The sequence below is a fragment of the Lates calcarifer genome, linkage group LG24 (genome assembly GCF_001640805.2).
Source record: "Lates calcarifer isolate ASB-BC8 linkage group LG24, TLL_Latcal_v3, whole genome shotgun sequence".
NCBI lineage: Eukaryota > Metazoa > Chordata > Actinopteri > Centropomidae > Lates > Lates calcarifer.
Genome location: NC_066856.1, coordinates 5,120,758 through 5,264,936, shown reverse-complemented (window position 1 = coordinate 5,264,936; position 144,179 = coordinate 5,120,758). Strand labels below are relative to the sequence as shown.

At 39.5% G+C, this 144,179-nt stretch overlaps 5 protein-coding genes across 11 annotated transcripts in view; 2 read left to right on the top strand and 3 right to left on the bottom strand.

Moving 5' to 3' along the window:
* Nucleotides 1–18,589, bottom strand: part of vopp1b (VOPP1 WW domain binding protein b) — a 96,705-nt gene extending 78,116 nt beyond the window's left edge. For 2 of the 7 annotated variants that reach the window (XM_051066903.1, XM_051066899.1), the window contains exon 1: nt 18,296–18,581. In XM_051066903.1, coding sequence (XP_050922860.1) covers nt 18,296–18,346 — 51 coding nt within the window. In that variant the 5' untranslated portion in view covers nt 18,347–18,581. Of the gene's footprint in view, nt 1–350; nt 429–6,149; nt 6,209–18,295 lie in introns of all 7 variants that reach the window. The other 5 variants (XM_051066904.1, XM_051066898.1, XM_051066901.1 and 2 more) reach the window with 5 other exon arrangements.
* Nucleotides 18,590–28,191: 9,602 nt separating this feature from the next.
* On the bottom strand, nt 28,192–56,008 carry stk17a (serine/threonine kinase 17a). The gene is made up of 7 exons (XM_018673614.2): nt 55,508–56,008; nt 43,400–43,612; nt 34,265–34,412; nt 32,890–33,016; nt 32,754–32,802; nt 31,627–31,806; nt 28,192–30,732 (listed from the first exon to the last, which is right to left on the bottom strand). The coding sequence occupies exons 1-7, from the start codon at nt 55,687–55,689 to the stop codon at nt 30,381–30,383; spliced, it is 1,251 nt and encodes a 416-aa protein (XP_018529130.1). The 5' UTR covers nt 55,690–56,008; the 3' UTR covers nt 28,192–30,380.
* Nucleotides 56,009–56,765: 757 nt separating this feature from the next.
* On the bottom strand, nt 56,766–117,222 carry LOC108881545 (E3 ubiquitin-protein ligase HECW1). Its single transcript, XM_018673616.2, is given in 32 exon segments — nt 56,766–63,159; nt 64,258–64,456; nt 65,222–65,336; nt 65,630–65,776; nt 65,882–66,011; nt 66,389–66,487; nt 66,926–67,078; nt 67,333–67,364; nt 67,366–67,447; nt 67,764–67,878; nt 70,077–70,183; nt 70,301–70,384; nt 71,004–71,100; nt 71,234–71,345; nt 72,287–72,421; nt 72,867–73,052; nt 73,787–73,893; nt 74,002–74,105; nt 75,021–75,174; nt 78,501–78,599; nt 82,677–83,250; nt 83,335–83,559; nt 83,561–84,180; nt 84,182–84,343; nt 85,316–85,416; nt 85,848–85,990; nt 95,419–95,588; nt 97,448–97,523; nt 104,517–104,611; nt 106,980–107,087; nt 107,814–108,135; nt 117,032–117,222. Coding segments are annotated over 32 exon segments (4,995 nt in total). The 5' UTR covers nt 117,062–117,222; the 3' UTR covers nt 56,766–63,047.
* A 3,547-nt stretch (nt 117,223–120,769) lies between these two features.
* On the top strand, nt 120,770–124,490 carry LOC108881544 (ubiquitin carboxyl-terminal hydrolase 37). Its single transcript, XM_018673615.2, has 15 exons — nt 120,770–120,901; nt 121,065–121,108; nt 121,191–121,275; nt 121,393–121,433; nt 121,550–121,622; nt 121,721–121,893; nt 122,023–122,154; nt 122,236–122,359; nt 122,459–122,610; nt 122,702–122,804; nt 122,948–123,024; nt 123,211–123,319; nt 123,432–123,493; nt 123,603–123,760; nt 123,893–124,490. The coding sequence occupies exons 1-14, from the start codon at nt 120,878–120,880 to the stop codon at nt 123,616–123,618; spliced, it is 1,215 nt and encodes a 404-aa protein (XP_018529131.1). The 5' UTR covers nt 120,770–120,877; the 3' UTR covers nt 123,619–123,760; nt 123,893–124,490.
* A 3,499-nt stretch (nt 124,491–127,989) lies between these two features.
* Nucleotides 127,990–131,625, top strand: LOC127139265 (ubiquitin carboxyl-terminal hydrolase 37). The gene is made up of 14 exons (XM_051066943.1): nt 127,990–128,350; nt 128,433–128,517; nt 128,635–128,675; nt 128,791–128,863; nt 128,962–129,149; nt 129,279–129,410; nt 129,491–129,614; nt 129,714–129,865; nt 129,957–130,059; nt 130,203–130,279; nt 130,468–130,576; nt 130,689–130,749; nt 130,859–131,016; nt 131,149–131,625. The coding sequence occupies exons 1-14, from the start codon at nt 128,271–128,273 to the stop codon at nt 131,158–131,160; spliced, it is 1,395 nt and encodes a 464-aa protein (XP_050922900.1). The 5' UTR covers nt 127,990–128,270; the 3' UTR covers nt 131,161–131,625.
* The last annotated feature ends 12,554 nt before the right edge of the window (nt 131,626–144,179 follow it).

Genomic DNA, 144,179 nt, shown 5'->3' with positions numbered 1-144,179 from the left:
CAAAAATCTGTTTATTCCAGTGGAATTTATCCACTTCAGTAACACTCTTTTAATTAACTGATGTACAACTCAGAGAGCAAAAATGCCAAGAGCAGTAGATGCTATGATTCACAGTTGCGCTGACAATGGTGAGTCAAGTTACCAGTGCTAAAAGCTACTGATTCTTACTATGAAAATATGTTGGATTCAGTCATACTTGGATATAACAATATGACTAATATGTTAGGGTTTGCTCACAAGCAAGAGATTATACTGGGAGTATTTATTTATTTTAGGAGTACTCGATATGTCACCAAGCTTCTGAATTTCAGTGAGAGACAGCAAGAGACACTGCCCAAACTCTAACTCACCAGAAATACCATAGTCTCTGGATGGACAGGGCTCTCACACAGCAGCGAGTCCCACAGCAGTCCTCATAGGAGCGACATCTGCAACAAAAAGGCACATAGGTCAGTTACAGCACAAATATAACCAGCACCAAAATAAATAGAGATACATACCAGTATCCTCCCTAATTCACCTTTAGTATCACACCCAAATTTCACAGCAATCCAGCTAATAGTTTTGCAATATTTCACAAATGTGAACCACATGCAGGAGCTACAGGAAGAGTCAGAGGACAACCAAAGTCATTAGAGCTCATGTTCTGGGAACCATGAACATCAAACAAAACTGTGTGCTGATCCATAAAAGCTTATTGTGCTGTATAATTGAAAAAGTTGACTTGCTAATGGAACTAAATGAAAAATGAGAGGATCACCAAAGTCATTAGGATTTATCCTCTGGGGAAATTTCACAGCAATACATCCAATATTCTTTGAGATACTTCAGTCTGGACCAAAGGTGGACAATTCTACAGGTTCTCTGTAGATTAAAGCTGCAGAATCAGTATTTCTTCAGAGTTCATTTGTTAATTTCTCCTTACATCAGAAGATGGTGAAACTGAACACATTTACCTAAGTGCTGTACATTTTTCAGGCCCTAACTTTCCATGATTACTTTACATTTGTATAACAAGTTTCATTTACAAAGAAAAGAAAAGGAAAAATTCATTCATTCATTTTAAATGCAATAATTCAACTTCTATTTTCATATTAAACACAGAATATATTTTAAAAGTAAAAACTGTTTTTCTACATGTCGGTCTTTCAAGTTTACAATTTAAGTGCATCAGTATGAAGGTTTAATAGTCATTAATTGTCATTCCTACATACAGTATCAGAAGTAGTTCATTTTGCAGCAGCACCAGGTGGCGAAGAGAAAGGAGGAGGAGGTGTCATGTTGTTTTCTCTGTTAGAGAAGCCAAATAAAAATGTGTGTGGGAAATTTAAAAAAAGAAAGAACAAATTTGTCTGAACAAAAGCTGGTCTTCACCCATAATAAAAACTCCTTTGCCCTCAAGTATTGAGGAATTTGGAAATTTCATAGCTAATTTTTCTCTGATCATGTCACAGCAGAAGCCAAGAACACAGGGAAAGGAGCCAAAAGCTAGATACTGATACTGGAAAAAGCAGGCCTACAGGTGGATGAGGTCGACACATTCACAGGCAGGAACAGAGGAACAGGCAGTAGGTAAACAGGGAAACTCACAGGAATCCGATGATCTGACAGGGAACAAAGAGAGTGAACAAGTAGAGTCCAAGCTTGATTACTGAATGAAGAACATGGGGAGAGACCAGGAGAACGCAGGACTGATGACAAGTGTGAACAGGTGGGAGATGAGGGGAGGACCAAGGGAAGACCATGACAGATCAATGTGGATGTGAATAAATGTGAGAATGAGTTGTGCATCATCTAGGCGATGGAACTTGTTTTCTAAGCAGTGTACATGTACAGTGTATACTGATGTGTCAGAGAACCAACTCTGGGAAACAATGTTTTACAAGATTTGAAAAGTGAGACAACATCATCCTAAAAACAGTGTTATTTCATGGTTGTGTTTGCTTATACAAAGGGTGTGTGCCCAATAGCTATATTAAGCCAGGCAGACAGATAGAAATACTCCTTTACAGCTAAGCTTTCAATACAACTAACCAAGCCTCCTACCAGAGACCACTTCCACTGTCATTAATCACATCCTGTCTGTGAAAGAAAGTTCTCCACATCCATCTCCCTGATCTCTTATTTGCTTTTTAAATGTTTAAAGTCATACAGATGCAATGCACAAAATTCCTCTCAAAAAACATGAAGAAGAGCCTAAAGTAATCCATCTACTTTTTAATTTGTGCAATAAAACTGAATATCCTCTTGAGGCAAGAAAAAAAAAAATCACAGTTTTAAGAATTTAGAGGATACATTGTAAGATATATAACTTTCTAAAGTCATAACAGTGAGGACGTCTGGAACAGGTTCAATGTAATTTTCACTTTCTGGTTCAGTTTCCATCAACTCCTGAGAACATTATGTTCGCCGGCTAGTCTCTGACGTCTGTCTGCAGTTTGGTAATGGGGAGGTAGAGTGCAGAGGGTTTATCAGAGCTTTTTCCCTGAACAAAGTTGATTTTGAAAGAGAACCAAAAAAGGAAAGTTGTGGGCTGTAAAAGCAAAAACAATAAACTAAAATAAGCTGAAACGCTATGCAGAGCTGTGGGGAGCTGTAGAGCTGGTGAGGCGAGAACTAGAGGTTTTGCTCTCCAGTTGCAGATAATTACTTCCTGTCTTCATACTGTTTTATTGCAGGACAGAGATCCTCAGTATGGCGCACTGACATTTCTTCCACAATAACAAGGCTCAAAGCATCAGACACAGGTGTATTGTAATGTTGCCATTAATCACCTTTTCTGCTTCGTAAACAAAACTCTACAGAAGTTTTACTTTAAACGGCAAGCAGTCTGCAGCCCGGGAGCCAAATATTCAGAACAGAGGCCAACTGAGATTGATCAGTCTGTGGAGAGCAACAGGAAACCTGCATTAATACAACTGGAAATGATAACAAGGTGTGTGTGTGTGCCTGCGTGATAGATGACTGTGGATAGCCGCCACGACAGTGCATACCTCAAACTCCCAGAACCTGTCTGGTATTTCAGCAGTAGCCCAGGGATGAGCAACTGCTGTCCCTGGAGGGTCCCACAGCATGAAAACCAGGAGTTTTTTTGCACTGCGCCACACAGATGCCAATCCCTGCTGTGCTCCCTGCCTGTTTGCACGTATACATATTCTTTGTGCTGAAGGTATGGCAGAGAATTTAGAATAAATTTAGAGCAGTGTTTTCTAATTCCACGGATCCCGATCCTACAATTATAAGATCTTTCCTGATTGCGTTATTACTCGGAGGAAGAGTAAATGTTTTAATGCAAATTGCAGCAATCAGGTGCAACCTGTACTGTAACTGCCTCGCTGAGCTGTCACAGCCACTGCTGCTGCAGGTTGAATAAACACTGCTTCCAGGATGCAAATCACTGCGCTATGCTTGTTTCAATGAGGCCTCAATACAAAGAAAAAAGTGCCTTTAGATGGATTTTTGATACTGTGAGGAGACTGAAACAGCAAGTGTCAGCATTATGGTTGTGTTCTTGTTGACACAAAATCATTATTATCAAGAGGGAAAATTATGGTTTAAGAGTTTCTACCTTTTATTTGGAAAAAGAAAACTCAAAAAAATGAGGTGAAACTCAATTATTGGCTCATCTACTCTGTGTTGAATCAATGTTAACCCTGAATACCAGAAACTGTCCTTTCAACTGTCCATCCTTGTGTTTTCTCAGGAGAAATGAACAGCGAGTCCTCAAATCCTCCATCTAAGGCTCTTAAATCTGGCTGCAGGCAAAGAAATGCGGCACTATGGAAAAGGCAGAGGTGGAGGAAAAGATACTGTGTGTTAAGAGTCTTAGTACAGGAATTAGGCTAATGCTGTCTGGATAGATTTGGTTTGAAATCGCCTGAAATTTACAAGAGGAAGAGACATTTCACTATAAAACATGGTACAGTGTGCAGGGTCACTTTGAGGGCACCAGAAGCCCTCTATATCTGTGATGTAACGTTACAGTCTTAGTGTGTGTTATGGTGAGTGGTTTGGTGTACAGAAATGTATCTACATCTATTAAATGTAGACTGACTGGGCAGTCGTTTCTTAAGCCTTGCTTGTTTATTTGTAGGTGACGGTAGCCCTGAGGTCAAATTGTTGTGTTTTCCATTTTATTAGTGTTTGTCCTCCAGTGTTGTTTTGTTTTGCACATCAGGGGCACCGTATATTGTTTAGGAGTTCTGAGTATTAAATCAAATTGTAAGATAGTAACTGGTTCACAGTTACTATCTTACTCGCCTATTGCATATTGCAGGGGTGTAGGTTTGCGTGAGTGTGTAAGTTCTTCAACATTAGTTATCTTGTTTTCCATGATGGCAGCAAACCAAAACAAATATATCATTGCATTATAATGCACTAAACAATTAATTAGCTATATTTCCCTCACTTGCTAATGTTTGTAAAGTTTTATTGCTGTGTGTCTCTGCTATCTGGATTTTGGCAGGGAATCAAACTGAACCTGTATAAATGAAGGGAACAAAATTGGGATTTTAAAAAGAGAGGGGAACATCCCCAGTGGAAATTACAATCATGGCATATTATGTCCACATTCTGGTTGATGAATTTCAAAACATCACCAGTGAGCTGTAAGGAAAACTGGGCATTTAGGGGCAGTAATGGGGGCACTACCTTAATGTAGTATATTATTAATATACTTAAATATTTGAAATCAATTCACATTTATGCTCATTTCTGAGGCTGTAGTTTGTGTTGCTCTCAAACTGTATTGTGTTACACTGACAGGAGCTTAAATATTGAAATTATTTAAGTGGCTCCAAGTTTTAGACACATTGATTACAGCTGTGAATTGTGCCCTTGGCACCTATCATCAGGTTATACTGAATCAAATTTAATGTCCAGATCCAAATATGCTGATACAGAACTGCCCACCACTGCATTCTGCTTATTCCAACTTGCAAATGTTAAATAAATTTCCCTGGAAACACCTACCAAAATTTCTGCTGAAGTGGGCAAATAATATCAATACTGCAACATCATCTAAGTTTTACTCCTTTTTCTCTCCTTTCTCTTTTCAGATGTTTTTGTTTCCTTGTTGGATTTGAGGAGAACAGTGTCATCTGTGTTAAATGAGAAAAAAAGACACCAGATTCCTGGTGTTGTTGAGGCTGAAAAGAGAGACGGTAATTGAGGGCCCGGAGAGAGGAAGAGGGGAAAGAAAGCGGAAAAGAAAGGGGTTCTTCCACTGAGTTGTTTTTCATTACCAAAGTAATCCCTCTTCACTGACACTGTCCCTCTCTCTGTCTCTCTTCCTCCCTCTCATCACAGCTATAGCTGTGGCCAGCAGCTAAAAAGCAAACTAAATAAATGAAAGTTAGCACTGTGGGAGAAGCCTGTCATCTGTCTCAATCAGTAAAACACAGCGTGCCCCCCAGAACTAAGTAAAAATCTCCAGTAAGAAGTAGCTTTGGAAATGACACTGAATGAACTGAATTAAACTTTGCTTAGTGCTCAGTGGTTGTGCATGTTGATGAACCCACTAAGATTTAACCAACAAGTCCTCCAACCTCAACAAGCCAGTAGTTCACTTGTCCTCATATGGCCCATAGGAGCGTCTACAGAAATAATACACCTAGGACAGCATGCGAACCAAACCTTTGCTGTCATGGTTACAATAGTAGACACACAGTTCAGCTCATCAAATGGCCACGGTTTGGTTTGTGGTTTGGGTTAAAATAAGCACGTCCTCAAGGTTAGAGGACCTTAGTCACGGGTTATGGAATGAAACAAAGTAAAGTTCAGTGTTCTGCTGACCCATCCATCATTTTTTACACCCCGTCACCTGACTTCCTCCTTTGCTCCCATTATACTTACTATGGTTGCCAGAAGTTGCCCTGACAATAAAATGAAACTGTGGGTCATAATAAGCTGCTTGCACAGACAGCTCTCAATGTAACACAGTATTCTGCAGCTCAGTGCAGATTTGAGCTTCCTTTTGGTAACCTGGTCCAGACATAAGTTTTAACTGAATTTGCAAAAAATGTGAAAGAACAAAAAGTTTTTGTGAATATAATATAAAAAAAAGATTATGATGTCTGGAGTAGATTGTAGATTGTGCAGATTCAATTTCATTGGTTTAAAATTGTAGAAGGGAACATTGTAGTACTTACATGAAGTAGATAGGGTATCCGCCTTCAAAATACCAGCAGTACTTTTTTGCTTCTACACACTGTAAAAGAGAAGGACAGATTAAGGTCATTGTTAAAAACTGAAACTATGCACACAAACAGCTATTTTAGTCCAAACATGCATCAGCCAGAGAGCAGAGAAACACAACACAGTATGGATGTTAGTGCTGGACTAATCTTTTCTACTGAGACGGGGACACAGCCTTACTGCTTTAAACCTCTGTGTTCCTCCTAGACCCCCGGCTCAGTGCCAAGTCCATGAAGGTGCAAGAGAGCACAGGAGATGTCACAGTTATTCTTAGCTAATGTGAGGATTCATATACCACAATGATGGTTTTTGTACTTGGAGCAGCTGATCCCACAGTTGGAAGGATAATACTTCAGCAAGTTTTGAGAAGCTAAAGCTGTTTTTGTACACGTTTAAAGGTCCAGACCTGAGGGGTGTTTCAAAAAGCAAGATCACCTGTAAAACCAGTTGGAAACAAACCCAGTCCAAGTCCAAGTCCAGGTTAGTTTCAAGACTTAGCTTCATTTTAGGCCTAATCTGTGTTACAATCTGTCAGACTGAAAGTGTTTTGGGCTTAAGTCAGTTGACAATGTTCCCAGTCTGTTTACAGTACAAATTTACATCACATAGTGAAACAGGATGTATCCAATCGTGTCATTAAAATCTGAGTTCATATATCACAACATACAACTTTGACCAACGGATGTGGCTTGATAGAGACACTTTCACAATCTCTTCTCGATTTAAATATCAGACCCATATTCCTACACATTCCCACATTCCATGTATTAAAACTGCAAAGTGAAAAACAGCAAATCTGAAGGTATTCCAGCTGCAACATCACCCAATGACCTGGCTGTAGTTTTATTTCATATGTATGTTGCAACTTGTACATCTATACATTAATTTTTACCACAAACAAACTGAGTTAACAGAGAAGTTCAGCTGATTGGTGTTCATCTCTATTTCGAACAGAGTTGCGCTCATCTACAACATGCAGCTAAAAGTTATCTTTTACTATGTTTTTTTTTAAGGTTTGCTCTAATATTTCATTCTCCACACAGTTTTGTCTGATTAAGGTTTGATGTCTCCGATCTGTGTGTTGAAATAAACCAGACTTGCCACATAATCTACAAACCAGCTTTATGAAACATACTAATCCTGGTTCAGTTGGTTAGGTTAATTCAAGACAGGCTTTTTACAGAAAGCCCTGTTTTTCTGAGCCTCCATTATAAAACAATTTTCAGGTATACAATGAGGCAACATAACAAACTTCCTGGCACTAATGGACACTTGTGTGTGTCTCATGTCTTGGGATTGTCAAAAAAAACTCACGTCAACAAACTTCACACAGAAAGACGTCTGAGAGACATTACAGTGATAATATTAATTAAAAAAAATTATGTTATCCTGGGTTTTAGAGGTAGGCCTACATCAGAAACAGCAGAGATCCCGTACTAAATTCAAATCCAGATTTGATAGCGATCAACAATAACATGCGGGGCGGTAGACTCAACGAGGATCCCCCTGCATGAGTACGAACCTCTCTTTTCCATTACTGGCTTCAGTTCAGAATACATAGAGTACTGACACTGGCAGGCTGGAGAGCGCCTTTAATTAACTGCCTTTGAAATGGTCTCCCTCTATGAAAATACAGCCCGCTTTGTAGTGGCGCATAGAGGATTTTTGGCTTTATCATTTTGGGTCCTGCAATGAAGTGGTACAGGACATATCGAGTGCTAAGAAGAAAGAAAGAAAGAAAGAGAGAGAGGAGAAGGGAGGGAAGGTGAGATAGTAGAGAAAAGGAGCCAGATGAAGGCAGAGAGAGGAAAAGCGTGCCAAATGAAGTGAATCACACTGCAGGGATATGCCTCGCCTCAGGGTGGCATTCAGCATACACACCATCACTTCCCATTAAAGTAGAGACATCTTCTCAGAGATAGCAAGTTGAACTGCAGTCTCTTTGCGAATGAAAACATGCAGTATTTGATATGGTTATGAAATTGATATGACATTCACTGAACTCTATTAACTCCTCCTCTGTGCTCTGGAAATAAAAAGTAGCACAGTGAAGTGGTGACAGTTTTTGTGAGCAACTCTGCTGTTTGATCTGCAGGTACAGCAACATCTCATTCACTTAAAGCAGCAGATTCCAATTACATGAACAAACAACCCACACCCATCTACAATATGATAACACACGACAAAGTTTTCTACTGTGGTGTCCTTTAGGGATGAGATTTACATTTTGTAGCTTTGTGATGTGATTTTCTCGCCGTGCTCAAACTGATGCAGCGCTCTGAACCAGGCAAGTACGGTGTAGAAAGCAGGATGTCACCTGTATTGAAAGGGTGATTGGCCATGTCTGATGCTACAGTACAACTGGCAACATGTTTAGTAATCACTGGTCTTGAGGTCAATGCATCATTTCATGCTGTTATATTATATGTTGGGGGAGCTACAGCACTGCTGATGATAGGACTACGGAAGATTTATAATGCCTAAATTAAAACAAATCAAACAAATAAAGAAAGTGAAATATAATAAACTTAGTTATGCAGAGTTTATCGTGCTTTTTATGTTTATGACTAAATGAGAAACATGTTTTTGTCATTAATAACTAAATGAACTGTTTTTCACTGTGTTGTCCAGCAGGGAGCATCACAGGCCTGTCAACACTAAATACAATCACTGTCACTACTTTTCATGAAATAGCCTGTTTTCGTACAGCAGTCATCTCAACAAACTTAGGAGACTTCTGGAGGCACTTTTTACACAAATTGTAAGTTGTAAGAAATTTCATAAATAGCTTGTATTCTTAAATATGCAGGTAGGACTTGAAATATTTTTACTTTATTTTTCACCTAAGTACAAACTTCTCCTTTTAGCAGAGTGATAAATACAGGCCCAGAAGAATACATTAAATTCTAACCACATCTCTGACATCGTGTGGAGAGCAGAGCTGCAGGGTGGCATGGCAGGTCGAGTTGTTTTGGTGGCTCACAACATGCCAGCACAATGGGTTATTTGTCAGGCTACTGGTGGAGAATGGGACCATACTGTGTCACTTGGGCTGAAAAGTAATGGCAGAAACACACACACACACACAGTGAGAGGGACAGAGAGAAAGATCAGTGAAAAGCATCCTATCCCCTCTCACTGAGACAGTGTACACTCTATTTGTCCAGACTGTTTGCTGTTATCACTGTGGTCAGTAGTGGGAAATCCCATCCACACAGGAAGTGCATAATTAAATCTGTGATCTGTCATAATTAAGTGCTGTGATCTGAGGAACAGTGAACCAGTCTGCTTGATCTTTTCCCTCTGTTCTCGTTATGTTATATATTTTAATTTAAAATATCAAGAGTCACAGAGCAGCTGGATTAATGACCATGATTTTTAAAGATGGCCTTAACATTTGAGTACTGAAGTTATATAAAAACAAAAAAAAAAAAACAAATGTCACACCTGACCGAAGAGTAAATGTGATGGGGTTATTAAAATCATAAGAGTCCATCCTCACAGATGTATGACTGAATTCTGCAGATTTAATGAGAATCTGTCTGTACGAGGTACACTGTGTCACGTTGGCCTGAGAGAGGTGCTAGAAGGAGGCTCCGAGAGCAACAAGACCAAGTGTGTTAGCTTATTAACATTTGCTAATTAGAACTGAACAAAAAACACAGCTGAGGCTGATGGGAATGTCATTAGTTTTTTAGTATTTTGTCTTAAATGGAGAATTGACCTGACAATGGTGCTAAATAAAACAAGAGGATCACCAAAGTTATCACAACTCATCCTGAAGGGAATATGACTACATGTGCCAAATGTAATCAACACAATAGTTGTAGATGATTGAAGTGGCTGTGCCATCAGGTATGAATGAGTGAGTGTGAAAAGTGTGAGTGGTGTAAAGCGCTCTGAGTGGTCGTTAAGACTAAAAAGGTGCCATATAAGTGCAGTCCATTTACCATCCATTTGGTTGTAGATGGTAGTAAATGTTTTATCCAGAGCCACAAAGGTCAATCTGCTGGTGCCACTAAGTGTAAAGTCAATAGGATTTATTCCCTGGGGAACCTAAATGTATGTACTAAATTCAATGCCACTGTGCGTAGTAGATCTTGAGTTATTTCACTTGATAAGTTTGATAAGTTGTTCTTGGCAATCAATTGAATAATTGTTGAGATGTTTCACTAAAAACCGAAAAGGTAAATTCATGGTGGAGCTACTGAAGAGGAAAAGTTGAGGGATCATCATCAAAGTCCTTGAAATATATCATCTGGGGACTCTGAATGTCTGTACCCACTGTCATGTCACAATCCATCCAACAGATGTTAAAAGTGGCTAAAAATGGCAGGGGTTCATCCACTGGGAAACATGCACATGCTCAGTAAACCATATGTCTATTAGATTTAAATAATTCTTGCATACAAGAACATGTAGATCAGAAATTATGAAAGGGTCACCAGAAATGTAATGGTATTCAGCAGTTATGTTTTGAAACACCGTGGCATGATAGATGGTGCTACAGCAAATATAAAAAGTTCACCAACAGCAAATTAAGTGGAATTCAACTGTAAGGTTCTGAGACATTTTGATGTGGTAGGAATTTTTGTCAAGGGGAACGTTTGGTGTGATTGTGGTGCTATGGTAAAATACAGGGTCACCAATGCCGTTAAGATTTATCTTCTTGAGATCACAAATATCCATGTAATTCTTATCATCAGCCAGAGCTATTAAACAAGATAAGGCTTGAGTAGCACAAGTACAATCCATTTATCTGCCTTCCTCTCAGCATTAATACAGTATGTCCACTTTTCTGGCTGCAGTCAAATGCTGTTGCTGGCCTCAGTGCTACTGAAACAGACCCTATGAACACCATAGGTTCTGATATGAAAACTCTTGATCCTCTCTCTCAACCCTACTCCGAACCCAACAGCTTTGGCCTCTCATCTCACAATATTCAGGCTGACATTAGTCTTTATGACTTGGTTAACAATTTCACCTGTGGCGTGATGATGAGGAAGAATATTTAATCAGCATACCATGTACAGAATATGAAGAAACAGGACAAAACCGCAATACTCATATACAGAATAAAAAGTACATGCAAATTATAGCTAGAATAACAAAGCTTTAATTTCACAATTTTTGACTTTGTTGCTGTCCATCTACTTTAGTTTGGATCGTTATCCTGTCCCCAACACTCTGCCAGCAATGGTCACTGTCCAGCTCTGTTCATTGTCTTTCTCTAATTAGAGCTCAGTGAAAGCGCTGACAGGAGAGGAAAATGTCCCTCTGTGCTCCCGCAGGACAAAAATGACCGTTACGCAACCAGGGAATGTGTTTTCCCGCTTTAAAAGCAGCTCAAATGGGTTTTGGCTAAAGGATATTGAAAAGGATGAATAGTTCAAATGATTCTACACCGAACATTAAACCTTTAGAAGCAGTGGTGTGTGTGTGTGTGTGTCTGTGTAGTGATCAGGAAGTGCTTTGCCTTTGAAGTTGTCGGATGCTGTAGATGAGATTGCGAAAGGAGACAGGTCAATAAAGAAGCTTCCTGTGAAAAGTCAATCATAACTTAGCACTGCTTTGCTCTGATGCAGGCCTTCAAACTTCATGGAGTTTTGCTGGCTTGCAGTGTGTTACAGAAGTTTTTTAATGGGAGAATTAAATTATATTGCACACAAATCATAATGATGTTTTCTTATTATCAGGGATGTCAAAGAGAGTTCAGTCCCTCATTTTGGACTAAATGGTGTGCCACCCTGCCAGGAACAAACTCTAAATCCTTGTGATCTATTCTTTTGCTCGACTCTAACATTCTGTTTCATCTCCTCCACCCGTCTGTATTTCGCTTCCTTTCTTTCCCTCCTCTCATCTCCCATCCATCCACCTCTCCCTCTCCATCCTGTGTTATTGATCTCTGCTGACCGCACAGATGACTCTGCCATTAGCAAACAGCAACAGACCAAGAAGCATCATTTGATTGTCAGTGTATGTTTGGCCTGATGTGGAGCCTGAGGAAGGCAGGGGGAGGTGTGCAGGAAGTACATGTTAATCTCTACTGGTCTGCCTTGGTCAAATCCAAATACTGTGTGCTGTATGTGAACTGTAAATTTTGGTAACATTTCCATATATATAAAAGGAGATAATACACATTATTAATTGTAGCTGCATTTTATGTGAGCATTTACTGCTAAAAACAAGAGCTCTTAATTTAGAGGCTAACACTAAAGTGGTTCTAATGCATGCAGGGATTGCTGGTTATGCTAAAGTAATGCTTTGCTAAAAACAGAAATATAAAGTATTTTGACACAGAGCATTTCCAAAAACTATGACACAATAAATGACAACCAAACCGGACCAGAACACAGTAACAATCGTTTCATATGTAACTGAAACCACAAAAGCCATTCAAACAGGGCAGATTATACAGTAATGCCCACTCTCTTAGTAACTAAGGAGGCTGTAGTGGATGGCAACTGCCCAGAAATAGCTCCTGCTGCTCTCTGCTACAGCTCAGTTGTGTGAGATTATGTCACATAAAATTGAGCTATTATCCTGCTAAGTGTCCCGCAAAATAAAAAATGCCAAAAGCTTCTAAAATTAATACAACATCTGTCTAAAATGAGGTACAATACAACAACATGAAAACAGTTTCTTAAGCTTCTACCACACTGTTCAAATGTTGTGATGTTTGTTTGTTCAGGAAAACTAAGTGTACAAAAATTCCTCCGATGATGAAGTTTCTGTGGCAACATAAACTTCTTTGCACCAGCTTGGTTAGCCAGTCAGTAAGTCTGATTTCATGTCTTTGAAATGACCATGATTATCATTTTCCAGTTGGTAATTACAGCTGACTTGAGCAGTAAATAATATGTTTCTGAAAACCAGATAGATGTGTGACGTCAGCCACAGTCCATCATTAGAGGTAACTTAGCCCTGAGCTTGAAGATGCACACAATTTACCCTGATATTACCAACTGTGCCTGTCATACAAAAGAAGTTCAACACTCGACAGCTATTCCATTCAACTGCTATTCAACTATTCAGAGTGAAAATTATATCCATTACAGTAAGAAGCCTATTATACAACACCATGTTGAGCTGTCATATGAAATGAACGCCTGCGAGTGGACTCCATAGGAATCCTTTCAACATGATATGAATAAATCTGAACACCATGCCTGTGATGCTGTATTCCTGTCATAACATAGTTAATATATTTAACAAATATACATAAGATTAATTATGATTTGACAAAATAAACCTACTGCAATTTTGGTTTAACACATCACTCGAGCTGGATATTTTACATCAAAAAACAATGCATGTAATAAGTAATTTCACTTGTAAAAATGACAATATTACAATAAAGTTTGGTGAGGTTTTGGCACAAAAATAACTCGGTTTTGACAAAGGCTGGCTGGCTTGGATTCAAATAAATTACTTTTAGAGGACTTTCATCGTCATGGTTACAATAATAACCACATGGGTTATAGAACGATAGTGGTCGTGGCTAAAAGAATAATGTCAATACAAGGTTGGCACGTTGCGTTTCTTGGCGACGAGACAGGCCAGGAGAAAGCCATAAAACACAGAAGCAAGAAGCACTGCTGAGCACAAACATGGAATAATGGAAAACAGAAAGCCTCTGGAAGGTAATGTAGTCACACCCACCCTAAGGGGGGTGTGTGTGTGTGCATGTGTGTCATACTCATCCCTTCTACCTCCATGTATCAGACTAAAATAACTAAGCTGCTGAACAGTAAAAGCTATATAATGCCTGGTGCATCTCCTAGTATTTTACCATGTTTCCATTCAGCTCACAGCAGTGCTGAGGCTCATGTCAAGTACAATGCAGACTGATGAAAGGTGAGGTGAGCCTGACAAGCTGAGTGTGAAGATGTGCTAAACTGACCACCAGTACAGAGGATAAACCTGTTGGATTCAGGCAACAACATGCTCTGTCCTCTTGGCCTCACCCTCAGGTCACACTCTACATGAGCAGCTCTGCCAAAACACTGCATTTTTTTTTTTTTTTACAGGATTTCACTGTTCCTTTGACTCAGTTCTCACAACAATGTCTGAACGTGCAAAAATATTTCAGCTTGGAATCAGCGGTCCTCGTCACAGTTAATTCCACCACTGACCTGCTGCAGAGAGACGCACTGCCTCATGGACCAAAAGCATACAAATCTGTGTAGGTTCACAAAAAAGTGAGTGCACACAAATACAGAAATATGCACACTCACCAATTTCAGCAGATTTCTAAAACCATAAGTACTTGTTTTGTAAATCTGTCTGTATGGAGCTAGGAACTAGTGCTCAGGTCTGACCTCCACTGCCACAGGTTGCGTGTAGATGCGCCTTCCATCACCTATTTTCATACCTGTATCTGTGCCTGCTCTGCACTCGTTAGACCTGTCAATGAAGTGAATGACAAGGACAAAGCACACAACAGAGGTTCACACTATCCAACCACTCCTACCAACAGGATTCACTTTAGTGCAATTAGCCATGAACACTGTTGCAGTGGGATTTCACTATTAATGCACTGACTGCAGAGACTGAGAGCGTCACTCAGTCTCCTCGGGAGAATAACAGTCCGGTCAAAGCTCAAACTTTCAGAGACGTTCACGCAAGAAAGCTGCACTGTCCACATAGGGCAGGAGCATTATGAGAAAGACTACATGAAACAGTGATGAAGGGTTCCGTGACGAGCCTGGCAGACAACTATAAGGTAAAATTTGAAAGCTCTCCTAAATTCTTAGGTGACATTCTCCTCCTCCTGAGACAGCTGTTCTCCATTTAGGCTGACAGCCAGTGGACTGGAGAGCCACCAAAAAGTTAGCGCCTTTCAAAGATGAGGCAACTCTTCAGATGCAAGTCTTGGAGATGGGGATGTCTGATTTGCTCAAAGAACAACACAAGGACGTTCGGGTGAGTGAGATTTGGATCAACACGGTTGACTGGATTTAAAAATACAAGACATTTGGCAATGCTACTATTCCCAGCAATTCCCTCCATGTAAGTGTATGAGTCATTGTTTACTTTCTATGAACTTTAGCAAGAGCCAGAGAAGAAACAGACTCTCCAATACTTGGCCAGTGTCTCAGGACTGCAACAACAGACTACACAGACCCACATCAGAAGGACTGCCTTGTCCCACTGCTCTCACTTGTCTCATTGCCTTGGAAGTGAACATCCATTTATTTTTGTACCTTTGTCAATCTTATTGTGGATTATAATAATAATTATGACAGCAACAATACTAATAATTAACTTAAAGAACAAATAGATGAAGTGAGAGAAGGCAGTGCTACTAAAACAACAGCAACAACAGTTAAATAATATAAAACGAAAGAATGCAAAGATCAAAGCAAATAAAAGTGACAAGCTGAAAATCCTGTCTGTGTGTGTGTGTGTGTGTGTGTGTGCGCGCGCAGGTGAATAATTAAATGGCTGGTTTTGTGGTTCTATCTGCTGATTGTGATGTCCTGTTCCTGTTGAGGGGAGTGTGGCTGTAGAAACTCTGTTGACGGCCGTCTCTGTGGAAAGCTGTTTGGACATTTTGCAGATAGGTGCAGCATTTAACAATCAGCATTAATGCTATTGATTGTACACAGAGGTATGCCGGGTCTTTGTGTTATCTTTGCCTCAGGATACTCCTCTCCCACTGCCTGCTACTCGCTGTAGTGCTGTTGTTAGTCATGTCAGTGCTGTTGTCAGCTCTGTATAGGTAGTGAAGGGATACTGTAAATTAAAATGCTTTTGGATTTTAATCAGATATAGCAAGATGTGTACATGCTAGGATGTTTATTTATCAGCATTGGTAGGTATGCAAGTATTTAAAGGAGCATTTAAATAATTAAACTGTTGACCATGACCTAAATCATCACCACTAAAACTACTACTACTACTAACAATAATAATAATAATAATAGCAGCAGGCGTTTTGGCCCTTGGCTTGGCTTAAAATAATTTGGCCCTTGGGGAAAACTAACTGGGGAACCCTCCTATATATAAATATAGCAGAATGTTAGCACTGAATACACTCCAAATATATCCAGGCACTCTGCCAAGATCCCAAGTTATGATTGCTGCTCTGCACTGAGATCCAACCTCATCAAAGATCAGAAAATTAAATTAGAGATTGACAGCCATGGCTAGAAAATATTTAGCTATGTCTCCTTTCACCAAATGGTCTTGTTATATGCACCTGCTTCCCTTCATCTGAATCATCATGTGGCTCATGTCACTCATGCTACAGACAGACAGACATTTAAATCTGTGTGGTGTAAGTTCATGAACTGGTGTTTTGGACAGCCGTCAGCTCCTCAACAACTCTACAAATAAGCTGCACAGGTGGAAACTACTGTCATTAGCCCTCATATCGCTGTCAACAGTTCAGCCAAAATCAGAGGAACCCTTTCTTTGCCCCGTCAGTCCACTTCACCTGATATGTAAAAAATGTTCTGACACATAGATCATCATGATGAGTCCAGTGGAAAGCTCTGTCATTCTCCCTCTCACAACTCTTATCCTGAAAATGAGAAAACTTTCAAATGTGTAGCAGCTCCAGAGCAGGACAGTTAATTATAATGATATGAATCTAAACCTGCCAGGCGTGCACAACAGGCACCACATCTCACATCAAAAACTTACCTCCAATCTGTGTTTCCACAAGATTTGGTAAAACTTTTGCATAGACAGAATGTTGAGAGAATACACCACATTAGCTTTTAAACTGGTATAAATCAACATCATCTGTTCGAATGCCACAGAGGCCGCTCCACCACAAAAGACAGAAAAACAGTTACATGTTTACCTTCAAAATGAGCAAAAACATCAGCAGCCTCGATTCAAATGTACAGGTTGTCAGAACCACTTATCAAAGTGAACACAGCAGTACCAGTACAAGGTCTAAGGGCCTGATTCCCTCTAGACTGCCTGCTCACATTCAAAATGGATGTGCTCACCAAGTCAGCTGAATGAAATAAAATAATAATGATGAGAGTTAATAATACATGGATAGACATGAGTGTCAGCAGTACTGGACTGGTATGAAGAGTAGGGATTGTGACCACATTGTGTTACCTTCAGGGACCTATAAAATAACATTTGAGCTCAGTGCTGTCCCCTCATTCTCCTTAAATGACCCTGAAATCTCCACAGACGTGCACAATATCCCCATAACTGAAAATTACACTCATTTTGAAAGGTTTAGCTGAAATTACAAGGTTAAAAGGAACACTTTAGTGGCACCAAAATGATTTTACATAAAGCACTTATGAAACATCTGTGTTAGGTGTCAGCACTCTGGTTGGTAAAATCACATAGCATAAATTAAAAGGTAATGAGACAAAGGAAATTTGAATATAATTGCCTACAACTTGGATTCAGCCTCCTGACTACTGTATTCCAATGCTGTGTGTGTGTGTGTGTGTGTCCTACAGGCCCAGTAACCTAATGAGTAGTTATGGGGTCTGGGCACAAAGACAAAGGATGACAGATTCACAGGTAACTCTGGCAGCCTACTTGACGTCCTCTGTTACACTCACCAAACAATTGAATGTGCTTTTATCGTCAAAAAAAAACCACTGCAGTATTGTCCACCAGCATACATATTACCCCAGCAGCCTTACCTCCTTTGACATTTCTGTTTTTGTTCTAATGTTCTATGGAGGGATTTACATCACAATCGAAAGGGAAGCAGTCACAACCAATCTAAAAGTTAAGATTTTATTGATATATAATGTTTCTTAGTGGGAAGCTTGCATGCCGAAGTTAAGAGAAGATGCCCTATATCGTATAAAGATCCGAAAATTTCATCTACGATGTGTGTAATATTGGCGCTAAGTGAGGGAATATCGAATTACCTTAGTTTTGAATTGAGTTTGGCGACCAACGCTCTGGAAACAATACCGAGCGGCACGTATCGGAGCTACATCACAGGCAGCCAGCTTGCAGACCGATAAGCCCCAACAAAACCACTTATTGTCTCTTTATGTTAAATACAGTCAAAGGGCAACACTAGTCTTCAAACCAGACACGCTTGTCTATCACAGGTCTAATAAAAACGTCGCTCGGTGTAATAATAGCAGGCGTCGCTCACCTCTAGAAATAGCCAGAATGTCAGGGCTAAATCGGCCAGTGGATTCCTCATATCTCCGCCGGTAGGAGAGTGAAAGCCAAGCTCCGCTTCTGGAGAAGAGAAAGACGAGGAGGAAACGCTCCTTAATCACTACTTCGGTTTCATCCCCGCTACTGGAAACACCCAGAGATCAGATCCAGCTGGTCCGGCGCGGTGCCCTAGGGGTGACGGGACGGATGAAGGCAACCTGGGTGACGGTCAGACGTTCCACAGACGGAGATTGATGGCATGGTGGGAAACTGCATTAGCCTGTGATGTTGGTTTATTCCACGCCCCTTTTACCCAGCCACCCCCGCCCCAAACACAAACACACAGTTTTATTATTAATTTATTTAGACCATATTTGTCACTTTCATTGTCTAGTAAAATGGGGAAAAATAGCGACAGCACAGAGCTCGCAGACTACTAACTTAAAAACCTCTTTTTGAAGAGGTTTTTGTGTATTTTTGTAGGCTGTGTAACTTAAAAAAAATAGTATTGCATCTCTCCCATTTCTAACAATTTCACTCTATTCTATTTAAGTTTTGCATGAAAAAGATACTGTTGTATTCTAAGAGGAAAGTTATTCATAAAGATGCCTTGGGTTTGAATTTGTACTTCAGAGTAGCCTGGGCTAACAGTAGCTAATGTGTAAAGGCTAACATATAGCCATTAGTTAGCCTACACATACACAAATAATTACACTACAAAAATATGTAGTTTAAGAGCGAAATAACAGTAAATAAACAACAAAAATAAGACATTACATATGTCACATATGGTTAACTATGTCTTATCCTGTGGCTAAACATTTTTGAGACTTGCATGAAAAATGGTTGATGCTAACTGGGTGTATTAGCTGCAGCTTGACTAGCATTGATATGTAACTCACAACAAGTCCTCCAACCCTAGCTACCACACAGGTCACTTATCCATCATTGTTTTTATGGGTGGACAATTTCAAATAATTTCACAAATAATTATACATGAGATAGTTCGCCAGTAACAGCTTTTATCTCATGTTGAAGAAGAGATGTCTAGGAACCACCGATTCAAGACTGCTTTGAGCAGCTGGACATTTTCTGCACAAGCCTGCCGCTCTTCCTCTGCATTGCATTTCCTGTGTGTACCATTTCTGACTTTTGCATGGGACTGGCCCTAGCTGCTAGGGTGTTTTACCTGAGCTTTAGCAAGGTAACCCTAGACCTAAGGTGGAGAGGCATTTTCCAAATTCAAATACATAACTCTTACAAAAACTGACACCAAGGTCAAATATAGTATTTTAAAAGAGCAATACAGTTTTTAGCTCCTTGTATTTGTTTTATTGCACATTTACTGTCTGGCTGTCTGCTCACATCAGCAGCAGCAGGCAGATGTATTCAACAATAACAAAAAAAGCTCTTACACTGTAACCTCTCAAATGATGGACTCAAGGAACAGGGCTGAAAGGAACATGCATATTGGACTTGGTTAGAAGTGGGACATTATAAGGCAATTACATGTCAGGCTGTGTTTTCTTTGCAGTTCCTCTGACCCTGCTGGGTAAAATTATAATGTATGCAGCTTTTAAGAATAATTCTTAGGGAGAATAATGGCATTATTTTATTTTTATTTTTTATTTTTGAGAATATTTTTTGCACTATTTCCTTTAGTTGGCAGGAAAGACACAGACAAACTGAGGATGATGCTATATAATATGTGTGTATACAGTGTGTTTCAGCCAGTAAGAAACCAGGGCATTCATCCTTTTTCCCAGATGATTGACAGAAATGAAAGCAACACACATGGTTTATCAGACAGATATATATGTATTTAGCTTAATAGATAGCTAAGCAATAAGGGATCAGATAGTTTCTTTTACATATAGCTATGTATTATATGTATAGTCTTTCTATAGCAACAGTTACTTAGATCCTTTCTGGTTTGCTAATGGCTTGCAATGGTTTATGGTTTGTTATAAAGTGCTCTGTACTGTTTTCTCTGTCCATTCTGTCTTTCTCCATTGTCTAATGATCTTTCATCGTACCAATGCGACTAGAGTGAGTATATCTGAGTGGCTTCATATGTCAGTTGTGGCACTGTAATGGGGTGGTTCAGATTCAGCACCATGGACAGTGCCTGATCAGAACCAGGCGGCTGAGACAGAAGGAGACAGCTGGGACAGATGCTGATAGGAGACACAGCAGAATATGCAGCACTGGCTATTTGGTTGATCAAACAGAGCAGGAAACATGTCATTTGTATGTTCTAGCCATTGCTTCAGGAACACCACTGAGTAATGAGGCCAAGGTCGGGGATTGGAGGTCACATGACACACACTCGCCCAAAAAGACTTTGTCTTGTTAACAGGGCGAGTCATTATTAACAACATTAACAATGTCTCCATTCTGTTAGTCTCACATTAAGTCATGACAGTGTGACAGGGACTGAGTGCATACCAGGACCCTGAAACTGAAGCAGGTAAATAGAATTCATCATTAATTTTATTATTTACATCTGTGGTTTTCCTTCTCTGACATGCCAGAATGTCTGCAGTGAAATAGGCATATTGTAGTATTAGTATAACTACTGGGAAAATAGAGTCTTATTTACTTTCTTTATGTGCTCATTCAGTTAATTTTTGACTCAAATCGCCTCATTAATCAGGGAGAGTTACAATGTTTTGGTGCAGAAAATACACTCAGTTGGCCGTTAATTAGCTAGATGTATCCTAGTAGATCCTACCTTCATGATGTGTAGTTTGTGCTTAAATTGTATTAGAGAGGTGTTGACTCAATTGTCATTTTGGAGGCTGCAGAATGTGGTGCCACTGAGCTGTATTGCGTTATACAGACAGATATTTCTATTATTTTGTCCATCCCATTAATATCAATGATGGTAGGCTAAATAACAGGCACACCACATTTTATAATTCAATACAGTTCAATACAAACTCACAAACTACATCATCCAAAATTTTCATCCTATACTGGCAGTTTCTTCTGTGCCTATATATACATATTAACTGCCTGCAAGAGCTAACTATTGTCTAGGCTTAGTTGGCATTATTACAGTACTCCTAGCATCTGCTATTTCACACAGTGTTTCCATAAAAACATTGGGAATAAGTTGAACTATAACTCTATTTCCAGTAATTTACTTAATTTCTAAATACAAAAAAAGCTCTTGTGTAAGATGACCCCCCACGCACCCTTAGTTATTGATTATTGGTTAATAGCAAACCAGAACAGTGGAATATAGGACGTTGGGTATATAGAGATGATGCTTCCCTCTACACTTTACCCTATTCCTCTAATCAGAGATGGAATAAATCTGCTTAGCAGGAGCTGGTTTGAAAAATAAGCCCAAACATTGATTTTGGACCATTTTGTGGTATTTTGCATTCGATATATATGTGTGACCATCAGATAGGTTACCTGATGGCTCTCGGAGTATTTTCATTTTTTAAAAAAAAAAGTATCCAACACACAAGCGCGGTATCTACCATCACTTGTCTAAACATCCAAACACCTGCTGTTACACCAGCTATAAGGGTGTGGCTAGTAGCGTTTCCTGTGTTGAAAGCCTTGGTTATTACACCAGTGTCACACTTTGTACGTTTGTGTATTCACTATTGATTTCAGTCTGCTGGTACCAGATGCCAGCAGTTAACATCCCGTTGTGTGGATGACAAGCCTTTATACTTTGCTTTTGTTCCACTCTGGAGGACACACATATAGAGACTGTCAGCAAGAGGGGGAGTGTTGAAGTGTTGTGTGTGTGTGTGTGTGTGTGTGTGTGTGTGTGTGTGTGTGTGTGTGTTGCAGAGCAGCAGATTCTGACACTGACAGAAGAGGAGGAAAACATAAAGCTGACTGTTAATGTCAGGGAAAGGAAATGAACAGCACACAGAGCTATATGGACAGCTGTAATTGTGGTATCCTCTGGGAGAGAAACCATGGTATATATAATTAAAATAGATTATGCATTTATCTTGAATAATAGCTGTGGTAAGCACTTGCACATGCAATACTTTGATCAGAAAACAACAATGTCATGTGAAATTTAGCTGGTGATATTTTATTTATCTCACAGTCACTTTTATGATCATAAAAAGCTCACTTTCAGACATCACTGATTTCCATGCTGAGAAGCTGTTTTCTGTCATAACTCATTCTGAGATGCTAGCATCACAGCATGTGATCTGTAGCACATGCCAGTCTACATTAACGAACCTATTAATTTGCAGCCATGTTGTGACAGAGGCTGAATATAGTTAAGTTTTAAGATTATGTTTTTTTTTTAATGGAATGAGTTAACACCTCATGCTTATTCGTTTTCTTTTCAAAAGTGAAATGAGACGATCAATGTGTGACACTGTGGTGTTCGTTTTGTAGTTTTAGAGGATTTATTCAACACAGTTTCCAGAGAATAATATGGTTTGTGCCTCCCTTAAATGTAACTAAATGCATATTTAAAATACCTTTCATTGACATACGCTGGGTAGCACGGTGGCTAACAGTGGTGGAAAGTGATTAAGTGGATTTAATCAAGTACTATAAGAAAGCAATACTTCAGCAGTATGAGTATTTCTGTTCACATTATACTTCTACCCCACTATATTCCAGAGGGAATAGCTATAGATACTAGTCATTCATACATTAAGATTGTTTTGTACAAAACATATGGTCAAGTTATGAAATATGATGCTTTGTTTCAGATTTTTTTTAAATTGTGGCATTGACAATGTGTTTCCATCTCAAAAAAGAAAAAGCCTAACTTAACACTGCATATAACAATGTGTATTGTATTTTCACTTTCTTAATTTACTTTTTACTTAGTCATTATAAATCTTCCACAAAATAGTTTTGGATGCTCCTATAAAACATTATAGGAGGGAGGTATGATTAGATGTGGCTCTTGTTATTTGGCGTAGTGTCTGCATTGCATGAGAATCAGCCTTAGTGCTAATAGGAAAAATGTTCTGGGGAGAAAACACACCCATCCACCCACCCACCACACACACACACATACACACAGGCACACATAGATCCACTTTAACTGATTCTTCAGTGCTTCAGTCTTTCATCTGTTTCATTTCCAGCAGTGCCCCCAGACAAATGAACCCTGATGTAGTAATTACTGGGTATCAGAGGGTATAAACACTCCAGTCCATGTGGCAGAGATTTGCTGCACAATTCAGAAGATTAGTCAGCTATTTCGCTGTGTATCTCAGTGGGTTACATTACCACTGTAAAGGATTAACAGCAATTTGTAAGCCCACTATAGGACAGAAAAATCAAGAAAAGGCACAAAGGTAAGAAAAATAGGCATAGAACAAAATACATAGATAAAAGTAGCATCAACAAAGTGCTATAGTCAAATTTCACTGAGCAGCTATCTCCAAAATTTCCATTTGTGTATGAAACTGATTTATGATGCTGGTATGGAAGGAGGCAGCAGCATCAGGCTGACGGATGAATGTGACCTCAAAGACGATTTTGTCACTGAAGATGATCTGAGCTGTTTGTCATAACCTTCTTGTTAATTTCTCAAGGAATTGGTTTCTTTGTTGCCAGGTGAATGACAACCAGGGAGCATAAATAAATGGTGATAAGAGCAAGACTGTCTTTTAATAACCTTCGAGCTGTCTACACCTATCAGCCACAACATTAAAATCAGAGTTATCGGTTTCAATGTTATTCCTGAATAGTATATACACCTGATTGAGCAGGTGTGAATGGTGCCTCCTGGAGAACTCTCACCTAGCACTGAAGGAGATAGCAGCTGTCTAGGTGTTTTTAGCAGATTTACCAAAGAGATATCTCCTCTCTAAACTTTTTATATTAATTTGAATAGCTGTTTGAGGCCAAAAGAGGTTCAAATATAAATGTTTCTAACAAAAACAAGAATTATAGAAAAAAAGCTTCAGCACTGTGTTTTTGGCTCTTTTCTCTCCCAGGAATCCTCTCACAACTCCTCAGATTTTCCTGGGGACCCTCCTGAGCCACAGCTGCCCTGTAATGCTGTACGTATTCATTTATCAAGATTTGACAGTTACCTTTTCAGTGTGGAGATGTGCAGTTAATCAAGTACAGAGACCAAGTAAATTAATTTAGTAAAACTTAAAGGACTAGTTAGACATTCAGTCTCAAGTTTCAATTATCTTACTTATACCACAGCTGTATATGTTTATTATTTCATATTTTTGGGTAATAAATTTATTTGGCCAAGCTAGCAGCATGGCTGTAGCAACAGCAATGTTGGTCTATGAGTCTGTCAGTCTACTGCATTGGTCAGACTGTAACAACAACTACTGGATGGACTGCTGTGAAACTTGTTCCAGGCATCCATGCTCCATTCTGGATGAATTACACCTTACTTTTCATCTTGTGCTATCATCTGGTTCGAATCTTTAATCTGTCCAGTATTTTGGATTGCCACCAAATACCTGGAAAACAAATGACATTCCCAGCAGCCTGTTGTCCGTGGCAAAGCTGAAACCAGTTGCTCTCTGGCTATGAGCACCCAGAATGCTGATGAGGCCGCTACATCAGAGCTGTGCAGTGATCTGAAAATGTAGCACACCCTTCAGCCAATTAGAGTTAAGAATCAGGATGTTGTGTTGCTATGGTACAAAGCAAGAATGCACTGACCAATGACATGTGACTGAAATGTGGAAAATACAGCAGTGGCAATGCTGCAAAAGTCTCCTGGAAGATGATTAAAATACAACACAATGAAGGCAAAAATGATAATTATAATGGAACTATCAGATGCTAACTGAATGGTTAAATCAATCAATAATACCTGCTGGTTTCCAGACCAGCAATGATACTCAGGTGAGTAAAAGCAGGTGGAAATTTATCTGTATGAGCTGTGTCCATCTGGGTAGAGATTTGTTTTCCTCCCCAGCAGCTCCACTTCTCTCTGCTGGTGACTCGTTTTGTGCTCTCGCCTCTCAAATTCCCCCGTGCCACTCTTCTGTTGTGGATTGTTTACGGCCTTCAGGCTCATCTGTGTTTTCAGTTCGCCCTGTTATTAAGCTGATTCAACCTCAGTTTGATATTACTGTTTCTACACTCACTTTCTATCTGAGGCTGCCTGTTGGTCTCTGTGGATGTTGTGTTGTTGTATGTGTACTTCAGTTGCTGCTGCTGCTGCTGCTGATTCAGTCTAGCCTCCCTGGAAACATTAAAACTGCACCAGGACATGTTTGTGTGTACTGTAAAAAATGTACTCATTTATTAGTCTAAACCACAAAAAAAAACAGAATCTAGTCCTATGAATTTTGATGCTATATATCAAGCTGGCTTAGTAAAAATTAAACTTGGTACAGTAGTTAACTGACATGTATCTGAAAACTCTGAACATCAGTCCACATCAGTCCAACTCTCTGACACTTGAGGTCCACATATTAAAACTGCACTAATTAGTATTTTTTACATGGACAATGGATCAAATGACTGTATGTAATGTGGAAGTTTTCTGTTTTATCAAAAGAACATCCACACTGCTACCAGCTCCGCACCATCAGTAGACAAAGCAATTAATAGACTACAGCTATATTCATTAGTATTGGTCTATTGTTTAAACAAACACCAGAATAATATGAAAGATGCCAAACTCACATTAATTTCTATACAACCTGTATCTGCAAACATCATAAGCAGTGTGGGTTATTTTTGAATATCTGTACACAGTTGAATCAACTTGGGACCAGATTTACAAGTCATGGGTTTATTATACATTGGCTGTGTATCATAAAAAGCATCTTACTCTTAGGTCTTGTACTGTAACAGCAGCTTTTTTCTACTAATGAACCACAGTGTTGTCAGGGGACAGACGCTGACTAATGCCTACTGTCATCCTGCTAACACTGTGTGTGGGTGTGCTCCCAAGACGGAGCTTCATGACACAGGAGGGTAATTGGTGTCAAGTTTATTCAGTAGCTATATACTTGACACCATATAGTGTTAATGAATAAGTTACACTATAAAACAAGAATTAATGTACATAGCTCCCAGCATCTGTCTGTGCGTCTGCCTCTTCATATCCCTTCTACTGACCAATCCATACATACTGTGCATTAAGTTTCTTAGAGAAGGTACACGCATTTTGTTTCAGACGTTAAATATTGAACATGTATAAAGAAAGTCACCAGGTTGCATCTCAAAACCACTGGGAAAATGGTCTAAAGGAAACTTGTGAGTAACATTTATTCATTCATACCCCTGAGCAGCACCACTCAGTTGCCGAGCAGCGTGCATCTGCACAGAGCTGCTCCCAGCAGGAAGTGTTTCAGGAAGGCAGCACAGCGCTCTGCTTAATTTCCTTCATCCAGTGTAAAAATAGAAGAGAGTGTTGAGCTGATATTCTGTAGATAAAAACAAATGTGTTTTTTCTGTATTTTATAATCAACATCCTATTTACTCTCATTTATTCACTTTGCTTTAAATTTATGCCAGAAGCACTTGCAGTTTCAATAAACTTATTTCTTAATAGGGGATAATAAAAGTTTTCTCTTCTCTAAGACAAGCTACACAGGCACTCAAAAGATCAGTTATTGATTTTGTTAAGGAATGCTCTGAGCAATATGATCCTTTCCTCCACAAGGCCTCGAATTTGAGAACCATTGCTGCCATCTAGTGGTCACTTGAGTTAATGATGCAGCTCAGCAATATGTGAAGAGATATGGTTTATAAAAACATGTCCTTTTCCAGGTTAATGAATTTACTGACTTATAATTAACACAGACTACGATCAATAAGCCCCACTCCCCAGTAATAAAGAGATCAGATTAAAAATAATATCCTGAATTAACTTTAAAGTCCATCATCAGTAGTAACTTTGACATCAACTTCTTAGCACAAGGTTCACTTACCGGAGCTTTCAGCCACATCTCATGGTCTTCTCCAGCAGATGGAGTTGATCAGTTGGTGGTCAAACTGTGGTGGAGATTGTTTCTTTTCAAAGGTGATCCTCTGAGATAGCTCCTGTTAGCTCCTCGCTCCTCCTCCTTTCTTCCACTGACTCCTGGTCATCTACCAAATTCACAGTGGATGCTGTGAATGTGCGTGCAGAAATGTGCATCATAAGTTTTGCATACTGTTGAATAAAAGCAATTACATTTGAATTTATCTTGTAAGGTAAAGGTAAATTATGGTCAATCAGTTCAATCTCTAAAATGTTGCTTTTGGTTACACACACTAGAAGAAACTAACACTAGGAAATTCACCTGGAAGCACAAGAAGACTGGCCACAAGTTACCACGAAGGGTGAGCAGACTTTGTGGCAGCGAGTGGAGGTGAAACCAGCGTACGTGTACTGCAGTTGAAGAGGGAATGAGGAACAGGTGAGTCAGATCGCCACTAGCTGCGCCCTACCTCTGCCAAAAGAGACACAGACAGACACACAACGGGGAGGAGACTGGGGAAAAAAAACACAAAGACAAACAGGAAACACTGGAGACCCTTAAAGTCACAGCCGGAGCTGTGACAGGGCCCTTCCCATTTCAGTTTGTTTTATTGCACTTTTGTAAAGTCTTCCAAAAAGGTTCCCTCATTTGTAATTGATCAGATGAAGCAACTGCCACACAGACAACATGGCCGGCCATGTCAGCCAATTATCAGTACGATCAAATGATAGTGATTCACATTCACATGATCTCTATACTCATGTTCCCTTTATTTCAAAGTGAGAACACATTGTTATTTGAGTTCAATTTCATCAAAGATTAACAACAGAGAGAGATGAGAATTAACTGGATCAATTTAACCTGATAACCATGTCGGCCATGTTTGAAAAACAGGGAAAATGTAAAAAGCTTTTAAAAAGTACCTGCCTCATAACGACCCCAATTGCATCTGCTCACTCCAAAACAAGTACAGTGCTCAACACGCTTTTGAAATGTTTATTTACAGTAGGGGACATTCATGTACAAATCTGTTCCCATAGTAACAGAGCTTATTGTTTCATAGACACAAATTTACAGTACAGACCCAGTGGAAGTCTAGAGTGCTTGCTGTCTACATGTATAAGTTTAAACTGGTTTGTCTTTATTGCTTCAGAGAGACTAGATCCCTGGGAAGGTCAGTCCTTAATGTGAGAGGAATATGTGACATGGCTCTTTAAACAGTATATACGTCTTAAAAACGACAAAATTTGCATCATTACACAGAATTAGAAAAACTCCAAATTTCTGTCTCAGAGATATTTGCAATATTACACAGAAACACCTGAAATAAAAGCAGCAAGAGCTTAAAATAATCAAATATTATCTCCAAGCATGGCACCAAATACAAAATAAAGAGAAGATACAAAGAGGATCGAGCAGCTGGTTCTGTTCAGAGGAAAGCAGCAAACACAAGGAAATGGACAGGAATCAACACAGATTTGGCTTCTGAATTCAAAAATCATGAAAAAGAAATGAGAAGAGTTTCTTCTCACTGTTTTGTAATAAGTGCGACAAACAGTCCCAACTACAAACCACGTCAGTCATCAGTACACATGCACATATATGATGACTGGAACTGTATTTGTGCTATATACACAGTTTTTGCATACTGTAGAGAGATTTCCACCTGGTAAAGTGGAACTGTCAGTATTAGCCTACACCTCTCCAGAGCTATCAATACACTAAGAAGAGGAGTTGTACTTTTCATAGTATCTGGTATCAGTGGCAGGAGTTTGTTAGTTTCCTTCAACCTTACTTGTGTTTTTCTATTCAGTGATATTGTATTTCTCAGAATGCATTTAGCCCTGTCATCAAAATATGATGGTTTCATTTCAGTGTAAGTCTGATAATTAAGACTGAAGCCTGACATTGTATCTTATACCATGACCACTAAGAATTCTCTGTTCTGATTGGCTGACAAGTCCAACACAACATTTTATGTTTCAAAAATGGAAGTGTTCATCTCACATCAGGGATTTCTGTTTTTATCTGTGGGGGGGGGCTCAGCTGGAAAAAGGTGATGTCACATACTACTCCACCCTCAGTTTTTCTTCATTTTCAACCTTGTGATCTTCAGACAACACTAACTCAAGTGACATCACTGTGTGTGTAAAAGCTCTCCATATCTGTGCCCTGCTGTCTGTAGATTTCTGAGGCTTAACACTGAAACTGAACCAACATGTTGATCAGTCTGTTTTGTGGCTCTGCTCTCTGTTCTATTTTCTGCTCCTCCGGGTTTATCTCTGGTTGAATCCAAATGTCCAAATTCCCCTGCATTTGCAGACTCAGATGTCCAGAGGCTTCTAGAGACTCTGCTGTGGATGTAGACTTCAGCAGACTGACTATTACATTTTAAGCCCCATGGATGTGACACAAAAATAATGATCATAAAAAAATAGACACAATTTAACAATATGTATGTGTTGTTGTTTATTTGAAGCCACAAGGTCAGTGTAGTATTTGTTCAGGAGCTTTTGGTTGAACTACACAATCTTTCTCAGCAGTTGTTGTCACTGAATCCAAAGTTTAAGTTCAAATTACATTTTTTCTTATGGTGTTCTGTCCAAAACAGACATCTGCTGAGAAAGATCATATCACATGGTCAAAAGCTCCAGAGGAACTAGTGACATCCATGGCATCTACTGAAGTGACATCTAAACTGGGTGGATATTTGGATTCAGCCTGTGTCTCTCTGCCTCTTCTGTGATGGATTTCTCCCTGCTTTATTGTTGAGAGTCAGTCTGGGAAAACAACCTCAGAATTCAATTTCCAAAGTTACAGTAGTGTGTGGAAATATCTCACACCTGTCACACCTACATTTGGCCAGTTATTCAGGGGGAAAGTACAACAGCAAACCAAATGAAATAAAAGTGACATAGACCTACTGTAGCTGTGTTAGGACATGGGCATGTGGGTATCAAGCAAGGTGATGCATTATGGGGAATATATGTGAGTAGGTACTTAAAAATGCACTTAAAATCCAGCTTCTTAAATAAAATCAGTTTGACTGTGCAACAGCATCTGATTATACACATAAAGTATATATGGAGGGGAGTTTGAATAAGCAGGTTTATTCCTTTCGTTACCGTGACACCACTGACTTTTCCTCCTCAGAGGTTGGTAGTGCATGCATCAGTAGATGAACTCGCCAGGGACCTCCTGCAGGGCACTGAAAGGCTCCTCAAACTTGAAGCGCTTGGAGATGGCCTTCTGCTCGGCAGCCAGAGCCTCCTTCTCTGAGGTGGAGGACTGGCGGCACTGACCCAGAGTGTAGGCAGCCATGACTATCAGCTCCTCCGTCACTGGGCGTTCCTCCTCCTCCTTCTCAGCTGTGGTTGCGCTGCCAGGAGGTTCAGGGATGCTGGTGGTGGTGGATTCCTCCTGGTCCTCTGCTGAGGGATTCTCCTCCACCGTCTGGGTTTCCTGAGATTCTGAGGACTGAAGCCAGGGGTGTTTGAGACACTGCTCTGCTGTGGCTCGATCCCTGAAAACACACACACACACACACACACACACATTGGTAGGAATGCCTCATCAATCACTGTACCAAGACACTGAAGTAGCCCAGAAGTGAGGAAACTAAGGCGTGTAAACCTCAACATCTGTTAGGGGTTCTCAACCTTCTTTGAAATCTTAGTGTGTAATTTTTGTACAACTACTACAACTACTGCTACATTTAGTTGTACTTAAAAAAAGACAATATACTGTATATATTTAATTTAGTATAGTTAAACACAGTGTTTGGTGTAGACTTAAGGCTGTGATTAACCTGCATGTTTATTCATTTGTCCGATGATGTGATCGTAAAATAATGACTCTGTCTGCAGCTCAGCAATCTAATATTTATGAGCCATGACCAAATTCAAATGTACAAATGCATCAGATATAAATTTCATGCTTGTTTTGTTGTCTGACAGCAGAAAAATATGTAAAAGGGAACAATTGAAATGGTGAATTTGGCTACATTAAAACACATACACTGATTACAGAGAGAAGGAAACCAAAGTGAGGTTTCTGTCCATCAAGAAAACTAAAAGAAACCTCAAAAAATGCTATTACTGCTATATACTGGGGAGAATAGAAAATATCCATAAACTATTACCACTATTTATTTTTCTCTCTGTAATCTGCCAGTATGACAAGAAGAGGAGACACTGTTCCTAAGAAAACCTAAATATCTTCACATTACTCACTTCAGCCATAAGAGTTTAGATTAATGAATGACTTCCTCCTCCTACCCAGGCAGCCATTTTGTGATAGTAAATTATTAAAATCAGTTTGCAAGTGAATGTCTGCTCATTCTCTTCTCTGCCTTTTTTTCCTGAGAAAGTGCCACATGAGTTTATGTGAGGTGTGGACAAGCGAGGTATGGACTGACTGTGGCTGTTTGCGGAGCAGCGTCTGGATGAAGGACAGGGCGGCCTGGTCCAGGTGCTGCAGCTCCTCCTCTGTGTAGCTCACGTTGAGCTGGGAAATGTTGAGAAAGGTCTCCTGCTTGTCCTCGCCCAGGAACGGAGAGATCCCTGTCAGCATCACGTAGGCCAAAACACCAATACTCCTGAACACACAACGTGGAGCACAGTGCAGTCACGGTTAAGGAAGGCTGATATAAAAGGAAGAAAAAACCTACAATATATAAATAACTATCCATATAAAAACCCAAATGTAAGCAGTGTACATAGATAGTGTCTGTAGCAAGTATAGGTAAACGAGAGTATAAAATGAATAAGAAATAAAATAATAATAACATAAATCAAGAGTGATAATGACTGAAATTAGGTTTTCATTGTTACTTGAGTTATATTTGCTGCTAATTCTTCACAGTATTTGAGTTTATTGCTGAGAAGCAAATTAAAAAAAACAACTATTTTTATGGTTGTACATTATGTAACTGCAGTATGGTTGATCACTTTAAAGAATAGTTTTAATAGTTTATGTTTTAATTTACAATATTCAAAACAAATGATCTAGAAAATGAGAGATGAAATGTATAATGGTGGCAAAAAACATGTAAATGATTAAAGAGAACAGATAAATTGCTAGGAATTGTTAAAGAGATCCATGAGATGTAAAGACTTCTTTATTGCCAAGATTTAGACATTACAAACAGACAAAATGAGAAAAAATATTTCTTTTAATTATGGATATATTAAATGGGTTGCATCCTCTACATTCTCCTCTACCCAAGTTCTTACTCTTTACTGATCAGACCACTAGGGGGAGCCAAAGTTAGAAACAACAAATTCTACACACAAAAGTTCAGGGTGGTAAAGAAGCTGTAGCAGCAACTTCAGTGAAACATCTGGTTATAGCTGTGACTGTGACTACTATGAATAAAGTTTATGGGGGAAACTGTGACAGTTTTACCAGCAGATGATATAAAACTGAGACACTACTGACTGTTACAATGAGCAAAACAAACCCACACCCCTACAAACAGAGAGGTCCAGCATCTATCTTAAATTTACGACATTCCTCATCAGAACAAAGAAAGAGTTTCCTTACCACATATCTGTTGCTGTGCTTATGGGTTCGTAATTTAGAATCTCAGGAGCTGAAACAATGAACACAAACATGTACATTAACATTCGGATCTACATCAGTTCAAAGGTGGTAGAAGTGAGGTTGAGCAGCGACTCACCAACATACTCCGGGGTTCCCATAATCTCTCTGAGCTCCTGGTGGCTGCAGACCATCCTGGACAGACCAAAGTCCACAATCTTAATGTCACCCAGAGGAGAGCTGCTGGTCAGCAGGATGTTCTGAGGCTGGAGGGACATCACAGCACATGTTACTACTAGACAGGAAACACTCACACATGTGCATCTGTCTAATCTGTACCATCCTATCTTCTATCCTTCACATACAGTGCAGCAGTGTCTTTTATGTTTAACCAAGTTCATACATGATATACCCATCTGTGGTAGAACTTCATTTTAGGTTTTACACTTACAGTCAATTCGCCTTCACTCATTATGGTGTTAGCAATGTTTTCACATTTTTAATTCCCACATTTTCTGAAATTTGCCCATCATTGCAATTACTGACGCTGCCGCCAGCACTGAGCACTATTCTGCTTCATCAGAATGAGAAAAAACTACTAATGCATTAGTACAAAGCTGGTCATGTTTTCAGAATGATTACACCGACAGATTGCCTCACCTGGATTCTAACAAGTGTCCTTTTTTTTCTACCAGGGCTGAAGCTTTTTCGCCTGTTGCGACAAAATTTTATTCCAGATGGCTGGAATTTTAAGTACTGCATTAGATTTACTGATAAATTCTGGCTTTCAATCACTGCCACTATGTCGTAGAATTAGAATTTCCTGAAAGAAGGGATAAAACAACTGATTACTTTAATAATCGATTCATATCCTATTATCTTCTCAATTACTGATTCATCATTTAGCCTATGTATCATCAGAAATCTTAAAGATTAAAAATGCCCATTGTAATTTCCTAGAGCCCAAGATTATGCCATTGAATGTCTTGTTTAATATGAACATGCTACAGATTTGACCAAAACAATGTCCTTACTCTTGATTATTCACAGAACTCACCTCTTGCTCCTGTTGCTGCTGAAACTTAAATATATTTTTTCCAAAACTGTGAGCACCACAAAACTACCATTGTACTTGGGTGGAAGCACAAATCTGAAGAGACAGATAATCTGAAAACCTGGACAGATAAAATAAAAACTGTATGCATATATATATTATTATTTTCTGGAATTTAGGGTGGACCCATTTAAAACTAATTAAAAGTATGTGCTGTAAATGAAATGTTAAATGATTAATTTATTTCTCATCTCAAATGCTTTCAAAAACTGGTTTCGATGGGAAATTGCTATGGTTCTATTTTCCTAAGCCTACAGTGACATTGTTTTCCTGGAGAATGTATTAGGTTTTATCTTAACTGACTGGTGCGATTTAAGAATAAGAGTGGAACTGAATGGACTATAAAAGGAAGACAAAATAAAGTGATAGTGGAGATGATAGTATGTGTATCTGCACTGACCTTCAGGTCGAGGTGGACTATGTTGTTCTGGTGGAGGAAGGAGACTCCCTCCAGGATTTGCCTCATGAGCCTCTTTACGTCCTCCTCGCTGAAGGCCTCATCCTCCCGATCTGACACACACTGGTTGAAGATCTCGCCTCCGGCCGCACTGCACAAGACATACAGCAGATAAGAATACAAAGCATCTGCACTTGCCTCTTTGAAATTCTTCATAAGAGCAGCAGAGATCAGTCAGGTTTGGAGTAAGCATCCACCTAAGGATCAGTCTCTGTGTAATGTCAGGGAGGCTATAGCCTGGACAGGTCACCAGTCTTAAACGCACAGACAGACAAACAAATTTGCCTGTAATTTAGAGTTCCCAGCTAACCTAACCTGCATGTGTTTGAACTGTGGGAGGAAACCGGTTCACCGGCAGGAAACCTAAACTACAGTCTGGGTTCCCTGTTTCATCCACAATCTCACCAAAATGATTGGGAAAACTTGTTCTACGTCAGGCTTTTTATGGTGAATCCCACATGACACTGTGGAAATAAATCACCATCTAGCCCCAATGTGTGAATGTGTATGTGTTTTGACTTGCTGGAGGTGGTGGCAGAAATAGCAGAGCACCTCTAAATATAGCAAACTAATTATGAGCTTCACTTGAATGAGGCCATTTGTACTGTTGACTGATCACTTTCTCTTCACCTCCGACATAAGAAAACAGCACGGTGATTATAAAACAAACAGTAAAATGAAAACTGTCTCAACCTATTGCAAACACAACAACTACTGCCCTCCTCCAAGCACCCTTAATTTCCTTTGACCTGAGATAAACTCTGATGGACAAACTCAATTAAAAACTCAAAAAGAAAAAGAAGGTTGGTAGTCAGGAATAGACAAGGTGTTCCCTCAGGGTGCTTGTGAATTAGGCTTTATCTCAGAGGAAGGTGGAGGAAGAGTAGGGGTGAGTGAGAATGTTTTGGATTTTCAAGGTGAGAAGAAAGGGCCTTTAACCTGACTAGAGAGAGTAAAAACATTAGGACAGTCTGGAGGCTATACCTAATGAAAGTCAAACAGTTCCTCACAGGACCTCCATTCTATGCATTTATCAAAGTAGGTGCAACACAACAGTGCAGGCTGGCCACAACCTGTACTGCACAGAGGTCCTGAATTCATGTAGTCGGTTATTTATGTAGATTTGACTGTCATTCCCATCAGTAATAGCATCATTGTAGTCACCAAGTTAACTGTTGACAACTGGGACTGAGGTAATGTCACTTAAAATAAGACAGACAAGTTAAGAAACATAAGCAGTCACATGATCAGACAGATTTTTAAGAAACTTCCAGGTTAGTCAAACAAGACAATGAAGTACATTTTCCAACATTTCAGGTGCACTCACTTTTAGTTTGGCTTTGAAATAAAGTGATGTAAATAATCTGGGTTTCTATCTGACGTCTGATTGTCTGACTGCTCATGTTATTTGACTTGTTGGACCTTGTTCAACTTTGAGTGCGTGATTCTGTGTTCCCTTGTGCAAGTAAACACACTATCTTGTGTCAGGATGCGGGAAGCTTTTAATTTTCCAACTATCTGATAAAATCATTCGTCCTCCAGTCACACTGTAGCAGCTGAAGAAAAAGAATCTTGTGGCCTTGTTTATGAGACTTTAACAGAACAAATCAACTGCCATAAACCATTAGTGAAGGGAAATCTGATGTCCTGATCACTTGTTCAGATGTTCCAGACGTTTGGTTATACTTGAGTGAGTACAGTGTTATCATCATCCACAGCCACAGAACTTGGTCAAGGGCAGTGGCAGCAGTAATACTGATAACTAATAGAATCTAACATGCATTCATTGCCATAGCTGCCACTGTGGTCCTCTGAGGTCTGGACACTGTAACTTTTTCCACTGGCCCCTTTTTTGTGTGTTTTAGTGAATTTAAGTGATTTCTTTCAATTCAAATAACACATTTTTACAATTTACTCTGACATTTTTGCTGGCAAATGGCTTTGTTTTTATTGAGGGAGATGAGCCAATATAGCCAAAGAAACATCCCTTTCACTGCCTGAAGCTTGGACAAGAGAAGGAAGGAACACGTAGGGCAAAGTACTTTTAATAAAAAATGGAAGCTATGGCACAGCATGCATATCTGTTGGGTAGGAGGAAACTGGAGCGCTTGGAGTTAAGTTTCTGTTTAACTCAAGTTAACTCATTTAAACTTGATTTATTATTATGTATTATTTCCTGAAAAGTAAAGCAGACCTAAAAAAAAAAAAGTATACCTGGTTAAACTTACTGAAACACAAATTCTCTCTCTGAATATCTTAAATAAAAACTTTGCCTCACTGCTGCTATGAAGGCTCCCCACAATAATCTCTAGTAAATAACCAATGGCACAAATGGCTTGTGAGAACTTTCACTTTTATTGCTTTTTTAAATTTTATTTTTGTCTGTCTTAGTTGTGGTTGAGAATAACAGATGTGTCTTTGTAAGAAGCTTTGTGCCGTATAAACTGTCACAAATTCAACTTTAAGAGTTGAAGCAGTCTTTACACACAAATACACACCCTACTATGTAGGCTTTGGTGTGTGTGTGTGTGTAGGGCCAGAAATCACAGTCTGCTTCTTGGGCAATCAGAGCACAAAAGAGGAGGAGAATTCTGATAATAATTAGGTCAGCTGAGGGAATGTGCGTGTGAAATGATTGGTTTCTAATCTGAGTCACCATTGCATACACACACCTGCACACACGGCTGCTTTTGGCACGTGCATTTAACTGTTGGGATCAAACTTCATTCCTCAGAGGATCAGACAGAAACTAATCCAGTCTGGCATACAGAAAACAACAACTAAAGACTCAATAGAGTGTAAAACCTGTAGTGAAACCTGCCTCATCTTAACAAATTCTAGAAAGCAACAGCTGCAAAAACTTGTCCAAGAATGTGTTTCAAACTACCTTTTAAAGTCCTCTGCCAAAGCACTATAATGTGAGAGAAGATGGAAGATAACTGCAGGATAGTCGATCAAACTGTACTTGTACAGTACCTTATACACCTTATACAGTGCAATTTAAAGTGCTTTACAAATAGAACCAGACTGGAGAGGAATGCACAGGAAAAGTAAAAATGTCAAATGAAAATGTAATGTAATGTAATGATGAAAATGTAAAAATGTAATGATAAAACCAAAGAGATAAAAAATAATGATGGTTTATAGACCAGTTTAGGGTTGAAATTAATAATTATTTATTTATTTTCATTGTTGATAATTTTTCTTATTAATCAATTCATCACTAAGTCTATAATCTATATCTAAAAGTTATGAAAGAAGACCATCACAAATTCCCAGACCCGTGATGTCTTTGAATTGCTGGATATCGGCGCTAATAACCAGACTCAATTCAATTTGATACTCGATGATTCAGTTCCCACAGATAAATTCCAATGTTGTGAAAGTGTGTCTAAGAATGTACTCAGAGCTCAAATTTCTTCTATGTTCAACAAGTGAGCAACACTGTTGTTTCCTAGAATTAAAATTATGTAAAGTGCACATTATCAGCTAAAGTATAAAAAATCTCTCCGTTACTAAAAAGATAACATGTCATGATTAAAATTGCAATTAAGATTTTTCCTAACTTATTTGTCGAAACTGTTTGGTAGTAATAATATAAGACATGTAGAAAAACAGTATTTTTTTTTTTACAGAGAGTGCCTAGGGATTTATCAAGCACATATTTTTTTAATCTAAGTTTTCATAGGAGAATTTAAAGAGATTTAAATTTTGGAACGCTTTAGATCTTCAGGCAGGGAATTCCAGAAATAAATTATGAATGTAATTTCAAGGACCTGTAAGATGTTATGCACTGATGTTCATGGGAAGAAGATTAAAAACTGAGGAACAAAATATGAGGAAACATGGCTGGAAATGACAAATCAATTTTCTAAATAAATCAATTGACATGAATACACTTTTAAATATTTATTTTGACCTCAGTGACTGAGAAGACTCAGTAAATGGGTCATCCACACAACCAGAAACAGACAGACACACACACACACTAAAAAAACACCTCCATTGATATGATCCCAGACAAAAGCAGATTGGCCTGTTGCCTCTGTGGTGCCCCTGAATCCTGAAAGTAGCTTTGAAGCCCAGTGAGAGGTCAGGTTCATGCAGGCCAGAGGGCAGTCAGTCAGAGTTTGATTGGCAAGTTCCTAATGTAATTAATGAAATTGGTGTCAGCTCAGTGCTGTGGGAATAAATCGATTCAGCTTTGATCAGCCACTCGTTACGCTGTACCTCAGATGGTTTTGTAAAATAATGATAATAATAATGATAATAACATGAACGTCAGCTGACCTAAATAATCTGACCTCCTTCCTTCACACCATAAATATAAACAAACACCAAAACAATAGGGGGAATTGAGCAGGGTCTGGACTGTTGTCTGAAGGAAGCCCTGAACTGAAAGACAGGGCAAATATAAAAGTATTGGCTATTCCTTTACGAGTATGCCTCAAAATGACTGCATAAAATGGGACTTATCAAACTCCAATTGTGCCATGATCACAATTAAGTTAGAAAGAGGTGCAACAACAAGGACAGATCAGCATAGAAGAGGAAACCATCCCCACAAAGGACAGCAGAGACAAAGAGACAAATGTGCGTGACAGGGAGAGGGGGAGCAATAAAGTCAGAGTGAGGTCAAGTGAATGCCTGGAGCGGCCCTCCATACTGCACTCATAATGTATTCATATCCAGCAAACTGGAGTTTCCCACACGGCAATGGGTCCATTTACAGCAGAAAACAGCAAGTTACAGTTTTAGTGATGGACCCACATTTGTCCAAATGCCTGAAATCTGACATCACCACTAATTACATTTAGGGCCGAATTAACCTGCTACAGGGCCCCAAGGCAAAAATGAGCTGTGGGCCCCTATTGAGCCAACCCAACATGAGCCCTGACACCCACTTTTTCCCAGAGCCCCAGGAACCTATCAGTGTTCTATGTTAGTATACCTACTCCCAAGTTATATTATATGGCTAGAGGAAAACTTAAGTATGCACAATGTGAGCCTTACATCAAACATTCTTATTTTACATTTTAGTTTTTTATTGTGCTTAGTTTGTTATTACAAAAGGTAATGGCACAGGGGTGCGCCAAATACTCCTACGAGTACAACTCAAACGCAGCATGCAAGGAAAGCAAAGCATTAAATTGTATTTGGAACAGTAGATCTGCCAAATTCAACTTCTTTTTTGGAAAATGGAATTTGCTCTGGATTCCTTGCCCTTATTTACACATGGTAAGAGCTTTGTATTCTATGTTTATATTTATTTTTGCTGTCAGGTCCCACTGCAACACTGAACTTACGAGATATGTCTGTTGACATATCTCTTTTATTTTTCTTACTGTCAACAAATCCCAAGACTAAACTAAACCTGAGATCAAATCAATATATGGTGTGACCACACCACAAAGGCAGGTAGGTTGTTTCAAGCATCATGGAGAGGTTGGTGCAGTTGTTCTCTGGCTGTATGTTTGGCCTCATTGTTGCACAGAATAAGTCTAGGAACTGATCAGGCGCCTCTCTGTCAGTGCTGCATGATGAATAAGAATCTGTTCAACTTTTTCACAGTACTGTATCTTATTCATCTGTCTGCCATAGAGCTCAATTCTTGTCCAAAAACTATTTGAAAACAATGAGCCACACTGTTGCACTGTGACATCTTTCATTACCATTAAAGTTTATTTTGACTTGGTTCCACATACATGTACTTTTTCCACAAACTTTTTGAAGCCCCCTCGTACATTGTCCTGCTGGCCCAAATACTAACTAGAGTGCCAAAAGTGGATTAATCCGCTGCTGAAAATAGTTCCTAACAAATGCACTACTTCCTCCTATTTGACATCGTTAAAACTACCGTGACCAGCTGTTTTAATTAAAATTACAGAGCCTTGCTTTTTAAAATAAAACCATGTATTTGTGAGCCATTCTTAAGGATTTCTTCAGTTGAGCCCCGGACAGGCAGGTTTGGTCTCTTCATGGGATTTGCTGACAGTAAGAAGAAAACCGAACACCAGCCTTATCCTTAATGTTTGACAAAGCTAAACACAGAAAATGTCGAAAATAGAATCCATAAAGTTACAAACAGTTAGTTTGTGTGAATATTAACAAGTTGATTTAAACCATCAAGTCAATCCTATGTTTTGTTTCCCCTGTGTGACTCTCTCTCTGGACAAGTGGCCATGCTTTGGCTCATCACGTGCGCTTGTGCGGCTCAACTGACATAATGAACTCCCAGCTGGAGCTCAGCCAGCAATGAGGCCATGGAGCTCTCTATCGCTCTCATTCATTCTCTCTAGACGCCTTCCTCTTTCTGTTTAACTGTTCTCTCCATCACATTTACACTATTCTTGCCTCTTTCTCTTCCTTTTTTTAAAATCATTTTTCCCACTCTTCATCTCTTTCTTTCCTTCTCTCCCTACCAGCCTGAAAAAAGCTTTGGCCCCTTTGCCTGTTTTCCTCACCAATCCCTCCCTCCCTCCCCCCTCCCATCATGGCATGAATAGTTTTCTATGTCAAGTTGACCCTCATTCGTAGAATATTTGCCCCCTCCTCCCTCCATCTATCTTTCAATCTTCCTTCATCACCATTTACCCCACTGCCCGAAATATCTGTCAGCTGTCAGCCAAATAAAAGATGGGGGAGAGAAAAAGACGAGTATGTTGTCAACGCCTCTCCCCAGAAAGAATGAAAGTATTCTGCTCTATTTCCTTTCGATATAAAAAGCACAGAGGAGAAATAAATAAGAGGAAAGGGGGGGTTGGGTGGATGGTGGTTGGATGGATTAAATGGTGCTGACATGAACTCTAGCAGTCACACAGGAATTGCTTCCATTGAACAGTTACCTCTTCATTCATATGATCATATCGTAGACTTGAATTGATCGTCTTTTCTTGGGTTGTTTATAAATAGCTGGAAGGGATCTAGAAACTGGAAAAACTTCATATAAAAAGGGTGTGGCGCAACTACTGCATGTTAATAACATGTTAAGAGGAATTATGAGACAAATAAACATTATATTGTTTTCTTTATTAGAGTCATCGATGTGAGAGGGTCCATTAATAATTACATTCTGGGGGGAAATATCGATCAAATTACAACATCAACCAAACTGTAGAATCTTTCTGTGTTAGTATGGCTTGGTCTATGTACGTGTGTGTGTTTGTGTGTGTGGGTGAGTCTGTGCAGGTTGACTATGTGTGTCTGACGAGGAGCACTATCCTCACTCAGGGCAGCAGTTAATTCTGAGATTATCCTTTTAATGAACAATGGCTGGGATTAGGATTAGGGACTGAGGTGGGGGAGGACTCTGGCCAACTGGAGCATTTAAAGGGGCATTTATGGGATCTCCTTAACAGGACAGATTGCATTGTATGGCATGTGCTGCTGACAGTACATAATCCTGTAAAATACTACAATCCACACAACACTGGCAACCTCTCCACTCTACTCCATTTCTCATTCCATGCAAACAGAGTGAAATAAGAGAGGCACTAAAAGTGAAAACAAGCTTGATGACACTGGACTGACACAAGAAAAATGATCATAATAATAATAATAATAATAATAATTGTCATTCATTTCATTTCAACTTTTAATCATAACTAACATTTAACAGACACTTTTATTATCATTTTATCATTATCATTATCATTTATTATCATTTTACTTGTCAAAGTCAATAGAGTTGGGACGTCAGAGGGGCTATTTTGGATATCCCTAGATCTTGAGTTTTGAGGTGTTTAACTCATACTAGGAATTTAACACAACTCAGCTTTATGAAAGGGCAGTTTTATCACTGGAGTTCTCCAGTCATTCAAGTCACTTCAGAACATTAAGAGACACGGTGTCTCAACACAGCTGGCCTCTAGTTTAAATATCACCACCTGATATGATCAGCTGCTGTCAAAAAGCAGATGAAGAGGTATTTGACACTGGATCCTCTATGGTGCTCCTCTTGTAACACATTTATATTGTTTTATTGCTTGATGCATCTTTCAGGCATAAAACAGTAGGTGTGTGCAGTGAAATCAGCACTGCATTGTTTGCGGTGTATGCATAGAGGTCATGAATGACAGATGACAGTTGATCCAGAATGTGTCAATACTATCCAATCTAGCAGTTTGCCTTCAGTTTGTGCACGCGTGTACTTGTGTGTGATGCAGGCAAAATCCAATATGGCTTGAGGGAGAGAGAGAGACAAGGACAGAAAGACAGGGGAAGTGAGAGAGACCTTCTTGATCAGCCGGGCATGACATGAACTGACACACACACACTATGGGAACCAGGTCAAGCATAGCCCAGGCATGACCAGTGAGATGAGATCATCGACAACTGGTGTGGCTACTGTAGTCAACACCACACAGTATCACGTGCATGTGTGTGTGTGTGTGTGTGTGTGTGGTGTGTGTGTGTGTGGTGTGTGTAAATCCCACATACTGGGTCAAACCAAGCTGTGCTCCAGTTGGTCTTTTTTCACTGTTACTGATGGATTTAACACATCAAGCTGCTGTCAGTCTGTCTACTTCAGGTCTCAGTCATAATCCTGGGACACAGGAAACCCAACCTACCCATATCCAACAACACAATATGTGTGTGTATACAAAGGACACAGGCGAGGCACATTGTTGGCATAGCTAGTGTTTGCTGGAGCATTAAGGTTTGGCCTGAAGCTGTGCAGGACTAAAATGCTGCAGCTATATTGCCTGTCCCCTCTCACACTTTTCCTTTGAGAACATCACACTGTTCACTTCCTGTGGGTTTTCTATGTTTAGTCACTAGCAAAACAAACAGTCTGACACAAAAAATGTATGCCTCTTATTCTAAAGAACACCCTTGCACACAAATTAAGACTTAAACACTCAACTACATAGCCTACACCACCTTGGCAATAAAAAGGAAAAACAAAAACTTATAATTACAAACATCATAACCAATTATCACAGAAAGAGAGACAAGGAGCTGGTGAGAATCAAAGACAAGTAAACTGAGCAAACTAAAAATAGCCATGAGACAACAGAGCTTTTTTCACAGCAGATATTTTGAAAAAATGTGTGTGTGTTTAGGTTTAATACTCACAACTCCAAGACTAGCACCATCTCAGAGGCCATCTCATAGACCTGGTGGAGGTTGACCACCCGGGGACTGACTGTGGCCAACTCGAGCACTGCAATCTCATGGATGATCTCCATCCGGCAGTCCTGGCCTTTCCGTCTCTTCCTCATGAACTTTGCAGCATACTCGTAGCCTGTGCATTTCTCCACGCATTTTCTGACCACAGCAAATTTTCCCCTGGAAGACAACAAGACCATCAGTGCTATGTACACATTGGACATCTTTAGGTGAGACAGTAACTGGAGGAGCACTTGGACTCTCATTGTACTAACAGATACCAAAGTAAACATCATGGCCTGACATTTAACCCAATCTAAGTTCAATAAAAGACCATGCTATTCCTTCTAAGAGATGCAACATATTTGTCCTCTGAATTCTGTTCTGGTTGGTCAAGTGAGTTCACCAGACCTTAATTATTAAGAATTAACTTATTGATCTAGACTGAAACAGTACTGATAAATGTGAAAAAAGAGATCATTTGCAATGAAGAAGTTCACCCATCAAAGTATATTTTGCATCAGGAGGAAAAATCCTTTTAATTATGGTATCAGCCCTAATCTATTCTCTTTAGTGTTTAATGAACAAGACCAATGGCCCCTGAATTTCTTTTACGTCCAAAACCCCCGGGTGACTGAGAGGAATGTTTTCATAAGATGGTTGGAAAATAAAAGCTTTCTGCCTTGTTTTTCTGTTTTGCTAACCCTCAAAATTGTGCACAAGACTTATTTCAAGATATGGAGAGAGAAAAAAATGAGCACATGTGGTTGCTTGGGAAAAGAATGATAAGCAGTTAGACAGGTTGTTAAACAACCTTACAGTTTATCCAGATTACCTAAACCACTTTAGAGGTCAAACTGAAAGTGGACACATCTGAATTGTTGCTTATAATCCCACATGCACAGGAAAACTGGTCAAAGTTTAACCTTGCCTCATTTGTGACTTAAGTACTTATACATTACTCTATGACTCAGTTCCTTCTGCAAACTAAGAGCTGTAACCTCCGCAGACTGTACTGGCCACTAGCCCAGCCTGACCAGTGGATTTAACATACCCTAACCCTACTCCAGTGCAGAAGAACAGCAGAGGAGAGGGTCACAGTCAGTTTTAAATGCTAATTTCACCTCAGGCAGAAAGTACACACCTGTGAAATCACAAAAATAACTTTGCAGACACAACTTCCTGCTGGATAACTGAGAAGAAATAAGTTTTGAATTTCCCCTACAATTTGCATAGAGAGCACTCTGAGAGCATAACACAGAGTGACAGGTGGAGGTCTACAGTCACAAATTGGAACTATGTCGTTGGTCTGTAAACTGTCATGAATATTTAAAATGGACAACTTATAAAATATTTGTACAAGATTTTAAAGGAAATAAAACAGAGAAGACAATACATGACAAGTCTAACAAGCCATACTAGCAGCTCTGTGACACCTGAGCTAAAGGCAAATTTTTATGCAAATATGCTTACAACGACAATACTAAAATGCTAATGTTTAGCAATATTGGACAATTAAATTATGTCTTTAATGGAATCATCCCCTGGGAACCATGAATGCTTGTAAAAATGTTACGGTAATCCATCCAGTATCTGTTGAGATAGTTCAGTCCTTCCCATTCCTAAAGACAAAGACAAAGCTACAGAAAACAAAAGGTTTTTAAGATGTGCACTGATTTGGCTTCTCTGCGACATTTTAGGAGGCTGTTCCAGAGTTAATGAGGAGCAGCAGCAACTGAAACCAGAATTATAAAACTAAATAATAGGGTTGGTAAAAAAAAAAAAAAAAAAAAAAAAAAAAAAAAGTGTTGGCCAAGTGATAACTGGCAGAGATAGAAAACTGTAAATAAGCTGCAAGAAAGTGATGTACAAACATGTCATGACAGACACGGGTCTAACAGTGAAGTACAAATCTGGATGGATCTGTTAATGAGTGTAAAGTAGTATTTGATAAAATGTGTTATGTATTGAGATAGACTTTAATTATTTCTATGAAAAAATCTGGCATTAGAGGTTTCCCAGCTAACGAGGCAGAGGCTGAACCAAGTTCTGTTTGAAACCCAGCTTCACAGATGGGTATCTGGTGTTAATGCTGGGTTTAAAAACATAAGTTTAACACACTGTGTGGATCTGGCTGTGGATGTTTTTGGCAGTGTTTCCCTTTCTCTTTTCACCACAACAGTCTTGCCTGACCCAGTTTTATTGCAGACTGGAAGGTGGTCTCATGTGAAGACCACATAGCGCTGTGCGCACACACACACACGCACACACACACGTGCATGCTGCCCAGGGGAAATCCTCTGAAATGCAGCTGGTGATGGAGATGACAAGCCCACATCAAGCCTTCCCTCTGGCTACTGTTGGCAGTCAATGCTCCAATAATCAGCAGCAGCACCCTGGCTGAACCTGACCGATCCACAGTCAAGACACATACACACTGACATGTCAAAACTGCTCTCTGTTAAATGTGGCCAGGAATTATTCTCTGGCATGACATAAATAAGGATGGGATAAAGCAGTTATAGCAAATCGAAATGATCCCTATGCAGTATTATAAATTGTCAGAGGCACATTTGCACTTTTGATTTAACCTACTTCTCAGACTCAGAAAGGACAAGTGTGAGAAAGAGAAGACACTGAAATTTGATCTGTCAATTATAGCTATTTTTACTTGGTCTGTATAACACCAAAATAAATGGTGTTAAGTTTCTACAAATGTTAGGCCTGGTAACCATCCAAAAGGTTTAATGTAGAGCAGCACAGCAGGCAGCCAGTCAGGAGTCTGCTGGATACAAAGCCATTGCTCCATTTTGATGTGATTGGTTGCTGGCTGCTCCTGGCTACTGTGTACCAAAATACTGAGAGAACAAAATACTGTCCAGAATGCCTAGGAATGAGGTTTCACAGCATTTTAATGATAGGATTAACTAGTCTAATAACTTCGCCAAGTACATTCAGAATGTTTTCTGTGTGGTATTTATGTTTCTACTGCCTTTGTTTCCACTTGGACAGGTAGGCAGGTCTACCTTGTCGGTGTATGCTGCTTCTCCTGGGTGAACTGGCCAGCAGCTGACACACACACACTCACAAACAGCCTATGTTGCACAGCGCAAACAAAGAAATATTATCAAGAAAGGAAAAGGTAACTGATAACTGAAAAATATAATCCCTCATATGGCTGACATATCAACTTTAATATGACCTTGGTAATGTATACAGTACAGTGAGATAATACTTCAGGTTGTGGGGGTGGTATTGAAAGCAGCCTGGCCTTGTGACCCAGTGAATCCTGTCTATTTTCTGGGGATCTTCTGGCAGTATAGAGGGCAGTGACAGCTTTTATTTGTCACTTGATTTTCATGCTGTGGTGAAACTTCTCTGACATTTAAAATATGAACAAGTGAAGTTATTAAATAAAAGTTAGAACTATGAGGAGAGACCTAAAGTTCTGCTGCACTTTTTTATACACAGCAACAAGGTTCTGTCAAAATGGTAAGGGACAAATGACTGAAATTATCCAGTGACAGTATGACAGCCAGTAATACATTCTTAAATGATGAATAAATCACCACAAGCAGAGATGAATAAGAATCTGCTTGAGTCACACATTTCTCAACTTTTGTTCTATCAAGAGTTTGACATATTCACCACCTATCACAACAATAAAATCAGACTGAAATGCCTGATCATTTTCTCTGCAGGCTGTAAATGCAGAAAGAGTAAAGCTTTAAAAGAAAATCTTTTTGAAAATCTTTTTTATGGATAAAACATAGTACTTCAAAAAAGGTAACATTCATTACAAGCTCAGAGTGAATGCATTTTAAAATATCCCAACATGAATGGAAGGATTCTCAGGACTTTGACAAAGAAGACTATAGAGTCTTTCTGGGCCACAGGGGCAGTAAAAACTATAAAACTGATAATGGTTAAAACTAGCTGGCCTGCACTATAAAAACAAAAGAGATCTCTAAGATGAGCGTAATTCAAGTCAGTCTTTATGAAACCACAGCTAAGAGCAAGAACAGAAGCCGTGAGATTAGAACATAATGAAAAAGACTGTGTTGGTAGCCATAAAGGACTAGTGTCAGAGCACAGAGCATGACGAGCAGCTCTGGGCCTGAAGCACTGCACTGAGCTGCTTCATCTTCAGCTGGCCTCATGTGAGAGTCATGGGGCCAACGCAGCTGCGAGCCACAGATTCCAACATTTAGAGATGTTTCTTGATTATGAGATTGGACATCACAGCAACTTGTTACACATCAATTTATTGGTGCAATTGGCTTCTCCGTCTGTAAAGTGAATTTGATGAACCACATTATGAATGGAGAGACTGATGTCACTACACTGAATAACTTTGGGTTTGTTATAACTTTGGGTTTGGGTCTATTTGTCTGACCAAACAAGTAGGTCTTGTGGACTGTGTGGCCTTTTTTAAAACTAGTTTCTGACATTTTATGGATCAAACAGCAAATCAGTTAATTGTGAAAGTAATGTTGCGCCACTGTAGATTGTGAACTTTGAATATGAACATGATGATTACAAATTTAATATATTTTTTTTCCCCCGATTCAAATAAAAAGACATACCTTACATTAAAATACATTCTATTTTACATATAATACATTCTACAAATCCAACAGCTCACAACATCCCACTCTGGGATGATGATACTCCAGACAGTACTCGACAAGCACCATTTACCCGTTCCCTACATTCTCATTGGCTATATAAAGTGCCCCCCCCCCACACACACACACAGACGTCAAAAATGTACTGCTCAGTGTGTGTATGTATGAGTGCATGGTGATACCTGTATACATAACAGAGTGCAGCCAAAAACGTTTGCTGCACACAGCATTATGTCAACTTTAACTGATATGTTCAAGGTTGAGTGTCCTGGAGAACAGACCTCTGACTCCTTCTGTCTGAATATACCTTTTTTAAATTTCACAAATGATGTAAAAGTGGAAAGTTTCCATAGAACAGTGGCCAATGATCATACTGGAAAGGGAGGGGGGGAGAGAGATTGAGTGACAGAGAGAAAGATATTGCTGAGAAGACAGTAATCCACGCATACAGAGGGCTGGTCACTCATATACTGTAGCACAGTGTTCTGAAGCATAGATACAATACAACATACATGCTCAATTTGTTGTTGAGGACATGATTTGTATTTTTCCTGACTGAGTTGTCATGTTTCAAAGACCCCTGGAAGCAGTGTGTTTCAGTCTGGGTGTGGCCATCAGTAGATAGATGCTGTTTGGTTTGGAAGTCTGGGCCTGCTCTTTAGAAACCATACTGGGCCACCACAGCCTTTTCTAAAGCAGCGTCAGCACATTTCCAAAGCCAGCAGCCTCATTCACAGACTACACCCTGAAAGAGATGGCTTTTGTGTGTGTGTGTGTGTGTGTGTGTGTGTGTGTGTGTGTGTGTGTGTTTGTCTGCGTCTGTACACAGACCAAGCCAGAGGTGATGGCATGGTTACAAATAATGTAAAGAAGTCAACTAATGGGTGCAGTGGATGGCTTTGGGAAGCTACAGCCTAAAGCCAAGCTGTGGCAGAGCGCCTTACAGTGCATTACTGTGCTACTGTGTGTATTAACACACTGATTAGGTTTGAATACAATACATTAATGGAGAGCTGGAGCAGGCTGCACCAGCTGTTCATAAGCATGACCTGGTTATGGTGTAAGTGTTTACTAAGTAAAGATTTATGCATCACTGATTGCAGCACACCAATTACAGAGCTTAACTGTAATAGTAAATATTTACACAGCAGTTATTCCCTAGTTCAACTGGCTTTGGAAATTTTATCATGCTTAGATATTGCTGAACTACTACTACCCAGGTTCAAATTCTGTGTCCTGTGAAAACAAGCCTGTGAGCTTTTCTCCACTGTAATGACTTCTTACAGCTCTGAAGACACTGATGTTTTCAATGCTGCTTTATGACTGAAAAGTCACAATTTGACATACTCCCTGTGTTGTGACAAGTCAGACATAGTAATTTTTAAATAAGCATAATTCATGTTGCTGCCAATGACTTGATGAATACAAAGTAATAAATTTTGTCATATTATGTCATATTAATGGTGTAAGTGATACACTATGGTGATTGGTTCTAGGAAGCCCCTCTGTATCCTCATCTTGACTGATGAACATAAAGGCCCATTCAAACTCGATTTATGTCTCTACGAGAGGAGGGGCTACTTTAAAATGAACTCTCTTGGTCAGTGATTTTAATACTGTCTAGAGTATATACAGTATGTGGATAATTCAGCCCCAACAGTAATAATTACAGCCACAATCATCTACTCTTTTGGCAAACCCACGGCCTTCCTGTAATTTAAATACCATCCTGAGTGACAATGTTGTACTTTTAAGTGGATCCCTACGTTTTTTTCTGCAGGAGAAGCTGCACATCCTGCTGTGTCATGTCTTTTTTCCTCTCTTTCTTTAATAAGCGTAGTGTGAAAACTGCCATTTGTCTAAAAGGTTGTTGAAGTGATGGTGAAATCCAACACATAGGCCTATTTGGGAACCAATATGATGACAAAATAACATTAGTATGCTGAATTTTCTATTAGCAATTCCTGTTTGATGTACAGACAGCTACAACTGGATTACACTAATACTGAAGACATGATGATTCTCAGGCAAGTTGCTGCAGTATCTCTTATATTATTTGTAAGTGGATTTATGTACGTTAAGTCACGATGGACATTGAGATAATGAAATAAAAATGACACTCAATGACATTATTACGTGTTTCATGTTTATGTATTAAGATTTAACTGTGTTGACTCCAAATAGTAGTACAATTTTTGATACAAATCCACCTCATGCTGTATCTTTGCATCATGTCTATTCTTCAGTACCTCCCCTTTAACTCTCCTGCAGCCCACTGGAGGCTTTTGGCTCTGTCCTGCAAAATAATCATGTCTATGACAGATCACAACTTCCCGATGTTTCCCGATGATTAAAATCCCATTGCAAGTGATTTAAATGAGTTAAATTACAGAGGAGTATAGTGAATACTTTTCCCCACTTTCCCTACAATGTTAATCCTATCCAAATGGGGCTTAAGTGTTCCATGCAGGAGAAATATGTTTTTCCACCTACAACAAAATATTAGCCATTAGTGGTTTCAGTGCATGAGCTTTCGGAAAACCATTTCAGTGAATCCCTGGCTCTAGCCATGTGGACTGTGGAGACTGTTTGCAGTCTCATAGCTTGGCTCTGTGACAGGCAGCCAGGCAGCCCGGGATACATTTAATGAAATAAAGATTTTCACTGGCTCTGGGCCAAACACTCCAACCAGCATCAACAGACTCCCCATGCACACACTCGGGCTAGCTGATAGTGTGCACCCTCCTGTCAATTTACTGTCTATGTCACTAATCTTAAAGCCACAGACACGTAAGCCAGATGACCTAAACTGGGATGCAGTTCTGGAAAAAAAAGAAATTGATCAGCTATCAACAGAGTTCCCAATCCCTGGTAGCTTCTATTGTAATAGCCATCAAGTATGCACTGCAGTTTAGACTTCACAGTTAGCTTGGATTCCATCACATATTAATATCAATACATTTTCACATCACTATAAATCATCAGGTACCATTGGGATAAAAAAAAAAAAAAGTAAATCAGTTGATCAGTTGAGTGGGTTTAAGCTTTACCTCCCTGAAAATAAATAAATTCTTTATGGAAAACACAACATGTAAGCCATTCTTTGGATCTGAAATGGAATAAATCAATCTTAAAAAGTTTAAAAATATTGTGTAGTGTCAGCTATTATCAGTAAATTTAGTTAAAAAAAACAAACAAAAAACATAGCCATGAAGCCATGACAGTGGGCTCCTAGTGTGATATCCTAGTCAGGGTGGCTATGTGCAACGCTAAAGCTCTGCCCAGGGCCATATGGGCTAATAAGAGAGTGGCCATTTCTGTCACTAAAACCCATTATGGAAAAAGCTTTGGGTCTTGACCATATGGAATTCAATGATCGCTTCGCCATTGTCACAGTCACCAAAGGAGCTTGGCTGCAGGCCATCTGGAACTCCCACTGCAGAGACGTACTGGAGGGTATTACCTTAAACTCCCCTAACCCCTAAATGTGGGAAAAAGCTAGTCAGTTGCTAGTGGGGATCAGACAGCAGCTTTTTATGCAAATTCCTATCATCCTTTTTACAATATTCAGTTGCTTATTGTTTCTATTCAGGGATAGTGAGTTTTTGGCAGTATGTAGCTGGTGAATGAAATGTTCTTTCAGCAGCCAATCCTCAAATATCATGTCACAGCTTCTAACAATTATCTGAACACACTGACAAGTAGTCTTGATATCATATGAAAACTGAACAAATGCATTCATAAAACCACTCACTCTGATTGATTATCTATGTCATAGAAGTTGGTTTTAAAATATGATGGTTTGTAAAACAGAATTTTTGGTAAAATAAGGAAAAGAGGTATATGAGTAATTGAAAATCAATTAATTATGTGTGAGCAAAGGAAAGACAGGGGGAAATGTCTGCACACTTACAGTACATTCTGTCCATGACACAGAAGACTTTCCTGAAATCCAAGACTAACAGCCCCATTTAAACAGGACAGGTGATACGTAAAGAGATTTAAATGTTTAATATTACACAAAACATTTAACTGTGCACAAACTCTGGGCTGAGTACTTATTCACAATGTTCTTTAATGCTTCTCACATTTCAGGGCATTTCAGGAGTTGGAAGCAATGTATATCCTGGAATAACCCCAGAGAGAAGTCCTTAATTTTGATTTTGAGCATGTGACAGTAACCACTAACCGAACCACTTTAATGTGGCATTTCTGATGCTAAATCTTTTTTTGCAATATTTTTGCATGGCACTTTTTAACAGGGTTTCATTTAATGTCCTCTTCTTTTTTTCTAGGAATTCATTGTTGCTGTGGGTGAACATTTGAAATATAGCACCTCCTGTAACCTGAAGGTTTTGTGTCTGAGAATGACCTGCCCAACACTGAGTTTTCATAAAAGGCAAATTAGGATACACTTCAGTGAATGAAGACAAGTACCTCTTTTACTATGAACTTTCTATCTGTCCAGCTGTTCAATGTCTAATTTTAACTAAACACAGTTGGGTTAGATATGTGTCCAGGTGATGACTATAAAACTTAATTCAGACTGGTGGCTGACCAGTGAATGACCAGTGCAGTGGAGGGAAACCCTGCTGTGAAAGCTTTTATAACCTGGCTATAGCATAAATGGGTACTATTTAATATCAACTGGCTGTGGAGTAGCAGATCAGAGGAACTGATGTCTTGTGAATGTACAAACTGAGGTTTGTCTGGAACCTGAACGTGCCCCTTTGTAGGCCTAGAGAGAAACTTAGCGTGCCACCTAATAACCAGGAAAATTTGTGCTTCAGTCCACACATGCAGGGAGTTTCCCCACAGAGCAGGAATGCTGGGAAACTGGGCGGAGGGGCGTGAACTGGGCACCATCTATCCACGTCTCAGTCTGGAAAGTGCTCACCATGCACATCACACTTCACACTTTATGAACACATACAAGGCTAGAACGTTGTGCTACAGGCAGAATGTTCTGCATGCTTGTTTGATGATCATGCTTCGGTTTTAGGCCCTGCTATACAGCTGTGAATTTCACCAGCAGAGATAATCCAGAGTGGAATAATGTGACAGAAACTTCTATACAAAAAGAACAGATTCAGTTTCAGTGGAATAAATAAATAAAGCTGAATTAACTCAGAGTAAACACTGAATTCATAAAATCAATAAGTAATGTCTATGTTCCAGCTGACACTAAATGTATTTACATATGATCATGTTTATAGTCCAAATAAAAAAACTCACAGTCACAACAAACCAACAAAGAGCACTGTATGTGCCAGTTTACAGCCAAGCCTTTAATCTGAAAGGGCCTCATGAATGGAATTCCACCACTGAGTTCAGAGGGCTCAACCAGAGAACTGGCCAAGATTCAGCCAGGGAATAAACACAGGTTGTACGGCCAAAGAACTTCAACCCCCCTTCATCAGTTACTACACTAGAACTATTGCTGAAAACAGCTTCAGCAACACGTTGATTTGATTCTAATCTATTTTGTCAGTCCACTATGCTACCATCCCTACAGGAAGGTGAAGCTGTACCCCTGCAGCAGCTAGAGTGAATGCTTTGTGTGTTATAGTTGCTTAATTCATCCCAAAAATACCCAGAATCTAAAAGAAAATTTATTTAGCCTGCAGTTTTCAAGTACTGTAATCTTTGGCTTCCACCTGTCATTAGCAGTACATGTAACTTGCTGCTTAAGCTGGGTGATTGGATGTTTCTTACATATATGCACCTTGGGAGTCACAGTTAACTTTTTTATGTCCAGTGTTATGCCTTTGATTTTTTTAATGGAAAAATTGGCAGTTGTTAATATTTTGTACTGATGATTCAACCAGGAGAGTTTGTAGACCTTCTCTACAAACATATAAATTGATAAAAATGTATTAATATTATATATAAATATATATAGGGAGAGAGAAACAGAGAGAGATTCTTACTCTCTCCACAGTTATGAGCATGCTTACAGCAAGGAGTGCAACAAGACAACATGTTTGATTGTACTGCTTTGGTGTACGTACATGAGCCTGAACACATGAACTTGTGTCAGCTGATCTGTTGACTACAATGCTGTAGATCAGAGTAGCACTGCAGATTAATGTAACCTTTCATGTTGTTCTGTGGCAGCTAATCTCAGTCACAATGTCATGTCATGCGATGCAAAGCCACTCACTTACTCACTCTCTTTCAAACACACACACACACACACACACACACACACAGCCTTTGTTGTGGTCCTCTGAGACTCAAACGTACATAGCTAACATAGCTGCATAACAGGAGACCATTGGCTGAAATTACTTTTGTTCAGCCAAATCTAAACTCAGCTCTTATCTCTAATGTTATACCTGGATCAACACACACCGATACTGTTATCCCTGACAAAAAGCTGACAGAAAACCACTTGAGACAATGTGACTAAAGTAATTCTAACTGTGATTAGTCATGGTGAAAGCATATTCTAACCCAAAAGGGATTGGCCTTGTGACTTTGTTAGGGGCTATATCCCAGATCAGTTGAGCATACACGATGGAGGGCACTTCCTCTAATAATTAACCTTTTAAGAAATAATTAGAAACATTAGCTGTTCAAAAGGGTACACTGCTGCCAGATCCCTGGCATCAAACAATGTCCTGATCTAACTTCCCAAATTCCAAAGACAATATTTTTATTCACCTTTCAATATGTAACTTGTATTCAGTAACACTCGCAGACCTAGAAATAAGATCATTAAACAACAATCCCACAAAATCAGCTGAACATCAGTAGAAAAAGTCATACTCTACTGATAATGATATTGCTTCTGAATCCAGATGTATGTCAATACAGATATATTTGTGTGTTCATAGGGCAGCAGTAGATCATTAATGCAAGTCAAAGCAACTCATTACTCTGGCAGATCATGCTCATGGCTCACTGGACAGTAATTTGAGGATCATAAAGTAAGAGGTAAGGGGAGTAATATGGTGAAGCCAAAGAAAGAGGGTATATATATATATATATATATATATATATATAATTTGATTAATTAAAGATGGAGGATATCATTTTGTACAACTGCAGTAAAGAAATGCAGTTAAGACATAAATCCCAGACATCTGTTTACTGGTACAACCCAATCAAACCAATCAGGCATGGATACAGTACCCTGGCAGACAGCTTAACTGCTCCAGTGCCAGCCCTGCTCAGTGAATGAGCTGCCGTGCCAAGTCAACAACAACAAGAATTATTTCAACTGCTCAGAAGTATATTTGAGAGAAACATATTTCATTCTACGCTGTTTGAAATATGTACATCTATCCTAAATAACCAGAATGCGCTGCAGTTTACAACTGGCAGTGTCATATAAGCCCGACAAACAACGTCAAATTTGAAAATAAAAATCACAATTGCCATTTTCAAGCAACTTTAAGTTAAGTTTTCACTTAAAGCCCACGGTACCAGCAGTTCGTATTACCTTCCGAGCTCTTTGCCGGGGATGATGGTGTAGTGGTCGGTGAAAGTTTCGTTGTTGATGGTGGTTTTGATTTCGGACAACAAGCCGCTGACGCTGCGGCTCTGGCTCGGTTCGGCTGCTGAGCTGTGCAGGAAGCGGGTTCGGCTTCTCGTGTCCCCGGCGAGTGGACATTCGGGGATCATGACGTCGTTTTTATTGGAGCGGTTGGTTAGCTAAAGTCCAGATGAAAACTTTGACGAAAAGTAACGTTAGCACATTAATATTAAACGATACAGCTGACTAAACGATAACAACTTCAGAAAACCGAAAAATATTAATATTTAGCAGCTTAAGAGTTAGAAGCATCTGCATAGTTTAATGTACTATCAAATAACGCGACTATCCGGCTCATTTTGAAGTTACTCAATCTATGCTCCTCTTGTCGATTGCCAGCGACCCTCACTTTGCCGTTCACTGACAAACCGTAGTGGTGCTGGGCTTTCAGTAACCATGGGAGCTTGTGTTGATTGACAGACAGACTGGCCAATTAGGGCAATAGTGGAGTGTACTGCCTTCTCCTGTGTTCATATGGAAAAGGAATAAAGAATCGTTCCGCCTTAAAAGTGATGGAGTAACTAAATGAGTAATTATGAAATAGTAAAACAACAATAATGATATTTTTTTTAATCTTAACAGAAATTTTGTTTGGACATTTTTTAGATTCTGTTTTTATTTTAATGCTGCTTTTTTCCCCAATTACATTTTAATTTCATAATGCTGCTTTTTTCTGCTCTTAAGAAAACAACGTCAACTACTGCTAATAAAATTAGCCAGTTAGCTCCTATGTAATACTAATTTTATATAACCTTATATCAAAGCATATAAAAAATGAGAATGATCTCACACCTTCAGCAAAAATAGCAACGCTAAGGTTCTAAACACAAACTGCAGTGGCTACAGCTTTTAAAACAATACTTTACTACCATTAAACATACAACACTGTCCTCTCAACCACTACAGCTGCATGCCTCTGTATATGGTGTTTGGAATTTGCAGTGTAGTTATATAAACAATATCAATGGTCAGAGGTCAGTGAGAATGAGAGGTCAGATGTACCCTCCCTCTCAGACTGGGGGGATTATTTGTTGTTACAGTTATTTCCAAGGTCAAGATGGAACCGTGAGATTTGATTGTCACTTTTTAACCTGCATGTCTTTTTTTTTTTTTTTTTTTTTTTTAGTTTCCGTCTGTACAATATATCCACACAATGGCAGCAAAGTAACAAAGTGACCTTTTTATTGAGCTTCATAAACAGTTGTATGGTATGGTGGAGCGTTAGCACAGCCTGAGTATTTAGCAACCTGTTCTCAGACAAAACACAGCTGTACTTTTTTCAACATTATGTACATATGTGTATAATACACACACACACACACACACACACACACACGCACACACAAAAACTAAAAACAAAAAAATAGGCATGCTTCAGTGTCACCTCCGAGCAAAGTTGCCACCATCCATCCAGCCATTCTCATATTCCCTTTGTTAAATTCCCTTTTTAAAAATAAAAATGGACAAATAAATAGCTTGAAGACACACAAATACCAAACTGCCGCTACAATTTGCCACCACCTTATCTTTCTATGGATATCCCATGATTTTTTACTTTACCAAAAGCGTACTTAAATATTTCTACAATAGCCTCAATCAGTGCACTTACATATCAGTGTTATGACAGTGTTCTAAACCATTCTTTTTCCAGAACAACCATCAGTGTTCACGATCTACAATGTATGTATTCAACATATTAACCCAATAAAAACAAGACTTCTGTACACCGTCTACATTTTCAACAAATTACATACAAAAACCTCTTATTTGTTGTCAAAGCACAGATTTCTTGCTGAATACATGTGGCTTTGAAATTTATAACACATTAAGATGTCTATGACATGGAAGAAAAGCTCCTGAAAATGTTGACAGAACCTCGACGATGAAACCGACGATGCCACCGGAGACAGTGATGAACAGAAAAAGACACTGTGAGCTGCATGGAAACAAAAATCAGACACCACGGTAGCACATTTCCTGCACTGAGCGACAGATAACCAGTTAGCTTAATAGATAATAGAAAAGACACATATTAAAACACAAAGGCTTCAAAAGTGAAGGCAAACTCTTCGACTGATGCTTCTTGTCACGTCATCAAAAAACGGCAAACAAACAAAACATTCAAGGAAAGCTTCAGGACTTTCCTGTACTTATAATTACAATACAGTATAAATAACAGTACAAAAGATTGTAGAAAAAAAAAAAAAGACAGGGAATGCAACATAATCACAGCCTTGTCCTATTGGTTGTAGAGATGTGTGGATAAGGCCTCGCCACTGTCAAAGATGATTGCAGTACTACTTATCTGACTGCCAGTACAGTGACTACAAGAGTGAGATAGTTACATCTGATTCTGATCAAATTCATTTTTAAATTTGCATTGCCTAATCTTTACATATATTGTAGTCTATACTCTTAAACAGGAAAATCTTGTGTTTCTGTTGCTTTTGTAGTGCCCTATCACCGAATTTTGATCAGTTCTGTAGCTAAAAAGCAAATAAAGCACGATTGAAGTGATATCATGCATAATTTGAGATGCTGATCTCGGTAGTCCTTCAAATGAAAATGATAAAAAAGTGAAGTTGTGTATTCAACTGTTGTCTAAGAAAATAGTCTCACATCATGTGGGGAATAAAGAAGCATGAAATCCGACAGGCTGCTGATGGTTAACAATGGTTGCCAAATGTTCTCTAACATCAATGTGTGTGAAACACCTCAGAGGTCAGGGTGTGGGGGAGCTGGAGCCTATCCCAGCATGCCTTGGGAGGACAACAGGCAAGTCATACAGGTTGTCAATATCTTTCAGGGATAACAAACGGTTTTACCTGTGTGTAATTTAGGCCCCGCTTACACTTGGCATTTCAAAGATATAATATCTTAACAACACTGTCAGATAATAATGTGACTATTGGGTAATTCTGTGAATCTCCAGGTAACATTCAAAGACATTTTTTTCATCCAATGTCAACAGTTAAAATTCTCCCTTTTGTACAATATTTGGACTTGGCATAGCATAGACGGTGTGTTTGAGGTTCAGGAAAGACTGGGTGTAGGGTTACTAATAAGGTGAACAATAACTGGAGAGCTGTGATGGGACGCAAACTCTCATCTGCATGAAAGTTCCACCTTGTCCTCCACACCTTTACTTTTCGACTTGCTATACATAGAACACATTACTTCCTGCAGTGGCACTCAATGATGGAATTGGACTGTAATATCTGGAATAACTCCTGTTGTGATTCAATACATTTTCATTTTGACAGAGTAACATTCAGTAGATGCAACTGTCTTACTTTTCCTGCACTCGATGCTAAGGGGGGTAGACCCCAGTCTGTTACATAGAGTGTTGGTAATCCACCAGAAGCTGTTAAGTGACTGCAGTGGACTGCACCAGCTCTTCATAAACCATTACTAAGTTAGAATGTAAAGGCCATTTTTACTTGCTAGTTTCTAATTAGCGATTTACTAAGAGTTGCACTTGCATTACTTGCATTACAAGAAGCTAAGAAACATATGTAGTGCTGTCCAGTCAAGAGCCATCAACTATGTAAACAGGAAGTCAGTGTAGCAATACAAGCTAGCAGAACTTCCAAAAATGACCTTTAAGAGATGCAAGACATATATCTTTCTGCACTCTGGTGCATAGTATTCATACAATTTATGGTGAATGGGAAATATTCAAGTGTGCTAATCTAATTTGTTAATTTAGTCAAATATTGTTAGTAAAATGTTTCATAATTTGAGGTATATTGTGTTATTTTTCTGAAATGTCATTTTAAATCTTCAACAGTGAATGAATGAATACAACAGCATTTATCAAATTTCAGGTTGGATGTTGACCATACCTCTTTTGCTTTTTAATCTAAATGGCTCAGATATTAGCTAGTCATTTGGTCACTTGGTTCAACTGACTACCTGGTAGTTAGTAGGTGTATTTAGCTTAGTTTGAATTTATGAACAGCTGATGCATCCAGCTCCAGGAGTGGAATGACTTAAGCTAAACAATGGAGTCATTCATATGTTCCCAGGTGTTCTATGTTTCCAAGATACATATGGCATATAATAGGAACATGACAAAGGGTCCTATATTCCCAGGGTCCTGTGTTCCCCAGTTCTACATATGTCCTCTCCCAGGGTCCTATGTTCCCCAGCTCTATATAGCAAATAATGGGAACCGGAAAAAACAGGGTTTACTGTTCCCTATCACTGCCATATGGATCTCAATAGAGTGGGCCTACATTTGAGGGAACATATCAGCTCATTAGGTGTTAGGGTTATTACTTAAATGAAAAAACAAACATACAAAAAAACAGATAATATATTGAACTGGGTAACATACCTCCTTGCTCCTCCCTTTTTCCAACTGTCTGTTATACTAATAGAGGCTAATGTGGCCTGGAACCTCGCGCAGAGATGAGCAGGTCTCTCTTTCTAAGACCTTTTTTTCAGATCTTTTTTCATTCTTCATACCCAAATGACACTGACTCAAGTGACATCACTTGAGGACATTTATCAGACTTTACACAGCTCCCTCAGAAGATAGAAAAGGCTTTGTACAACTTTTTTTCATATATGCAGTGGTACCCCGAAGCACCCGGAAACAGTGATTGCAATGATAAACTGTGCAATTACACTTGGGACAACTACAGATAATGAATGTGGCTTTGAGAGATGAAAGCTTTTATACCTTTTTAACATTTGGTTAAAATGTGTCAGATTTCAATTCAGCTTTAATGCTTCTGGCTTCATTAACACTTTTTTGATATTAGATAGCTATCAGCCCATGAAGACGCATGAAGTGGCTTAGTGTAAATTCAGAGTTTCCAATAAACCTGATTTGTGTTTATAGCATGGCAGGAAATCCACACTGACACTTGGATAACATGCAAACTGTTTTCAGAAAGAACCAATGAAAATGTCTGAGCTGGCGACTTTTCTTATATTGGGCTCAAGTACGAATCACTAAGCCCCACAAAACCACAGGCCACATATGAGGCAGTAAGTAACTGAGGCACAGTTTCATTACTGGACTACAGATGTAGACAAAGGGCTGGGAATGCTGAGGGAACACTGCAGTCAGTCACTGTCTGAAAGAACATGGCAGAATGTGGAACAGATTTAAGTTAGTCTTAACTATTGCATATATTACACTGGTTCATCCAAGGGCCCGTCCACATCATAAGTTTGTACCAGAAGGGCTGGATCGGGTCAGGAGGCCGATCCGATGAAGCCCTTGAAGCCACTTGCTGCTTTGCACCAGTCACGCTGTTTGAGACAGTAAAGGTTCAGATATTGGAGTACCTGCTCTGTGCACAGAGCAACACTATGGTGATGGTACACAGACAGAGAGAAGTTCATCAGTGGAAGACTTGAATAAGAGTACAAGAAGCTCCCATTCAAACAGCAGGGCCAGAGATGCTGACAGGTGAAGCACCTCTCTGGCCAACCAAAGTCCCTTTTACCCAGCTGGAGTGTCCACATGCGCGTTCTTTGCGCATTCCACCTGTTTGCTTGGTCAACGTGATCACACTCAGCCTCCACAGAAGGAATCCTAGAAGCCCTTGTGTTGGAATTGATGGCTACTTTGTTAGAGGAGACATGACATCATTGTCTCTGCTTTTGAAAGCCTTGCAGAGCAGGAAGGCTTGAAGAGACTGTCGGAGTTGTTTGTCGGTAAGATTGCTGTCCATTCAGAGGAGAACATGACACGTTTGTGCCCAGCTGCTGTCCGCTTTGGACCGAAACACGGGGACACAGGCTTTCAGGCTTTCATGGACGATACCAATACTTCTTGAGTATCAGAACTGGATGACATATTATAGCAGTTGTAGAGTCTGTAACTACCACGTAGACCCACCCATTTAAGGGAGTCACTACACCCTTTGTCTAGGTTTGCTGTGGGTGCACTGTATCTGAATTAGACTAAAGGACAATTGATATTTTTATCCCTATATTACTCTTTCTCCAGTTTCAGTGTGCCAGACCAATCTTGCTGAAGAACAGCACTGGCTTTCAAATGACTGACACTGAATTGCTATAATTAACAGAAAGCATAACGAGAGATGGTGTATGGATGTGTATAATTGACACTGATGTATTCAGTGGTCCAGACCCTTCTAGATTATTTTAGTCATCTTATCCAAATCCTCACTAGTTTTGCAGCTTTGGGCTCCAGTTTCATATCAATTTACAAGCTTCATCCTGGACTGACTGAATTATTATTTATCTGATCTGTATCTGTCTGCTCCTAGTGGTCTAGAAAAAGTAATCCATGCTTCTGTTTCCTGTATCCTAAACTTCTTCAGCTCTGAATATTTTTGTTGTCCAAATTCCAAATTCCCTCTCCTTTCAGTAATGTGCTGCAATTACTGTTCTCACTGGAGCAAACAGACAATATCTATACATTTAACAATCTGTACACTGGTTCTAATTTTAGATTTGATTGTAATGTTGTACTAATCACCCCTGAGGCCTTGAAATTATGCATTTGTTTAGATCCCAGTCAGAGATCCTCAGGCAGGATCCTATTGGCCCACCACAGTCCAGATAAAATACATAAATATTCTCCAGATTAAAAACCAGACATGATTGTTCCTTTTGGATCAGGGCCTCTAGACTTCTGCATAAAACTCTGAACCACTTCTTTAAAGCCACATTTATAGATTTATCTGAATGTATAAGAGTAGCAAACCACCTGAGAAAAATGTGTGGAGGACTTTGAACACATCATTAGCATTAAAGTTTGAATTCACAGAAAAGATCTACATATTCATTAGTCAACATTTCAACATCTTAGAAGCTGCAATTCATATTTTTTTTTAATCTCTTCTGTCGATTCAAAATTTCAACCCAGGTGTGAGGATAAATTTTAAGATAAATTCCAACAAATTCTCAAATATTTCGCTGTCATACTAATGTCTTAGATTTTATGTACAGGTCTTGTTGTTGGTGCTATTTCATTTTTTCTTACATTCTGTACATTTATCTTCATTTGTTGCTGTTAGTTTTTGTTAGCATTTTTATTACTGTAAGTACTGAATGGATGATGCATTTTAGTACATGCAACTATAAATGATCTTGATTCCATTTTACATACCTTTTCTTTGGGTATGCATATATCATATATATATAACTGTCTTTTTTAAAAAGCAAGTGTACTGTTTCATATTTTCCAGTCTTAATGATTAATACAAAAATAACTGTAGTCCTGCTGTTGTGTACTAAGTGCTGGGTGCTGTCATAGAGATCGGCATAGTTAAGTGAAAGACTTCACCACATAGTACCATAACAGTGACATACATATATCCACATGACCGTAGACTTTGTTGAGTACAATCCAGGTATCTGTATTATGTAATAAGCCGGGAAGAGCTGCTTTTTTCGCATTTTGCCCCAGCTAGTGTTTCACCGAGAGGGGTTCAGTGTTGATTTGTTGGATGTGTCTTTCTCACTCCAGGCCAAACGTGCTGGTTTCCTCCACAGCAATCAGCAGTTTCTCATAGAGCATGGTGTATGAAGGGTATGGAGGCAGGTCCAAGCGGTTAAAACAAGTATGAGCCCTGAGAGAGAGGAACAGGCAGATGTGTTAGACAGTGTCATGGCTAGAAACTGAACAGAAAGGTACAACAGCCTGTTTTTAAATCACAAGATTTTTACACTTCATTTGTACTGTTCCAGCCATTTTGCTAAGCTAAGCTAACTGGACTCTGGCTCTAGCTTCATATTTACAAATAAATAAATAAAAATTTCAGCATTTATTCTTCATAAATAAAAAAATGCTGAAATGCTGTGTAATTCACCATAAGCTACTGGTCACACAGGACTAAGTAAAGGTTTTAGCACCAAAGCCACTGCATGTACTGAACTGAGCAAGTTTTAAATCTTATTGCCGACAACTGTATTAGATTTGTAAGCCAACTTGACTGTGTCAACACAAACACACACACAGGAACCAACTCCACTATCTCCAAACCTCTTATTATTTGTAGACCTACAGTACACTGTAATTGTTATGCTAAAACTTCTACTGTCCACAAGGTCAAACTCTGGCACTGCTCTCTGCTCTGCAGTGAAACCAGAGCCCTGCTCTCTGTTTATGCTGAGCGCACTCACATTTTAACTGCTGCTTACCAAATTAATGTCCTACTGTAAGGTCAGAGGATCACACCTCGTACAACTCCACATCTACTTACACTGCAGAAGGGGAAAAATACTAAAATAGCTCTTCTGCTGAGTTGGTGCATTGTTGCAAACTGATGTGGGCAATGTCAGAGTATTTATATAAAGTTCCAAGTACCAGTAATGAAATGATATATATGAAAGAAATAAGTGGTGGTACATTTTGAAGGTGGCTGACAGTTGTACCATTTCACCAGCCACCTTGTACTGACTGTAGTCCAAAAGTATTGCTTTATCAGACAGACAGACAAATGTATTTGGATATTGTTTTTATAATTGATTAACTGTTAAAGTGATATGTTAAAATGAGATATAAACTGAATATTTGAGGGTTTCTGACTCTTGGTTGAGCAAAATAAGACATTTGATGACATCATCTTCTTCTTCTCTCGTGTCTTCGTGTCAAAAGGAGCCAGTTGAGGTGGTTCGGGCATCTGGTTAGGATGCCTCCTGGGTGGCTTCCTTTGAAGGCTACATACCTGGGTAGTGATGTGACTTTGCCCCACTTCTCGATGCAGAAGCGCCGGAGACCGTTGGATCCCCGCAGGGCAGCAAAGCCTTCATAGGGTACGCTGGACGTCCCTGTGACAAATTGCAGCAGGCGGAGGCGCTGCTCATTGTTGAACCGCTCCACAGCGGCCCAGAACCACCGCATTACTATGTGACCGTCATGGTAACCTGGTCAGTGGGAATCAGGGAGTTAACATGTGACAGGGCTTTAGACAGACAAGTGTAGCATTATCAATTTCTATATGAACTTCTGTATAAATCCATACTGTATGTAATAAAACAACTGTATGTAATTTGTAATTAAATGTAACTATAAATGCTTATAATATTTGTTCTCCCTCATTACAGAAACATCCAATCAGGCCTAGTTTGGAATATCTGAACTGGAAATACTCAATTCAGACATTTTACTAATTTGAATTAAGAAGAGGCTGCTACTGTTGACCAATAAGGCTCCAGTATTGTGAAGGCTAGTTCACAATACTTGAGATTTTGTTTTCTTTAATTTCAGATCATTTTACATCTTTACTAGTGAGCTGAAAGGAAGCTCTCAACATTGTGAGTTGACTTTTTTCTCAAAAGAATAGTTTAATTAGTTATATGAGAAGATTCATACCATTCACATGTCTGTATAGGAAAGTCTAAGCCAGCAGCCAGTTAACTTAGCTTAGCACAAAGACTGAAAATAGAGGTAACCAGCTAGCCTGGCTCTGTCCAAGTGTAAATCTGCTACCAGGATCTCTACAGTCAATACTACTACATTTTTACACCTTGATCGATATTTTCAGTCTTTATGCTGAGCTTAGTTCACAGGCTGTTTGCTGGCTCCAGAATCATATTTAGTGTAGTGTAAAAACTGGAAAAAAAAATAATAATAAAATCTGGCTGAGACTCAAGCACAATGTGAGCCAGACTATACCCAGACACACATACCTCCTCTGTACTCTGTGTTGCTCCTCCAATCACTGAGGTCGATCTCAACTGTCCCAGCAATAACCAGCTCCAGCTCCCGAGCATCGAACACAGACACCAGCCTGGAGTCTACAACCTGGGATGGAGGGAAAAAAAAAGACAGGTGAGTGTTTCTGTTGCCTTCAGAGTGTGTGGTTGCATTCATGTATACACACGTGTGAACTATGATATAGTTGCACTGAATACTAAATGAACTAAAATACTTCACAGCTCAAAATAATTACTTGGAGGTGTTGGCATGGTGTTAAAGTGTTTCACCGTGGATTATAGCTTGTATCTTATTTTGCTGGGCTTACTCCAGCTGGCATCAGTAGGCCTATGATCTTATTGCTGTATTAACAAATGAAGAATGCAATGAGTGTTGTTTACCTCATAGAAGCCTCTGACCAGTGCCTCAGTCTGCTGCACCACACCCCTCTCCACCCTCCATTTGGCCATTCGCTCTATATAATCCTTCTTGTTCTTCTCAGTCACCTGCAGGTTGGAACCACCTGACTTCAACTCCCGCTCCGTCACCTAGCAACACAGGAAGGGCCTAGTTAACATGTGAGAGAGATCTACATGTATAACAGATCGCTAATGCTGTCATCTATGGTGACAAATACAAGCACACGAGCTGACCTGGCCAAAGACTTCCTCGTTGACGGTGAAGGTGAGGTCCAGGATGTCGGTGATGTCGTTGTCTTTCATCCACTGCAGAGACTGGTGGAACTCCTCGTCCAGATACTCCAGATCAGACAGGTCTGTTGGCCTGTAGAACACACAGAGGTCACACATGCAACCCACAAAGCTACTGTATATACAGTACACAGGTATACAGTGCTTGTATACCAGGGTACTGTACTGTTGGCTAAAATAACAAGGACAGGAAGGACATGAACCATAAGTTAAAGTTAAAGCCTATGCAGTGGAAACTTAGTGTTTGAACAAAATTATTTCATGGTGAAAAACTGATTTGATCTGAGTGAAATTATGCAGGTTACGCTTTCATGATTGTGTGTAAGTATGTGTGTATAAGTATGTCTCCAGAATAACAAACATCTACCCACACACACACACACACACAATTACATCACAAAGACATAAATGAGACATTATAAATGTTGTGATGTGTGTGGGTGTACTGACAGTCTGAGGAGGGCCTTGTAGAAGGGTCTGGTGAAGAAAGCATCCAGCAGGTACTGGTGAATCAAAGCCAGGCCCAGGATACGACCGCTGAAACGGAACCTGGACACACACACACACACACACAGACACACACATGCACGCAAGAAATCAGTAAACTACAACTAAGACGCTGTCACATAAAAGTAATATTCCATCACACATGCCAGTCTCTCTCTCACAGACCAATATACCAATATCACAGACCATAAACTATCTACATTACATTTTTATGTTAAGTAATCAATATTCCAGTCTTACCTGTACTTGAAGGTACACTAACATAACTACAGAGAGCAAACAAGTGTACAGTGCTGACTGGATGTTCACCTTTGACATGGTGCACACAACACATAAGTTGCTGCTTGGAAATTATAGAGATTACCGCTCACATAGCCTCATGTTTCAGTGACATGTTTCCTAGTTAATACACCTAACAGTAATTTAATTGTTTCATAAAAGACTGATTAACTGTGTATGAGCGTGTGCGACATTCCATACCATTCCAGATGGTTCTCCACAAATGCTGACATGGGGCTGATTTGAACGGTGTAGGTGTCATTGGCTGAGTATTCGAACAGGCCGTAATACGGATTAAACAACTCCTGAGACAAGAGGAAGAAGAACTCTCTGGACGGGCCGCTGTAATCTAACCTGAAAAGACAAGAAGACACAGAGAGGCAATTAAATATTGATAATATAAAATTCTTTGGGCCTATAAAAACACATTATGGGTGATGGGCTATCTATTTATCTATCTATTTATACCTCTCTGTCACAGTTTATTTCTCATTCCATGCAACATGATAAAAACAAACATGCGGGCCATTTAAGTCACAAGATTGAAAAGCTTGTGAGACTAGCACATAAACTACCACAGGGTGATACATTTAGCATGTGTGTCTTACCCCTCCTCCCCCAAGAAGGTGACGTAGAGCTTTGTTCCTCTGCAGCTCTTTGCGGGAGTACGCCATCACCTGGTTAAAGGTTCCTTCCAGCAGGTGCTCTCTCCTGATCAGCAACCTACAATGAACACGACAGATCACACATCACACTGGAACTACAACCACTCCTAAAGTTTGACCAGACACCAAAAAGAAAAGTCTATTTATATTATCAGCTGTTCAGCTTCTGTAAATTTGTTTATGTACTGTCTAAAGTACAAAGTAAAGTAAATTTAGTAAATTTACTAGAGAATAGAATATTTACTAGAGCATTTGCTGTAACTGCTACAATGTGATGGGAGCATATAACAACATGGTATTAGGTCTGTCCATAGTTCAGTTTTATTTTGGAGGTACAATAAGTTGTTTCATATGTGTAATGCTGTCAGTCTTACTTGATCTTGCCTGGTCCTTGGCCATAGCCCTTGGCTTCTAATTTCCTGTAGAAGTTTCTTAGTTTGGCTTCGAAGTCTCTGCGGTAAGGAGCTGGAGCCCTGGCCCTCTGCAAGCCTACACACACACACACACACACACACACACACACACACACACACACAAAAAAAAAATGTTAATGCTGACAGTTGAGCTAGCTGTGAATGGCACTAATTCTGACTTATTTTGAAATAATACCAATGGTAAAAAAGAAGTTCTTGACCACCTCAATAAAGTAGGATGAAACAATATAATAATATAATATAATATAATATAATATAATATAATATAATATAATATAATATAATTAATACTGAACACTTTAGACCTCCATAGAAAATGGAGGATATGAAGTTACAGCAGTTGAGCTGAAATATAGATAGATGAAATAGATGAAAGTGCAAGCTCCTTTTACAAACTCAAGATAGTCTCTAAAACCAAGTTAGAAAAAAGGCATTTAAAAAAAAACAGCAAAAAGAATCACCTCATGTATTGATCTTTTAGGTGAATTTATTTACAATCAATAGGATGACAAATCTGCTGACGCATCTTGGCATAAAGCCTTCCTCAGTAATAGTAATTCTGCCTATTCCTCTAAAATGGAGATAACATGATTGCACACCCTTAGATAGATGAGAGAATGTTCAGAGTCATACATCATGATCAAATTATAGACTGCATATTTCACATTAATGAAGATAATTTCACCACTAATTCTTTTTTCTTGCATATAAATCAAGATGATATACAAATGTAGGAAGACCATGTTCTCTTTGACCACTAGCCTTGAGTTTGTTTCCTGCATTTGTTGCCCGATATCTCACAAAACCAGGGTAGTCACAAGATTAAGGTGTTTTAAGGTGTGAGTGAAGTCAGTATACAGCAACTGTAACACAGAATGTATTGATACCCAGTGGACATCAGACAGTTTGGCTTTGGTTTGAAAGCTGAGCAGAGGTTTCCTGGTGGCATATGGTCTCATATGGACACTGACCAGGTAGTCATGATGATCCCTCTGATCTGACTCTAGTCAGGGTCTTTTGTTACATGCCAATCTCCAGCTCATATTTTACAAGTCAACGTAAAAAATGGTGGATCTTTCTTACAGTGAGACTGACTGACCGACTGGGAGCAGTTCAGCTGAGCTCACAACGTCTCTTACTCTGTTTTTCCAGGTCAGGTTTCCACAAAGACAATAGCACAGCTAACGAATGAAGCACAATTACAAGCCAGACTTCCCTGCTGTGACCCAATTTCCCTTTATAGAACCTCCCATCAATAACTTGCATACTCCAACACACACACATACACACACACACACTTGGGGCCCGCTTGAGGTCTAGTGGAGATCGTTAAGATAACATTAGTGGACCCTAACATAGCACAGCAGGCTCTGTCAAACGGCAATGATTACTATTATGGGGTTTCTCTGTGTGTGCATGTTTTTCTAGCAGAATCCAGATAGCACGCTAAATTAATGAGCATCTTTACTGTTAAAAAGGCTCCAGAGTGCGTTCACTGCACTTACATATGTGTGTAAGTATTTGCCCACTGGTTCCTGTGATAGCAAACACCGTGGCTTTAGGTGACAGGCAGTTAAAACACATATGTTGGTGAAGTCTGGAACCAGCAGCTGAAAGCTTTGAAAATCTGAAAAATCTCCCATCTAGGAAAATGCCAAGCTACTAGCTTGTACCACTACCACTAACCTGTTATCAACATGTGAAACATGAGTATGAACTAAGCTCTGTATGTATAAAAAATTCTACCACTTTTTATGTGTACTTGATGTGTGTGATGTGTGTGATGTGTCATGAAGAAAATTCAAAAAGTTCCTTCTAAGGGAAGACCCATAGGTGTTTTAATGTGAAAGGCTGTCTGTAATGGCTGCCATCAGCTCATGTCAGTTACAATAAGCTCTTTTTATTTTGGCATCTCCATTTCAAAAAAGAAAAATCTCCCCTGCACCTACTCATAAAAACTACTGACAGTGCTTTGCATTTTGTACTGGCATGTCTAAGCTGCTCTCTGCTGAATAACACTGAAATGCAACACACATCTTCACTTTGTTGTATTGTGTTTTGTTCTGTATTTCAGCTTGTTTTTTGTTTAGTTTCTTTTAATTTAGACGTTTTAAATTTATGGAGACTGGGACGTTATCTGGAGGAGAGATGACAGGTAATAACAATAATTACATTTAGTCAAGGGATATTTAATGTTTCATGTCAGGCAGAGTGAACGCCAGACATTTGTAACTGGCATGCTGGAGGACCTACCGGGAGAGTTCTGTGGTGAGGAGGCGGGTGAACAGCGAGGAGAGAAGCTGAAGCCGGGGTGGATGGGGTGAGGTGGAACATAAGACATGATTTCCTCTTCAAATAAACTGCAGGAACAGGACACAGAGAGGACATTATTTCACTGCATTGCAGAGTCCAAAGTGTAAGTTGGGGATCTAGGTTGGTACTAGGTACTAGGTTTAATGTTGAGTGACGTTCTTTACCTTAGCAGGATGACCAGGTCTGCATCACATGACAGCTTCTCCACGCCCTGGGTACCTTCTGTCCGGATGTAGTGGATCTTCTCCCTGTACAAGAGTCCAATTCAGTTACTTGTTCATAGAGGTAAATACCTGGGGCACTGAGACCTGACTTTTTGAGGTCTGTCAAGATAGATGTAACCTATTTTGTGCTTATTGGATGGTTCCAATCAGTCGTCCTCATAGCCTCTATTACCAATAGATTAGAAGGCACAAGCAATCCTGTGGATGTGAACGGTCAAATCATACTGACAATTATTCTTTCATGTTACAATGCAGCTTTCATCCTCCTAGACCAACAACCCCCACAAGTATGTTTCAGAAATGAAATTCTGATAACTTCGGTACTTCCTCTGTATCTATTTGTTTTTGCTGCAGTGATGACCCAAAGCTTTGCTGGGTTGGGGACTGGACTGGCAGGATAAATCAGGCAGGAAATTGCTCCAGTGACCAACAGATGAATCTGCAGTTGTACTGGGAAAAGTGCATTCCTGGCAAAGAGTGATGATATCAAATAAGATAAATGTGTTTTTCCATGGAACAAGCATTGTGAATCAGGAACCCTATCTGTCTAAATATATGGAAACTGTCCATGGAAATAGAGAGTGAGGATAAAAATAAAGATACACATCATTATTTGTGAATCAGTTCTTTAAAAATCAGTTACCTCAGCGCATGGTTTCTGCTCAGGCTGGGCTGTCGCTCCTGCAACATGTCAAATATGTTTGGCTGTCGAAGGAACGCCACTATCTTGTCATTGTAAGCTGGTGAGAAAGGTACAGAGACAATGACAGAGGCTGAGTCTAAAAAGTGGTCAGAAAGAACTGTTAAAACTATGTACTACATGTGGTTGATCATGGCTTCAAATTAATAATGAGATGTTATGACAGTGCCTACATGGAGCAGTCAGTTGTGGGTCAGGTTGATGCTGGCTTCGTATGGCAGCTACCAGACTGTTTCCAGGCCTGGCCATCAGAGAAGCCCCACGACTCCTGGACACATCAGAGGCCTGAGAACAAACAGGACACAGCTGTTGTTCAAAGAAACAAAACTAAATTAGATAAATTACATGAATAAACCTTAAAAACCTGATGATTCTCAGGCAAGTTCTAGAGATTAAAAAAATACATTTACATGTTTTCTAAGAGGATTTGTGAAGGTTTATTATGGACATCAGAGCTGATAACATCCTCCGAAAGTGTAAGTCACACTGGATCTAAAGATGTGTATAATGTCTGCATGTTCAGATTTGACTGAGTTATGACTCACAGCTGAGGTGCCTTAATTGCCTTAATGAGTCGTGTGTCACAGCCACTGCTTCTGCTATTGCTACATCTGTTGACTGTGTTGATAAGCAGGCAAAACCAACAGCTACACTATAATAACTAACTTCCTGATGTTTTTATGACACCAGACATAAAAAAACAGGCATAAAACTTCCCCGGGCCATTGTTCTGATTATATTCTGATATGGCTATAAAATGTTTTCAACTGATCATTTCACCTGTGATAAATCTGGTATTCCATGTGTGTAGATAATGTCAGTATATCAGCAGGACATGATCACCAAAGCATTAACAACAATTAAATTAAACACACATCAGTGAACCATACTGTTGCACTAGGCATTTCTCTCCTGTTTGAGCAATGGTTGTTAGAAAGGTCACAGACAGGGTGGGGAAGTCAGAAATTGAAGACAACAAGTGATTTAGAATAGAGGCAGCCTCACTGTTTAAGAGCATACAGAAAACAAACAGGGAGTAAAATGTGTACCAGCAATCATTTTCCAATACATTTTCAAGCTGTATCTCCAGCTACATTAACTGTGCTGCTTTTTGCCATATCTTATATTCCAAAGTGAGGGAGCGCAGGAAGGGAAATTTATGTGGAATCAAATTGTGACTAGTGAGTAACTCAGATTGGATATGTATTGAACTGTTGTGTTTATACCTCTCCTGCGCTGTAGCTGCGTAGTCTCTGTAGGTGTTGTCTGTGGGCGAGGTGGCCAGGCAAGCGGCCGTTCTGCAGTGGGATCCGGGGGTCGATGAAGGTTGTTGCTCGACTGTTGTGGTCCACAAAGAAAGACTAGGAGAAATGAAAACATATGAACTGAAATGACATCTTTTAATGACACTATGTAAGGCAAAATATTAATTAGCAAACTACTTTTCCACATTAAAATGAAAAACTACAATATTCCACCTTAAATATGACAGACCGTATGCAGGACATTACATGTGAGTGTGTGTGTGTGTGTATTTACTGGTTTCATATTCTGGTCTGTTTTAGAATGTAGAGTATGTAACTTCAGCTACACTTGATAGACAGTGGACTGCATTATAACTGACCTTCTCTGGTCATTATGCAGCTTAAAACAACACAAAGAAGCATCAGTCAAGTGTTCTGTCCTTGGTTCATTTTGCTTTGTTAGCCTTTCCACGTATGACGCACTGCTGACTATCAGGTATCAACATCCATCCACTCCTATAAAACCATTAAAAGGTCGTTCTACATGTGTAAAGTGTCGTACCTTGCCCTGGGGGTCAGTCTTGATCTCCCAGCCCCTCGGCAGTTCCAGCTGGGTGTCTGCAAACTTGTTGAGGAAAACCACCAGGTCCCGGTTGTGCTGGTAGCGTTCAAAGTTCCTGGCATCGCGGCGCACCTTCAGAATCATGTGTTTCACACAGCTGCTGCTGGTGAACATCCGGTAGGCTGCCTGGAGAGCATGAACAAGTTTACATTGATATTTAGAAAAGTAAGGTACTGTACCACTGACAGAAAATGCTGTTTTGATCTTTACACCATGACATCTGAGATTTCAGAGTTGGCTATTGAACAGACAGGTCTCAATACATTTCCCTATCCTGCCTGTTGTCTCAACCCCAAGCTTGTTTGCTCCTGCTGAAGGTGTAAATTGTTACAAACAACTCACAAATAATTTAATTAATTTGAAAAAAAAACCAAAAAAAAACCAACTCATTAATCTCCTAAAACAGTTGGTCAGTGTTTTTATGAGATGTTACTCAAACAGGAGGACACAGCGCATTTGTTGGGGAATATTTTCAGTAGTGGATTAATCCACATTTAGTGCTGTAGTCAGTATTTGGGGCAACAGGACAGTGTACATGAAACTGAGTCAAAATATACTTTTAGATGTATGTTCATTGTAATGAAGGAACATGTGTTTTAAAAGTTTTTGGACAACAATGGCACTCTATGGCTCAGAGGAATTATTATGAATAGATTGTTGATAATAGATAAATATAGAATATCACCAGATGGATTCATTAAATTTTCATGACTTCAGTTTCCACCTGCTGTCTGTATCATCAGTGTGGTACTTTAAAACAGATGACTATCTGCTGAGAGTAGCTGTATTACAGCCACAATTCACTGCAACATACAGTAAACAGGTGTGAATGTGTGTGTGTGTGTGTGTGTAGTACTCACATAGTTACTGTGCAACACAGTGAAGAATTCTGGATGTGTGATGAACTTGACAGCAGGTGACTGGAGGAGATGGCTGATCTTCTGGTGATTGACAGGGGAGGCGGGAGCTGCAGACAGACAACAGGTTAATTATTTCATTTAAGTCAACAGTCCCTCAAATGGCATGAAAATACAGATGATGTGACTTTAAAGCATGAGGTGGGTCATTAATGTACCTGTCTGAGCAGAATCAGAATCAGTCTCTGTGCTGCCGCTCCGCTCTAACCTCTGACTGCCTCCTTCCTCCTCTGTGGCCATGGTCCTCTGGATGTTTTGGTACCTGCAGAAACAAAAAGCCATCCTCTTACAGGAGAAGGATGAAATGTGTGCTTCTTTGGCTTGGGAAGTATTCCTGGGTTCTTAAAGGGTATCTGCATCTTTCACATCTTTCACATTTCGCTGTTTTTAATACATAATGAGTGCTATTTATAATGAAATAACGACTTAACATTTGAAGGTTTTATGTAATGTTAATGCACTGCATAATCTTCAACAGCTTATTCTTTAGATTTTCATTGCAGTCACTTACACATGATGTGTAACACAAAGGCTGTTGGTTTGAATTCCATCTCCAGTCACCAGATGTCAGCCTAACTTCACTATAGGACCTGTATTGGACTACGCTACTGTACTGACTGACTGTTCAATTCTTTTCCTCCTTCCACTCCCTCCTTATTTATACATATATATATATTTCCTCCTTCCTTGTTGCCTTTTTCAACACTTCTCAGTTTAAAAGGATATTTAGCTTGATGAAAACACAACTAAAAATAATAATATTAATTGGTAACATTGATGATGACACTGGCTATACATAATACTGTGGAATTGAAATTTAACATTCAATATTCACCTGTTTAGCAGTTTAAAAAAAAAAAAATACAATTCTTTCAGTAGCTTAACTAGTGTTTTCATTTTTAATAATAAAAATTATAGAAATGTTATTTTATGTTATATTTATTGCTGCCACCATGACAGAATATTTGGAGAATCCTTGTCATGTTATAACAACAATATCTTTCATGATGTAATTATATATATTTTTAAGTTATTGAAAAACTTATTGTATCTTATTTAAAAAAGAAACATTTGTTATAACATCATATATCAGTGAGCTTCCAGATTCATGTTTCAATACATTTCAGTATTGTTATAATATGCTTGACAACACTAGGTCAAAAGCTCCCTCTCTGACCTCCTGTTGAGTTGTTCCATCTGCTGGGTAGATCCTGAGCGGGGGATGCCGTGGTTACACTTGCCGCCGTGGCTCGGCCTCTGCCAGGTTGTAGTCCGGTTGACGTGGTCCACGTAAAAAACTCTGCCGTGGCTGTCAATTCGAGCCTCCCAGTCTGTGACAAAAGAGAGGAGGGGGAGGAAGAGAGAAAAGTTATTAGATATGTTTTTACATCGCTGTTAGGATGTAATATCAATCCTGGTATAACATGCCATCCCTTTGAGAAAAAGAAATTCACAAAAATCTTCTTCTTAGTAAGTTATTTTTGTCTGTAATTGAGTTTGAGTCCTTCAATTGAATTAACTGATTTTTGGCCACTTGGGGGCAGTAAAACAAGCTGCAAACACAACACTGACACACCTTATGGAATAGACGTGGATAACTTTTAGTTACGAGTTGCCTATTTTTGCATCAAACCAACATCAGCATCCAGTTGGAGTTGAGTTTGTGTCCATCTGATGAACCCAAGTCTCTAGACATTTACCTCCACCAGCTCCTGAAAAAATGGCTCTTTGGCTGTTAGACGCTCAACTACATTCACCAGCTAGTCTCTAACTGTATCTATCTGCTGTTTGGTGCTGAGCAGGCAGTGCACAGTGGGTTAATCAAAGCTTTTTCACAGAAAACAGCTGCCTCCTGCTGCTAGAAACCAGAATGATGGAGTAAACAGTAAACCGTAAACAGTGGAGATGGGCGCTGTAAAACCAAAACAATCTGGAGGAAGTTGCTAAAATATCCATAGAGCTGAGAGGAACTGCAGAGTTGATTACAAGAATTGCTATTTTTATCACTATCTTGCATTATACACAGTCATGGTTATATAAAAATATTGATTACAGCAGCTTTACAATCAATTTTTCTTAGTCCAACTATTTTCTAAAAACATGTCTCAAATTACCAACGCTTCAATATTCATAAGAACTGTAATGAATATTAGTGGGGTTGATCATTATGTTTCACTTTTTTTTAAAGAGAAACAGGAGAGACACGATAGTCGTACAGTCACTTACAACAATCTGACTGGTACAAGAAACAGTCACATTAACACTAATAGCAGCAGCAATTATAATACTACTCATAGTAATAGCATTGAGCTAGTATCTACAGTCTTAGCACTAATACTACTACAATACTAATACTGTTAAAAATCTCAGGTATAATCGACTTTTGTATATAGCTTATAGGTTATATTTATCAGCTGATTTATGAAGGATTCTACAGAACAAAACTAACAGTTTTTGCTTAATGATGACTGTAACTTTTGTTAACTTTTGTTGCCTGAGTGGTTTGAACTCATTTGAATTCTTGTCATAGAATGTATCTATGGTGCAGAAACAGCTTTACAGAACCTGAAACTGGAAAGCTGTCGTCGTTGTTGTTGTGACTGTCTGATATATCACAATTAGGATGTTGTTTGGCTTGTAAATGTCCGTGTGTGAATGTGTGAGACAGGGACCGTAGCAGCTTTTCTCAGCTCTGACTAACTGCTGTGGGAGGAGGAGGAAAATGAAGACTTCCCCCTCAGGACAGGAAAACCCGCCACTAGCTGTCACGACTGGCTCTACCCACACACACACACATACACACACACACACACACACACACACACACACACAAACACACACACACTTATTGCCAATCCTGACCATATTTAGGAAGTTGGTATTCCTACCTTTGCTTTGTAGCCTTGCTCCATTTCATCAGGCTGAAGGTGGTGTGGGTCAGGTTTTAGTTGATCTAATAGTAACACTCACCTGCTCTCTTAGTTTCTAAAGAAATGAAACTGTGATTGTGATCGGGCTTTGATCTCTTGCTCAAACACAAAGTGCAGTTGAGTGTCACTAGATGTAAATGTAGCTGTGTGCCTGTATGTGTTGTAAGTGGATCCAGCCCATGGTATCAAACACTTGAACAGAGTGTTGTACATGCTGCTTATCTACTGGAAAGCACTTGACCACATCTGACTGCTATTCTGAAAGTCAAGGAGGAAGGAACTTCACATTGGTTTATTCTGTAGCAGATGAACTGTGGGCTACAACTTAAGCCCTGTTTTTTAAAGCCTGTATTGGATTACATTTTGGGAAATTGGCAACATTCCAAAAATGCAGGATGTTTTTCTATTAGTGTTCCTCTTTGCAACTATCACTGAATCACTTTGATACCTAAGAAAACTTAAAGGTTCTCGTCTTTTTGTTGGGTCTTTTTTCTATGATATCTAAGCAGATTTATGGACATTTATTTGTGATTGATATCAGAGATAATAATATCCTTGAGAAGTTTAAATCACACTGAATCTAAAAATATGTGAATCATGTCTGTGTGTTCAGATGTGACTGCATTATGACTCAGGAGTGTGATATTTGATGCAAATTGTGGCAATCTGGCAGTAAGGGTGTGAAAGTACCATAATTTCCTCCATGACCTTTGTGTCACAGCCTCTGTTGCTGCTGCTACTGACTGTGTTGGTCCCTTCTGTGTCCCCCTTGCACCTCCTAGGGGAGATGTGCCTTTTCAGAGTCTGAAAATCTCTAGGGAACAGATCAGGTATGAATCATCCCTGGCCAGCAAAAGAATATTTTCATCCACTTCAGATTTTACATAAACATAGCAATGTTCAAGAATGTTAGGACATTAGCACCCTCGACGGGCGTGGAGTTGTTGGGGCCCGATCAATGCCACTTGCAGTTTTAATTCATGTTTATATCATGGTAGCAAAATGGGCAGCAGCAACAAGCTATATTAGTCTTTCTCAAATCTTCCCACTGTTGTTGGTGTCATTTGTTTAGAGCCTGCTGCTGACTTTACTGCACACCCTAACATCCTGCAACTATTTAGCACTAGTGTTAATTTCTGAGGATGCACAAAACCAGTGATGCAAATGAATTCAGGTTAATGCATGGTTGAGACAGAGCAGATATTTCTTGTGCTGATCCTAAAGATAGGAATCAGGGCCGATCCAGGCACAGTTGAGCAGATTGATATTGGCTAAAATAAAGCCAATCACATGCCAATCCTTTTATTACTGAACGCACCTACGCACACCACTGGAATCAGGACGTGGATAGCCTAGCTTAGCATGTCCACAGTTCAAAAATACACCTTTGAACACCTCCAAAGCTCAGCAATTGACCCTTGGTATCTCGTGGTGCAATGGTACCAAGCCTGGCAACCTCTGAATCAATGAAGACCAGCGATCCCTCCAACCATCCAATACTGCGTGCAAATCCAACCATGAACCAAGCAGCACAGAGCAGTATTAAGCTGTACATTCAAAACTAAAGGAGTACGCCAGGAGGAAGAAAATGACAAACAAAGAGGAGATGAAATGTGTTTGGAAAATAAAGAGACATGGCAGCATGCACACACAAACAGCCTCACTCACAGCAAACCAAGGTGTTGGGATGAGACTCCAGAGTAAGACTGGGAGCTGTTGGTTCTTACTTGGAGGTAAGGCTTGGTCAGTGGCAGCAGGAAAATGGTTTAGGTCATGGCTGGGTCGCAGGACTGGAACATGGCCAACAGGAGGGGAGAAGCCTGAGCCTACAGGACATCAGAGAGACAGTATCGGATAAATTACCATAAGGCTGGGGATACACTATATCACCTGTCAGACTAGGAAAAGATTGGACATTGCACACTTAGGATGCAGAATTTCAATTTTTTGTCACACTCACAGTAACCATATAAGGCCATTAACCCTAGGAATTACATTTATACCGGGCAATTCTTCAGTGCATGATTTCCAGTGTCAACATTCAGTTCCAATGCAGGAAGTAGTGTGCCCTTTATGTATGTAGTTTCCACAACCTTTCCCTAATCTTAAAGCTTGATTAACTGATGTTTTGGCCACTTGGGGGCAATGGAACAAGCTGTAAAAGCAACATTAGCATTAATTTGGAGTCATGTTTACAGCCACCTGTACAGCACATGTAAGTCCAATATTCATTCTCCTATTAGCTATGGTTTGGTCTCCACCAATTCCTGAGGGGAACATCTAGCACTTTAGTTCATCAGCTAGTTGCTAACTTTTTCTGTCTGCTGTTTGGTGTTGGGCAGGTAGCTTACAGTGGGTTTATTAGAGCTTTGTGAACATAAACAGTAAAGTTGTAGAACCAAAACCAGCTAAGAAAGTTGTGGTAATTCAGTGTTGGTTTGTAATGACAAGTAATCCCTGGCAGACTGTAATTTGACCCACTGGTTATATAAAAATATTGATTGGTGCAGCTTTAACCATACCATAGTTTCCATGTACTGAAGTTCAATGCCAATGATTTTTTGAGGTTTTCACAGAATCGTCCAATATCAATGTTTTGTCTTGTGATAAGAGTGGTATTTCACGATGTTCAAGTATCCCCTGGCACATTACACAATACTCATTCCACATCACCTCAGCATAAACTGCACTCTCATTGGTTCTTGGCAGTTTCTTTGTGATCAGTCTCTGACAGCATTTCCATTTGCTATTAAAATGCAATTTGTGACTGCATATGTGATCCGGATGAGGGAAAATGTGTCTTAATGTGAAGTGGAAATAAACAGAACATGCTTTGAGATGGGAATATGGTAAGAGCAGCTGCAGTCAGCCTGGTGGAAATGTAATCCATACAATGCTATCGCATTAAAGAGGAAGCATTCCCCCACTGGGTGGAAACATTATCGCCAAGGCAGAAACATCACTGTCAATGAACAGAGCACAATCACTGTGAGTAACGCTATCAATGAGTAACTATGTCATCAACACAGGTTCTGCTTACTGCACTCTTATCCAGAATAACCTCCCAGAAATGATTATCATGATATGAACCAAAAATCTGATGTCAGTTGACAGCATGCGGTTCTCATCAGTTACAACATCACAGCTGAAAAAATAATCAGGAACTACACAGTGAGCATAACATAGCACTGAACCAACTGTGACTACGTCCAAACATTACAAGTACAGAAACAGACAATATCATGAAGCTTGTGTGTTCATTAAACCTCCAGGTAACATAATGTACAGAATGGACTTTTCAGTGAAGCTGGAGACAGCTTGTCTACTACAGTTTTCAGTTTTTAACAAGGAAATTCTCTGTAGAATAACAATATCAGACACAAAGGTCATGTCTGAGGACATGTAGGCCTTTGCTTTCTCGCCAAAACCTAATAAAAAAATAAACAAATAATCATTCAATTATGTGTCTAAATTAACTATAGTTAAGCGATTAAATCCTAGTCTTATAATGTGAAATAAGGCAATAATAATCTCTTGTCCAGAGCTCTAGTCCAGCACACACCCACAGGTCCAACAAAACCTCCAACAGTTTTATCCCAAAATAACTCTTACACACAGATACTCACTCTGCAGATATCTTTAAATAGCTACAACTCAGCACTTATCGCAGCATTACTCACTCACTTCCCTGTTTATTCTGCTGCATGTTAGTCCTCTACAATGTTTACATCATACTACTCGAGGCAGAAGACCCACATTTTGTCTTCCGAACGCACACATCCAAAATCATTTCCAGCCAATACAGTATATATGCATTACAACAGATGTCTAAAGAAACTCCAGGGTTTTATCAAGTTCTAAAATGATAGCTGATAAAATCTGGGACAGAATCAACTCTCAAAATGCAAAAACACACACTGTAGTGAGTTAAAAATATCAAATCCAAAGGTATCATAATGGTAATACTAGAATACTAGATTAATAACAACAACTGGATCAGGTTTGATTTTTCAGTAAAGGCCAGGAACAGCCTAAAAATGTGTAGCGATTCATGGAATAAGAAAACATTTTATTTTCAAAATAAAAAACATCTTCAGGTTCAGTATGTGCTAGTGTGTTTTGATGGGAACAGGGAGGTAAAAAGACAAGAAAACCATTTGAAAGAACAAACCTGGCAGGGAGTCTGGCACTGTGCTGATTGCATTTCAGAGGAGGGCAATTTCATTTTGTTTCTGCGAGAATGTGTGTGGGCATGTGTATGTCTGTATGTGTGTGTGCGGAGTATGCGTGACCTACTTTGTATCACAGTCATGTATCACAGTCTATAAAGTCATCATGTAAAATGCACAAGTACAGTATAAAACATGAAGAGGTATACAGTGAAACAAGGCCAGTCTAACAAACTAAACTAACAGACCATATGCACTGGCTAAAACTGAAGGTGAATTTACAGTCATTTCTCTATTGGTATCAAATGCCTTGATTGTGCACATTAAAAATTTCTGATTAGGTGTTTTTTTTGTTTTTTTAAATTTACTTTTATTCAAGGAAGATTTAAGATTTAACCTGAACATCTGAGTAAATGCTGCTGCTACTAGCTTTGTCAGTATTAGCTTAACTAAAGCCTTTTTCACACATGGTGTATGTAACATTTCTGGCTTCATTTATCTGATAAATGTTGATGGTTTTTAGGCTTTCAAACACAGGTTTAATGCTCTTCCCATCTCACTGTGAATTTCCACAATAAATCTTCTCATCAATGACAACAGGTATTAGATTAAATATTGAATATTGCATTTTGCTGCCTGTTTTACACTGAACCTGAGAGCACCCGCATGAACAGCCAGCGTGAAAAAATAAAGGGTGATATACCTGCAAAATAATGTCTCAGCATAGGTACATTTCCACAGCACTCGTCACTCTGCTTCTTTGAATTTCTCTTTTTGCCAGAAGATTTTTGTTCTTCAATAATTTCTAATTGCCTCTATTTGTCAAACTTTTCTGTTATTTTTTTTTGGATCAGTGAAAATGAGAGGCAAAACTGCCATCAAGAAAGCGAGCAAGCGATTACGCACATGGAGCTGCTGGAAGGCTTTTACTGTGACTGATGATCTGATGATCAACCCAATATCATGTAAAAAAAAATGAATACAAATATTTTTAGCTGTAGAAGGAAGGCAGTTCCTCTATAATTTAAATTGGTTCATTCACAGTACAGTAGTACAGTGCACTTTGATACAGGCGGAGGGAGATACACCCTATTGTAAGAGATAATACCCCACATGATAAAATGGAGGTTGAGAACCACTTAAATCAATTACAACCAAGGAACAAATTTGGAGTGTAATTTAACTGCTTATACTGTCAGTGCTTGTAAGATTTAATCAAATTAAACATATCATCATAACAAATATCATATAATATATTTTATCATCTTGTTTTCTGTTTTAGTCATTGTAAAATATGGTTCTTGAGCTTTAAAAATCATACTGTTTGCATTGCTAGGCAACAATTAGCGACAGGAGGCAATATGGGGTTGTTTTGAAGTAAATAATGAGAATTTTACTCATTGCTTTAAAGCTTTGAACCTACAGTAGTGCAGAATTTTGCTCCAGAGTAGATAAACTTATACAACTCCCATTTTCTTTCTCCTTCCTGTTGCAGCTGTCCCTCACACCTGCAGGCTTTTATTATGTTATTATGTTACGTTTTGACCTTTTACAGAAAAAGTGACTCGGATGCTTATTCAGTCCAACATGAAAAATTGCCAACAAGCGCAGGTCAGACAGGTGCTTTAAAAACACAAAACACAGCAACTACCCCCCGGCAAGGCTGTGTGTGTTGTTCGCCTGACCTCTGAGCCTCCAGCAGACAACCAATGAGAAGGTCACGTTTTATCTCACCGATGCTGTTCCTATCGCTGGGCCCGGCCACCGCTGGTTCCCCCTGCTCTCCCCTCCTGGCCTCCTTCCGCCTCCCCGTCCTCCTCTCTCCTCCTGCCCCGCCCACCTCCTGGCCCTCTGGTGTGTTGTCGCCATCGGGGACCGACTCGAAGGCGCTCTCCTCGTCTTCATCTTCGTCCTGGGAGGAGAACACGGTGCTGCCGGAGAGTCTGTTGCTGTCCACCGATGAGAGGCGGGTGTGGCTGCAGAAGCGGCCCCTCCCCTCGTAGCCCGAGTTGCTGTAGCAGGACGTGCTGTAACAGGAAGTGCTGTAGCAGGAGGTGCTGTAGCAGGAAGTGTCGCAGAACTCACACTCGTTTTCGCCTGGAGGTCTGTGAGTGCTCCCGCCAACTCGTCTTCCTCCCCCGTTACTGGAGTCCCCTTCTTCGCTCTCCAAGCAGGAGGGAGAGATCCTCCTGACTGCCGCATGTACTCCACTCTCACCTTCCAGGAGCTGGTTAAGCTCAGAGAGCCGTTCAATGGAGAGGCTGCGGGGTAGAGACCGGCGGCAGCAGGGACCTGGACACTCTGGGACCTGCAGATATACAAAGACACAGACTTAGATTTAAGTTGCTTTAGCCCGTGTGAATGTTATTTAGAAGTCTATCACTGGCTGTACCTGAGAGGGAGACTGGGTTGTGTCCTCCTCCTCCTCCTCATCCTCCTGCCCCTCCTCCTCTCTGTCTTTGGAGGTTTTGAGTGTCGGTGATGTGGAGGTGGTGTCCTCATTGGTGCTCATATTCTCTCCCTCCACGGCCTCTTCCTCCTCCTGGCTGGGAGCTCTTTGATGGGCTGAAGGGAGACTGTGTAGGAGGTGGTGAATCCGTATGTAGTGGGATCGTGGCAGTCTCCGGCTCGCCGCAGGCTGAAGCGATCACCGTTTCCAGCTCCGACACTGGAAGGGAGCAGGGGCGGTTTTTGCGGCGTGAGGGAGCATGGGAGTTGTAGTTTGAGAAGAGGGACTGGCAAGCGCAGGGGGCGCAGCTTCTCTCTGCTCCCTCTGTCGTCTCCTGTGACGCACCTTCTGCTGGTTCTGCGGGAGCCTCCTGGGTTGTGCTGTTTTCCTCTGCGGGAGCCTCTGCAGTCGTAGCTCCATCATTTGTTGTTACTGCTACAGGATTGTCAGAGTTTTGGGTTGGCGGTGTTTCACCCGTAACCTCCTTTTCTTCTTCTGTCACCTCCTCAACCTGGGCTGCAGACTCTTCTCTCTGCTCCTCCTCTCCTTCCCCCTGCTGCCTTTCCTCCTCTCCTCCCTCATTTCCTCCCACTCCACTGCTCTCCTCCTGCTGTTGAGCCGAGGCCCCCTCCTCCTGCCCCACCTGGGGCTCAGCGGAGGGGGGCTCCTCCCTAACAGTCGCCTCCTCCTCCATGGTTCCATGCTCCACCTCTGGTGAAGCCTCGACATCCTCCTTCTCAGCGGCAGGTTGGACCTCCTCGGGTGTGGACACCTCAGCTGCGGAGGCTTGGAGCGGCGGAGGCCTCAGGGGGGGCATCCAAGGGGAGGTCAGGCATGTCAGGTCCCACACTTAGTGTGTCGTCATCAGGTGCATCGGCAGCATGGTTGACATCTGCTGCATTTCCCCCGTCAGGACAGGCGGACTCTATGACCAGGGAGGCCTCCTCATCATCTGAGAAAAGAACACAAATACGATAAATTGTGAGCACAAATTACATTACATATTTGTTACATTTAAATTATACATTTATTCTCTTGAATTCATAACTATGTCAGTAACTTGACATTGAGTATTTTTAGTTAGTTTTAGTTTTATCATTAATTTACATGACTACACTTCTGATTTTGCCTGTTGTTTTATTATCTTTGATGTCTCATCGTCTACACAATGTTAAATACTATGTTCTGCTAATGCATGTGTACATCATATTAAATCAAAGGGGACAAAAAAACAAACAAAGTCATTCATTGACTTATTGTGCAAAATTCCTTAACTGATGCACACAAATTATTCTTCAAAGTAAAAACCAATCGTGTTCCCACAAGGTAATCACAACACATTTAATCTCCCCTGCTGAATATGTAAACTCATATGTTTCATTTGAGGGGCATAACTGGACATTTTCACATGTGTGTTAGCAGAACACTTAACAAAATGGACGGGCACCAGTAGTGCTTCTAATGCAATGAATGAATCTAAATCCAGCATCAAATCCACTTAACAATCCCTTATTGAATCCAATTAGGTCCTGCTCTAATGTACAATAAGTAACTGAAGGTAGAAATATCTGAAACTCAAAGATTTAACTCAGATCTGTGTAAGTACAGTGTTTGAATAATGGAGGTTTAATGTTATTTAACAGCTGATGTAATCTCCCTCTGGTGACAGCTGGCATTTCAACAAGTGAAAGTGATGAGAAACTGGCTACCAAAGTTGACATCCTGTTTTCACTGCATGGTCACATTGAAGAGATATCTAATTACCAGCCACCAAATACTTCCAAACTTCAAAGTTAAAACACTTAACACATGACTCGAGAGTGAGATAAATAACATGTAAATGTCAACAGATTTCTCTGTGAGAGACAGCCAGGATTGATAATATGTCTATCTGTGCTGCTAGACAGCACGATGCCTTATGTACCTGGGTGAATAGACGAGGTCAGCTCAAAGCGGAACTGCAGCTGGCCACAGACATGATCTGTCGGCAACCTGCGACCCAGAGAATAACTCACTACCCGATCCCTGCAGACAAAAGACAGAGACAGACGGAGGAAAGGAGAAAAGAGTGCGTGTGGGAGGGAGAGACAGGAAGAAAACAGGAGAATTGAAAATGTAGATGTTATGGTAATATTGATTCTGACAAGCAAGAAGATTCAGTAAAGACAATGCGCACATGTACAGATGGCTAATGAAATCGCAACTAAAATCAGATGGTCGCATGAGATTTTAAGGCTATAGCCACCTACATCCCTTTTCTCATCGGCTGTCCATGTGGGCTTGTGTATGTGGGAAAACCTCCACAGCTCTGAGGGCTTGAATCATCGAGCACAAAAATAACATTTGGACTGATGATGACGAACACAGTCCCGCTGCTTCAAACAACAAAACCCTCTGCATGAACGTGTAAAGTGTGTGTGTGTGTGTGTGTGTGTGTGTGTGTGTGTGTGTTTTACCCAATGGCATGTTTTTCCAGGAGCCTCTGGACAGGGACAGAGAGCTTCCCTAGGAAGCGCTTGATGATTGGCCGACTCTTGGCAAACTTGTCCTTCACCTCGATCTCCAGGACGTCAGTAGGCAGAGACACAAAGTTAAACCTCTGGAGAAACAGACAGACACAGAGGAGAGGGCAACATTAAAATGGATGATCCAAATATGAAAATGCCCTTAATCAATAACAATTAATAACAATCTTCCCCTATCCTTAACGAAGACTGTAGATTTTCATTGCATTAAACTGACCAAATAGTCAGACTTATACGCTGCAGAGAAGCAGAGAAACACAAAACTGTGCAATGCACCACATCCTTCTGCATCATATAATGTTTAGTTTTTATTGATTCTATGTCATAAAGAATAAAACTGTTCATCTCTTTCTGAACCTGTTTCTGTTTGGAAGTCTTAACGAGGGGATAATCCACAAATATTTTTTTGGATATTCAGTCTTATTCTTCTCGTCTCTATTCTCACTCGGTTGCCAATTTACGGTCTCTTTTACCGATACTACAGTGTTATGCTGGATTAAAATATATTTCCAGAGCTTTGTACCCCGCTTAATTTAGAGCTCTTTTTTCTCTCCAAGCCAATTAGAGATGTGCTGTATGTGGTTTTAGTTTGGACGAAATAAATAATCTCCCTCTCCCATTCCCTGTCCCTCTCCCCTCTCTCTCTGTCTCTCTCAGCGGGGGTCTGATCGCTGTCCAAGCTTCTTAAATGTTGCTTCAGAGCCTGGGATTTGACTGTCCAAATCCTCCAAAGCTTTTTCCACACCTACCAAAATAAAATTCAGAGGGAAACACTGAGTGTAGCTTACAGCCCTTTGAGAAAGGTTTCTAAATTTATGTCATTAAATGAATGGTGGCACAAACTATGAGCAATTAGCTTCAATCCAAAAATATCCATATTGGTCCACCTTTCAAAAGTATACTGTATATTGATATGAAGTGAAAATATTATTTATATCTATACAAAGACCCCTCTCATTTCTTTCTCTTAACCTCTCCTTTGTGACTGCTCTAAATGTTGTCCAACAAAGTGTATCACAGCACAGTGCAGTCTGCTTTGATAGGTGACTGCTAGATGTTGAGACTGGTTTAAATATCAAACACTGACTTGAATGGTGAAAAGAAACTTCATTGGTTAAAAGCCACTGGACATCAGGGCTGAAGAAATGGATCCTTCATTTGGATCTTAGTAGAGGGATGTAAACACAACACTAACGTCAACATATTCTAGTGGTTCAGTCTTCTGGTATTACTTGTTACTTCTCAATAGTCATTACGGGTACTGTTGTACAAATAACTACTGCATATTTACAATGTAATAAACAAAATATTGAAGATTAGGATAACTACCGCAGACTACTTATTGCTATCTGGGCTGGGATGTATAAAACATCTGAGCAATTACATTAAAAAGTTCCCAAACTTTGACCCATGCAGTAATTCTAACTTTGATCAAAGTCTCAGTGTGATTTTTCAGTGCTGACTGCAGTGACTCCACAGCACTGTAAAATAAAGGCTATAATTATTTCTACTACAATACCAACTGTCAAGTGCTTCATCAGCCAATAACAGGCTTCAAAGGTTATGCATCAGAGCTGTATCACAGTTTTACACACACCTTGTCATGCTGAGGACTATCCATCACTCACCTAACATGATGCTAAATGTTTAATTTCAGTTACTTTTTTTTAACGCTGTGTGATGATAGCTTATTTAAGTTTTTTCCTCCAGTGTCTCAGTGCAATTTCAGATATGCCAGAAAAAAGGTTGGAAAAAAATACCCAGAAAGGATAGGAACAAAACAACAGGATAAACTGGTTAGCTCATGGATGCATATAATGTGGTAATGAGTATTTTTTGTACTTTGAGTTCTTCAGTGTATTTCTATTCAGAAGATTCCTAACAATACTCTGAGCATAGTGCTGCAAGAACCTTTATAAAAGGTATTTTTATAGCATCATAAATATGTAAACTTCTGAGAATGGTGCTTTAGGGAACCTCTGTGTAACAGTTCTTTACAGCACCAGAGGGGTTCTGCTGTGGTACAAAACAAGCCGGAAGCAGACGTCCCAATATGGCCCTGATACAAAACTACATGATTTTTGCTCAGGTACATGATTTTTGCTACCCTTCTGGTTTGTCATTGTAATTTGGTCATTCTGTCACGTTGGACTGGAACAGCATTGTTTAATATTCTCCTTGTAAAGTACATTTTATTCATAGTGTGTAGTCAAATAAGTGTGCTTTACGGAAAACAACATAAATCCTAATTCAACAGTATGCACAGAAAATATCTACAAAAAGACTTCAAATTGGTGAGGGTTAAGGTGTGTCATTGATTACTGTGAATGATCATGGGTGTAATTTAGAGATGATCATCTGTTGTCTTCAATTAATATCATCAATATCAAGGAAACTATACATGATTATGAGAAGGATTAGTGAAGCAGCAGAAGTTTATATCGCATTTTCTTTTCTTTTTTCTTTTGTTATTGTGCCATTATTAAGGAAGCACAATGACCAGTTTCATCAACATTTGTTGTTTGCAATATTGCTTTAAGCATAAAAAGATACTACATTTGCAGGAGCAAAACAAAACTGATTGACTTCTATATTTTTAACCCCCCCAAAAAAAACATGCAGAGAAGGTAGACGTGTATGTGTGAGCACATATGTAGTTTTTTCCATAATTTGTCCTTCATCTTGTCATATTTCCCTTCAGATCTTCACAGCATCTAAAAATGGAGCTACTAAACTTTCTTTCCTGCAAACGTTGTTCTTTTCGGTTTTTCTTTTTGATAACACTTCTACAAAGTGCCTAAAGTCAGTGTGTCTTTATGTGGTTGGGGGCTGACTGTTGTTAATTCAAACTTCAACTTGATTCATCTTATGTGTGAAACCTAAAGGAATGACAGTGAAATGTGATTCAACTAGGGTGTGTGTATGTGTGGTGTACTAGCTGTGACAGTAAATTCTGTTCATCATCTACTAACCTTGCAACCGAGCTGTGTTTTAAGCAGCGTTGCAGTCAGTCACTCTGTGTATGTGTGTGTCATTTGGGCTGTGTTTGGTTTTCTGATGTGGCTGATTGTAAATATGTGTTCTTGCGTGTCTTGTGTACTTTAGCTAGAGCTGAAGAGCCGATGGTGACGAAAACAGGGGGAGAGAAATGAAGAAAGGAGAGCGCAGACATGAAAAGAGTGCATCTGTTTGCATGGGATGAGATGAAATGACACTGTGGTGCTGAGAGGGTAGAAAAGTGAGAAGGAGGGAGGGGAAGAAAGGCTGTGCTGGGGAAATCAGTGTGCAGGGTGATAAAGGAGGACGAAGAAAAGGAGTCAGAGTGAATAATTTACAAGATGAGCCAGAAGGGAGCAGACAGAGCAAAAGTGTGTGTTTGTGAGTGGAGGATGCGGGACAAACGAGGGTGAGATTGTCCAGGAGAGAGGGAGGAAAGGCTGATAGGAGGAGAGATGCAGTAGAGGTTTACAGCGTTAATGTGTAGGAGGAGGGGTAAAATCAAGCTGTAAGCTGGATACTCCACACCCCCAGTTTGTAATGCAGGCTCTGGGCTAAACATGCTGTGGCTTCCATAAACTCACTCTCAGACTTGACAAAGTATAGCCACACTGATGCAGATTTTTTAGATCTATATTGTCATTTTCTCACCTGATTTATTTATCACTCAGAGCCAGAACAGACATTAGACAACTGTTTTCACAGTTAGAGAACTGGGTCTAATGGCAACTGAACTTGATGTTTAAAATTGGTGAAGTGCCACCACAACCCAGTCAAGGCTAGACTTTTAAGTCAGCCTAAATATCACGAGCTCAGTCCTTGCTAAAAATATTTTCACTGTTCCCTTGAGAATCAGTTTAGCCAATGAGCTGGAGGCCAGATATCACCTACATCATGGTCAAATGTTTTGGCGAAAGCTTCATCATCAGCGGCTGATTCATACATTGAAATAACCAGAATGACTGTTGGCATGAAACTGTTTTGCACAAACAACAATCAAATATAATGTTAATATCCAGTTCAATATATGATTATATATACTGTGATATATGACTGTCATAACCAGCTCATTGTAGGATAGGGATATGATGTGATATAAGTGGGTGAATCACAAAAAAAGCAAAACATAGCAACATGTTTTTTTTTTTTTTTTCATCAAATGGCACAGAGCAGTATATCATTATATTACAGGACTGTGTTCTGTGCCTCTGTTCCTTATATAGTCAAATAAGTATGTTAGTATAAAAGACCAGTAAATGGTTAAACAGTCAGGACCACAGCTACAGCAGCTGAATTCTGCATTATTATGTGCTGCACACACACACTTCTCTGTTGGGGCCGAATGACATTATCACTGCATGGGTGTAACTAGCCAACCCTGGGTCTCTTGAGATAAAAGATAGTGTCCCTCTCACATGCAAAACCCCAGGTAATGGAAACTTCATTTCAGTACCACACACTATCCATACAGTGGTATGACCTACAGTGTGACAGATAATGAGGGACAGAATAGGTTTGCATGCCTCTCTCTGCATGAAAGGCATTGATCTTTACATGGTAATAAAGGTCATTTTCACTGGACTGCATATTGGATTTATATTTATATTACTGCATTTACAATGCATTTATGAAAAGGTGAAAGTTTGAGCTTTGTCCTTTTTCACCCCTATTTTAGAATTACTATTGAGTTTCTGTTTATAGTTGTTTATATGCGCATATTCACTGACTAAAATGATACTTTCTTTCATCCACAATACTTGCGTATACTTGCGCATGCATATTATGCATGTTGTACTGAAATACTGCAGCTAACACTATGAATATTTGCTGTGTAACTGTACAGGCTTTTTTCCTGAACAAATTACCAAATCTTCCACATCCGCAGGATAAAATTAAATGAATTGCAAATATGACCTGACTGTACCCTGAGGCGAAGTAGCATACTGAACAGATAGATTGAAACAACTGACCTTAAAACACCCCACAACTGTAAATCGAAAAATAAAGGAAAGTCCAAACTATAACAAGTAAAACACAGTGGTGAAATCGCCTGCTCTTCAGCGCCTGCTTCAGCTGCAGCAGCTGCTCCGTCCCCATCCCCAACCTCATGTCACTGGTAACAAGATCCAAGGTCCCATCACACGAATTTCCTGTACTTAAGCTGATTACAGTCTGGAATATCTTATGATATTTACTTATTCATTAGTTTACATTTAAATCAATATACTAATACTCAGTATAAGTGTATTTTGGTGTTACTTTTCCATGACAAATAAACTTCAACCCAAGCTACCTATGACAGAATATAAACCAGATATTTTTAATACATCTATATGCACACAGTAAACCAGGTTACAATTGCACAGTAAGTAAACTACTGCATGTTGGCTGAATAAATGGTTTGACTAACTATTCTTTTTATCTAAAACAATATTAGAGCTTCCGAGGAGTCTGCCCCCGCTAATGGTCCTAATGGTATAGTCCACTCCTGCAGTAGGATAGACAAAAATAGCTTGTCTCCAAATGCGGTAATTTCGCTAATGCTAATACGAGGACCTCAGGAGAAGTCTAAAACTATCATGTCTAAATTGGTATGTAACATGGCTAACTAGTTAAGATTATAACAGTTAGCATGCTGATAAAAGAAGCAGCATTGTGTTCAGTTTGAGAACAGCCACAGAGAGTGAATCAGCTCCATCATCACCATCTTCTCATGTTACTGAGGATGTCAGACAAGCTGAGCTCATAAAGTCGTCATTTCAGCTCACACTGAAAGGACATTTGCAACAATAACACCAAATAATTTGCTTCACTGTACATAAGTTTTATACAAAATTATTCAAATTATCACAAGTTTAAGAATGTTTAATACACAATGTTTCTCAGGTAATAACTTGTGAAACATTATAGTTTTAGTATTTTGATCAGTTTTACTGATGTAAATAAACATTCATTCATACAAAATGATTTGATTTCTCTATTGTGAAACACAATAATGCAGTGATCCTTTCTGAGACTGGGGGCCAGGGTGGAATGGTTTCCAGCCTTGTCTTCTGCTTAAAACTGTGACTGAAAAAATGTTGCAAAACCTCACAGTGAAAGCTTCACACAATAATTTCTGTAGGTTGAGAAAAGAGGATTTCAGATTCTGCAGACCTTCTGAAATGTGTTTACAACACCTAATAACTACTAATGATATATAGCTTACAGTTGTTGATTTAGTAATTTACACAGACATGTGTGGGGTGTATTAATGAGGATTTTTGTTTTTTGTTCAACACCACTGCTTCTAAACATGTTTCACAGGCATGACTTTATTTTCTGAACTGTAGATGTGCTGCTGCTTTAGGCTGTGCATCTTGTCTGAAAAGTGGTGAAATGTTCAGTGATAGAAACTGACCTCTAAAGGTTACAGTTTTGGAATTCCCTGTTGTTACTTTCTCTGCCTGAAGCCTCTGTCCTGCACATGCTCATTTGTAAAAAATCTGACCAGAGTAAAACCCTGCTGAGCATCAGCATCTACAATCAATCAATCAAACCATCAAACCAGCAAGTAAAGACAAATATAACCCAACATTAATTTTTTCAATAAAGTTTTCTACTCCATCAAACACACTTTCCAGCCCTGTCCAGGTTTCCAGGGATCAATTCTTGTCATGGTATATTTTTGAGCATGCTATAATATTTAATCATTTCATTTTATCATATAATGATTGAGAACTGTCTCTCAAATCCAGTACTGGACTGCAGCATGGTTAGTGTGCTGACTGAGCTAGCATGCTACGGAGACCCATTAGAGTTATACAGTGCATTACTGCCAACCAAGCTGAGTTCCACTCAACATGGGAGCTGTTTGGAAAAGGAAAAGTGGCTTTGCACTGAGTGGATGCTGCCAAGAGGGACACTACATTAAATCAGTGTATGGAGTCTCCTGAGGGACACAACAAAGGGTAGAGATTGTGCTGTAGAGGATTCTGAGACATACACTGCAGTCAGACAGAAAACAGCTCAACATTATACACAAAGCACTGAGTCATTTCCAGTGTTGTTATGGTCTAAGCTGTCCACTGCATCAGTTGCTCATCAGTCACTGGTCTGTCCCATTTCATGTTTTCCCCTCATAGCTGTCCAACCAGAAATATACCAAATAACACTACAGGTCACCAATAATGTTAGCACATTTGTGCCTCCAATATTATAAGATTAAAATTAACTGTGATTCCTGCAGCAGATCCTGAGAAACATTTGTCCGTCAGCCAAAGTAAAGGTGATTTATTTGAGCCAGTGGCTGCATAGAAATTTGCAGTAGTACTCCAAGATTAGGTTTTGAGGTTCCTTAAAATAAAAGCTTCTTCTGCAGCTTCTCAAACTGATTGAATTCAGGAGTGCATAGGCACAAATGTTGACAAAACAGCAGAGAGAAGGCCACTTATTTGGACATAAAGTTGCACACATCTTCAACTTCTGTTTTACAGTGAAAGAAAGTGCAGAGAAAAGCAAATGCACGGTTTTTCTCTGAAGTTCCAAACTGACAAAAATCCCATCTATTATTTATACTAAAGTATAAAGCTGCACTTATTAGTAGTTTCAACATTTAGTTCAATATTTCAACGTTGAATCAAATCACTGCAGATTACATGTAATATGAACATGGTTACTCATAATGATAAAGCCATAGAGAAATGTAACAGACCTTTGTGGCAGTTAAGTTGTTAGAAATGGGTCTAGGATCATGAGGAATCACACTCAACTCTAGAAAAAACTTTTTTTTTTTCAGTAAACCAATGACATTTCGCCACAATCTCAATCAGCCAGTCATGTCACTGGTGTCAAACTTTAATTCTCCTCTCTCCTGCTGTCAGCTGTCATTTCAGTGAGAACTGCTGTGACCCCATTCACCCCCAGTCTTCATATCCAGTGCCCAGGTTGAGCTCACTCCTAATCACACCTATATATATATTTCTGATTTTTCTTCTAATAAAGCATAATCAGAAAGATGAATAAGTAATATTGCTCATGCCAATAATCTGCAGTGTCTACAGCAGGATTGACCAGTGATGAACTTGCCAGAAATGCATGGTTTTCCAAGAAAAAGTCCTGAATGAGAAAATCAATTGGCTGATCTCGTTTTCCACAAAGCAAACGTGATTTTCATGGATTAAGTTGATCCTCTTACTCTACTAATGAAACCAAAGAAGCACCCAATCCTCCCTTGTCTGTGTTGTGCAGTCTACTGTACTGGACATTTTTTTCATTTGCAAATCCTTTAAATAACAATTCAATAATGACAGAAATTAACCTGGATTAAAGTCCTAATATGCTGTTAAGATCCACTGTTTGCTTTCCATCCATGCTTATAGAAAACATCCATACCAAGACTTATTTTGACTCTTATCCCTCAATTTCCCTGACATTAGACTTCATGGACTCACACACACCAACACACCAGTGTATGATTTGTTTCCAACTCTTAATTTAAGTACAATTTACTGTTTTAATTAATAAGTCTAATTCACTACATTATTCACTTGCATACATCTACAAAATCCCAAAATGTATGAAGAGTAGTCACTCAAAAATATTTCTTGTTCATAAGCTGATTTAGCTGCTTGACCTGTTGCACTTGTGAGCAGCATCTTTTATTTCAATGACATGATATCACTGCCAGTAATTTTAGCTAACATCACCAGTTCTTGGAAGGGAAACGTAATGATTTTTGGATTAAATTCATCTACAGTCCCAGTGAAAATTAGACCAGAAGCAACAACAAACCAAGGAAACAAATATTTAATAAAAGGTAAGCTCACGTTAACGGAATGTTATCAAAAGCCCTAGATGTGATTATAATGTTAATACCTCTTTAATGTAGTTAGCTTAAGGAGTATTACTGCATTAACATCCAACGTTTTAGCTGCTTATTTCAAGCTAAACCCAGTCACTCACCGAGGACAGTCAGTGTGTTGTATTACTGCAGATCAGAGTGAAATGGATACAGTGTGTGTGAGTGTTGTTACAATCTGGTATAAAAAGGTAAATATGCCTTTCTGCTAACCTTGAGCTAGATGAGAACCCGTAACCATGGCAACTGCTGTAACCTCAAGAGGGCTTGTAAGACATGTTGTAGGTATCAAGTTTTTAAACTCCTTTTAAAGTCATAGGCAATCATTGTCTATAGACTGAAGAACATGCATACATCCAAACTGTTAGGATTCCTAACCTTCACTTTTCTCTCCTCCTTTGTTTAGAGTCAAACTGTTCTCTAGTTGCTCAATAACAGCAGGTGACTTTAAGCTGAACTCTGTCAGGCTTCAGAGGGGTTAAAGCCTTACAGAGGATTTCATCCTGTCAGGTACAACCAAGGACACAAATGACTCGGGAAACAATATAAATACAGATAATGAAATTTACACAATTTAAATGTCTAAATATAGCACAGAAATCCTTCAAGACTATGTGTGTGTATGTGTGTGTGTGTGTGTGTGTGTGTGTGTGTGTGTGTGTTTACCTCTGTGCTCCACTGTGGGTTGACTGTGTTGCAGACCACTCCAGAGCGTTTCTCCTGGCCATGATGTGGCAGCGAGGGGAAGATGCTGTGCTTTCCAGGCTGGATGGAGAGCTTCAGGTAGGGATCAGGATTGAAGAACATCCCCTTCTTCAAACCAACAGCCTGGAGGTCTAAAGGACATGGCATTATACAAGAACGGAGGGGGGGTTATGTGGGATAGGAATGCCACAAAAATGTTTTGTCTCTACTGTAACAGCAAATTGTGACACAGGCTCAGACCACAAGTGAAATCGACACAGTGCAGGGTTTGATGACCACTGACAAAAATCTGTACTATTTCTGAAAATAAATAAATAAATAAAACTGGCTCGTATATTGCCTGAGCAGCAACATCAAAGTACAACCAAAGTATTTTGTTTGAATTTTAAAAGTGTTCAATCTGTTAGTGTAGAAAATCCAATAAAACTTGAGGTGCTCTTGAATGTGAAAAAAAGATTTTCAGTTTCAGTTTGAAATCAGTGGATGTGCCCTGTGCTGTTGTCCATTTGACAAAAAGTAACACTGCACTGCAGACTTTGTAAATATGTCCAAGGCTTCTGAAAATGTTGAACAACCGATTCAAATATCTCTCTGGTAAAGTTCAAATTGTTGAAGATGGTTTCAAATCAAATCCTCAGTTGGTTGATAAAGGAGTCCCTCAAGGATCAGTATTAGGCTTATTGCAATTTACTCTGTACATAATTGAAATTGGTGTAGGGGGGGCTGATGAGTTCAGTCGTTCTAAAATCCCTGCCTGTGTTGTACTGTGTTAACAAAAATTACAGAAATTCCACGGTGAAGATGCAACACAGTTCTGTTTTGCTTTTTGATTCGGAGTATGGCAAAAATGATTGATTTATGTTAATAAGAAATCCTGAGGGGGGCAAGTTACACTTAATTTCATTTTTAATCCTTTGAGAAAGATTAACCCAGATCCTTCATCCAGCTCAGGGCTGCCTCCAGCTGGAGAGAAGCAGTTGTAAATAAAAAGGATATGAGGCCACTGACACAGTTAACAGCTAAGAGCTGATTTCTAAAGGACATGTGTGTTGTTGAATATGTTTGTCATAAGGTAACTGCAAAGCTTTTGTGAGAATACTAAGGTCATCTCTTTATACAGTACACTTTACAGGATTACTGGAAAAATACTATTGTGAGTGAAAAAACAGGTCTACCTGCATGTTGTGTTGCCATAGAGATTTGTGGCATTGTTAATAAGCACCATATTGAGTAGAGGTATGTGTGAAAGGTGGAAATTGCTTCAATGGGCATTTATTTTTATTTGTATTTTTATTTTTTGGTGTGTTGAGGTTGTTTGGAGGTGAATTTATAAAGAACTTATGAAGGCAGCTAGGGGGGATCTTCTCACCCAATCTAAGGTAATATGTGATGTAAGACTAAACGATAACTGATGTAAAAGATACAGTGTGTGCCAACAGCTCCAAGTAGGGAAGACTATACACACTCAATCCTTGCTGTGCATGGATGAATCATGAAAAAGGATGCTCCTTGCTTGAGAATCATTATTCCTCAGTATCAAAATAATCCTGTATCTGTACACCCATGGTGTTCACTGTAAACAGGAACTGCTAATAGTCAATTCAGCATACTTTTAATGGTATAATATCATCCATGGCAACATATACTTCCTGTTTATATCCCCTTAAGCATTATGGGAACTGTATTTCTAAAATTTAAAGCATGATTATCCCCATTATATAGTAATATGAGTAAGACTAAGATTAATCATGAATGTCAACGTTTATCATGTTCATGTGGACTACAATGTACATCTGCTTTTACATAAACATGGGCTGGTATTGATTTAAACCTATTGATGCTTTTAGACAGCCAACACTAAAATGACATTGCTAGAGAGCTGCAGGTCACGAGAAGGGTCAGATGAGGACAGAGCGAACACACTAATTGAAGGGTACTGAGTGTAGAGTAAAGCAACACAGGAACAGATGGAAAGAAAAATAGAGCATACCTGACAGGGAAAAGTTGATGAGTCTCCTGTTGCCCAGTCCATGGTTGACTTCAGGACTAACCACTGGCTTTAATACCTGAAGGCAGAGACACACATGAACAGTTAAGAACTGTCTATGAACAAGAGGAACATGAAAACACACTCAACCTTTCCTTCTCCTCTACATCAGCGTCTTCCTTCCTTTCCTGTAAGATGAAACTTTAATGATGCCCATGAGGAAAGTGGGTCACTGCAGCCAAATAACGTTATGCAAGTAAAATAACAGCATACAAGTGAAGAAAATATATGATCAAGTCAAAATAAGTAAAAACCGAATAGAAAAAAAACAGATAGCAATTAAATACACTATAAATACATGCCTTCAAATTCCAAAGATGTCAGACTTGATTTCAAATACATGTTAGTTTAGGTTGGGACACACTGTCTGAATCTCAATTCAACACAGTGTTTTTTCAAAGCTCCATTTTCAGCCTGACAGCATCCTGCAATCAATACTCTGTCTTCATTATCCTGACATTGATTCTTCAGCCAGGAAGAGGAGGAGCATGGGGGATGGGTGGAGAGACAGGGGAGCTGATGGAGAGTGGAGGGAGTGGTGGATGGTGTAAATACTGTGTCGTGTCAACTCCTCTGTACAGTGGAAACGTTTTGCTTCATATCCTTATATACTAACCCAGTCAAACAAGAAGATGAAAAAAATGTAACAATGGCCAAGAATTCTGCAATCATTAACTCAGAAAAGTACGCAAATAATCCTATTTAAGCAACTATTTGTGCCATGTGCCATGTGCGGATAGTGCATCTAAATAATTGAGGAGACTACCACTTCTATTACTACTAACAACATTAATGATGACAGTTTAACAAAAGTGAGTCATATAGTAATCAAACATCACATGGCCCAGCTGTCCTGAGAGTGTGTGGAGATCTGGAGAATGTTGCTGAGAAAAAGGTTGTGTCGCACCGGTGCATTACAGTATTCGCACATGGTGAATCCACATATACTGTATACCACATGGTTGGAAGAAAAATATAAGGACACGTGTGCTGGGAATACAGAATTGACAGAGGCTCTCAGAAGTCAGCCTGGCAGATACCTGCACTGCCAGTAGCAGAGAATGTCTTTGAAACTCAAATAATATACATGCTGAAAACCAGCAACCAAAACCTATTTTATTCCTATTTATGCAGCATCAGCTAATATCAAGCAAATCACCAGGCTTTCCCTCTAGCACCACATGGGATTGACACCAGTGGTTTTGAGTGAAATTTATCAACAACTATTTGATGGATTGCCATGAAATTTGCAACAGATATCCATGTTTCCCAGATGATGAATCATATAGACTTTGGTGATCTTCTCACTTTTACTCTAATGATATTTTTGGTTCGGACTGAAATCCATCTATCCATTATCTGTATTGCTTATCCATAAGGGTCGTGGGGGCACTGGAGTCAATCCCAGCTGGCACTGGATGAGAGGCAATGAACAGATTGCCAGTCTAGGTTCTGACTGAAATGTCTTGACAATTACTTTATGAACTGCCATGAAATTTAGTACAATTTTACATGCCTCGCCTCATGATGATTTTGGTGACCCCTTACTGTCTTGCATCATTATCAGGTCAAAATTTTGCAGCTTTAGACTCTTAGTCCAGTAAAGATACCTCATTCTGGAACAAAATGCTATCAGCTATATAAATGTCTATTTCATTGTACAGAACATTGCAGATGAAGCCAGAATATATTTTCAATCTCATAGTGACTCAGAATATAGTTTCATCTTGCTTGTTTGGTTAACCATCAATGCAAAAGCAATAAGACACAGGAAGTTAAGCAGGGAAATGGAGACATAATAGGAGCATAAAGAGTATCAGGGTCTTTAAAAATACTGCAGTATTTCCTCATATTTTCCTATATCTGGTCAGAATGCTTACACAACTAGCTGGAAACAAAAAACAGGCAGTGAAAACAACAAGATAAAGGGATAAAGGAAATGACAGATGTTTGGACCAATTCATTTTAATGAGATGCTAATCTGCCTTGCTGAGTACAGTTAGAGAGAGAGAGAAGTGCCAGCGTGGGTCTCCTCAGTGATTCTAATCTCACAGATAAACCAAATGACAACTTCATCTATCTGCAGCACACTTTATATAACCTACCATCCTACTGCAGAATACAGAGAAAGGCCAAATACTCATGGAAGGAACAGAATGTACAATGTATGAGCGTCTTTTAAGTGTTGCGGGAATCTTAAATGATGTAAGAGGAGAGAAATTTTACACAATAAAAGCACCCTTCCCCCAACCATGACCAGCTTAAAACAGACTACATTTACTAAATGGATCCACATCTGATTACAGGTCAGATACACCAGGGCTCCAACCTCTGTGTGAGTGTGTGTAAGGATTTTAATACACTCCAGTGCCTTTTAAGATAGAGAGGCTGGGCGATCTAACTTAGTTAGTGCATCTACACAGGGTTGTGCAAAGGAGGTTATATCAGCTCAGCATTAAGAACAGGTCTGTGGGGGGTAGTTTGTCAAATGTCATTGTGTAATGTCAATCACTCAGCAGTAATCATGGACCTGGTGCTATATGACATTTGGAGAAGTCTGAATTAGTTGGGACACTACGGATCCAATTAGTAATTCCCATCTAGGAGATGAATTCTACTGTATGATAAAGCCTGACCAGTGTAAGTGTCAAAATGTTATTGGATGAAATTAGCTTACATATGTGGTTGCAAGTTTGATTCTTGGAGGGAGGGGAAGATAAGAATATAAGGGGGATAATCAAAGAGCAGCACTTGCCCCTCCTTCATTTTCACTTACTGAAAAACAGCAATAATATTTTCAGACTCTCCTGGAAGACATTCATTGTCTAGTACTTGGTTGTTCACATGAAAAATATCAAAAGTAGTTGTGCAACAAATTTTAAAAAAGAGAGAGAGCTAGAGAGCAGAATTTCAATCCTTGGCTCCTCTCTCACCTCCACACAGCTGGCTAATCATGGCATGAGGTGGCGGTAAATGTTGGATTGTTGGATGTCAGAGGTGTGGCTATTCGACCAACTGACATGCAGTCTGGACAGCATATGAAGTCCACTAAACTGCTCAAGTGCTCCATAGTGTTTGTGCAACAAATGAAAAAAAGACAGCAGTGAAACTCCTGAAACTTTTCTGAGAATCCCTCAGTACCAACATGGCATGTCTTCAAATTTTTATCAGTTTTATAATTAAACAAAAATATTAAGTATTAAATAATACTTGAGTGAACTGAGAGGATGGATGTCAATATAATGTCTGTGTAAAGTTCAAAGTTGGAGTCAGGGGGTTGTTATCCTAGCTTAGCATAAAGACCAGAAGAAAAAGGTTAGCCTGGCTCTGTCCGAAGTTCAAAAACATACCCCCAACACTTCTACAACTGTATCTTGTTTGTTTAATCCATACACTAAAAGAAATGTGTACAATATGATAATTTGTTGTGGAAGAAAAATTAATTAGCTGAGTAATTCTGTGCAATGGCTATAACATGCCTTGCCAGAAAGCTACAAAGCCTAATTTGCAAAATGTTGAACTATCCCTATAATGTTTCATCTGTTCTTGTTAATTAATTTGATATATTAGCAAACTGATGTATCAGACTCATCAACAGTATGAGTTAGACGCGATAGTAAATGAATAACAGAATAAACTCTGCAGACACCACCAGTACATCACTAGCATAATATCAAACTCTACAAACAAATTTTAACCCACTGTGTTTTATCATGTGCTGTATCATCCTTCAGAAAGCCATCTTAGCTTAGCAGTTAGTTTAGAGTGTTACAGTGATTACTTGACTCTACATACTTGGTTTGTGACCAATGTAATCTGACGCACACGTCTCTCAAACTGCTGCAAATAAAATAAAAAGGCAGATGACTGAATGTCTTGTCACAAGCGCACAGTATGTGTAAGAAAAGACGAAGACAGACAGAGCAAATATTTATGGTTACCCAGGCTATCCAGCTGAGCCTCGTCCTCCTCCCGCTCCTCCTCTCAGGATGACTGGGAGACAGCAGTCCCAGCTGGAGACACATGCCGTCCATCACACACATGCACAAACAAATACTGTGTCTTCTCTGTCTGCGGCGTCTGACTGTTCTGACTGGCTAGAGTCAACAAAAGTCAAAGCAGACAAATCTTCCACTGCTTCCCTGTCTGCACATCTCCTCTCTTCTTTTCCTCTCCTCCTCCTCCGGTCTTCGATGCCTTGGCCTCAAGCAATCTGACCTGGCGCTTTCCACCATTCGCCTCCAAAAACCTGAATGACTTACCTGAACTGGACTATCTTCCGCTATCTCTACTCTTCTCTCCCTCCCTTTCTCTCTTCCTATGACGGTTATTTTTATGCCTTTGTCCTCAGGAAGCAAGTACAGATCGAGTTCTGAGCCCATCAGCATTTCCAGAGGCCCACAGCAGCAGAATGGGAAGGCAAACATGGAAATCCAATAGCCTAGCTGGACACCTTCTTGACAACAAGGTCTGACTTATAGAAGCTTTAGAAGGGCAATGGCAATAACAATATAGTGACATGGTGCTGCTGCTCAAAAAATTCCATCTAATGATTTTCATGTTACATCTAATGTTACTGTTATCCAATTCACACTGGAAACCCTGCTTATTTAATGGCCAGGCACTACTATATATGGCAGCAAGAGAGTGACTCCTTTAAAGTAACAGATATGCCATAGGTTTGCATATCAGAGGTGGTGAAACAATCAGATGCCCTAAGATCCACAGCTACAAAGGCACAAGTCCGATTATTATCCCATAATATGGGACTTTAAGAAGTAAACAGAAGGATAAAGTATAAGTTACAACTTGCAATGGATTAAATAAGTGTGTCAGTTTTTTTAGCATAAATATATTTACATCTTGCCAAACTGCCACAATTAAAAGTATGCTGAATTAGCTATTAGTAGTTCCTTTTGGGAATATGTCCAGTGATGTACAGACAACTATCACTACATTACTTTGATTCTGAGGAAAACTTGAGACCTGAAAATTCTCAAGCAAGTTCTGGAGATATAAAAAGCATCTTTTTGGAGCTAATGATATCTTCAGAAAGTTCAACACATTGAATCTAAAAATATACATGTGCAGATTTGACTGAGTTATGACTCAGAGAAGGAAGAAGGATTCTTCTGATGCAAATTGCAGCAGTTGGGCTCTAAGAGTTTTAACTGCATCCATGAGCTGTGAGTCACAGCCACTGCTGCTAGATGAACTGCAGACTGTGTTGGTGAGTGGGACAAATCAGCAGCCAAACTACAATAACTAGATACAGTACATCACTGACATGCACCTGTCTCTTTCACCTCATGCCTGTACCTCAGCAGCTCCGGGGTAGCATAACCAACTTCAAAACCATTTAATGTCCAGAAGCAAGCTATTTTTTCCAATTATGCAGTGGGGTAGTATGAGCAGGTGCATAACTAGCTTACTTAGAATAGTAGAGGTTATTATTAAAATTGGGAGTTATAGTTGAAATAGCCAATATATATACAGATGTGCATAACACTGCTTTAAGTGAAGGTGATTAAAACTACTACACTACATCAAAATACCTGTGGGAATTGTGGATTCATCTAACATAGATGAGGACATCCCACAGCAGCCAGGATGGTTGTGACCAAAGCCGCAATTATGAAAACACCCCTTGAGCGAAACACCACAAGTAAGTGTGTAAGTAAAGTACTGTGCAAATGTTTTAGATATGTTTATATTCTTATCCTTCATGCAATACCATCAAGGAGGCATCTGATTGGTCCAAAATTCATCCTGCAGCATGACAACAAGCCCAAACATACAGCCAGAGTCATAAAGAACTAGCTGCCGTGACAAGAACAGGAATCTTGCAACAGATGGTATGGCCCCGACAGAGCCCTGATCTCAACATCATCAAGTCAGTCTGGGATTATATGAAAAGACAGGAGCAACTGAGACAGACTAAATCTACAGAACAACTGCAGCAAGTTCTCCAAGATACTTGGAACAACCTTGCTGCCACGTACCTTGAAAAACTGCTCAAGTGTACTAAGGACTTTTTGAAAGCATCCTCACTTTGCTTTTAGTGCTTCAAATATTTGCACAGTACTGTATGATTTTACTTGTATTAAATATTTTATTTCTTTTCTTCTGTGCTTATACAACAACACGAGACAAAGTATTACATGGAGGTAACAGCCATAAAAGGTCAATATACCTTTGGCACCCTTCATGTATCTTGACAAGTGAGAACACGTTTACACCTGTGTGATATTTCACATGCAATATGTCAGTAAACAGAAAACTGCATGTAATTCCAAACTTAGCCCCATTACAGCACTTGTTAACACATCTATCCTTCCCAATTCCAGGCTACATTAGCTGCTACTAGCCTACATACATAATCAAATCTCAGACCTAAATGTCAGTGTTAGATGCATTGTGGGTAATCTACGCACCAGGAGGAAGAAGACTGTGCTGAGTAAAAAAAAAAAACAAGACAGTATCCCTGGTTCTGCTGCATCTTATAAAAACCTGTCTATCCTGAGGAGTGGAATTATAGCTCTGTGAAATACACCTTTAAATATTACCAGTTTGGTGCTGGCCATCTTTGCATAATGAACAATTAAAATGTTTTAAGTGCATTGGACTGAACTGTTATTGTTGCAGTATATCATGTACAAGGCACACAAGTTAAACCAGGAAGTATCTACACTATAAAATAAGAGTAGCAGTTGGATGTAGCAGTTAAATATTATCACTGTATAAGTGGCGGCTTCTTAAGTAATTTGTAGTTTCATCTGAGTTGTAGGTGCAGCTTAACTGCAGCAGTAGCTTGTAGGCTGGCAAGCAACCATTACAAAGAAGCTTCCCCTCCACTAAGCTTGATTGACATGGCTGACTGAGGTGAACAAATATAAAGAAGCTGCACTGCCTTTCCCACTCAACACAAGACACTGAGTGAGCAATGAAGCCCTACAAATCTCAGACAGCTGCATATATCCAAATAAAGCCATGAAAGTGTGGTGAGACTCACAGGTGCAGGGCCCTTCTTGATGGTTACAGTGGGTGTGGTAGCCCTCAGCGCTCCTGTAACACCATGGTAGTATCTGAAGCAGACCTGGGTCTCAGCTGAGGAGGGGACAGAGATGTGTAAGAAAGGGAGGCAGAAATGATGGAGAGAAAATTAAACAAAGAGTTAGTTTGCTGTCACCAACACTGGATCTTCAAAATGTGTTACAAAACAAATACTACACACTGTTTACAGTGGCTAATGCAGGCATGGTCAACACAAATCCATCTGTAACTTACTGATGAGTTTGTGCACATGTTGAATCAAGCAGAGCAGTTTAATCAGAGAAAGAGAGAGAGAGAGAGAGAGAGAGAATTTCAAATGTTCTTTAAAACATCTGACATGTCCTAAGTGGCTTTTAAATGATTCACAGGACTAAATGAAAATGTTAATTTGTACATGATCATTTATTAATGATGGTTACATCATATTACATAACACGTTTCCAGTTTTTCATATTTCAACTTGTTAAAGTTGACATTTTTAACGAAGAAATTAGAGTTAAGGAGAAACAAAAACATTGTTATTATTTCACTGAAGTAATTAGTGACATTTATCATTTCTGGGATTCCACAGTCTGTTGGTAAGTAGGGGAAGTGGAGCAAAAAAAAGCAAAACGCTTGGGGGACACGAGCAGATTAAGGTCATAGTAAAGCTCTGTGTTTTTCCTGCGTGTTTGGCCAGACACACTCAGATGGTTTGACAAGAAGAGGGGATACACACAGCAACACTGCATGGAAGCTGACTGAATATACTGTGGACAAGTGGGCCTGCAGTCTGGTATGTGTGTAACAGAGCGAGAGAAAATACAGCTTGTCACTTCTATTTGCACAGCCTTAAATGGTTTGATAATACTAATTTGGACATTATGAAAACAGTTAAAGTCCTCTGTTTAAGTACCCTTTAACTGTTTATAATGGACAAGCACAGAGAAAAGTCATTAGGAAACACTCAGCAGCGTTACTCAAACAAGGATCCTATTATACATGCTGGTGACAAAATGAAGCAAACTTAATCTACAGCATATCCACAGTTTGAATTCTTGGCACACAGCAAAACTGCAGCTTGGTTAGCTGACCAGATCTTTCATAGGCTTCTGTGTGGGGACATAGTGCATGAATACTTGGAAAGGTTTAACATAACTTCAGTTCTATGTAGCCTAAAACGTATGAAAAAGTCTCCTCCACCTGGGAAAGAAAGGCTGGTGTTAGTAAATGGAAACACCTGGGCAGCTTTATGCTGATAAATCTCTTCTGTTTTAGCATCCATATAGTCTCTCTCACTCATACACACAATTCCCCATGTCCCTAAACACAGCAATTGTGCATCATTTGTGACTGTCTCCCCGCACCCATTTTCTCTCTGTTTCCCTGTAATGATGTGCTTCTGCAAGCAACCCTGTTACTATTTTACACATTGTTACTGCAGCGATATCTGGGCCTAAAAGTTCAATCCACTTTGTAGTTAGACAGAATACACTGATAAATACCACAGTGAAGACCACTTACACAAAGATTGGAGAAAGAAAATAAAAGCAGACATATTGAAATTATCACTACTTACTGTTAACAACACTGACATATTATCACCTGATAAAATTAGTATGGCTAACGTGATAACCAACAGTTGCCCATTTACTCATCCAGCAGACCTCTAGCAACGCTAGTATTCAATTGGTGTCATGTTCCTGGCCATCTGGTGAGTGTGAGTCCAAAATACTTTCTCTTTAAGATCTGTTTTGGTCTAACCCTAACCCTAACCCTATCTCCTGCAGGAAATCTTTAGCTGCTATGTTCACAACAGTGATGACACTGAACCAAACCAAGTGGGCCACTAATTACCACTTATTGCATGTTAAAACTCTTTGTGACACCAGTCAGGTATGATAAATTGCTGCATGACCTGCTGTCAGTCTTCAGAACTTGACTTCCTGTGTGGGTCCATGTAGTGATGACATCACCAGAACTGTCCAGTGAATGAGTTACTTGTGCGCTCATGACTTCACGTCTACTCTTCTTGGCTTGGAGTCAATGTGAACATGACATAGTTTTTTCTTCACACCAAACAAAGTAAACCAGACTACAGTATCTTAAGGCTGTAAGTACCTTTAAGTTAAGCCACTGAATGTGTCTGTATTTCAGAGGACAATGCAACTTTAATTTATAGACATAGTGCACAGATGGTTTGATTATAATGGCTTTTGACTAAGCCTACACTGATGTGACAAACTGCGTATGAGAAGGAGAGCTTGACAAAAACACATAATTCCAAACAGAAATGAGCAAAATTTCATAATGAAATAGTTAACATGATATAGGCTGTTAACGAAAGTTGATTGTAATGAGAAACTCATTGCCTTGGGGAAAAGTGTTTTGTGCTTTAAAAAAACGAAAAAAAACAAAGCAGAGGAGAGTTTTTATTACTTACAGTCACTGAAGTGGGAGCTGGAGTCAATTTTCCAAACTATCTGTCCCTTGTGAGAGCCATTGATGCCTCGGTTCTTATAATCCAGAAAGTTCTCTGACAGAGCCTCATCTGGAAAGAGAAATGAAACTGATGAAACCACACTTCTACTTCAACCTTTGAAAATCCTTTGAAGAACTATTTTTTCTATATTTCATTCCCAGTTACAGACAGTAACATAAACTGCATTTGATTCCTCAAGAATTATTGTCACTGTGTGTGCCCTTTATTCACTACCAGCTGGCTGATGGAGATGCCATTCGTTTTTCAGGTTATCTGGTCATAAAAGAGAAAGCTGAAATGTGAAACTGAGATTTTGACCTGTTGATGGCCCTACATGAAAGGTCATGGGATCAAAGTTTTTACAATGAATTCACTGCGGACCACGAATGTCTGCACCAAATTTTCAAGATTTTGTATCAAGAATGTCAATCTCAGCTGACAGCTGAAAGTCAGAGGATTAACAAAGTCATCACAATCTCATGATGGTGCTAGATGAAAAGCAGATTAAAAGTTAGAGAGATCACCAAGGTAAGTAGGGTTCATCCTCTGAGGATCATTCATTTTTTTACAATATTTTATGGCAATCCATTCAAAAGGTATTAAGACTTTTATTACTGGCCAATAATGTTATAAAAAATAATAAAACAAAAAAGAACTGTGCTAAATATGATTTGACTTCTTCAAAAGAAACAAAGATTACTCGTTTTAATGTAGCTTGTAGCTTCCAAGGTTAGTGGCAATAAACTACACAAAAAGTATTTAACCTTCAGTGTCATCACATCATATCTCACTTACCAACATGATACATTCCAATCCAGTCTCCAGCATCCACTTCCTCCTTGATGTCCCATGTGATCACCAGGTCTTCAGACTGACCTATGGTGTAGTGGGAGGAGCTGATAGTGAGGGTGGAGCGGGCGTCTGGGGAGACCAGATCAGTGTCACTGGTGGACCGTGACAGTCCCAGCATGAAGGCCTCCTGGTTCAGACCATTGACAGCGTAGGTATCTGGGCCATAGCTGTGACGAACCGCATCCTTGCAGCGCTGGCGGGTCTGGCTACTGCGGGTCGGGGACGCCATGGCCGCCAGGCCCAGGAACCGATTCTGGTACAAGTTCTGTAACAAAATTTACAACAAGAAGCTTTCAGCTAAATAAAAAAGTAAAGAGGTTTTGTAAAGAAGACAAATAAAATAAAGGCAGAAAAGAGATTTCTTCTGTAATTAGCTAGCTTTGTCCTCAAGTTTCAAATATATTTTCACACAGAACAAGGTCTGTGGATTTTGTCCCCCATTACTTACACAGGAAGGGATCTTTTAATCGCAAAACCTGTTTTAATGTATGCATGGGCATCCAATAACTGTTATAAGACAGACTTGAAAAATTGTAAACTTATCCTCTCAGGAGACAGTGGTGAGAGAACAAGACAACATGAGAACAATGGGTGTGTATCACGGTTCCATCTTCCTGTACTGTGATACCAGATTATGAACATTTGTATCGCAGTTTCAGTCTCAATTTCAGAATTGTTATATTACCACTTTAAAAGCTAAAGTGGTAATAAAGTTAGCGTGTTAGTATTTATTACAAACGTTCAAACATCACTATCCATGTGTACGCTTCCATCTAAAAGCAGCTTGTGCTGAATAATTCTTGACAATGTTGTCTTTCACTCAACTCGCTTGGTGGCTAAGAAGCACAGACCCAGTGTGAGAATCTAACTGATTTAGCAGCTTGCTTTATAACAGTGACTAGCATTTGAAAAGAAAGCTGCAAAATCATTACTAAGTCAGTTTGTCAGCCTCATCCTATGTCACTGTAGGGATTCATCTATCCCTATTCTCAGATGGATTTCAGAATTTTAGTAAAGTTAGTGCTCTAGTCCTACTTTTTATTGGATTTGGGGATGTTTACATGTATCAGTCATACCTGTTACCTGAGACAGCATTACATTTCTAAAATACATTGGTTAGTCCTCATCCAAGGCTTTGAGGATCTGGAATATGTAGCTTTAGCTTCATTATTCTATTATTATTCTTATTATATAACATACTGTATGTGGTCGTCATCACAGAGTCACAGAGCTTTTTGACAATTCACTGATTTAGCATTAATTAGCTGGTTAGCTAAAGCTAGTAAAATCTGCCACCTGATGTCAGTTCAGTTGATATAATCAGAAGCTACCAGCAAATGAGAAGCCTACTTTTATTTATTTCTATGTGAAACTAAATACCCATTCAAAAAGAGAATTTTGAGTGGTGTATCTGTCACCATTACTACTGTAAACTGTATATTTACTGCATTAGGGTAGAAAGTTCGGCAGACATTGCAGAAATGAGTAAGCAGGACAGAGCTTGGTGACGGATCTACTGTGTACCCACACACAAGGGATTCATAGGAAACAAAGCATGCCTGTACTGGACATGATGTTTAAGACAGAAGCCAGTGCGTGTGCCTATTTGACATAATTCAGACAACAATCAGTATTGGATAACATTGTTGACTGTCTTCTTTAGTCTTCTTCATGAAAATGCTCTCCATCATGTGATGACTAATGTCAGGCCACAGTTTGTTTAACTGCACTGCAAACATCTGCTCTTCATTTTTGAAACTTCTTTTGCACAAATGTGGTGTTTTTTTAATGCTATTTTGGCGTGACTGTGTCAGAGAGCTACTGATTCAGTTCTATTGTCTTTTTTTTTTAATAGTAAGTAATAATAAACAAATTAACAGAAACACCGTCAACATAGAACAGAATCACCTTAAACAAACCTCCTGTTAATATAATACAGTCTCTAACAACTATAACAAATGTCTCTTTTGTTCGGTCCTCTGAACCTTTCCAACACTGCAAACATGGTTTAAAGGTGTGGCGTGACCCACTAAGAGTTCAGTGTCTGTTCAGCGTGGATGCTGTGATCACTGCAAGATGCAGCATCATTACCACCAAGTCCAAATGCGAGGGAGAGAGTTTTCCATCCTGGCATCTCAGATCAGATCAGAGAATATTCCAGTCGCAAAAGGAGCTTCAGGGCACGACTCAGCCAGCTTTGACGGATTGGTCTAAATGCTGCAGCACTGGGTGAGTGCAGTTGGTAATGAAGAGAGGTTATCTGCACACACACTACAATTTTAATATTTTTACTAGTGTCACCATGTGATATGATTATTAGTGAAAAGCCAGCATCATTATGGGTTCAGTCTAGAGTTATATCAGTATATTTTGTATGATTTCAAATTGATTCAGCAAATACTGTTCTTTGTTAAAAACTGTTTGAATTTTGGCATGAACTTCATCACATTTAAAGATATTGAATGTCAGAGTTAAATGTATCAAAATACATTGTACATATAGATGATGGTTGAATCTTACAGACAGACTGGGTGCTTGATGGTGGTAAGCAGGCAAATGAGAAGGTGGTGGGTGATTGTGGTGGCGGATGGGATGGGGGGCACTGACCTTGAAACTACAGAGCTGCATCAGCATAATGACCAGTCAACCCAAAGCAGACCAAAACCTAAGGGAAGTGGGAGGAGAAGGGTGGCGTGTTACAAACCACAGAACAAAAAGCAGAGGCGAATGCAGCAGGTGAAAGTCAAGTATGGCATTTATGTGCACTCATGTTAGAGGGAAAGAACACTGTCATCATATTTTCATACTTCATCTTTGTTAGATAAAAATATGAATAATTGAGAAGGAGCAGAAGCACAGACGGGCAGACAACAAGAAACAGAAAGGCAAAGACACTGTGACCTCCACACAGAAACATGGAGAACAGAGATATATAACAATGAACAGACACAACATCAGCATCTGATGATGCTCAACTTAAAAGACAGTCAACACAGCAACAAAGACAGCATCTCATCGGTTTTCATGTGCATCGCTGGATGGTCACATGGTTTGCTGCAGTGGAGAAGCAAGTCTGCAAAGGAAGAAAATATTAGCAGGAATATGGTGAAGTATCCTCTTCTTTAAAATGTGACGGGTCCAGTGAGTGTGGTTTACCCCTGATATGACCAATATTACGCCATATTGCTGCCTGTGGGCTGCATTCACCTTAAGTTGATTTAAAGTGGCTATAATCAATTTGTGAAAACAATGTGACAATGTAAAGATTCCCTCATAGTCATGAACCTGCAAAAAATGCAAATCACCTGAATCTGCAGTTCCCCCTCAGAACATTACAGGGCGTTTCAGGTCATTGTTTAGCTGTATGGATCACCCTTTCATTGTTTTGGTTCACTCTCACTGTTCTCATTGAGTCATTTTTGAAGAGCAACAGTCAGCTGTTTTCAGAGCAAAAGTACCTCCTGTACAACAACAACAACAACTACACATTAAGAGTTTCAGATATTTTCCTCAGGAGTTGGTAGAGACAACAACAAGCCCAAAAGAGAGTGAATATTGCAGGTGGACACAAACACAAGTAGACTGCTGCCTTCCCCTGACAATCAAAGTTAAGAGGAGAATAAGGGAGATGTTACTCAAATAAACACTCACACTCTAATCAGGTAGATTATAAGTGAAAACACCTGTGTTAGTTGACCATGATGGTGTAAAGGCTTGTAAATAAAGACTATCCGGAGAGTGGAGGCTGAAGTATCAGCAGGGCTTAAGCTAACACAGTCGCCTGGGTTGATTTAAGGGTTAAGTGTTGTAGAATAGAGTTAGCACCTTTCTAATGTCCTTTATGAAGAAATGATACACAACAGTGCTTAATAGAACTAGCATTTTTCTCAGTCTTATCTGGTGTGCTCTCACACATGCTCCCACTAACATTCAGCAACAATCAGGCAACACAACACAACTAGAAAAAGAATTATAAACCTTTTCAGAAAGTGAAAAAGGAAACATTGCTTCTCTTTCTCCTCCCAAAATGCACAAAATTGTCTTTTTTTTAAACATAATACATAATATTCAAATCACTGACTCCAAACATGTGGCCAACCATTCATAAAGAGAAGCATGAAACATGGTGATCACAACTGCAAATGGCAGATACCATCATTGCCCTGTCCTTCTCCTACAAGATGTAAAGCTGTTTTGTTGCCGCTGCATTCAAGGACGGTCTGACATCTGAGATTTGAGAATGAGCTGCTGAATAGCAATGGTTTAAATCTAAGAAGTAATCAATTTCAAGTGATCCTTTTTGATGATTTTTTTCAGCTATCTCATAATAGACTCCAGCAGTGACTGTGCCTGCTGTAGCTACATGTATAACTACTAAATGTATAGACACAACGGTCTGTTCAGTGTGACACACATATACAAATAAGTAAGAGCAAAGGCGCATACAAAAACTATACTCATGTTTCACAGCTACATTCAAATCCCTACAGTCCTCATTAGTCACATAGTAGGATATTAGTATGGTGTCATAGATGCACTAACACATACGCCTCGTAATCTCCAGGGAAATGTCCTCAGTTGTTCTTCCCACTTGCTCTGACACTCGGGTAATTAACTGATATAACTGCATTCAAGACAACATGATTGTTAATTCAGCGTACATGTAGAACAGGCAGTATGGGAGAGACTGGAGAGCCTCTGTTGGACCTGAGATAATCCAGTACTATTGCTCAGTAATGTCCTCCACAACTACACTAAGGTAGTCTTCCTCCTTCAGCTTGCTGTTCACCTCAGGATGAGTAACCATAACAGTGATCTAATCATTGCTGTCCACATGAACCCTTGACTCTGAGGGTCCTCTATTTTCCACTTCAAGTGAAAGCTGATATGCACCCTGTGCTGATGTGATTCATGAAAAAGCCACAAAAAAAGGCATGTATTATTACTTCAGATTGATTAGATTAGACTTTTATTTCCAGCACTCCACTGGTGCCAGTGGTGGCTCTTATAACCTTCAGTGATTCTCAAGAGATAACAGATTAAGATTTTAGTAGTATTATACAGGATTTAATGACACTATAGTAATTTTCATGATTGTACAGGAACATAATAAACACATATGACACAGAATATCTTGAAATTCCTTGTGGACTCTCCACTGGCTGCCTGGATACCTCACGGTGACATCAAGACTCCAGGAAGTCACTGTTCTTGGCCAAGGAGCAGTTCCATGTAAGCACTCTACAACTGCAATGTGTTGTTGTTTTGACAGATGCATTTGTATAAATTGAGCAAATTGTTTGTGTATGGATTTTGTTACCTCTGGATAGTTGTTTGCCCCTGCTTCCAGTCTTACTGAAGTATGCTGAAGTACACTCCTCCCCCCTCTACAATTTTAGTTACTTGAACCTGACCATTTGACTAAATTTCAATTAAGTGGCTTCTTATTATCAGACAGAAACAGATCCACAATCCATATAATCAAATTGTACAATAAAAAAGAAAGCCTTAAAAAACCCTAATTCCCTTCCAATAATGTCTTTGTTTATAGTTCCATATTTCCCTGCGGTAACATAGCAAGTAGCAACACAATCAACTAGTACTAACTAATAAGCTTTACTGGTAGGATAACTGTATATCTGAACAGGCTGAACCAAGGTTTCCATTACCTAAACACTCTGAGGATGTGAGAGGTTATTGTATCAATTAGCTCCAGGCTCCATTTCAGAATTAAAAACACAACTGAAGACTAAACTTGGAAAGATAATACCAGTGTAATTCTATCATTTATTCCTGTTACCATTAAATCCACCAGTCGCTACTAATGTGTCCTAATTCCCTGAAGTCAAAGACTCCAATTGTTTTCAACAAAACTAACAGTCTAAACCCTGTTAATGCCCCCACAGAGGCTAAATGTTCATACATGCCATGATATGACAGTGTTGAAAAAAACAACTTACTGAGGATCATGCTACAGACATGGTTACTTGATGTCAGCCTAATTCTGTTATTCAAGGTAATAACTCATTGGTCACTATGTCTTATAGCCACACAACCAGAATGAATATCATAAAATTATAGCTCATGGCTGTCATGCTTTTACCCATCCACTAGCAACTCCATCACAACCAGCGGGGCCACAGATTGGGGTGTGTTATGCTGATAGTGGCTAATATAGCCTGGAGAAGATGAGGGGCAGGATATAGAGGTCCTTTCTAACATTACACCCACAGAATTTTTTCATTTTCAAACTTGAATTCAGCCCAACTAACACTGACTCTGACTGAGTTGGACAGACTTCACAGAGCTCCCCCTGGAGACACAAAAGGCTTTACACATACAACTTTTTTTTCATGTACAGTGTTTCCCAACATGTGGGAACACACTTTCAAGAGCACATTGTTGACACTGTGTAATCCAATGTGTTGCTCCTTAAAAGTTCTTGGGCTCATTTCATTCAAATAGGAAAACTCATCACTATAAATGGACTGCATTTATAGCTAGTGTCAATGACCACCCAAAGCACTTTACACTATGAGTCACATTCATTCTTTCACACAGACATTCAGACAGTGTTTCTATATACAGCACTTCTCTACCACATATCCATTTGTATGGATATAGTGCACTTGTAAAGTTGATGCTCATGTAGCAGTCACTGCTAACCATATGAGAAAACCAAAAGGTGACGCTGACACAAAATTATGACTATTTGGTCCATGGTGTAATACCTCACAAAAGAACTGAACAAGAGACATTTTTCAGTGCTAACTCCTAAAATAAAAATTTCATGGACCTATGGACACAAACTTTTACACACACTGCAATATGCATGGTGGAGTACTATTGTTAAAAGTTGATATGGTCACCGGCATTTTAAAAAGTGTCTGATAGAGCTGCTATTTCACACCTACAGCAACAAAGAACAACAAAAGCAGATGCTAGTCTGCTAGCTGGTGAGTATTTTCTGCTACTGAGACAAAAATATCCACAATGATTCTAATTTGTTGTTTGGCAACTATGATCCATCTGAGAGCAACTAAATCAAATCTCTGTAGTTATTCTAAAATAACAACAACCAATATTCCAAATATAGTTTACACACGAACCAACCAAGACTAGTTACAATGCATTCAAATATAAAACATTAACATTCTCTCACTCATTCACACATGCAACATACAGGGAAGAGAGTCCCCCCTCTGTGCTTCACAGTGTCTGCAGTATATCTCAGCACAGAGCAGCATACTGTAAATCAATAGAAATTCTATATACGGCACCAGCAGCTTCTCCACGTATTTATCTGTACTTTTTCTACTATATGACTCCCTGTAATGTCTTTACAGGAACATAGCAAGTTCTGGAGACAGTGCTCTATTGTTAAGTTTTTGTGTTATCCTGGTAAAATTATAAACAACACCCATGCTCCACACTATGGCTTTAACATAACTCGTATATTAATTCCTGATTAATCTGATTATCATTTTCAATTAATACATTTCCAGCAATGTCGAAACCTGTCAATCACTAACCCCCCAAATTGTTAATTCAGTATCACAACATCTCACCCTATGATTCAACTAAAATCTAAAATCTAAAATCTAAAACCTAATCTTCTCTCAAAAGTGCCTGGTTTAGCTCAATTTCTGTTTGTCACAGGTAAGCTGGTCTTCCAAATGAAGAAGTACCATAATTTTCTGTTGAGCCATGCTTCAAAATCTTTGATTAATACAGTCAAAGGAGTGTTCTCCAGTTGGTTCTACATCTGTCTGATCAAAAAAAAAAAAAAAAACACAGTGCTGTATCTTCTGTACAAGAAGATGAGTCACTCCAAGAAAACAGTCCTTGTCAATGTCAACTTGCTGCTCAATTTCCCCAAGACACTCAGAAAGGCAGCACAGCATAAAAATCTACTGAGCTCAGGACATAATGATTTAGAAAAACAGTGTAAGAGACATGTGCCAAAACTATTTCACATACAATGTAAACAATGACAGAGGACAACTGGCAGCTTACTTACAAGGGTACAAGTTAAAAACTACAGATGCCCTTGTATAATGCTTTACTAAGGACTAATATTCCTCATAGACTACCTGAGTTCACCTCTGGGACCTCAGCCAACCACTGCAGAGCTCCATGCATTGAAGTGGCTTCATAAACAAGATCAACTTTACCACCAACAAAAAGAAATCCTACAAGTACAGTTTCTGTAACCAATGTGGATGTGCAAATTTAGGAGAGTGTTAGAAATAAGTAGTAGGAAAGCACTGTATATTGGTAGTATATAGCCCCAAGTCAAATCTATCCATACACATATACACATCTATAAGTTGTTACTCTTTGTAAAAATACTCTTCTTTTTTACATTAGCATCTGTTCTCATGTCACAGTTCTATCTACTTTATTGATTCACATGGCACCAAAAACCGTAGGAAGACAAAAGGAAAAATACTCGTTGTGTGTTATTTCAGTATTTAAGAGGATTTTGAGGATGGGAATCCCCACACAAAGAGGGAAAGGGGAAGCCTCTCCTTATATTGACAATCGTAGTGGATCCCAAATCAAGAGAAACTAGGGCGAAGCTGTGGGGCGCTGACATCTCCAGCGCCGATAGATCACGCCAAATACCATTTAGAAAATTAATTAATTTCGTGTTGCGTTGCTCACCGGGAAATATGGAATTGTTACAGTAAAGATGACTCAAGGTATTCTCAGACTCGTAGCCACTCTTTGGTTCGGCACACGTCCAATAGCTCACAATAACCCAATTTAGCTTTCTTATTTGATAAGATGCCAACTCTTAGGTATGATGTTGCTTGCTAGTAGCAGTGCAAAATTAGGCTACGGGAGAACCGTGTCTAACCGTAAGGTAAGCCACCTCCAAAAAACAATTTCAGTTAAGCGCTGCTTGGGAAATATGTGCTCTACATAAAAGAGAGAAACCCAGGCAACCATATGTTGTCGAGAAATGTCCTGTTACCCACTGTTAGCGATAAATCCCACTCATTCACTCGATGTCTTGGGCAGAATTTGGCGTATCGTTTCCCCCACTCGGAGGAGAATGGCACATATGCGGGCTACAGAGCGCTGGGCCGCTGGTGGAGACTGATATGATAGGCTACATCACCTAACGTTACACAGCAACAATGGAGACGACCTACCTGGGATAAAATAACCTGCCGGTGGATCATTCTCCAAAGCTAAGGGTGAGAAGTCGAAGAGGTACACGCCTGCTAATTTCCACCGAGCTCCATTTCGACGGTAAAGGGCAGGAGGAACACAAACACCCAGCGTAACGAGTAATAGGCCGATGAGGCATGCGAGAGAGAGGCTCCAGTCACATCCTTTCCTCTTTCTCTGGACCAAAGTAAAGCTACTCAAAATTCAACATACAGTTTCCGGCCACAGCCAAACCTGGCCATTACAAAATTGGCGCTTGTGAAGGTTTATTGCTGTTTTGGTGAATATTTGTGATGTGCATATATTCAATATCACTAATATGTGATAAATACGTCTGTAAAAAATATATTTACCTGAAATGTTGTTTTCTAGTTAAATCAGGCAATTGCAACTGAATGTGCTTTTATTTTGAAAGTGTCCCTTCTGGTCATATCCCAGATGAATCTCTAAAACTTGACAGAGCTGGGTACCAATGCCTTACAGCCAATCAGAAAACGCGCTTCTCCCCTCGCGTGCGCTGCCTCCCCATCTCCTCGCCCCCACCCACCAACGCTCACATAAACATGTAGATTTCACACGCACGCGCGCAGTCATTATCCACATCCCTCCCTTCTCTCGTGCATCGCTGCTCCTTCAGAGGGCTGCGGATGATGAGAGGCGGTTACGAGCTTCCTGCTGGAAAATGCCGTTCACATGTCACTGGAAAAATGGGCTTGTGGAAATAAATGCTGTTCACCTCAGCATTCCAGTGGTATTATTAGCCTACTAGAAAACACAATTAGCTTTTAGCTGGTTATTAGGCTACTACTAGAATTATGTGTTCACCTCAGCTTGCATGTAGAAACTGGAACATAGCGTTAACCTGAGTTTTGTAAACATTAACTGTGTAAATACTAAATGTTGTGACTGTAGAGGAATCATATATGGGTACAGAGAGCAGATGCACCGTATGAAACAGTAAATAACAGAAAAGAGGGGATAGATGAATAACAACAGGGAGAGAATCAAAGAGGTGAGGGGTCAAAGAAACCATATGGAAAAACAAGAAGAGAGACACTTTGAACCATGGGGCAGCCTCAGAAGAGCATCAAAAGTGGTGTTTCTGTGTCTCCATCTGTTGCACTTCATTAATGGCAGGATCATTGCCAGGGGAACTGAATGCAAAGATCCTGCACTCAACATAATCTGACACAAGTGTATGCTATTCTCTGTGTTAAGACAAAATAAAACACAAGATCTGTGGTCATCTCTGAGATCCTTCCAGTATACACTTAGGCTTCTAATTCACCATCTATATGGATAGTGTAGAGTGACACTATAGACTGTGTATGCATAGTACCTAAATTGAGTCACCTCTCATCATCTGCATCACAAAGTGCTCAGTGATTAGATAGAATAGGCTACATGTCAGTGATAACAGCACTGACTGACAAAAATCCCACTAAGTGATGTGTGAAGATGTGTTTATGCGTCACATCCACAACACAGGCAGAAATCAGGAAGCAACATGGGAAGATTACAGACAGCATCAGTCAGGTATGTACTGTCAGTGCAGCAAATATTTTAATATTAGGTCTGAATTTTTGCCTCTTAATGTTGTGTATTTATTCCCAAATTCCTTCCCCATAAAGTCACGCCTACTAGACTGTTTAATAACTAACAACATGTTATGCAAATTGTCCTAATTTTATTTATTTACCAATATACGTAACTATCATTTACTGAGCTAGCAACCAGCACCTAGCTGACAAGCTAGCATTAGCTTACTCCATGATTTTTGTAATACTAGCTGTTAATGGGTAATTTTAGGTCATTTAGATAGCTACCAAGTAAGTTAGTTTCTTAAACATCAGTTTTAGGATAACACCAAGTTTCTGGTAGAAGTGGTGAGATTTTAAAGGTTCTAACGCTGCTAATTCTCATTTTTCCCTCCATTTTCTAACAGAGTTGTAAATGTAAACCGGAGCAGGAGGAGGCCACTCACAGGAGCATGAACATGACATTGCAGCAGAATCTTGATGGACTGCTGAAACAGGTCTTTCTTCAAAGTGAGTACATTTGTTTTAAATTGTAAACAACTTACTTAGTTAATATATAATGCTAGTTTTTCCTTTTTTTTGGGTGGGGGGTCAATTTAGCTTCTCTGTCTCTTTATTTTTTACCAGAATCCTCATCAGCTACCTCAATAAAAGACACAGATATGGTCCCCAATGAACTGAAATGTGTAGCTTTGTATTTGTGTTTGTTAGGATGGGCTCACATCTAAGCTTTTTAAGTACAGTCACATTGAAATTCACTTTCTGTTCATGTTGGTAAAGAATGAGAGCATCGCTCACGTGTGGACTGTCTGTCCATTTTTCATCCAGCCACTATTTTTTTCTTTATCTTTATGAACGACTTTTGTCATTGTCATTCGGTCAGTAACCCTAACCCGCATTAAAAATGACAACTGTCTGAATGACACTTAATGACAACAGTCAAACACATTCATAGAAATTCCATAAAAAATTAGCAACATTATTTTTGTCTAATCTTGGCTTAAAACTTGCTCATTACTAATACGTTAGCAATACACACCTGGCAGACACAGAAATATATTATTGTTTGTTTTAAGTCACATTTCTGTTCACCTAACAAATGTAAGTTTTATTTAAGCTCTCAGTTCATCTGTCAACCCTTTGAAAGAAATGTCAGTACATATTACTTAATTTCAGGCTTTGGTTGCTGATTAATTTGTTGTATTCGCAGTGATTTAGCTGAGATTAATCATTCAGAAGTAATGTGTAAAAATGTTATTTTTTTCAGATCCACGCTAGAAAAGACATCTGGCTGTGAGAGGAGGAGTGGAGAAAAATCCAATCTACAACCAAGGACTCACTCTTGGTAAAAGAGTTGGCATATAGGGTGTGTAGAGCTGAGGGAAAGATGCCTGTCTGGGAAGAAATGGCCAACAAAAAAGCAAAACCTCCTTTAACACCATACCAGCCTGAAATCCTCAAAGGTATGCTGCACATCTCCCCACACTGAATATCATCTTAATCAATCATAATTCAAAACTGCATAAAGGAAAACATTCAAGACAGACAGATGATGCAGGTGTAATTGTTTTGCACACCTGTCACTTTGCAGTCTTTTGCAGTGTTTTTGATCCAATCACAGTGCACGTTCAGAACAACATTTAGTATATTTTACTCTTTCATATCGTAGTGCACAAATTAGAATAATCATAAGCCACAGCTGGGGAAAATGTAGGGAAATTATAGTTATGGAGAGTTTTTTAAAGATGTTTTAGGAAAAACTTCAACTCTGATATCACTATTGATACAACAACTGGGTAGCAGAGGAAAATGAGCTTCATCCACATGCACAAACAGTGAAGATCACAGCTGTGAATGTTCTCAAAAATCACATGGGGAGTAAATATTATTGTCAAATACACTTCTACATTTACTGTGTTCATTCAGATATGTATATTTTAGTGCTTAAAGTGCCACCAGGTTGCAGTTTGGGTTTGTGAAGATAAATCAACTTTTTTCACTTTGTTTTGTTTTAAATTTAGTGTATTTTTAATTTGGGCTTGTAAAAATCAGCATTTATAAACATGTACATTTAAAACAGAGTCGTTATGGACACAGAATGATATTACGACATCATATTCTCATTCTAGATGGGTCAGTGATTATTGTGCTCTGTGACAAATCTGTAAAATTCCTTCAGAACACATCAGAGTTCAGCAAACCTGCATATAGAGGAATTTACTCTCAATCTTAATTTCTAATTAAGTCTACTCGCAGTCTTTACCACATCTTACTTCAGCAAAGATTAAGATGTTTCGCCTGTGTTGTGGGAAGGTTGGTTTTCTCTGCTGTTTATGTGACATTGTGAACGGTGAAAGGTGGAACTGTTTCCCCCTCACGGTTCACAGTGTTTAGTATGTAGTTTCTGTGAAGCCAGTTTTTACCAGCTGTGAAGATACATTATGTTTAAATTAACGTTTTACTTTTCTCTGTGCAGTATTCAACAGCTGTCATAGAACTGGTGGCAGACAAAATCAGGAGGTAAGGAAATTCACAACTATTCTCACACTGTTTCTTTCTTTACCTTCTTCATGTGTTTCACCATGTTTCTCTTTATCACCAGTGTCCCTGCTCCTGACGCTCCGTCTGCCATCCAGGACAAAGACATTACAGCCCCGTTGAGGTACCGCCTCTTCGGTCGGCCATTGGTATGTTTGACAGACAGTGTCACAACTTCCTAATAAACAAAATTAAGTTGTTTGTAAGTTGTAAATATCTTCAAACATCATAATATTTGACATGGTTTATTCTAATATGTTTTACAGACAAAAACAAGGAAGGAAGATTCCAAAAACGAGAAGGAAAAGTAAGACCACTCCTCCTGACTATATTCTTTAATCCTTTGTGTTAGCAGGACATTAAGAGCCTTAGAGAAATGTATGAGTTTTAGAAATTTAAAACAATATTTCTCTTTGTCACCAGCGCCACCACCTCGGACGGGAAAAAGAAGAAGAAGAAGAAGACCAAGAAGGGACGATGGTGGCGTTGTAGCAAGGTACGTATGTTTGACACAAAGTGCAGCGCTCAGTGTGAAGCAGATACTGTTGAGTTGTGTTTGCACCATTTAACCAGAGTATTTCTTTACTCCAACAGAAGACGTGTCGCGTAACCCCAGCCCCAGAGGAGGAAAGCCCAGAGAAGTGCCGCTCACCTGCACTTGAAGAGGGGGAACCACAGAAGGACGGCGTGGTTCCTCAGGCCCTGCCAAAGGAGGAGGAAGGTGGGACCAGAAAGAAACTGAGGAAAGATCACCTGAAGTGCCTTGGGTGAGTACATCTGCATACATATATATACACACAAGAAACAAGGCTGCAGATTGATTCCATCAAATCAAAGTAACATAGAAGAATTAATGATATTAACATGTGTTTGACTTGCTTACTCTTTTGTGTCAGGTTTCCCAACCCAGCACAAATTTGTTATTTGAACTCCAGCCTGCAGAGCCTCCTGACGTTGGAGGACTTCGTAAAAGACATTGAACACCAGGAGCAGGTTTGGAGTCTGGTCCCAGAGGCCGCCATCCTAAGGTATAGTACCCCTCGGACACAAACGCTGATTTTCTCCTCAACTAGACAACACCTCTAACCCTTTTTCCTCTCCTCTTCCAGATCATTTTTCAACATCAGAGAGCATCACTTCTCCAGTGATGCTCAACAGAAACTCCGCCTTCTTGCCACTTTCAAGAAGGTGGTGGCTCTGTGGGCCCCAGAGTTCGAGGACCTCCAACAGAAAGTGAGTAAACAGGTTTCACAGTTTGTTGTTTCACCTGATAGTTTCTCCCCCGTGTTTAAACCTCTCTGTACGATTGTGTGTGTGTGTGTGTATCTACAGGATGCCCACGAGTTCCTCACATCTGTCCTGGAGCAGATGAGATACTGGGGCCCACAGCTGCAGGTGCTGGCTGCAGGCATGGGCAGGACCTACAGGTGTCCTGTTGAAGAGCACCTGGTATTTAAAATGCAGAACACCAGAACATGCAAGAGGTAAAACTACTCAGCCACATACATCACACACACACACATATTCATGACCTCTGCAGCTGAAATAAAACTGTATTGTCTGGTCAATATGCAGTTGTGGAGCAGGGTCATCAAGAGAGGAGGATTTCACCTGCCTGTCTTTGGACCTTCCACCTGGAGGAGCAACTGTGGAGAGACTCCTCGAGAATTACCTGATGGTAAGAAACACCTCTCCTCCCTCATTCACATTGGACCCCACTGATACAATGTGATGACATGATGTAGGAAACACTGACACATTTCTAGCTGTTTGTAACTGTGCATAGAAGTGAAAGCTTGTTGGTCTTGTGCTGCTCTGCAGGAGGAGGAGTTGGAGTACAGATGTAACTGTGGAGCGACAACATCAGGCCAGCGCTCTTCATTCACCACCCTGCCAAGGTGAGTGACATCCAATCCAGCACACACACACACATCTAGTGCTCAGTGATGATACTGGTTCACCCAGTGCTATCTAACTGGGCTCCACTGACTCTAAGGAGTAATTGTGAAGTATTTAACGTGAAAAGTAGCAATAGTAAGAGTCTTGAATCACCTGATGCTCACATCTTTTTTTTCCATCTACAGAGTGCTGATGTTACATCTCAAGCGTTTCAAATATACTCCAACGTTTGAGCTGCAGAAGGTCCACGACCCCGTCGTCCTTCAAAGAGAGCTGGTGGTGTCTTCCAGCGAGGTATAGAAAAACTAAATCACCCGGTAGCAAACAGAATCATCAGCCTGGCCTGATGTAAGTAAATATTTAGACTCTATGTGGACTAACTCTGATCAACTGTGCTCCTTCTCAGGGTGCTGCGTGCTACACTCTAGTCAGCACCATCAGCCATATCGGTCGGAACAACAAGAAGTGGTAAGATAATCCATTATTTTCCTTATGCTCACACTGAATCTAAGCAACAATAATGTGCACCTAATGAATCTTAAGACAGCCCATGTAACAAAGTTACCTCTCTTGCTAGGACATTACATCTGTGACGGGGTCGATCCAGATGTAGGACAGGTGGAGGTGACCGACCGCTGGTTCACCTATAACGACGCGGTGGTCACTACAACGAGCGGGGCCTCTGTGTGTGACCGGCGGCAGAGATCCTGCTACATCCTGTTCTACCAGAGACAAGTAAGAGAACAGCACTGTCACATGTGCACTTGAGTTAAACACACAAACACTGCTCTGTGAACTTTCAGACAGATTACAGTTTAGAAGAGGGATTTAGAAATCCACCTGTATTCATTTTAAATGTCTTTCTAGCCGGAGGACTAGACGACAGGAGACCCAAGGACACTGGACCGAGACGCAGCAGGAGGACCATCCACCAGACGAGGCATGATGAGGTGTGTCCCAGAAGAGGACGGATGAGGACCGAGACCAGGAGCGGATGGACGAGAAGAGGACCAACCATGCAGGACGTGACGGGAGCTGGAGGACGCGACAAAGCCCTCAGGGGGAGGGGTTCCCCCCAGAGAGCCAGGTTCCTCCCAAGGTTTCTCCCTCAGAGGGAGTTTTTCCTTGCCACAGTCGCCCAAAACCTGCTCATGTGAGCAGAGACAGGTTCAAAATTTTAGCTCCAGGTAGGATTTTTAGTGTCCTGTCAACCTGTACAGGCTTTGTCTGTACCAGGCTATGGCTTGCTCTCTGGGGAAGATGGTAAGGATGAATAGAAAGGAAAGTGTAAATAAATCATTTCAATAGTCATTTCAATAATAATTAAATTCTTTCAAATTTGAATTTTTGGGTTTCTTGTATTTTCTTTAGTCTCAGCATTAGTATGAGTGTTGTTGTATATCTTCTATATGAGTTGTTATGGTACCTGCAGATTCTGCAGTGTAAAAGGTGTTAAGGTCTTAAGGTTTGGGTAAATTCTATATGTACTGATTAAAAATGAAGCTGATCAAAATTAAAAATAGAACAAAAGCAAACAAAGAGAATAATTGTTGTTCAGATTATTATTATTACTTACTTTTTTCCTCAACAAATGGAAAAATTAGGCAGTATATTCTACACTTAAACAAGGTGAAAAGAAAAAAAGACAATAAAGGTACAGAGATAATAACATAAAATAAAGATAAATGAAATGAGAGAATAAAAGTAATTTTAAAAAAACACATAAACAGACGACATATGACAAACAATGATCTGAAGGCAGCTGCAACTGGCTCATGTTTCCCACCATTCATTTGCTGCTTTTCCCAAAGACTTTCCTTGACCCATTTTTTGGGAGAGAAGTCCACCGGAATGAAATCAGATTTGAGTGTCCAGAGTCCACATGAATATGAACACACATTGTAACTTTTCAGAGTGAAAATTCGACTTAACGCAGTAGAGGATGGTGTCATTCTAATAAAGATGTGAAGATCAAAATATCTAACTTTTGAAAAGGCATGGGCTCCAGTCTTTATGGGCTCCAAATACAGCAAAGAAACTAAGTATATTAGAAGTAAGTATATAAAGAAGTTAAGTATATATATATAAAGTGCTCAGTGATTAGATAGAATAAGCTACATGTCAGTGATAACAGCACTGACTGACAAAAATCCCACTAAGTGATGTGTGAAGATGTGTTTATGCGTCACATCCACAACACAGGCAGAAATCAGGAAGCAACATGGGAAGATTACAGACAGCATCAGACAGGTATGTACTGTCAGTGCAGCAAATATTTTAATATTAGGTCTGAATTTTTGCCTCTTAATGTTGTGTATTTATTCCCAAATTCCTTCCCCATAAAGTCACGCCTACTAGACTGTTTAATAACTAACAACATGTTATGCAAATTGTCCTAATTTTATTTATTTATCAATATACGTAACTATCATTTACTGAGCTAGCAACCAGCACCTAGCTGACAAGCTAGCATTAGCTTACTCCATGATTTTTGTAATGCTAGCTGTTAATGGGTAATTTTAGGTCATTTAGATAGCTACCAAGTAAGTTAGTTTCTTAAACATCAGTTTTAGGATGACACCAAGTTTCTGGTAGAAGCAGTGAGATTTTAAAGGTTCTAACGCTGCTACAACGGTGGAAAAGAGTTGTGAGATGACCAACACCAGCAGCACTCACGCATCCCCAAACCATGATACTGCCTCCACCATGCTGGACAGTAGGTACTGTACATGCTGGAGATAATGCTTGGCCTGGCCTTCTGTGTACCCTCACATTATCAGGAGGAGCATAAAGCTGGAAACTGGACTCATCTGACCACAGAATCTTCTTCCAGTTCCTGGCTGTTCAGTTCTTGTGTGCTTGGGCCCAACGACGCCAGGCTAACCTCTGTCTCTCATTGATCAGGGGCTTCTTGACAGCCTTGTAGGACCTTAAGCCATGATCTAAAAGTGGGCCACGTACAGTGCGGGTGGAACACTGGACACCAGTTTGGTTTGACTACTGCTGCTGAAGCTCCTGTAATGTCATTCAGTGGTTTTCCCTGCACATGCGGATCAGGATGCGATCATTTCTTGCTGAAGAAGCCAAGCTGTTGGTTTGTCTGTATTTCTGCAGAGTGTATCCAACTGCTGAAGGACTGCATCTGCACTTCCTGGCTGAGAATCTGTCTCTTCAGGCCTGTTTCCTGCATTTGGTTCCTTGTTTTAGCCATTTTTGTCTCTGAAGAACTTTCAAATGTGATGGCTTTATATAGACACGAAGCACGGCAAGAAACATTTTTATGGAACCAATCAATTTTAAGTTTCTTTTTTAGGATTTGTTTAGTATTTTGGCTGTGACTGTACTAAAAGAAATTGCACATCAAATTACTTAGTTAATGTATAATGCTGGGGGGGGTCAATTTAGCTTCTCTGTCTCTTTATTTTTACCAGAGTCCTCATCAGCTACCTCAATAAAAGACACAGATATGGTCCCCAATGAACTGAAATGTGTAGCTTTGTATTTGTGTTTGTTAGGATGGGCTCACATCTAATCTTTTTAAGTACAGTCACATTGAAATTCACTTTCTGTTCATGTTGGTAAAGAATGAGAGCATCACTCACATGTGGACTGTCTGTCCATTTTTCATCCAGCCACTATTTTTTTCTTTATCTTTATGAACGACTTTTGTCATTGTCATTCAGTCAGTAACCCTAACCCGCATTAAAAATGACAACTGTCTGAATGACACTTAATGACAACAGTCAAACACATTCATAGAAATTCCATAAAAAATTAGCAACATTATTATTTTGTCTAATCTTGGCTAACCTCATTACTAATACGTTAGCAATACACACCTGGCAGACACAGAAATATATTATTGTTTGTTTTGAGTCACATTTCTGTTCACCTAACAAATGTAAGTTTTATTTAAGCTCTCAGTTCATCTGTCAACCCTTTGAAAGAAATGTCAGTACATATTACTTAATTTCAGGCTTTGGTTGCTGATTAATTTGTTGTATTCGCAGTGATTTAGCTGAGATTAATCATTCAGAAGTAATGTGTAAAAATATTATTTTTTTCAGATCCACGCTGGAAAAGACATCTGGCTGTGAGAGGAGGAGTGGAGAAAAATCCCAATCTACAACCAAGGACTCACTCTTGGTAAAAGAGTTGGCATATAGGGTGTGTAGAGCTGAGGGAAAGATGCCTGTCTGGGAAGAAATGGCCAACAAAAAAGCAAAACCTCCTTTAACACCATACCAGCCTGAAATCCTCAAAGGTATGCTGCACATCTCCCCACACTGAATATCATCTTAATCAATCAGTAATTCAAAACTGCATAAAGGGAAACATTCAAGACAGACAGATGATGCAGGTGTAATTGTTTTGCACACCTGTCACTTTGCAGTCCTTTTGCAGTGTTTTTGATCCAATCACAGTGCACGTTCAGCAACAACATTTAGTATATTTTACTGTTTCATATCGTAGTGCACAAATTAGAATAATCATAAGCCACAGCTGGGGAAAATGTAGGGAAATTATAGTTATGGAGAGTTTTTTAAAGATGTTTTAGGAAAAACTTCAACTCTGATATCACTATTGATACAACAACTGGGTAGCAGAGGAAAATGAGCTTCATCCACATGCACAAACAGTGAAGATCACAGCTGTGAATGTTCTCAAAAATCACATGGGGAGTAAATATTATTGTCAAATACACTTCTACATTTACTGTGTTCATTCAGATATGTATATTTTAGTGCTTAAAGTGCCACCAGGTTGCAGTTTGGGTTTGTGAAGATAAATCAACTTTTTTCACTTTGTTTTGTTTTAAATTTAGTGTATTTTTAATTTGGGCTTGTAAAAATCAGCATTTATAAACATGTACATTTAAAACAGAGTCGTTATGGACACAGAATGATATTACGACATCATATTGTCATTCTAGATGGGTCAGTGATTATTGTGCTCTGTGACAAATCTGTAAAATTCCTTCAGAACACATCAGAGTTCAGCAAACCTGCATATAGAGGAATTTACTCTCGATCTTGATTTCTAATTGAGTCTACTCGCAGTCTTTACCACATCTTACTTCAGCAAAGATTAAGATGTTTCGCCTGTGTTGTGGGAAGGTTGGTTTTCTCTGCTGTTTATGTGACATTGTGAACGGTGAAAGGTGGAACTGTTTCCCCCTCACGGTTCACAGTGTTTAGTATGTAGTTTCTGTGAAGCCAGTTTTTACCAGCTGTGAAGATACATTATGTTTAAATTAACGTTTTACTTTTCTCTGTGCAGTATTCAACCAGCTGTCATAGAACTGGTGGCAGACAAAATCAGGAGGTAAGGAAATTCACAACTATTCTCACACTGTTTCTTTCTTTACCTTCTTCATGTGTTTCACCATGTTTCTCTTTATCACCAGTGTCCCTGCTCCTGACGCTCCGTCTGCCATCCAGGACAAAGACATTACAGCCCCGTTGAGGTACCGCCTCTTCGGTCGGCCATTGGTATGTTTGACAGACAGTGTCACAACTTCCTAATAAACAAAATTAAGTTGTTTGTAAGTTGTAAATATCCTCAAACATAATAATATTTGACATGGTTTATTCTAATATGTTTTACAGACAAAAACAAGGAAGGAAGATTCCAAAAACGAGAAGGAAAAGTAAGACCACTCCTCCTGACTATATTCTTTAATCCTTTGTGTTAGCAGGACATTAAGAGCCTTAGAGAAATGTATGAGTTTTGAAAATTAAAACAATATTTCTCTTTGTCACCAGCGCCACCACCTCGGACGGGAAAAAGAAGAAGAAGAAGAAGACCAAGAAGGGACGATGGTGGCGTTGTAGCAAGGTACGTATGTTTGACACAAAGTGCAGCGCTCAGTGTGAAGCAGATACTGTTGAGTTGTGTTTGCACCATTTAACCAGAGTATTTCTTTACTCCAACAGAAGACGTGTCGTGTAACCCCAGCCCCAGAGGAGGAAAGCCCAGAGAAGTGCCGCTCACCTGCACTTGAGAGACCAGCTGAGGAAGAGGGGGAACCACAGAAGGACGGCGTGGTTCCTCAGGCCCTGCCAAAGGAGGAGGAAGGTGGGACCAGGAAGAAACTGAGGAAAGATCACCTGAAGTGCCTTGGGTGAGTACATCAGCATACATATATACACACACAAGAAACAAGGCTGCAGATTGATTCCATCAAATCAAAGTAACATAGAAGAATTAGATGATATTAACATGTGTTTGACTTGTTACTCTTTTGTGTCAGGTTTCCCAACCCAGCACAAATTTGTTATCTGAACTCCAGCCTGCAGAGCCTCCTGACGTTGGAGGACTTCGTAAAAGACATTGAACACCAGGAGCAGGTTTGGAGTCTGGTCCCAGAGGCCGCCATCCTAAGGTACAGCACCCCTCGGACACAAACGCTGATTTTCTCCTCAACTAGACAACGCCTCTAACCCTTTTTCCTCTCCTCTCCAGATCATTTTTCAACATCAGAGAGCATCACTTCTCCAGTGATGCTCAACAGAAACTCCGCCTTCTTGCCACTTTCAAGAAGGTGGTGGCTCTGTGGGCCCCAGAGTTCGAGGACCTCCAACAGAAAGTGAGTAAACAGGTTTCACAGTTTGTTGTTTCACCTGATAGTTTCTCCCCCGTGTTTAAACCTCTCTGTACGATTGTGTGTGTGTGTGTGTATCTACAGGATGCCCACGAGTTCCTCACATCTGTCCTGGAGCAGATGAGATACTGGGGCCCACAGCTGCAGGTGCTGGCTGTAGGCATGGGCAGGACCTACAGGTGTCCTGTTGAAGAGCACCTGGTATTTAAAATGCAGAACACCAGAACATGCAAGAGGTAAAACTACTCAGCCACATACATCACACACACACACATATTCATGACCTCTGCAGCTGAAATAAAACTGTATTGTCTGGTCAATATGCAGTTGTGGAGCAGGGTCATCAAGAGAGGAGGATTTCACCTGCCTGTCTTTGGACCTTCCACCTGGAGGAGCAACTGTGGAGAAACTCCTCGAGAATTACCTGATGGTAAGAAACACCTCTCCTCCCTCATTCACATTAGACCCCACTGATACAATGTGATGACATGATGTAGGAAACACTGACACATTTCTAGCTGTTTGTAACTGTGCATAGAAGTGAAAGCATGTTGGTGTTGTGCTGCTCTGCAGGAGGAGGAGTTGGAGTACAGATGTAACTGTGGAGCGACAACATCAGGCCAGCGCTCTTCATTCACCACCCTGCCAAGGTGAGTGACATCCAATCCAGCACACACACACACACATCTAGTGCTCAGTGATGATACTGGTTCACCCAGTGCTATCTAACTGTGCTCCACTGACTCTAAGGAGTAATTGTGAAGTATTTAACGTGAAAAGTAGCAATAGTAAGAGTCTTGAATCACCTGATGCTCACATCTTTTTTTTCCATCTACAGAGTGCTGATGTTACATCTCAAGCGTTTCAAATATACTCCAACGTTTGAGCTGCAGAAGGTCCACGACCCCGTCGTCCTTCAAAGAGAGCTGGTGGTGTCTTCCAGCGAGGTATAGAAAAACTAAATCACCCGGTAGCAAACAGAATCATCAGCCTGGCCTGATGTAAGTAAATATTTAGACTCTATGTGGACTAACTCTGATCAACTGTGCTCCTTCTCAGGGTGCTGCGTGCTACACTCTAGTCAGCACCATCAGCCATATCGGCGGAACAACAAGAAGTGGTAAGATAATCCATTATTTTCCTTATGCTCACACTGAATCTAAGCAACAATAATGTGCACCTAATGAATCTTAAGACAGCCCATGTAACAAAGTTACCTCTCTTGCTAGGACATTACATCTGTGACGGGGTCGATCCAGATGTAGGACAGGTGGAGGTGACCGACCGCTGGTTCACCTATAACGACGCGGTGGTCACTACAACGAGCGGGGCCTCTGTGTGTGACCGGCGGCAGAGATCCTGCTACATCCTGTTCTACCAGAGACAAGTAAGAGAACAGCACTGTCACATGTGCACTTGAGTTAAACACACAAACACTGCTCTGTGAACTTTCAGACAGATTACAGTTTAGAAGAGGGATTTAGAAATCCACCTGTATTCATTTTAAATGTCTTTCTAGCCGGAGGACTAGACGACAGGAGACCCAAGGACACTGGACCGAGACGCAGCAGGAGGACCATCCACCAGACGAGGCATGATGAGGTGTGTCCCAGAAGAGGACGGATGAGGACCGAGACCAGGAGCGGATGGACGAGAAGAGGACCAACCATGCAGGACGTGACGGGAACTGGAGGACGCGACAAAGCCCTCAGGGGGAGGGGTTCCCCCCAGAGAGCCAGGTTCCTCCCAAGGTTTCTCCCTCAGAGGGAGTTTTTCCTTGCCACAGTCGCCCAAAACCTGCTCATGTGAGCAGAGACAGGTTCAAAATTTTAGCTCCAGGTAGGATTTTTAGTGTCCTGTCAACCTGTACAGGCTTTGTCTGTACCAGGCTATGGCTTGCTCTCTGGGGAAGATGGTAAGGATGAATAGAAAGGAAAGTATAAATAAATCATTTCAATAGTCATTTCAATAATAATTAAATTCTTTCAAATTTGAATTTTTTGGTTTCTTGTATTTTCTTTAGTCTCAGCATTAGTATGAGTGTTGTTGTATATCTTCTTTATGAGTTGTTATGGTACCTGCAGATTCTGCAGTGTAAAAGGTGTTAAGGTCTATATTGGTCTATATGTACTGATTAAAAATGAAGCTGATCAAAATTAAAAAATAGAACAAAAGCAAACAAAGAGAATAATTGTTGTTCAGATTATTATTATTACTTACTTTTTTCCTCAACAAATGGAAAAATGAGGCAGTATATTCTACACTTAAACAAGGTGAAAAGAAAAAAAGACAATAAAGGTACAGAGATAATAACATAAAATAAAGATAAATGAAATGAGAGAATAAAAGTAATTAAAAAAAAAAACACATAAACAGATGACATATGACAAACATGATCTGAAGGCAGCTGCAACTGGCTCATGTTTCCCACCATTCATTTGCTGCTTTTCCCAAAGACTTTCCTTGACCCATTTTTTGGGAGAGAAGTCCACCAGAATGAAATCAGATTTGAGTGTCCAGAGTCCACATGAATATGAACACACATTGTAACTTTTCAGAGTGAAACGCAGTAGAGGATGGTGTCATTCTAATAAAGATGTGAAGATCAAAATATCTAACTTTTGAAAAGGCATGGGCTCCAGTCTTTATGGGCTCCAAATACAGCAAAGAAACTAAGTATATTAGAAGTAAGTATATAAAGAAGTTAAGTATATATATATAAAGTGCTCAGTGATTAGATAGAATAAGCTACATGTCAGTGATAACAGCACTGACTGACAAAAATCCCACTAAGTGATGTGTGAAGATGTGTTTATGCGTCACATCCACAACACAGGCAGAAATCAGGAAGCAACATGGGAAGATTACAGACAGCATCAGACAGGTATGTACTGTCAGTGCAGCAAATATTTTAATATTAGGTCTGAATTTTTGCCTCTTAATGTTGTGTATTTATTCCCAAATTCCTTCCCCATAAAGTCATGCCTACTAGACTGTTTAATAACTAACAACATGTTATGCAAATTGTCCTAATTTTATTTATTTATCAATATACGTAACTATCATTTACTGAGCTAGCAACCAGCACCTAGCTGACAAGCTAGCATTAGCTTACTCCATGATTTTTGTAATGCTAGCTGTTAATGGGTAATTTTAGGTCATTTAGATAGCTACCAAGTAAGTTAGTTTCTTAAACATCAGTTTTAGGATGACACCAAGTTTCTGGTAGAAGCAGTGAGATTTTAAAGGTTCTAACGCTGCTACAACGGTGGAAAAGAGTTGTGAGATGACCAACACCAGCAGCACTCACGCATCCCCATACCATGACACACATTGTAACTTTTCAGAGTGAAAATTCTACTTAGAAGTGAAGATCAAAATATCTAACTTTTGAAAAGGCATGGGCTCCAGTCTTTATGGGCTCCAAATACAGCAAAGAAACTAAGTATATTAGAAGTAAGTATATAAAGAAGTTAATTATATTTATGTTCCTTGTAAATATAGTACTTGCTTTTTGCTCTTTAATTTTACTTGTACTTTCTATCTTATCTCTTTGTTTACTATCCCTCTCTGAGAAACAAGAGTTTTCAATTTATTAATTTAAGTCTTAAATATCACATCTGTCCTCTACATCTGGATATATTTCAGACAGCCGGGCTTACAGTAATAAACACTAGTAGGATTTTGAACTGTGTGAGTCCAAGTTGGGTCCAACCAATAGGCCCTTTTCTTTAATCTATAATCTACAACATGATAATCACAAAGATGTGTGGTTTTCATTGTACTATCATTTTAAATGACTTACAATAGCAAGCATTCATAAAGGAACCTCAGAGAATATTTTCATTCATTTCATCACTTCACCCATCAGCTGACAGCTCAGAACCTGTGTGGCTTTTGCTCTAATTTATGGAGGAAAAGTTGATGCCTGTTTTAAGTTGACTATAATGACTCATCAGACCCACTGCATTTCACTGTGGTGCTATGTTGTCAGTGTAATGTAATGTAATGTAATGTCAATAATAAGCAGTATATATACATTAGTAGATGGTTTACAACGTCCTATAATCTAGTTGTAACCAGTAAGCAACTAGTAAAGTAGTACACTGCATTTCACTAGATCAACAGATTTAAAACTACAGTTGAAAACTACACTCTTTTCAGCTCTGAAAAACACAGCCCTCTCTCTCACTGTATGTTTGAAACCAGTGTACGGCCTTTACTCTGTACAAAAGGTGATAATAGACCTTGTTTTTATTGGCCTTCTATTTTTAATGACATTTTCATGGCATATATCTGATGGTATTTTGTATAGAAGTTGAGAAACAGAAAAGGAGAATGGGATATAATGTAACAAACAGCCTTGTGCACCCACACTTCCTACACCGCCCTTGTTAGGAGGCTCCAGCTGGGTTTCAGTCAGTATGTGCATGGAGTATTAATATCAGTATTTTTGAAATGAAAACCAACCTTAGCTGATATTTCACAGTGCAAGGAATTTGGTCATTTGGACCTTAAAACTAGTCGCCATTGGAAAGACTGCAGGCTGAGAATATTATATGTCTGAGGTGTTTTTAATCTGTTTTATCAGATTATTTTAGAATTAGTAAAAGACATCCCTCTGATGTCGAGTTGACCTATTAACAACATATAGGTTCAGTTCAGGGGAATGATAAACTGATGCTCTAATTGCCCATTTTGGTGACAAGCACCATGATATTGTCACGTTTTGTATGGTTTCAATGCCACCTAGAGGTGGAGATGCTGACTTGTTATTGAAAACAAGGTTTTTAGATCTTCACTCTTCAGACCCTGGTTCTGAGAAATCCAGGATTACATGTTATGATAAAAACAACTGTGTGGCATTATGGGTAGATCTAGATTTCCTCTGCAATAACACCTTAAACTCTATTTATCCAGTGTTGGTATTTGAGTTCTTTATGAATTAGACAGAAGAACAAGGGTGGAGTAGTGGCTTGTTGCGGTTCTGGTGGTGCACAAACAAGATCTAACCTACTGTAGTGGGATGTTTTCTCACTGTAGTCATTCACTGTATAGATCAGAGAGAGTGGACTGTTCTCTGGTGGCACCTGCTGGACAGAAGCTGTTAATGCCTCTGGATTACATCACTGTATAACTCATCCTCAGAAACAATTCATTCGCTGTCCGTGAACTGTAAATATACCTGGAGTGTTTGGACAAAGACGGTATTTTAGATGACTCTGTTATTGTGCCTCCCAATCACAGCATATGACATCACTGCACAAATACTCAGTTTATATTCTGCCTGTGCTTTTGTGTAGGAGGGAAAGAGAGAGCGAGGGGTTGGAGAGAGTGGGAGAGAGAGAAATTGCCACAATGAATGTAAATGAGTAACCAACATTTACATCTTCCTGGGTTGGCTGCGCTTGTAGTCCCCTGATGTCTCCCTGTCTCCCTGTCATTCCACCCCCTCACATTATCTCCTATTCCCTTTCATTCCTCCACACTTCTACTCACTCACTGTCTTTTCCCATCGTTCTCTTCCCCAGGCTTACGCTGTCACCTCCTCCTCCTCCTCCTCCTCCTCCTCCTCCTCCTACTTCCAGTTCTTGGTTTCATTTTCCCGGTCCTTCTGTCAACTCCTCTCCATTAAGGCTGATTCATTGACGTACAAGGAGCAACAGCTGCCTATTCATCTTCCTGCTGACTGAGACATGAGAGGGAGAAGGAGGAGGAGAAAGAGGAGGATGAGGGAGGGGAAGTCAGGATTACTTTTTTTGTGATGTCCACCAACCACACAGTGACGCCTACTACTGCTGCACACTGCTGTTCTCCACACAAGCCATCTCCTGTCAAACACCTTCTAAAATAAAACAAAACTAGGCCAGCATCGATACAGAATTTATGTTGAGTTAGCCCTGAGAGATGACAGGGGAAAAAAATAAAAAAAGGAAAAGTTGGGATTGTTACTTTTGTACTCTTGAACAGAAAAAAACTAATTTGAATAAGCGATTTATGCATTCAAATTACGATTAGCAGCACTAATAAATATTTCCTACTATATTGATGAATTAACTCTGTCAAGCCCAACTCTACTTAATACCAAAGGAGTAACTTGTACCGACAAACCCGAGAAGAATCTGTTCTCCTTTAGCTTTTTCTAGCTCCTTAGGTTATTTTAGCTTTTCATTTTGGTTTTGGGACCCACACAACTCTAATGTTTTTTGTTTACAATCATTGCTCTCCTCATCCTGTCCAGCAGCAGGTAGCTCTTTAGGGAAAAAGCCTTGAATTCCACCTGTACACCACCTGCTCAACACCAAGCAGCAGGCAGATACACAGTGGACCACTTAGTAGGGCCAAGTTTTCTCTGGATTGGTTAAGACCAAAGGGGCGCTAAAAGTTACATTGTTATGGCAAACAGACACAACTCCAGATGAATGCAGATGTAGGCAAGTGTTAGTTCAGTGTAACATTTCTATATGTCAAGTAAGTTGTATTGAACGGTTGTTTGTCTCTATATGGCAGTCCTGCAATTGACTGGCAACCTGTCCAGGCTGTACCCCGCCTCTCACCCAAGGTCAGCAATATCAGGAATAGTTCTAGCCACAGGCGATCAGGAGGGAATAACCTGTACAGATAGCGGATTAATGGATAGAAGTAAGTTGTATCATTCTACAAACCTCAAGTGGCCAAAAAACATCATTTATTGCAGCTTTAATTTGATTTTGTGTGCACAAATTAGCAGTGGGGCACATGAAACTTGCAGCAAAATCTCACACAATACATGAGTGTATGTTAAGGAAATGGCAGCTAAGAGATGCATTTTAAATCAAATGAAAGCTAAATCAAACCTTCATTTTACTACCATTACCATTACTGGGAGTACCATTCTGCTGCACCACAACCACTACTTCTAGTAGCAAAAAAAACAAACAAAAAAAAAACAAAGCATCAATTAACTGTCTCATTGATGTTAAAAACATCTTGCAGATAACCTGTTCAAGGAAAACTTGAAAAAAGCATATTCTACCATTCATCATGATTAATGATTCCAGGAGTTACTTTGTGATGTGCTGGGATAATTATTTGGTGCACCCGCTTCCCCTGAATCTACTTCACACATCTACCCCATTAGTGTTTTCCAGATTACCTTTCAACAGCTATTTACCATGATTTGGATTGGTGAAAATTTTCCTGCTATTAAACTCCACTGTAGCTAGAACTGATGCCATGTCATCTTTTTTTGCCAGTTAACCAGTGGAGGAAGAAAAATAACATAGTGTGAGAAATGTGTGTATTGCTGCATGTGTTGTATGCAGTGTAAAAGCATAGGAGGTTGACAAAGGGAAAAAAAATAGTTAGATTTTAACATTAAATGTATGCAGTACACAGTCTAATTAAAAAGTTATGAAGACACATCTCATTTCCTTTATTGACAGTTAAATATGTTTATGTTCTAATTAATACAATCTTGATCTAACAGCACTGAGGTAAAAGGAAGTCCTTGATGTGAAGAATGCAGAGGTATTTTGGGTTTAATTACAGCAGTGACATTAATTTGACTGCAGTTAAAGCAGCCAGACCCCAGTCTGTTTACCTTTAAATTGACACTATCGTCTGTATATTTTGCTTTGGGCTGGTGATGCAAAGCACAGTGGAGAGTAATTAAAAATGCATTCTCTCTTCCTTATTAGAGAGTCAGTTCTCCAGAGATTTTGTGAAAACATCAACAGGGCACCTGGGAATAGTGCTAAACCAGAACCTGACAAAAACTGTGGGTTTTTAAAACAAAAACTTCTGATTATTTTTTAAGGGTTTTAAAAAGTTCAAAGTTGTGTGCTCTCAAGTGAAAAAACCAGTTTAACTTCAGTCCATATACAGACATATACAGTATATCTCTTATATTACAGGACAATCATATGACATATGTGTTACATAGCTGAAGTCTTAATGTGTTCAGGCTAGCCTCCGCTCCAGAAGCTTCTGTCGCTCTGTTCAATTTCAATCCACCACAGCAGTTGCTATATCCAGTTGAAACTGTCATCATTTTAATAAAGTTAAACTATGTTTACTGGATGCAGCAGCACAGATACTAGCACCATTGTAACTTGGTTTCATCCACATCCATAATGCTCTATTTTTCATGTCATTTTTTTTTTCAGCTTTAGAATTATAAGTCATAGAGTTGGTGTGAAGCTGTGGCATTTAACCCACAAACATCTAAATATTGAATAAACAACATAATTAGAACATTTTTTAAAAGCCTACCATCCTCATCTAACCATGAGAAGTGAACCACATGCCGTGCTGTTTTCAAAAGGCCTGCCTCATTGGGCGAGAGGTGTGGCACACCCTGGACAGACCGCCAGTCTATCACAGGGCTGATATAGAGATAAACAAGTGTTCACACCCATATTCACACCTACACAGTTTAGAGTTAATTACCATAACCTGCATGACTGTGGGAGGGAGTTGTTAATATTAAAGATATTAAAGTAGTTACTTTATGGGTGGATTGGATGAAACTTAGTGAATCTAAAAAACTACATAATTGACCAGATTTAACTAACCAAACAATCTGTGACTTGTGTAGTGTAGGTGCAGACATGCCATCCTGGAAAGTCTGTATCACTAAACTCCATCCAACAATAGAATCATCCCCTTAAAGATGCCAGTCTTTGAAACCCATTGAAGATAAGACTGAGGAGAGAAAAAACAAGGAACAAGGCAGACAAAAAAAAAAAACAACAAAACAAAAAACAAAAAACAAAAAGACAAACAAGTGTCATAGAGAGAAACCACTTGTTATCCTGTTGGAGTGGGAGGGATGAAATCATCTGCAGTGTTTCCAGTGTTATACCTTACCTTAGCACTAGAGGGCAGTGTGGTCATTCTCCACAGCTGACAGGCTGCGGGATTTTTTTTTTTCCACACTGTTTTTGAAGTATTGAAAAGGCTTGCTCTGTGCTCTCTGTAACATCATGTGGTTCTATCTATCTCCCTCTCTCACACCAGTGCACAATCTTGTATTTACATAAGAAGAAGAAGAGGTGTGTGTGTGTGTGTGTGTGTGTGCATCTTCGTGCGTGAGTGTGACTAGTCGCAGTATTGGTTTGCCTTGTCTGTACTGGCCAGCGGCAGTAAGGCATGGCATCTGCTGCAATGAACAAAACATCTTCTATCGCCACCAGCTTCGCCTCCCTCTCTCTCCTCTCCCTCTCTCTCTCTCCTCTCTCTCTCTCCTCTCTCTCTCTCTCTCTCTCTCCTCACTTTGCTCTCTCTTCTGTATTTGTCTTGTTCTTTCTCAAATCCTGCATTGCTGTGAAGGTGACACAATCTAACAGGCTTGCCACTGATAGCAGCTTTTCAAGGCTCATACCAATACTTTTATACTGATGTTCTGAATAGCTGACAACTAATCCTGCTGCTGCCTCTCGCACTGTTACTGCAAATGCTGTTGCTACTACAACCAGTATTACTGCTATACTATACCATAACTACTGTTAGTAAGATTGCTGGTGGTACTACTAAAACTACTACTTAGCACTACTACAGTCTGACAGTGTTTCCTCAGCTATTGCCATTACTACAGACATAACTATCACTATGACTCCCATCATTAACACAATTACTTCTGCCACCCTTACTTCTGATACGACTGCTACTGTTGCTGTTGTCCAAAAAGGGTTGAATCGAGGACAACTGGACTTACTTGAAGAAGTTTCACCTCTAATCCAAGAGGCTTCTTCAGCTCTGCAGTTCCTGCCTTCGATTCAACCCTTCTTGGATAACCATGACCTGGATGGCTGAGAATCTTTACAGACATACTGCTGCTGCTACTTCTAGCACCACTACAACTCCTCCAACAACAACAACTAGTTACGAAGGTTTTAGCGCCAGTTCAAACAGGAAGAGAACTGTCAGCCTGTTTCATCATCGCACTGAGGCTACACCTTTCAATTATATTTCACAGGGCTCTGTCATATAAATGAAAGCAATACAGCCTTAAGTAGTGTTAGAAAGTCGCTTGAGTTCTGTGTAACAAAGTTAAGCTTGCTAAAAACACAGCAGGTAGCGACTGACTGATTCAAGTTCTCCCCTCAGGGCTTACCATAGCTGTAAGCGCTCACTGCTGAGACTGTTCAGTACTGCAGACCTGTATACTTGACCTGACCTGACTGCTGCTGACAGCAGCTATCATACTCACTGCAACGCATGCAGATAGACAAAATGCAATCAAATTAAGACAGCTTCATGAGTTTGACAACACATGCGCTGCAAATCCACACAACACTACATGACAAACGCTGCAAATATTCACGACTGCAAATACTTTGAAACGCAGTCTACTGACTTAATGAAGATCTTATGTTACCTTGCCTTTTTAGAAGACAAGATGTGCAGATACAAAGTGTACACATGTACCGATTTTCTGTGGGACGACCCAGTTTGCACAGTTGGTTGCAGGGGGATTACATCATGATGCTGATACAGTTCGGAGAGCAGACTGATGAGCTGCTGATGCAGATAGACTGATAAGACTGGTGAAGTTGACTTTCGTTTTTAATACAGTTGATAGTAGCTTCACAAACACATGACTTATCACCACTATAAAGCATGTATAATATAAAACACTGCTTCTTCTTCCTGGACAAACAACAGCTCAGTAAAATGTGACTGCTTCGTTGCTGACAGGGGAATTGCAGACTTGAGATTCTACTTTATCCAAACACTACATCAATGAGTATCTATCAATTAATACCTGCAAGGAAAAGAGAGCTTTAAAAAAATGGAGAGTGCTCCTAAGCAGCTGCACAGCTATAGCAGAGTGCACCGCCCTGATTTCTGCCCTGATCAAAGTTTCACACTGCAAATCTGACTACCAAATATACTGACCTTTGCATGTGCATTCGATGCTGTCCAACACCGGAGGAAGAAAATACAATGTTGACAGTTCTACTGTTGGCAAGAATAGAGAGGTTCATTTTGTGCGTTTGTAGTGTAGAGTTATGCCAGAAGAAAAAGACATTTGTCTCAAAATATGTAGGTAAATTAACACATACACTATCACTACACAACATCCAGCGTGAGTCAAAAACTATTTCCCAAAGCACATCAGTGTATTCTTTGAAGATTTTATGAAGGTTTTTTAAAAGAATCTAAAAGTGCTAAGCAACATTTCTTGGTTCTACAATGTAAAATCATACTCTTAAACAAATTTAAAAGAGAGGCTACCAAATTTGTAGAAGCTCTGGTCCATGCCTGGATCCTAATGGTAGACTATGTGTTACATTCCTCTTAATTTATTGTGGTTTTAAGGCCTTTGAATAAACCATCAGGCAAAAACACTATAAGACTAACACTATAACAAACTTTTACCTTTTCTTCTATACTATATAAATGATTTCATAGGTAAATGATGAAAATAAAGCCACAACAGCCAATTAGTTGTGTCAGTGCACTGCCACAGCCCATAACTTCAATTAGGGAGGTATCAATAATTTATCTGTAAATGACTGCATGGAGGTGTGTTTCATTTGTAGATGGGTAAATTGTAAGTTGTCATAGATGATTTGTAATGATGGAGGCAGTCTAGAGAGGGGCATGCAGTCACCTCACCTTACCTCCTGTGCAGATTGGACCATAATTCTTAGTTACTGCTACAACTACCACTGAAATAGTAATTCTACCAAATGTAACAGTCGAGCAAATATCGTGTGTGTAGTCAACACAACACCCAAACACATTCCCCCTTTTCATTCACTCAGCCTTTTCTTCCTGTCTGCTTCACCCACACTCTGCAGTCACATATGAGAGGGAAACAGAGAGAGGGAGGGAGAAAGTGGTATAGGGCTCTAATACACATGAGCTGCTTGTTTTTCCCAGCAGGAAGGAAGGGATAACACAACAGTTACCCGACATGATCTTCTAAAAGACGGCCACATCGCAGGGGAACCAGTGCCAGTGCACCATGGGAGAAAAACACTATACCCCACACCACCAGCGTTCAGTTGACGGTGGATATTAGGTCAAAACAGGCCTTTTAGTCAAAGGAAACACCACACTTTCATTTCTTTATGACACATTATCACAAAACTGGTGACAGTTTTTATCATTAATTTTGCCAAACTGTAAAAATATCGTCTCACACAGTCAGACTACATCACGACAGCTTTCCATTTTAAGATTCTGAAATCAACAACTCTTTAAGATGAATCAGATTAATTAAAGTCAGATTGGTTTAAGGGGATCTGGAACACTGAACACTGGAAGGAAAGAAAAAAGTCTGATCAGCAATGAGTTTACCCTTTACACAGAAAAAAAGTCACATGTCTGTGTTTAAATTGCCTGTGAGTTATACCAATATTATGATTGGGAGACAGATGGTAGTGAGATGTTGGAAATCATAAGGGGCCCATCATTTCAAAATTGGTTCACAGAGCCAGGCAGAGTGAATTCATATGAACAGACATCTTTAGAATGACAGAAGATACAATATACTTGTAGATGAGGCAAATATTTAATATTACAATAGCAGAGAAAAATGACTTATGGTAATGTATTTATATGTACTGTACAAATACAGTATAGGATTGACTGACTTATTCATGCCAGCTAGGAGCAGATTGTGGTTACATAGTTTCAGTTTTGATTATGCTATGTATATGCTGTGCTCTGATGCTAACATGCATAGTTTTGTTTTTTTTTTTTTTTTTTTATTTATTTTATATGTTATATTATGCTTGTTGTTCTTTTCTGTATGCTAACACTGCATAGGTGTTGTTGGGGTGTGTGCATGTCTGAGAAACTAGTCAGACATAGAATTTAGCTAATTATAACTTAACTTTTTTAACCATGAGACAGAGAGATATAATTATGGATGTACTGACTTTTATTTATATTTGTCAGAATCAGAATCATCTTGCCAAGATGTTTACAATTAAAAGGAATTTGTCTTAGTTTATTATTACAGTTTGGCACCAATATACCAAGTGAGAAGGTTAAAAAGGTAAAAGTTTAAAGAAAGTACTGTGATGCAAGGAACAGAAATATTAAGTATAACAGAAATAAATTATATTAGAAATATTGACAACATTAGAACAGTATATTAAGTACATAAAGATGATGTTCTCACTTTATTGTTTTATGTGTGCCTGTTTATACTGTGTGTACAGCATGTGTGTATGTATGGATACTTTTTCTATTCTTCTTGTACCCATTTTATGTATTAAGTTATGTAAAGGATACTTTTTAAAATACTCTGCTGTTTGCAGCCTTAAAAAGAACCTACAGAAGAACTGAGCATGAGTGCGAGGCTCACAGATGCATCTTCCCGCTGCTAATTGTGAGAAAACTTCTACCTTCTTTATCAATAAGAGTGACAGTATCAGGGCTAACATCACACCTCCTGTCTCTGCGGTGGACCTCTGTTCCACCTGAATCCTGTCTAAATTTGTTGAGTTGCTTTAGGCTAATGTCACTGAATGCTCTTATGAATATTGAGTTGTACATGAAACCCTCATCCAGTCCCGTTGACATTATCCCCACAAGACTGTCCAGAGAGATAATAGGGGCCATACGCTCTACTGCGCTCTCCATTATTAATAGCTCTCTGTCTTCTGGATGTGTACCAGACCATTTTAAGACATTCAGTGTTCAACTGCTGCTCAGGGTATCTGGCATAGAACCCAGACACATAAAAGAAAAACCTTTCATAACCAGCTAGTTGCCCTGATAGTAGATCTGTATACAGTCAGCTAATAGCTAATCCAGGCGCTCTCTTTTGTGTTTACTTTTGGTCGGATTCAGAAACAAGCATTTGATATGATTTAGAACGAACACGCTTACGAAAATAAAACCTTGATTTTCCCCTTAAAAGCTATACTCACATTATGTCTACAGTAACACACACACTCACACGATCTAGGATTTTCCATTTGATGCAATGCTTGTGCCATTAGAATAGTAGCAAGATGGCCTTCAGTGCTTCACTCAGTATGAGTGTAATATCACTTTAATAGAATAGCATAGTATTTACTGAGAGCAGTTCATTTGATTTGCATGAAGTGCTGCTGAATAAAATCTGATGCCACACAGTTTTCATATGTTTTTGCAGTTGTACTTGGAATGTGGGTTGAAGAGAAGATGCTGGAAATATTTAATAGCCTATTGACTTTTGGTAAATTTTGTCAACTCTTTCAACTAGATCATTTGTGTAAACAAGGGGGGTGGGGGTGGGGGGGTAAATAATAGCCCTCCAAATAACTGGCTGCTTAAATCATATGGCAGAGGCACTGAAGTGGAGCTGCTGAGTCATTAAAAGTCAGGGAAAATTTGTAGGTGGAAACAGAGAGGTAAAGTCATTTGGAAAATAACAGGTGGTTGCATCATTTGTCTTTTGTCTTGTGTTGTGATGCTGAACGGAGCGCTTCAGTGAAGTTACTTTATAATGCATCTTTTAATTTGCGTCTCTCTCCCCCTCCCTCCCACTGTCTCTGTGTCTGTCTTTCTCTCTGCTATATCCTATTTTGACTGCAGTCCTTTAATTTGACTACTACCTCCTAA

Excerpts from the sequence above, each read along its gene's own strand:
- stk17a (XM_018673614.2), bottom strand. The coding sequence starts at position 55,689 with ATGATCCCCGAATGTCCACTCGCCGGGGACACGAGAAGCCGAACCCGC. Across the intron at positions 43,613-55,507 it reads CCCGGCAAAGAGCTCGGAAG|GGGAAAATTTGCTGTGGTCA; the intron begins GTAATACGAACT and ends GTTGTCTTCCAG. Across the intron at positions 34,413-43,399 it reads ATGGTGCTAGTCTTGGAGTT|TGCGGCCGGAGGCGAGATCT; the intron begins GTGAGTATTAAA and ends TGTCTTGTGCAG.
- LOC127139265 (XM_051066943.1), top strand. The coding sequence starts at position 128,271 with ATGTTTAAATTAACGTTTTACTTTTCTCTGTGCAGTATTCAACCAGCT. Across the intron at positions 130,060-130,202 it reads TCCTCGAGAATTACCTGATG|GAGGAGGAGTTGGAGTACAG; the intron begins GTAAGAAACACC and ends GCTGCTCTGCAG. Across the intron at positions 130,577-130,688 it reads TGGTGGTGTCTTCCAGCGAG|GGTGCTGCGTGCTACACTCT; the intron begins GTATAGAAAAAC and ends GCTCCTTCTCAG.
- LOC108881544 (XM_018673615.2), top strand. The coding sequence starts at position 120,878 with ATGTTTCGCCTGTGTTGTGGGAAG. Across the intron at positions 120,902-121,064 it reads TTCGCCTGTGTTGTGGGAAG|TATTCAACAGCTGTCATAGA; the intron begins GTTGGTTTTCTC and ends TTCTCTGTGCAG. Across the intron at positions 123,320-123,431 it reads TGGTGGTGTCTTCCAGCGAG|GGTGCTGCGTGCTACACTCT; the intron begins GTATAGAAAAAC and ends GCTCCTTCTCAG.